Source organism: Schistocerca piceifrons, chromosome X, assembly GCF_021461385.2.
Source record: "Schistocerca piceifrons isolate TAMUIC-IGC-003096 chromosome X, iqSchPice1.1, whole genome shotgun sequence".
In the NCBI taxonomy this organism is placed as follows: Eukaryota; Metazoa; Arthropoda; class Insecta; order Orthoptera; family Acrididae; genus Schistocerca; species Schistocerca piceifrons.
Window position 1 is genome coordinate 785,884,877 of NC_060149.1, and position 121,896 is coordinate 786,006,772.

General features: G+C 44.5%; 1 protein-coding gene across 1 annotated transcript; it reads right to left on the reverse strand.

The window, feature by feature from the left end:
• Positions 1-53,100: 53,100 nt before the first annotated feature.
• Positions 53,101-121,548, reverse strand: LOC124721947 (DNA polymerase epsilon subunit 4). Its single transcript, XM_047247110.1, has 3 exons — positions 121,270-121,548; positions 79,809-80,030; positions 53,101-53,676 (listed from the first exon to the last, which is right to left on the reverse strand). Exons 1-3 carry the CDS (start codon positions 121,384-121,386, stop codon positions 53,527-53,529), a joined length of 489 nt encoding a protein of 162 aa, XP_047103066.1. The 5' UTR covers positions 121,387-121,548; the 3' UTR covers positions 53,101-53,526.
• Positions 121,549-121,896: the final 348 nt, after the last annotated feature.

Genomic DNA, 121,896 nt, shown 5'->3' on the forward strand with positions numbered 1-121,896 from the left:
AGCGTAGCGTTCCAAAAGATTGGAAAAGGGCACACGTCATCCCCGTTTTCAAGAAGGGACGTCGAACAGATGTGCAGAACTATAGACCTATATCTCTAACGTCGATAAGTTGTAGAATTTTGGAACACGTATTATGCTCCAGTATAATGACTTTTCTGGAGACTATAAATCTACTCTGTAGGAATCAGCATAGGTTTCGAAAAAGACGATTGTGTGAAACCCAGCTCGCGCTATTCGTCTACGAGACTCAGAGGGCCATAGACACGGGTTCCCAGGTAGATGCCGTGTTTCATGACTTCCGCAAGGCGTTTGATACAGTTCCCCACAGGTGTTTAATAAACAAAGTAAGAGCATATGGACTATCAGACCAATTGTGTGATTGGATTGAAGAATTCCTAGATAACAGAACGCAGCACGTGATTCTCAATGGAGTGAAGTCTTCCGAATTAAGAGTGATTTCATGTGTGCCGCAGGAGAGTGTCGTAGGACCGCTGCTATTCACAATATACACTCCTGGAAATTGAAATAAGAACACCGTGAATTCATTGTCCCAGGAAGGGGAAACTTTATTGACACATTCCTGGGGTCAGATACATCACATGATCTCACTGACAGAACCACAGGCACATAGACACAGGCAACAGAGCATGCACAATGTCGGCACTAGTACAGTGTATATCCACCTTTCGCAGCAATGCAGGCTGCTATTCTCCCATGGAGACGATCGTAGAGATGCTGGATGTAGTCCTGTGGAACGGCTTGCCATGCCATTTCCACCTGGCGCCTCACTTGGACCAGCGTTCGTGCTGGACGTGCAGACCGCGTGAGACGACGCTTCATCCAGTCCCAAACATGCTCAATGGGGGACAGATCCGGAGATCTTGCTGGCCAGGGTAGTTGACTTACACCTTCTAGAGCACGTTGGGTGGCACGGGATACATGCGGACGTGCATTGTCCTGTTGGAACAGCAAGTTCCCTTGCCGGTCTAGGAATGGTAGAACGATGGGTTCGATGACGGTTTGGATGTACCGTGCACTATTCAGTGTCCCCTCGACGATCACCAGTGGTGTACGGCCAGCGTAGGAGATCGCTCCCCACACCATGATGCCGGGTGTTGGCCCTGTGTGCCTCGGTCGTATGCAGTCCTGATTGTGGTGCTCACCTGCACGGCGCCAAACACGCATACGACCATCATTGGCACCAAGGCAGAAGCGACTCTCATCGCTGAAGACGACACGTCTCCATTCGTCCCTCCATTCACGCCTGTCGCGACACCACTGGAGGCGGGCTGCACGATGTTGGGGCGTGAGCGGAAGACGGCCTAACGGTGTGCGGGACCGTAGCCCAGCTTCATGGAGACGGTTGCGAATGGTCCTCGCCGATACCCCAGGAGCAACAGTGTCCGTAATTTGCTGGGAAGTGGCGGTGCGGTCCCCTACGGCTCTGCGTAGGATCCTACGGTCTTGGCGTGCATCCGTGCGTCGCTGCGGTCCGGTCCCAGGTCGACGGGCACGTGCACCTTCCGCCGACCGCTGGCGACAACATCGATGTACTGTGGAGACCTCACGCCCCACGTGTTGAGCAATTCGGCGGTACGTCCACCCGGCCTCCCGCATGCCCACTATACGCCCTCGCTCAAAGTCCGTCAACTGCACATACGGTTCACGTCCACGCTGTCGCGGCATGCTGCCAGTGTTAAAGACTGCGATGGAGCTCCGTATGCCACGTCAAACTGGCTGACACTGACGGCGGCGGTGCACAAATGCTGCGCAGCTAGCGCCATTCGACGGCCAACACCGCGGTTCCTGGTGTGTCCGCTGTGCCGTGCGTGTGATCATTGCTTGTACAGCCCTCTCGCAGTGTCCGGAGGAAGTATGGTAGGTCTGACACACCGGTGTCAATGTGTTCTTTTTTCCATTTCCAGGAGTGTATATAAATGACCTTGTGGATAACATTGGAAGTTCACTGAGGCTTTTTGCGGATGATGTTGTAGTATATCGAGAGGTTATAACAATGGAAAATTGTACTGAAATGCAGGAGGATCTGCGACGAATTGATGCATGGTGCAGGGAACGGCAACTGAATCTCAATGTAGACATGTGTAATGTGCTGAGAATACATAGAAAGAAAGATCCTCTACCATTTAGCTACAATATAGCAGGTCAGAAACTGGAAGCAGTAATTCCATAAATTATCTGGGAGTAGGCATTAGGGGTGATCTGAAATGGAATGACCATATAAAATTAATGGTCGGTAAAGCAGATGCCATGCTGAGATCATTGGAAGAATCCTAAGGAAATGCAGTCCGAAAACAAAGGAAGTAGGTTACAGTACACTTGTTGCCCACTGCTTGAGTACTCCTCACCGGTGTGGAATCCGTACCAGATAGGGTTGATAGAAGAGATAGAGAAGATCCAATGTAAAGCAGCGCGCTTTGTTACAGGAACATTTAATAATCGCGAAAGCGTTACGGAGATGATAGATAAACTCCAGTGGAAGACTCTGCAGGAGAGGCGCTCAGTAGCTTGGTACAGGCTTTTGTTAAAGTTTCGAGAACATGCCTCCATCGAGGAGTCAAGCAGTATATTGCTCCCTCCTATGTATATCTCGCGAAGATATAATGAGGATAAAATCAGAGAGATTAGAGCCCACACAGAGGCATACCGACAATCTTTCTTTCCACGAACAATACGAGACTGGAATAGAAGGGAGAACCGATATAGGTACTCAAGGTACCCTCCGCCACACACCGTCAGGTGGTTTGCGGAGTATGGATGTAGATGTAGATGTAGATGTAGATGTACATCATTTCCTACTTCCCAAGTACTGAATGTAAACGCAACTGTCGAAAATCTGATTGCCTAAAAAATACAATTGCATTGTACAGGCTGATTCCGTATCACATCTCGTTTGCAGCAGAATAGTAGTACTATGCTCAGAAAAAGTTTTCCCAATAAGATCTTGGTACGCCATCTCAGGGTAAAACGAAGTGCTGTCAATCACCTTCCTTCTTTATAGAAGCAAAAAAACAAATTAAACATGACAAGTTAAGGAAATTAAGACTAACCTAACTAACTAACAAATACCAAATGTGCGCTAAACGTGAGAATTTACGCTTTTTTCTAGACCTAAGGCACGACTCTCTGATGTTCCTTTTTCCTTGGTAAGCAACTTGGTAGTTGGCGACTGTAATTGTACGTTGACTGACGAAGTCATTTTGATAACTTGGAAAGCTCCATGATATTTCGATAAAAACTGGTTCGTTTTGCCCTTTGGGGTATACAGCTTAGCTAGTAATACCCACTGTCCTATTCTGTATTGTGGCAATTTGCATGTCCATTGTCCAACACGTTCCTGTTCCTCTAAAGGTTTCGTGTTGGCCCGCTTTACCGTTCGCCAGATTTCTCTCAATTTTTTTGCAAAACTTTTCATTTGTCCGCTCTATGGACGCAGTTTAGGTTGAACTACATCAAAAGGTGACGGCATTTTCCGTCAACATACTACATCGTACGGCGATGGGCCAGGTCTGATATGAACTTTTGCCTTATATGCTGTGACGACAAAACTTAAATATAAGTCCTAATCTAAATGCTGTGCATTTACGTAATGACTTAACATTTTGTATAGAGTACGAGTAATTTGTTGTTTCCGTCCATTCATTTGAGGATGGAATGGGCTGGTTTGTAACTTCTTAATTTTCAATAAGCGACACAATCTACCCTTGACATGTTGGCGAAAATACATGTTTAAAGGCGGCAGTAGGCATAAAATGTCGTCCGAAATTATACTGAATGCTTTCTCAGAAAATTATGTTGAACAAGTAGTTCAAAGTGTAAATGGTTGCAATTAGGGAGCATCATGACAAATACAGGGATTAGTGACCACAAGATCATTGTAGTGAGACTGCATATCGTAACATCCAGATTCACCAAATATAAACGCTAAATATGTCTAATTAAAAAAGTAGATAAAAATTTGATTCACGCCTTGCTAAGAGACCATCTCCACTCCTTCCAAATTAAAAATGTAAGCGTAGACCAGATGTGGTTTGAATTCAAGGAAATAGTACTGATGGTCATTGAGAAATATATCAGAAATAAATTTACAAGAAATGGTACCGATCCCACACTATACACAAAACGGGTCAGCACTGTTGCAGAAGCAACAAAAAGTGAAGCATACCAAATTTAAAAGAATGCAAAATCCCCGAGATTGGCCAAGTTTTACCAAAGTTCGAAATTTAGCGCGAAATTCAATGCCAGGCGCTTTTAATAGTTTCCACAACGAAACTCTGTCTCAAAATCTGACAGAAAACCCAAATAGAATCTTGTCATTTGTCAAGTACACCAGCAGCAAGACGCCACCAATGCCTTCACTGCGCGATAACAATGATAATATCACTGGTGACAGAGACATTGTTTTCCAAAACACGTTCACAAAAGAAGGCAAAGTATATATTCCAAACTTTGAAGGTAGTACAACTGCAAACTTCAGCACCTTAGAAGCAGATATCCTCAGTGCGGAGCAGCTTAAATAACGTAAAGGTTCCGGTCGAGATTGTATACCAGTCAGGTTCTTTTCTCAGTATACTGATACAGTAACCCCATACTTACCAGTGAGATACAGTACAACCGCTCGCTCGTTGAAAAATCCATACCTAAGACTAGAAAGTCGCAAAAGTCACACCAATTTCCAAGAATGGAAATAGGAGTGATCCTCTGAATTACATATCTGTATCACTAACGTCGACTTACGGTAGGATTTTGGAACGTATACTGTGTTCAAACATTACGAATTACCTTGAAGAAAACGATTTATTGACAAATAGCATTGATTCAGAAAACATCGTTCTTGTGAAATACAACTAGCTCTTTATTCTGATAGTGTAATGAGTTCTACCGACAGGGGATGTCAAACTGATTCCACATTTCTAGATTTCCAGAAGCTTTTGACTACGCTCCTCACAAGCGATTTCTAATCAAATCGCTTGCCTATGGAGTATCACCTCAGTTGTGCAACTGGATTCGTGAGTTCCTCTCTGAATAGTCACTGTTCGTAGTAACTGATGGAAAGTCATCGAGTAAAACAGAAGTAATATCTGGCGCTCCCAAAGGAAGTGTAATAGGCCTTCTGCTGTTCCTCTGTACATAGCCTACATAAGATACAATTTGAGCAGCCCTCTTAGATTGTTTGCAAATGATATCATTTACTGTCTAGTAAAGGCATCAGAACATGAAAACCAACTGCAGAATGATGCACACAAGATACCTGCATGGTGCAAAGAGTGGGAATGGACTGTAAGTAATGAAACGTATGAGTTCACACTCACGAGTAGTGAAAGAAATTAATTAAATTTACATTACACGATAATTAACACACATCTGAAGGCTGTAAATTCAACTAAATACTTAGGGATTACAGTTGTGGATAATTTAAATTGGAACGATCACATAGGTAATGTTGTGGGGAAAGCAAATGGAAAGACTGCCATTTATTGACAGAATACTAGGAAATTCAACAGGTCTACTAAAGAGACCGCTTACACCACTCTTAATCCACCCTCTTCTGGAGTATTGCTGCGTGGTGTGGGATCCTCATCAGATGGACCTGATGGAGTACATCGAAAAAGTTCGTTTTGTATTATCGCGAAAAAGGGGAGAGAGGCATGATACATGAATTGAGGTGGCAATCGTCAAAACAAAGGCGTTTTTTGTTGCGGTAGGATATTTTCATGAAATTTCAATCACCAACTTTCCCTGCCAATTGCGAAAATATTCTACCGGCGCCCACCTACATAGGGAAAAATGATCATCATGTTAAAATAAGAGAAATCAGATCTCGCACAGAAAGAATTAAGTGTTCATTTTTCCCCACACGCCATTCGAGAGTGGAAAGATACAGAAATAGCTTGAAGGTAGTTCAATGAACCGTATGCCAGGCACTTAGCTGTGAATTACAGATTACATGTAGATGCAGGTAACTGTTTCATTATTTTAGACACAAAGTTAGTTCCCTAGACCATAATAATGGTTTCTGAGACACAAGATTTCGGTAACCAGTTGTTTACCATTGCCTGTGCTAGTATTGGGACAAAGTACGTTCTGCACCAAACAACCGTTATCTAAGTTGATGGAAATGACATCAACTGACGTCAAATTCCATGAGGACAATGCCACCTCTACTAACCTAAGAAAATGGCGGGAAATAAAGGTCACTTGGGTTACCTCCACTAACCTAAGTCATCTGACCGCCACCTCATCCTAGGAACTGGCGCCAAATTTGAATTTTGGCAGTAAAGAAAGGTCACTTGGGGTTTCTCTACTAAGCTAAGAAAATGGTGTGAAAGAAGGGACACTTGGACTACCTCCACTAACCTAAGTCACCCGACCGCCACCTCATCCTAAGAACTGGCGCCAAGTTTGAATTTTGGCGGAAAGATAGGTCAATTCATATATCTATACTAAGATAAGAAAATGGCATGAAAGAAAGGACACTTGGGCTACCTCCACTAACCTAAGTCATCAGACCGTCATCTCTTCCTAGGGATTGTTGAGAAAAGGACTCAGCCTGAACTGGGCTTGCAGAGAGAGGAAGGAATGTACTTTATTTATTTTGGAACAATTTATTTAGGGATGGAGTATATTTATTACATTGATACAAAACACATGCTCTGACATGCTTGGGATCACATCGCACAGCCTACAGACATGTGAACCACTAAAAAACTCTGCAAACATGCTTCATAATCATCAACTGTCGAAATCATGCACCAGTCTTTATTTAAATACTTGAGTATTGTTCATCAGTGTGGGATCCGTACCAGGTCAGGTTGATGGAGGTGGTGGAGAAGATACAAAGAAGAGCAGCACATTTCGTCACAGGGCAATTTGGTAAGCATGATAGCATTACGGAGATGTTTAGCAAACTCAAGTGGCAGACTCTGGAAGAGAGGTGCTCTGCATCGCAGTGTAGCTTGCTGTCCAGGTTTCGAGATGGTGCGTTTGTGAATGAGGTATTGAATATATTGCTTCCCCCTACTTATACCTCCCGAGGAGATCACGAATGTAAAATTAGAGGGAGTCGAGCATGCATGAAGGCTTTCCGGCAGTCGTTCTTCCCGCGAACCATATGCGACTGGAACAGGAAAAGAAGGTAATGACGGTGGCACTCAGAGCGCCCTCCGCCACACACTGTTGGGTGGCTTGCGGAGTATAAATGTAGATGCAGATGTAGATGTAAACAATTTGAGCCACTACCGCCATCCAGTGTGTTCGCCATGAGGTCCAGAGCCCAGCTGACCTAGTACACAGTACCACCGTCAGAGAGTGCTATCAGCGCTTTCATCTGTTTGACCGCTTTCTCTCTTCTGCGATTCTAACGGGAGACGTCTGACGTGCCTAGCCTGAGTGCGCGCATAGTGACGTCACAGCATATAGCCTGCACTCGCATACGGGCGTCACATCTCTATCTAAGTAAGTGCCACATCGTCCTCAGGGCCGTGCGCCTGCGTGTTCACCACTGCTGACGTAATTCCCATCTATACCTGCACTCCAGCGTAGGCCTATTTGCAAAGTGACTCACCCTTGCAGACGCTAAAGAAAAACTGTTCCACCGCTCGCAGCATGTGTATGTGACGTGCATACGGGCGTCACACATTATGCAATAGAAATCTACTTGCGATTGTAATGGAATACATTACACATACATGAGAAATATCTAGCAACGTGAGGGAGTTGCAGATATTGGTTTCATACCATGTTCCTTAGCCGAACCGTTTTCAAAATGCAGTAATTTTATTGCGAGATTGCACCGTCGGCGACGTGTTGGTCTGATACTATACACTCCTACGATCACCATCTCGGTATTAGTCTGGAAAACCCTTTCATTCAGAGGTAACGTCGTACCTCGATTTATAAAGCCGGTATAGCTTTTAACACGGATACTTGTGTGCACCTGTAGATTCAAGACTGCTTGTGACAGTAACATACAGTAGTTCTTGCGATTGGGTTTTTTAACAGTTACTCAGTGCTTTACAGCACACTGCACCTGGCTAAAGTTTGGGGTTTGTTGATGAATAATTTCCTGTCTATATCTTCGAAATTATGTTGAGCACGCGATCCGTAGAATACTGTTGTGTGCTTGATATCTAGAAGTGCAGCGAAATTGGTATAATATTATGGCAAACGATGCGGAAATACTTGTGTTATGTAATCCCAGAGTCTGGAGATGGGTGTAGAAACGCAAGCAAGCAGGCAGGTCCGGACCAGAAACAGTAGTGCGTTTGTATCCAGGGGGAAACGAGCCAGTCTTTGCACATCAGTTCTGAGAGTGACTTCGATTCACTGAGGGCTTTCTGATGTAAATGGATTGATTTTGTATGGCTTAGTATACGAATTGCATGTTTACTACATCGATACGGTACGCATTGATGTATTGCTGAGTTGGAGATCGGTTTCAAGGCTCTAATATTCAAGCTCCTGTCCCCAGTGGGAGGACAGTGTAAATGAATAGGCGTCTTTCCATATTTGACGATTCGTGGGGTAGTCTGGAAGGTTTAATTGTAGGTGCAATATTGTGATTGGTGTAAAATAGATTTTTGCCATTGAAAGTCCCATCTGCAGAAAGAAAAAACAAAGGCGGACGGTGCTCCCACACAGACTGCATCATTAATTTGCACAGGTAAATTCGATAAGATTCAATTATAATGCTCGATTCATTCACAAGACATCCTATGTGTAGAGACGTAGGAGCGTCTACAAACTGATTTGAACAAGTGGAGGCAAGGTACGTACGGAAAGTTCTGAGAAAGCAAGTGTTCAAAGACAAGTTGAAGCATACCATCCATCTCTGGTGGGGATGCCATCACTTATCCGCCACTGTTGCATTAGGACATCTCCAGACCTGTAGCTGTAGGATACCATAAATTGATGACTTTTTTTCTCTTCAGTATGACAGTGCTTCGAATTCTGTTTGCATAATTGTTCTGAATCGCTGTGCTTAGACAGTGATCTATTTCCAAACAAGGAGAATGCTTTTATGACTAAGGGTGTTTTCGCAAGTGTGCACAGGCTTTTACCTGTGTGACAGTTAATGTTTCTGAGAGATATATTGACACATTCCACAGCAAAGCGTGAGCCACGCAGGGTATGCAGGCATGGCTAGACACAGCTCGCATGTTCTGTTAGGAATGCGAGGAGCAAAGGGCCCTGTGATATTCTGATAACGATTTCTGCAGTGTCTGCGAGGGTGAGTCGCTAGGCAATTAGGTCTTTGCTGGACCACAGGTATAGAGAGGGTTCACATGCACCCACGGCCCAGAGGATTACTTCCTGAATATTTAGATAGACAGACATCTGACGTTAGTATAACACACATACTCCCGCACTGGCTCGTGCCGACTGGCCCTGATTGCTGCGGTTAATTATAGTTTGGAATCGTTTTTTTACATGCACTGAGTGTTTGTGCACTGGATTTTTTCCCTGCTCATTAAGCGCTGTGAGCGTTAGAGATGCAATATGGTTTGAGGATTTAGTAGTTGTTTTGGTGTTTGTTGTATTATTTTGTGAATGGGTGTGCAGTGCATGAGTTCAAAAGTTGACGATTAACAAGTGTGTTTGGGAAGTCTTTTAGATGGAGCCGACGCGCGCCCCCATGTGGTCACATCAGCAATGGTGTCTAGGTGAACACGTATTTTGAGAGGAATTTCTCAGGTGTCAAGTATGAAAAGGATGTCGCCGCCTCCTGCTTGAGGGCATCTCTGCATGGTTTGACAGCTGTCAGCCACGTCACTTCACGTGGACTGCCACTGACCTCTGGTGTGGTCCAGTGGACAGGGGGTGGGGGGCAGTGTTTGTGTGCATTGATTGCTTGTCTGTTGCATTATTTTGCGAGTGGGACTGTGGGCTGTGCTGTGAGCTATTTGGACAGTTTATGAGTACTGAGAGTGTCTACACATCACTGTGCTGCATTATTTAGAAGAAGTTTGCAGGTCTTTACTGAAATTATTTCTGTTTAGTAGCATGCATGAGTGTAGGTCCCGGAATGCTTTATTTGGACAGTTTACAATTAGCAGGTTTGAGTGTGAGTGCACCTTGGAGTACTGTGGCGAGGTGGACAGGGTGGGTGTGCTGTTCCTCACGCAATTGGCGAGGACGTGACAGCAGAGAAGGTGGTGGTGTGATCAAGCTGGTTGCTATAGCCATAACATGCTAGCCTGAAGGAGGGTGGTCCTCTCTGGCGGTGGTACTGTGTACTAGGTCAGTTGGCCTTTGGCCAGTTGGTGAACACACCGGATAGTGGTAGTGGTTCAAATTGTTTAAATAAAGACTGGTGCACGATTTCGACAGTTGATGATTAGCAAGCATGTTTGCAGAGTCTTTTAGTGGTTCACACATCTGTAGGCTGTGTGATGTGAACCCAAGCATGTCAGAGCGTGTATTTTGTATCAGTGTAATAAATATACTCCATCCCTAAATAAATTGTTCCAAAATAAGCCCAGTGCAGGCTGAGTCCTTTTCTCACCAATCCCTAGGAAGAGGTGGCGGTCTGATGACTTAGGTTACTGGAGGTAGCCCAAGTGTCTTTTCTTTTGCGCCATTTTCTTAGCTTAGTAGAGATACGCGAATTGACCTATCTTCCTGTCAAAATTCAAACTTAGCGCCAGTTCCTAGGATGAGGTGGCGGTCGGGTAACTTAGGTTAGTGGAGGTAGTCCAAGTGTCCCTTCTGTCGCGCCATTTTCTTACTTTAGTAGGGAAACCCCAAATGACCTTTCTTTACTGCCAAAACTCAAAATTGATTGCAGTTCCTAGGATGAGGTGGTGGTCGGATGACTTAGGTTAGTGGAGGTAACCCAAGTGACCTTTATTTCCCGCCATTTTCTTAGGTTAGTAGAGGTTGCATTGTCCTGATGGAATCTGAATTTTCTGCCTGGGGGTGGTGGGTCATGGCAGGGTGTGTGGCATTTTCCCACCATCTTGGATGCTGTTACTTGGGCCAGAAACCGCCTTGGGGATGGGTGACGTCACGACCGCCATCTTGGATTATGTCATCAACTGACGTCAGTTGATGACGTTACCACCGCCATTTTGGATAATGGTACTTTGGTGCAGAACATACTTTGTCCCAATACTTGTGCTACAGTACTTGTCTTCTGATTGGGGATGACTATCATATTTAAATATTGTGAAAAATGATCTAACATTTTGAAAATATATGTATTACAAGCTTGAGATCGATTAAAAGACACTAATGCTTCGTATCCTAGCGCTGAAAATGGTTCATCAACTATGGCAGTCTCTTAGATCTTCTGATGACTCCAATCTGCTCTTTGTGCACTCGGGATGCAGTTGTCTTACATATTGTTCTACATCACTGCGTCACTTTTTCCACCAAAACCTTTCAGCTACACGTCTATCAGTCGTTATTTTCCCACCATGACCTCATGCGTGCATTATGCAGTACTTCCATTCTCGGCACTGCAGGAACTACAACGAAAGATCCACACGTCGATCTGTATAATATGCCTTCTTGCATTTCTCACAGAGGTCGCATACGCAAAATTTACACTCACTGTCAGCTGACTGTGCCTTTATCCAATCTACCTGGCTTCCACCTACTAGCTGTAAATCTGCTGTCTCCCTGCTTAGGGTGTGGGCATTTGTGTGCTTCACTCCCAGTTTATGAATTACTTCATAGTCGAAGTCACTCACTTTTAACGCCCAATTTATTAATCAGCTCAATGGATCTTTGAACACTAATAACTGTTTTAAAGACTGAATTTCCGACCTTGCAAACTGCAACGAAAAAAAGAGATTCTGTAAATAACTGCTAACATTTCTTTTTCTGCAATTGAATAATTAGTTTCAGCCTTAACCAACTGTCTAGAGGCCTATGCCACTAGACGTTCTTTGCAATCAACATTCTGACTTAAAATACAATCCAAAACATTGTTGGAGGCATCACACGAAATTATGAATTCCTATTCAAAGTCAAGGAATATTAATAAAGGTCTTGATATAAATATGTCTTTGACTTTCCTGAATGCTTCTTGACACTGTGTTGTTCGCTGAAAATTAACAGCTTTTCGTAGCAACTTAGTTAACGGCTGTGCAGCTTCAGCTAACCTCTTCACAAACTTCATAATAATTGCATAATCCAATAAACGGCTGTAATTGTTTAGTGGATTGTGGCGTTGAAACACACATGGCGGAAGTAAGTCGAGGATCCGTCCTCACTCCAATTTCACTGGTAATATTCCCAAAATAACTTATTTGTGTCTCAGAAGAATGCTATTTTTCGACCCTCAAGAGTAAGGTGTACTGCCCTCAATCCACTAAATACTTCATTCAGATGTTTAACATGACCTTCTATACCTCTCAAATACACGATTATGTTGTCAAGATAGAGCAAACACATTCATGGTTTTGATCCATGGAGTACCCCACCTAGTAGGTGGTGGAATATAGCCGAAACATTTTGCAATCCGAATGGCATTCTTCGATGTTGGTAATGACCTGAAGGTGTTGTGAAAGCAGTTTTCGTTCTGTCTTTGGGGAACACTTTCAGTTTGTGATAACCACTTCTAAGATCAATGGTTGAAAAACATTTACATCTTCCTTGGTTGTCTAATATATTCGTGATGTTTGGGATCAGATGTGAACATTGTGATTTGTGCATTCAAGTAAAGGTAGCCACAACGAAATCGACATTTCTGATAACCATCATCTGACTTTTTGGATACTGTAACAATATTTACTGACACCAAACAATCACTATACTCAATAAAACCCTAACGTAATTTTTGACCAATAAATTCGTCTACTACTGGCTGCTGGTGCTTCACTATTCTGTGTGGTTTCCTACAGACTGGAGGATTATTGCCTGTTGGTATATGATAGTAGTGGAACAAACTTCGTACCAGCACATCTTGTTAGTGCGGATTGCCTACATCAGGGGCAGGTACGCACTCGGGGGCAAACCAATTGTTCTCCTTTGATTGAAAAGTACTTAACCTATTGTTCTCCTTTGACTGACAGGTGCTTAATCTATTCTTCTGCTAAAAGGATCCTTTCCTTTGATTGACATGGCCTTAATCAATCGTTCCCCCACACCTTCCCACTCCTCTCCCCGAGGAAACCTCCAACCTACCCCCTTCAACTAGCTGCTACAGATACACTTTTGATATCAATTCGATTTAATTAAATTGATCAATTAATTAACCTCACCCCCTCTGGTAAACACCCTCCCCTCCCTCCTGGAAATTGTCGGGAAAACAACTCAGCCTGTTATGGGCTGCTGGAGAGAGGAAGGAGTGTACTTTATTTATTTTGGAACGATTTATTTAGGGATGGATTTCACAGTGATACAAAACACTATCTCTGATGTGCTTGGTATCACAATACATAGCCTACAGACCTACAAACTACTCGTAAATCATCGAAATAATGCATGTAAAGCGCTCTGCAGACACACTCACACGCTCACTAATTATAAACTGTCGCCCATCTAGTAACTCAGCACCCTCCCCCCTCCCCTGCCCCGCTTCCCTCTCCCCCCACCCCTCCTCTACGTGGAAATTGGCGGCTCTGCAGTGGAGAGGATCTCACAAAGGGAAATTTAAGAGCATATTGTTTATTTATAAAAATTCACTCTGAAGGTGTTGGATTTCTCTTGCTCATCATTCTCTGGTGTTTGGAAAGATGGAGGTCTTGTAAGATAAATTAAATCGATCACACTTTTTTTTATTCTGATTGCACAGGGAATACTGTCATGAAAAACACATCATACGTAATTACACATTAAATATCTTTAGATCGTGAAGCACGCGCCACCCGCCGCCTCCTCTGGACCACAATGAATGCCACCGCACACGCACCCAGGAGTTGGGGTGCACCAGCGGCCCCAGTGATGTGACGACAAGGCCGTCAGCTGCCGAGCCACACAAAGGTGTCTGTTCGAGTCCCGTAAGCATGAGGCGACAGCATCCCTTTTATACTTGATACCTGAGAAATTCCTGTCGAAAAACGTTTTCACCTGGGCACCGTTGCTGGCATGATGACGCATAGCTGAGAGAGATGTTTTCATAGCGAATCACACTCAGTGAGATGTTTGCATAGCAGCACACCTGCACAGGCACGGCTAAAAGGTTGTCGATGTTATACTGATGTCACATGTCTGTGTAAATAAGGGCCAAGTCTTCCTCTCAGAAATCTTAAAGTGTCACATAAATAGTTAACCGTCGCTTTTGCAGGAGCTTTTGTGATGTCTCAGCTTGTCTGCGGGGAAATTCTTGCCCTAACAGGACCTGTTTACCAAAATAGCCCAGAATAACACCGAATACATTCTTCCTGATGGTTCTAACGGGACATCACGTGTTCACTTCCTGGAAATCGTAACATCCTGCTTTCAACGCACGTCTCAGGAATGGTAAACGTTCTCACCGCTGAAAGCCCTAATCATATCTTTGCACGCTCGCGAAAAGACCATTAATCGTAAAAGCATTCTTGTTGTTTGGAAAGAGAATACTGTCTAAGCACAGGCGGGAAAATCGGAAGAATTACGCAAACAATATTCGAAGCACTGTCCTACAGAGGAGGAAAATGGCTGGAATTTTCGGTGTCCTACAGCTACTGGTCGAGTGACGGCATCCCCACCAGAGATGGATGGTCTGCTTCAGCTTGTCTTTGAACACTTGCTTTCTCAGAACTTTACGTAGATACCTTGAATCTATCTTGCTCGAACCAGTTTTTAGAGGCTCCTACGCCCCAGCACGAGGGACATCTTGTGAATGAATGGAGCATTCTGACGGGAGTTTACTGAATTTACCCCACAAATTACTGATGCTGCCGGTGTGGAAGCACTGTCCGCCTTTTTTTTCTGCAGACGAGACTTTCAGCGGCAAGAAACTATTTTGTACAGATCATCGTATTGCATTGACAGCTAAACCTCGCAAAAGTGGTCTACAGATCGTCAAATACATCCCATGTACTCACTGTGCCGCTGTGGAGCGCCGACAGAGGAAACGGCCGCATTAAACGTGACCAGTGACCGCAGCTGTGGAAGTGCATGTCAACCAGAGAGGGGCCAGTCGGCCATGGACGACCCACACCCCAGGAGGACTTGAGTGGTAGCAGTTCGACCATTATTAATACCCCCAGTGCAAACACTTGTTGTAGTGAATCTTCTCAATTTCCACAGAGTGTACAGGCGACACACGCGTTCCGAAGGCAACTGGATATTAGTTCGCTACTCGCCTGCCCAGGGGAGCTGGTGGCCAAATCGTCATAAGCCGGAGGCTTTCTTGGACCCTCTGAACTGGTGTACAAAGGATGGGCAAGCCTCATCTCGGAACAAAGGCGTCCGCTGAGATGCTGTTACCAGCCCTAACCAGCTGGCTTGCTCCTTCGCTCTCTATGGCCATCTCCAGGCTCACAAGAATATTGGGAACCCGACACATATTTATCAGTGTAACTACAATTAAATATTAGGATTTCTGTCTCCTCTTTTCCTCTTTACGACAGTGGTTCTGGAACGAATCTCAGTATCTATAGTGCACATGTAATTTTCCACGTAAAAAAAACTTTCATTCCCCTTACGACTATTGATGTTCTGTATCTATACCTCCCTCACGATAGGACACGCAGCAGCGATCACCACACTCACACATATACTGCGAAGACTGTGTACAAAGACTGGGTCAGTTCGCCTTGGCACAAAGGCATCACTGCTTCTGGCCCTGGCCTATTTGCTTGCTTGCTTGCATTCTACATCCATCATCAGACTCTGGGTTTACAAGAACACATGTACTTTCACATGGTGTGCTAGAATATTGTACCAATTACGCGATACTTCTTGATATCAAGCACATAGCAGTATGCTCCCAATCGCACGTGCAACACAAGTCCGAAGATATATGGCGGAAATTATTTCTCTAGAAACCCGAAACTTTAGCGAGGTGGAACGTGCTGTAAACCATTGAGTAACTAGAAACACCTTTACGTGAAAACTCTAAAAAAATATAGGAAACTGATATTTCCGCTCGCGAATACCCATGTGGGTGATTTAACAGATTCCAAATCACCCTATAATTTACAAAGTCAACTAAGGTGTTTCTCACGTCTAGAAAACCTATAATCGTGTCTTCTGCCCGTCTTTCACCTTCTAGATGCACACACCACAATCGATATTCTCTCAACTAAATAAAGGCGCGAAATATGAAGAAACAGTCTACAGGACTATTGACATGGGAGGGAATAATGGTCAAGCGCAAACACACATCCATATTGAATCTTCTTAAATTTCCACGCGATCACGAAAGCTATCCACCACGTACTGTTAGATCGCTATTCGACCGTCTACAGGACGACACGGTTAAGTCAGATACATTCCTGCATCCCAACAGGCCTCTCCATTCGAACAGCTCCAACCGTTAGCCAGAAACGTGAATCATTCCCGCCACAGGCCACCGGCGCAGACAGAATCATCCTAGGAAACCGGCTACACATATATTTTATCACTGTACTTACAGTTAAATATTACGATCGCGGTCTCAATTGGACGACATTCGACAATGAGCGAAGAATCAGAAATACACCCTGCTGACGGCTGTGTCTCTGGAAATGGAAATATATGTACCAATCTTATGACTTGACATACTTTCCCCTTTGCTGTCACACTATTCCACGACAAATCCATACCTTCCTTACGACTGGACGCAGTCATTCCCTTTGCCCAACTCGGAACACACACACATACTTTATAAGCCTGATGCTCAACGCGAACCTATCGTGCATCCCCTACTACTCCACCAATAACTGATTGCTGACGATAAGAAATAATACTGACCGAAAGTTAGCGACGGGTGGACATGTCTCATAAGTTTTTCTTGTGAGTGGTACCACTGTGGGTTAGAAAGAGAGGCGTAATCGTTTTACAAATACACTCCTGGAAATTGAAATAAGAACACCGTGAATTCATTGTCCCAGGAAGGGGAAACTTTATTGACACATTCCTGGGGTCAGATACATCACATGATCACACTGACAGAACCACAGGCACATAGACACAGGCAACAGAGCATGCACAATGTCGGCACTAGTACAGTGTATATCCACCTTTCGCAGCAATGCAGGCTGCTATTCTCCCATGGAGACGATCGTAGAGATGCTGGATGTAGTCCTGTGGAACGGCTTGCCATGCCATTTCCACCTGGCGCCTCAGTTGGACCAGCGTTCGTGCTGGACGTGCAGACCGCGTGAGACGACGCTTCATCCAGTCCCAAACATGCTCAATGGGGGACAGATCCGGAGATCTTGCTGGCCAGGATAGTTGACTTACACCTTCTAGAGCACGTTGGGTGGCACGGGATACATGCGGACGTGCATTGTCCTGTTGGAACAGCAAGTTCCCTTGCCGGTCTAGGAATGGTAGAACGATGGGTTCGATGACGGTTTGGATGTACCGTGCACTATTCAGTGTCCCCTCGACGATCACCAGTGGTGTACGGCCAGTGTAGGAGATCGCTCCCCACACCATGATGCCGGGTGTTGGCCCTGTGTGCCTCGGTCGTATGCAGTCCTGATTGTGGCGCTCACCTGCACGGCGCCAAACACGCATACGACCATCATTGGCACCAAGGCAGAAGTGACTCTCATCGCTGAAGACGACACGTCTCCATTCGTCCCTCCATTCATGCCTGTCGCGACACCACTGGAGGCGGGCTGCACGATGTTGGGGCGTAAGCGGAAGACGGCCTAACGGTGTGCGGGACCGTAGCCCAGCTTCATGGAGACGGTTGCGAATGGTCCTCGCCGATACCCCAGGAGCAACAGTGTCCCTAATTTGCTGGGAAGTGGCGGAGCGGTCCCCTACGGCACTGCGTAGGATCCTACGGTCTTGGCGTGCGTCCGTGCGTCGCTGCGGTCCGGTCCCAGGTCGACGGGCACGTGCACCTTCCGCCGACCACTGGCGACAACATCGATGTACTGTGGAGACCTCACGCCCCACGTGTTGAGCAATTCGGCGGTACGTCCACCCGGCCTTCCGCATGCCCACTATACGCCCTCGCTCAAAGTCCGTCAACTGCACATGCGGTTCACGTCCACGCTGTCGCGGCATGCTACCAGTGTTAAAGACTGCGATGGAGCTCCGTATGCCACGGCAAACTGGCTGACACTGACGGCGGCGGTGCACAAATGCTGCGCAGCTAGCGCCATTCAACGGCCAACACCGCGGTTCCCGGTGTGTCCGCTGTGCCGTGCGTGTGATCATTGCTTGTACAGCCCTCTCGCAGTGTCCGGAGCAAGTATGGTGGGTCTGACACACCGGTGTCAATGTGTTCTTTTTTCCATTTCCAGGAGTGTACAAACCACCAGATGTTAAAAAACACGACCATATTACTATCACAAGTGGTCCTGGTTATGTCATGATCACATGGGTAGAAGTGACATAAAAAAATCGAAATAACTGCGAAAAATGATAGAAGAAACGTATAAATAGAGGGGGAAATTGAGCAAGTACTTGCGTGCCTTCTGGCTGGCTCAGAATAATTCTTGTACTTGGGAACAAGAATGTGACAGCAAGACGAATCCGAGAAAACATCAACATGGAAGCGAAGGGGACCGCAGAAATAGAAGGACAAGGTCCGCGCCAAGACACGCTGAATTGTTGCCAAATTTATTCAAGATGGCGGCGATGACGCAAACCAAGATGGCGGCATGTAGACTTGGCAACATCGCATGACGTCATCCAAGATGGCGGATTTTGGCGGGAGAATAGTCCAATTGTGCTACGTCCACTAACCTAACCTCAAAGAAAGAAATGGCGGGAAGTTTGAATTTTGGTGGGAAACTAGAACAATTGTGCTACATCTACTAACCTAACCTCAAGAAAAAATGGCGGAAATTTAAATTTTGGAGGGAAAATAGTCCAATTGTGCTATGTCCACTAACCTAAGCCTCCAGAAGAAAAAATGGCGGGAAGTTTGAATTCCAGTAGGATAATGCATGCAAAGACCATACTTGTCTTTTTATTATTATTGATTATCATTCATTAACATTCATTATTATTTATTATTATTTATTATCATTTATTATTATTGACCTGCCTCCACTAGAAAATTCCCTCCAAATTGAAATTCCAACACAATAATGGCTGCAAAACCTTACTTTTGTTTATTATTATTCATTATCATTTATTAACATTGATTATCATTCATTGTCATTTATTATCATTTATTATCATTCATTATCATTTATTATCATTCGTTATCATTTATTATTATTATTATTTATTATACAGGTCTACCTCGATTAGAAAATTACGCCAAATTCAAATTCCAACACGATAATGTCTCCAAAACTGTTCTTCTATTTACTATTATCAATTATTATTTATTCAAGATGTTCGATTTTCTCGGCGAGAAAGCCATTTTCCTTACATCTATAACAAAAATCTATCACAAGTTCAAATCCCAACACCATAATTGATCACACGTATGAACTTTCTCTGTCAGTTATCTTTTTTCACCAGTAGCCTATCATAATTGCGTCAAATAATAAACTGCACTTATAGTAACGTAAGTCACGTCCTTTGATTTTGCAGGGGGGAAGGGACTGAACACTTTATTTTAAGCAGTACGGTCATCACATGTTCTCCAACACAGTCAGCACACACATCTTTGATATCGCATTGCAGTCACCACGACGTCCGTGCTCCAACTGAATTAGTTCAAATCCTCGCCACCCCGCTGGCCAGCACGCGGAGACACTGCCTGCGCCTGTCACGTGAGGCGGCCGGCCACTAGCGCGGGGGCCGAGCCCAGCGATCGCTCCCACGTCGTAAACATGTTTTCGCTGGGCACGCTGGAACTTGGCGAGTTTGACGTCACAGCGGCCCCTTGTACGTTCACCACGTGCATTCGTCGCCTCCGCACGTTTCCCTCCAAAATTGTCTGCCTCGGAGCTGAATCACACAACAGTCGGCCGTTTCCCTGCAACACTTTCGGCGCCACGTTCAAACGTGTCGATGCCGACCGCTCACCTTCCACCACGTGTCCCTGTGCGAGCGAGAACGCAGTGCTACACTTTTGGTGGCAAAGTTTGCTCAACAGTGGAATCCGCCATGACTATATAACAGAACGTTTGGACCGCACTAGAACGCCCGCTAATTGACTCGCTCTTACGCGCGCGTAATAACTGTATAATCGCTGCGCCGCTGCCCCGCTTATGTCACACACCCTCCATACACGCGACGGACATAGCCTTCTGTAAATACCTGGAAAAAGGCTCTTTATTTAAGACATTACGGTCATGCAGGTGTGTCCCAACTGACTTCTCCATGCTCACACAGCGAAACTCCAGAGCGCAGTTGACGTACGCGCGGCCGGCTCAGCCCGCTCCATCGACAGCTCCCTGGCCGGCTGACAAGCAACCAACAGTGCCCGCACACGGGAGTGTCTCCCGACAGTACGCACTTGGCTGTTTTGACGTTTGGCTGCCGGAAGTCTCGTAACTTGGCTGCGAGGACGGTTTTCATGCAGTTGCAACCGTGAAGACTGAAGGAATTAGTTAAGCTTGAAGTAATTTCTGTCTTATGTTTTAGTCCTTCATATTCAATAAACAGAATAGTATAAAAGTTCCGCAGTAGGCCCATATTGAAATTTACGTAATTGATATATGTGCGTACAGATACGCCGAAATATTCAGTCGATTAGTGTCGGTTTTTTTTCTGTGGATCTTAGTTGTTATAACGAAATGTGCGTTAAATATGGAAAATAAATGTGGTTAAAAAGTTAACACAAGGCTATACTGCTCGTAAGTTTGCTACTTCGGTTTATTTCGCATTCACATGTAGGGGGATCAAACTGGGGAATATGAAGTATTTTTAATATTTTGGACGACGAAAAGCGGCTTTTAAGTAGACATAGTATACTTCCAGCCCTGTTGAGAACCTGCATAAGGAATGCTGTATGGTGAAAAAAGATCATGGCTACACATGAACAGTCATTAGCTTCCAGCAAAACAAAAAAAACTTCCCTAAACATTACAACTTGACAGCTGAAAAGCTTGAAAGTGTTTACGCTGAGCTTAAATATAACGTAATGGATAATGCTACATGGCCCAAAAATACTGTGATCTATCGTTTTTTTATTCCAGTGAAATAATCTTTTCTGTGACAAACAGAAAGAAGAACTAAGTGTAAACGGATCACATACTGCCCAGAAAGTTACTCCCATAATCGCAAGCAGTGCCTGTGTCTTAGAACTAAGTGGTTATCACTCTTTATAGAAGTGAAGCCAATTTTACTGTGTCTGTGTAAACATTGGTTATCAGCACAATAAACATCAACATGAATAGCGTCTTCCAACAGGATGCCTCGTCACGTGAGACCAACTTCCGGTCAGTAAACGTCAAAACAGCCAAGTGTGTACTGTCGGGAGACACTCCCGCCCGCACACCCCCACAGCCAGCGCACCAGGTAGGCGGCGAGCGGTGCCTCAGAGTCCGACTACGTAAACATCTATCGGCGCCCGCGAGCACTTAACGCTGGACACGATGGAACCTGTCGACCGCGTGCCGGACAAAGGATAATTTTGGCGCTAGAGTTTGACCGACAGTGGAATCCACCATGACCGTATAACAGCGCGTTTGCTCATCGCGAGAACGCTCGCTAATTCTCTCTCACCACCCCGCTATATTAAATAATTGAATTTACAATTTCATATACGTATGCAAACGTGTTCAACTCCCTAATTTCAACTACTTTTCGAGGACCAGACCGCCACCGCCTCCTCCTAGGAACCAGAGCCAAGTTTGAAATCTGCCAGTAAACAAAGCTTACTTGCGCTTCCGCCACCAACCTAAGAAAATTGTTTCAAACTAAGCCACCAGCACTCAACCTCTTCCTACACGTTTCTGGTAAACGGACACACCCTGCACTAGGTCCATGGACCAAGGATCGAATTTACTTTATTTAGGAATGGAATATATGTATCACACCGACATGTCCCACATCATACAGACCTGCAAAACAGTCCTACATAACTCATTTAGAATGTTCTAGACACACACGTGCTAATTGTATACAGTTAAAAATAACTCATAGCACAGCCTACAGACATGCGAATGTTCATAAATAATGCAAAACATTTACCTCCAAATAGCCAAACAACTGCTAATTTTCGGAAATAATTTCAGTGCTGATAGAAGGAAGAACGAGTGTACTTTATTTATTTGCGACATATCTTTTTGAAACTTTTACTTCTGATAGGTTTCGATATGTAAGGCTGACATAAGGCAGTTTCGTAACTCCAGTAGTGCACTACACTTGGCAACACAACCACACCCATCAAGATATTCATTCCAATCCAGACCTGTAACTCCTCTACAGATAATTTTGTCCAGTTATTCGTCTACTCACTCACATTCTGACCAGATTGCCGTTATTGCGCAAAAACAGCTCAGACTGCGCTGTGCTGCTCGGGGAAGTAAGGAAGGGCTGCACTCTATTTATTTGGAGCCATTTTATTTAGTCGCGGAGTATATTTGTCACAAAACACCCACACTGATCCGACTGTGGTCATCTGACACAGGCCACAAACACGTAAACAACTCCTAATTTCACCACACAATAGCAAACAGCTCTTAAATAATGCAGTACACAGTATCAGCAGACGAGCTCTGTACTCTTAAACTCTCCAAATAAAGCACCGCACAGTGCACAGACATGCTCGCAAAATAGTGCAACAGACGCGCCCAAACACCACCAGCTGCCAAACCGACAAAAAGTCTCTGCTCGGCCTCCCCCAAACAAGATCTCAACACAGTCGCATTCGCACCTATCGGAGAAATTGATATTGCCTATGCGCCTTAGATTACGCTCCAAGGCAGGCCGCACGCGCGTGCGGTCGGCGGGGAAGGGGATTCCAAAGTCTCCAGCCAAGTTCAGCTTCCGAGCGCTCGTGACAGCCGACACATGTGAAAGCTGCATTGTTCTTCTCATGTATACCGCCGGTGTCTCAGGTCTGGACCTGCCTTCACGTCTGTTCTCAGAATATCTCATAGCTCGTTGACACACTCGATTAACGCGGCCGGGAAAACATTTACTACTCGCATGCAACCGAGATGGTGACGGAAAACCAAATCACTCTGATCTGCGCTGCAGGCGCATGCAATCATTGAGAACACTATTTATTTTTTTCGAACAACTTATTTAACCATACAGTGTATCTATCACGCTATCACAAAACACCAATCCCACATGTGCCCTGGGCCATGTTGCACAGCCCACAGACACGCACCCAATCATAATTTCAGTACACACTACAGTAAACTGCTACTAAATAATACATCACACAGATGTGTAGATACACTCAGTACTCGTAAACTATCCTAATAACGCATAGCAGAGCCTGCAGATCTGCTCGCAAAATAACTCAGCAGACGTGCGCAGGTACCCCCACTCCGCACCCTGCCCACAGGATCGTGAAGTCACCCATCCGTCTGATTTCAGACCTCGCACAGCCCCTGCTCGGCTGCCGCAAGCGCGAATTGGCGCGGTCAACGAGCTCGTCAGCGGTCAAAGCACACACATACGTCCGTCCAGGACCGCGATCCCGAGCCGCGGCCACCGAACGCGGGTGAAAGTCAACTTTATGTCAACGTAGCATAATTTCAAAGCGCAACCTCCATACGCTAAACACATCATAGCAGCACATGTCTTTACCTCCTATGACACTGTATCACACTGCCCATTGCTCCTCACAAGACATTACACGACCCTTTAACGAAACATAGCTACACATCCCTGCCCTCGCCTCATCGCGTGACCAGCCATCTAAAAACTTTCTCAATATTATTCTTACTTTACAACATTTTTTTAAAAAAATAAGATCTAATTTACACCTCCCACCACACCTAACCTCACACCCATCCCACCATCAACATACGCAAATGTCCTCAACCCTATCTTGACACTCATATATCACCCCACAAACCATGCCCATCAATCAATTTACCATTCTCATCCCCTCTTTTCGAATTACAAACGTAGCCTCTATCTAAACACCAATCAACTCATCTTTCTCGCACTTTCAACAGTAAAATTAATTTTACACACACACAGAAATACCAAACGCAATTAAAGAGTCAAACTTTTATACAGAGCATCAAGCGCATACGACAATATTCAAAGCCTGGTCCATATTTACCACCTCCACCTTCAATTAAATATTATTACCATTGCCGCAACATTCTGCCAGCGCTCGATTTGTACCTATTTTTCCGCTCTTAACTGTTGTCACTAGTGGTCGAATATCAATATCTATAGATTGCATAAATTTCCACATAAAAAAAATCTCGCCCGACCGTTTAGAGACTCCTATATCCGAACACATAGCATCATTCAACTATCACTTGCTCTTATCTAATAACTCATCCATCAGGTCTGGGGGTAAGGTCATCCCTTTCTTTCTTTCTTTCAGCAGCAGACAGCTATTTTTTTTACAGTGGTAGCTAAACTGCGCCATCAACTTAACATCACCATTCGCGAAACATATCTTCAAATACGTAAACACACTTACTCAATTACACAGCGGTCCCGCTGAGGTCATGACCTTCTATATTACAGTTCTTAAACCAATAACCACCGAAACAAGTACTAAATGCTCAAACTAATCCCATAGCGTCTTACAAAGGGAGTGTCCGAGCGCCGCTGGCGGCATGTCAAAGCCACATAGCTGTCCATCTAACCAGCCGTCCACTCAGCCCCAGGACCAGAATGCTGAAGTGGGCATATAGCATAACATTGAATGATTTTAAATAAAGGACACCCACAACACAAGGAAAATAGAAGAGCCTGCTGGCGTTGTAGCCACTTCCCTCGAAAGTGATTGACCACCTCTACATTTAAACTCATATGTCGCAGTGACTGAATAGTTAATAACTCTGCATTCAATTTCTAGTGATTGGTCATTTTTGCACACAAGTACAGGATCACCGTTTTCGGTGCTAGCAACCCTGGAAGTTGCGGTCCATCAACCGAAATTTCCCCCCCCCCCCCCCCAACTCAAGCAAGCATTGTCAGTCCATCATTATGTCGTACCCAATGCACAGATGCAATGGATAATACACCACCGATCTACTGTAATATTATCCATCACAGCTGATATCGCGAAAAATTTTACAGTACGTCCAACACTGGCCAATCATGTGACAGCTTGTTTTCTTAATTTCAGTATCATAGCTAAACCATACGTCCTCTACTTTGCAAGTATCATTGCGATCATTCAAAGATGACTGCTGAGCACGTCCATTCACACTTCATTCTCCAACACATAAAGAAGATCAAATTATACCAGACAACACTACACATATTTCTAAGACCTCGCGCATAGCACTCAATCAATCTCTCTGCGTATGGCGGTCACAGAGCAATCTAGTCCTCTTACGTTGAAAGACCATCCTTACCTTGGCATTGACCTACCTACCCCGCAACATCGCTACTCAATTATTCCTCAACCGAGCAGACGAATACAGCTACACTCCACCTCTCTTGACTGAATAGAGCTTTCCTAGTCGTAATCCAACCAAGTGCACCACATTCCTCGAAATGTAACCAAGTCTTGGAGCTTAGCACACCATATCGTTCTATAGTAACAGATCTCAAAGTGCCTTAATTTAATAGTATACAGTTAAGAAGAACAAGAATGGAGCGATATTTATACACAACGTAGTTCGATAGACTTTTAAGCAAATCATCCAATCTATCATGTGTAAAGTATCGTTCTAGAGTCCACGATCGGTGCATCAAAGGTTCCGGTAGGAGAGAGAGGGAGAGAGAGAGCGCTTCAAACCACATACCGAACACGGAGCCGCAAACGACTAGAACGCTGGCTATATCACGTGACTAAAGCATCCAAATAGAATACTGGACAAAAATCTACCTTCAGCAACTTGTCCTTCTCTAGAATAAATGAGTCAACGTTTGAATCGTACCTAGTTGCAGCTCTGACTCAATCGATCATACCGAACACCCTCTGTTATGATTTAACACAGATGTGGGTAAGTTTAGACGTGAATGATTCTCTGTCCTCCTGAAAAGCATCAAATACAGTATTCAACTCGCGTGTATCACTGCTACCTCAGTAGACATACACTATAAAACGAACTCAACGAGAAAAAATTGAGTGCCTTCCTTATACGGCTCGCTTCGAAGTCATAGTTTTCCTGCATTCCTCTTGTTGCCGCATACTTGACTCCATGTACAAATTCCCCCCCTGCGAACCAGAAGATAAGCAAGTACGTTCTCATTTTCACCGCATTTCGGTGTATATTAGGTTAGCTTATATCTATGTGCTAATCAGTTTTCGCATTTCTTTCGATTTTATGTCAGATCTATCCATGTGACCATAAGTTATAGTTCTGTGTTCTAAAATGGTTGGACTGTGAGTTATTCGGTGGGAGTATTGTGAATTCCGTTTGTCCGCGCTGAAGGTGGACCACATTGGTGCCTTTGTGACTTTTTCACTGTTTGATGGTAGAGGATAAAGATGATAGGGTGTTGAGGATCTGTTGTACTTGTACCTAGTTTGAGGCGTACAACACTGCGCGCATTTCCGGCGAATGTTCAAAACAAGGTCCTGTTGTAGTAACTGAGATCGTTCTGTTTATAGACAGGTTGCAGAAGGTAATAGATATGTCTTTCTCTGACTTAAATTGCAGAGATCAGATGGGTGAAGATAAATGCATACTCATCTATGCTTAGAAGGGGAGATGCTTATTTATTATTAAGTGAGTTTTGGCAGGAGTGAATATGGTTTTATATATGCGAGTGGAAATTATCAGCAAAGGGTAAGTGACGTCGGGTTCGCTGGCTGGGGGAGACACGGTTTACATGTCCTGTTGGAGATGCAGGGGGGAGATACAGATCTGCGCTATTCAGGAATCCATTTGTGCACTGTATGTCGTTAGACAATAGCTGGAGAGCAGGTATAGGGAGAGCCCACTTCATCATTCTGGTCCTGGGGCTGAGTAGACGGCTGTTTAGATGGGCAGCTATGTGGCTTTGACATGCCGCCAGCGGCGCTCGGACACTCGCTTTGTAAGGCGCTATGGGATTAGTTTGAGCATTTAGTACTTGTTTCGGTGGTTATTGGTTTAAGAACTGTAATATAGAAGGTCATGACCTCAGCGGGACCGCTGTGTAATTGAGTAAGTGTGTTTACGTATTTGAAGATATGTTTCGCGAATGGTGATGTTAAGTTGATGGCGCAGTTTAGCTACCACTGTAAAAAAAATAGCTGTCTGCTGCTGAAAGAAAGAAAGAAAGGGATGACCTTGCCCCCAGACCTGATGGATGAGTTATTAGATAAGAGCAAGTGATAGTTGAATGATGCTATGTGTTCGGATATAGGAGTCTCTAAACGGTCGGGCGAGATTTTTTTTATGTGGAAATTTATGCAATCTATAGATAGTGATATTCGACCACTAGTGACAACAGTTAAGAGCGGAAAAATAGGTACAAATCGAGCGCTGGCAGAATGTTGCGGCAATGGTAATAATATTTAATTGAAGGTGGAGGTGGTAAATATGGACCAGGCTTTGAATATTGTCGTATGTGCTTGATGCTCTGTATAAAAGTTTGACTCTTTAATTGCGTTTGGTATTTCTGTGTGTGTGTAAAATTAATTTTACTGTTGAAAGTGCGAGAAAGATGAGTTGATTGGTGTTTAGATAGAGGCTACGTTTGTAATTCGAAAAGAGGGGATGAGAATGGTAAATTGATTGATGGGCATGGTTTGTGGGGTGATATATGAGTGTCAAGATAGGGTTGAGGACATTTGCGTATGTTGATGGTGGGATGGGTGTGAGGTTAGGTGTGGTGGGAGGTGTAAATTAGATCTTATTTTTTTAAAAAAAATGTTGTAAAGTAAGAATAATATTGAGAAAGTTTTTAGATGGCTGGTCACGCGATGAGGCGAGGGCAGGGATGTGTAGCTATGTTTAGTTAAAGGGTCGTGTAATGTCTTGTGAGGAGCAATGGGCAGTGTGATACAGTGTCATAGGAGGTAAAGACATGTGCTGCTATGATGTGTCTAGCGTATGGAGGTTGCGCTTTGGAATTATGCTACGTTGACATAAAGTTGACTTTCACCCGCGTTCGGTGGCCGCGGCTCGGGATCGCGGTCCTGGACGGACGTATGTGTGTGCTTTGACCGCTGACGAGCTCGTTGACCGCGCCAACTCGCGCTTGCGGCAGCCGAGCAGGGGCTGTGCGAGGTCTGAAATCAGACGGATGGGTGACTTCACGATCCTGTGGGCAGGGTGCGGAGTGGGGGTACCTGCGCACGTCTGCTGAGTTATTTTGCGAGCGGATCTGCAGGCTCTGCTATGCGTTATTAGGATAGTTTACGAGTACTGAGTGTATCTACACATCTGTGTGATGTATTATTTAGTAGCAGTTTGCTGTAGTGTGTACTGAATTTATGATTGGGTGCGTGTCTGTGGGCTGTGCAACATGGCCCAGGGCACATGTGGGATTGGTGTTTTGTGATAGCGTGATAGATACACTGTATGGTTAAATAGCTGTTCGAAAAAAATAAAGAGTGTTCTCAATGATTACACGCGCCTGGTTTTTCGTCACCATCCCGATAGCATGCGAGTAGTAAATGTTTTGCCGGCCGCGTTAATCGAGTGTGTCAACGAGCTGGCTCTGATCAATATGAGACTTAACATCTCAGGTCATCAGTCCCCTAGAACTTAGAACTACTTAAACCTAACTAACCTAAGGACATCACACAAATCCATGCCCGAGGCAGGATTCGAACATACGACCGTAGCGGTCGCGCGGTTCCAGACTGTAGCGCCTAGAACCGCTCGGCCAATCCGGTGAACGAGCTATGAGCTATTCTGACAATAGACGTGAAGGCAGGTCCAGACCTGAGACGCCGGCGGTATACATGAGAAGAACAATGCAGCTTTCACATGTGTCGGCTGTCACGAGCGCTCGGAAGCTGAACATGGCTGCAGACTTTGGAATCCCCTTCCCCGCCGACCGCACGCGCGCGCGGCCTGCCTTGGAGCCTAATCTAAGGCGCATAGGCAATATCAATTTCTCCGGTAATAGGTGCGAATGCGACTGTGTGAGCAAACTTTACTGCCAAAAGTGTAGCACTGCGTTCTCGCTCGCACAGGGACACGTGGTCGATGGTGAGCGGTGGGCATCGACACGTTTGAACGTGGCGCCGAAAGTGTTGCAGGGAAACGGCCGACCGTTGTGTGATTCAACTCCGAGGCAGCCAATTTTGGCGGGAAACGTGCGGAGGCGGCGAATGCAAGTGGTGAGCGGACAAGGGGCCGCTGTGACGTCAAACTCGCCAAGTTCCAGCGTGTCCAGCGAAAACATGTTTACGACGTGGGAGCGATCGCTGGGCTCGCCCCCCGCGCTAGTGGCCGGCCGCCTCACGTGACAGGCGTAGGCAGTGTCTCCGCGTGCTGGCCAGCGGGGTGGCGAGGATTTGAACTAATTCAGTTGGAGCGCAGACGTCGTGGTGACTGCAATGCGATATCTAAGATGTGTGTGCTGACTGTGTTGGAGAACAAGTGATGACCGTACTGCTTGAAATAAAGTGTTCAGTCCCTTCCCCCCTGCAAAATCAAAGGACGTGACTTACGTTACTATAAGTGCAGTTTATTATTTGACGCAATTATGATAGGCTACTGGTGAAAAAAGGTAACTGACAGAGAAAGTTCATACGTGTGATCAATTATGGTGTTGGGATTTGAACTTGTGATAGATTTTTGTTATAGATGTAAGGAAAATGGCTTTCTCGCCGAGAAAATCGGACATCTTGAATAAATAATAATTGATAATAGTAAATAGCTGAACAATTTTCGAGACATTATCGTGTTGGAATTTGAATTTGGCGCAATTTTCTAGTCCAGGTAGACCTGTAATAATAAATAATAATAATAATAAATGATAACGAATGGTAATAAATGATAATAATAATAAATGATAACGAATGGTAATAAATGATAATGAATGATAATAAATGATAATGAATGATAATAAATGACAATGAATGATAATCAATGTTAATAAATGATAATGAATAATAATGAATAATAATAAACAAAAGTAAGGTTTTGCAGCCATTATCATGTTGGAATTTGAATTAGGAGGGCATTTTCTAGTGGAAGCAGGTCAATAATAATAAATGATAATAAATAATAATAAATAATAATGAATGTTAATGAATGATAATCAATAATAATAAAAAGACAAGTACGGTCTTTGCATGCATTATCCTACTGGAATTCAAACTTCCCGCCATTTTTCGTCTGGAGGCTTAGGTTAGTGGACGTAGCACAATTGGACTATTTTCCCGCCAAAATTCAAAATTCCCGCCACTTTTTCTGAAGGTTAGGTTAGTGGAAATAGCACGATTGGTCTATTTTCCAGCCAAAATTCAAACTTCCTGTCATTTTTTCTTCTGGAGGCTTAGGTTAGTGGACGTAGCACAATTGGCCTATTTTACCGCCAAAATTCAAACTTCCCGCCATTTTTTTTAGGTTAGGTTAGTGGACGTAGCACAATTGGACTACTGACCCGCCAAAGTCCGCCATCTCGAATGACGTCATGCGATGTTGCCAAGTCTACATGCCGCCATCTTGGATTACGTCATCGCCGCCATCTTGAATAAATTTGGCAACAATACAGCGTGTCTTGACGCGAACCTTGTCCCTCTACTCGCAGAAACAGTCACTTTTTTTCCTTGGAGGCAGCATTCTACTCTATGTCTATTGATGTAACAGTGATACATGTGAGGTGACTGTTGTATTTGACGATTTTCAGGAAAACAGAGAACCATCTGCATCTAAACCTACATGCATTTGCGTCAAAGGATGTCAGAGTGTGGACGGGGTGATCGATTGAGATGCAGCTGTAACGAGGTACGATTTAATGGTAGACTGATGATGCATTCTAGATAGGGAGATGTTGCTGCAGATCATATGACCATTTATTCTGCTGTTCTGTCAGGATGCATCAGTTGCGTGACATAGCCTTCGTTCGACTCGTATACAACCATGTGTTCCTTATGTTGTGACTTAGAGCATTGTCTACTTGTTATCAATAACAGCAAACCTCTTGGTCAGCAGAGAACTTCCATCTCGTGTGTGATGAAATGTGTCGATCCTGTTTCGACACATTCCTCTAAACGAACGAAGATTTATGTGATGTACTCCATTTCCCTGCCGCATCTTGATTATAAAATCGAGACTTCAGACTCATAACTAAGATGATTCTCAGTTAGTGATAGGTGTCTGTGAGACACTGAAATCCCCTTGTATACATCTGGTTGACAGATGTGCTGTTTACAGAGTTAGTGGCGGCATGAAATGTAATTTCGCATGTCAGATGCTGCTGGTACGCGTTTATCTGTTTCCTTGTAAGAGGTATTCTCTGTTACTAACAATCATTTTATATAGGACTGATGCGGGCATAGTATAATTTCTGAACCGTGATTGGATGTGAACAGTGGATGCTATACATCTCTGGAAAGTTATATTATGAATGTGTCACACAGAGCCAATGTTTTAAAGAAGTAGTTTTTCTCATTTTACAGTTTGTTACCATAGTTTATCGTAGAGAAACCTGCAAGAAGGATGTGTGTCATGCGCTGGAAATATATTCTCTTACAATGGGATATTAACAACGATGCATTCCACATGACTGATAGGTCGGAAACTGAAGAGATCTAACATTTTAAACTGTTTTAAGTACAGAACCATGTAGCCTTACGACTGTTGTGAGTTTATGTTCTCTCTTACCAATAACTTCCTGGTACTGATCCAACACAACAGAAAAATACTTTAAAATTGATAGCGTAGATGATGCACGTAAAATGCTTCGAACCCCATCAGTCTGGAGCTCCATTATGCATAACAACTACCTGTTTCTTGTTCTTCTTAATCGTCTGCTATTAAAACACTTTCAAATCTGCTAGTATACACCGATAAGGGGTGCTAACCTCCTCGACATGGGCGCTTCTGGAGTAATCTTGTGCACTTGGATGGACGAGGACTCGGCAAGGTCCATTCATTCACGAGACACGGAATGTAGCGGTCTACTTCTGGTCAGCTGCAGATTAAATCGGTGACGGTGCTGTACGGCGGGTTGGTCAAAGACAGTGCGAAGGGGTCTTTCAGTCTCTAATTTTATCCCACGACTGTGAGAATGCTCTGTGACTCCCATGTGCATAGAGATAGATTGTAAATTATGCACTATGCTCGAGGTGCTAGAAATATGTAAAGCACTGTCTGGTATACTTTGATGATGCATATGTTCGAGAATTAACAATTAATGGATGTCCTGCACAGTCATCTATCTACATGTGCAGTGATACTCGCAAAATAGAGAATGGGCGATTTAGCGATGATACTGAAACTGGGAAACACACTGTCGCATCATTGGTCGGTGTTGAAATTACTGTAAAATTGCTAAAACTGTTCACACTACCAACTGTGATGCTTATTATTACAGTACATCGACGGTGTCTTTTCCATCCCATCCGTCCACTGGTACGCTGTTGGTTACCACATAATGACTGACTGGCATCGTTTGTTTGAGATGGAGAAAAAGTTTTGGTGGAAGCTTTTTGGGGATGACTAGCACCGAAACAGTGATCATGTACATGACTGCAGTATGAGGAATCAGTCGAAATGGAATGCAAAACCATCCGCTACTCCGTCACTGTGACAGATGAATATAAATGCAGAGGTCGTCACTTCGGACAGCAGTTTGGAAACTCACCACAACACTGCCAAACTACAGTATAGTCTGTGGGATACGGCAACCATCCTACCATACAGGTGATGAAACTTTAAATTGGTCTGTGCAGTGGATCAATACCTGTATATTTAATAGGATTATCACATGCATTTGGTGCTGGCACACATACGGAATTTGTTTTCGATGTATAGGAGGAGGGCGATGCAGTAAAAATCATATCGAGTTCTCTATCGGATGAAGTTAGTGGAGCTTTCATAGGTCGTAATTTTCTCTGTTGGATGGTATAGAATAACAATGATAGAAAGTCGGGATGATAGACGTGAATGGGCCCTGAGGGCGCGAAACTGCTTCGGAATGCAGTATCTGTATGTAGTTTGGAGAAGCACAACAATGCAGTAGCAAAATCCTCGTCCTTCTCCCAGTTCCCGTTCTGTCTTTTATACTACTTTTCTGCAGGAGCAGGTTTCATTTGGCTTTGACCTTACACATCTTGCACAGTTGGCGGAGCTACGATAACGTGTTCCTGTTTCCATCGAATGTCAAACCAAAGTCCTGTCGCACTAACTGAGCTTAGCCTATTTCTACACGGGTTGCAGAAGGTGGTAGATATAGCTTTCTCCGACTTCTGCTTAGTTCCGACTTAAATTGGAACAATCACATGCACAAAGCTGCAGAAATGGCAGCAGTTGCAAGAGATAGAGGAACTATCTAAACTTTTACTGAAGCAAATAGGTTCTAAAAAGGTGACTCGTTTCGAGATATGAGAGTGTCAGAAATATGATTCACTAGCGGCTGTAATCAATAAAGACCTTCTCCATCGGATACAACGCAGGTATGTGGTTAAATGGAAAGACTTGATTCCAAACCATAGACATCATTTCTACCGAAAGCGTAGCACTAGAGATCTGGAAAGCTAGTGTACATTCCTTACGACCTCAATCAGCACACCATCTACAGTTCGTGTACCTCCTCAATCAACCATCGCCTATAACCCAGTCGATATATTAGCGAACCTCTGACGTGGCATTGAGACAGAATGCGTTATAAATACTGGAGAAATATCTAGCGGCGGCATGAGAGAGTTGCAAATATCAGTTTCATACGACACTCCTTAGCCGAATACTTTCTAAATTTGGTAATTGTGTTACGAGTTTACACCATTTCCGATGTGTAATCGCTCTGTTGGTTTGATAATATACACTCCGGTGATCACCATCAGTATTCAGTGTCGCAGTATTTGTCTGGAAAAACCATTTCATTCGGAGGTAATGCCATACCTCGATTTATATAGCCGATATAGCGTTTAACAGAACCAAGACTGCTTGTGATAGTAATATGGTCATGTTTTTATAACATCTGGTGGTTTATAAGACGATTGCGTCTCTCTTTCTAAGACACAGTGGTACCACTCGCAAGAAAAACTTGTGAGACATGTCCACCCATCGCTGATTTTCGGTCAGTATTATTTCATATCGCCAGCCGTCAGTTATTGGCGGAGTATTATATTTAGTAGTAGGGGATGCACGATAGGTTCGCCTTGAGCATCCAGCTTATAAAGTATGTGTGTGTGTTCCGAGATGGCCTTTCTCTGGTTGACATGCGCTTCCACAGCTGCGGTCATGGGCCGCGTTTACGGCGGCCGTTCCTCTGTCGGCTCTGCACAGGGGCACAGTGAGTACATGGGATGTATTTGACATATGTAGACCACCTTGTGAGGTTTAACTATCAGTGCAATATGACGATCTGTACAAAATAGTTTTTTGCCGCTGAAAGTCTCGTCTCCAGAAAAAAGAGGCGGACAGTGCTACCACACCAGCAGCATCAGTAATTTGGAGGGTAAATTCAGTAAAATCCCGTCAGAATGCTCCATTCATTCACAAGATGTCCTTCGTGCTGGGGCATAGGAGCCTCTACAAACTTGCAACATGGATGCAAGGTATCTATGGAAAGTTCTGAGAAAGCAAGTGTTCAAAGACAAGTTGAAGCAGTCCATCCATCTCCAGCGGGGATGCCGTCACTCAGCCGCCACTATGGCATTAGAACATCTCCAGACCAGTAGCTGTAGGGCACCGAAAATTCCAGCCATTTTTCTCTTCTGTAGGACAGTGCTTCGAATTCTGTTTGCATAATTGTTCCGATTTTCCCGTCTGTGCTTAGATAATGCTCTCTTTCCAAACGACAAGAATGCTTTTATGATTAACGGTGTTTTCGCGAGGGTGCAAAGACATGGTGAAGGCTTTCAGCGGTGAGAACATTTACCATTCCTGAGACGCGTGTTGAACGCAGAAGGTCACGATTTTCAGGAAAGGAACATGTGATTTCTCGTTAGAACCATCAGGAGGAAGGCATTCGGTGTTATTCTGGGCATTTTCGTAAACAGGTCTTGTTAGGGCAAAACGTTCCATGCAGACAAGCTGAGACATCACGAAAGCTCCTACAAAAGCGACGGTTAACTATTTCTGTGACACTTTACGAATTCTGAGAAGGGGACTGATAAGTAATGGACGGGCTGTCCTATAAGGCTCGTGAGGAAGAATGCAGTCGGTGTTATTCTGGGTTATTTTCGTGAACAGGTCCTGTTAGAACCAGAACGTCCATGCAGACAAGCTGAGATATCACAAAAACTCCTACAAAAGCAACCGTTAACTATTTCTGCAACACTTTAAGATTTCTGGGTGGAAGATTTGGCTCTTATTTACATAGAGATGTGACATCAGTGTAACACTGACAACCTTTTAGCTGTGCCTGCGAGGGTGTGCCACTATGCAAACATCTCGCTGGTGCCTAGGTGAACACGTAATTTCAACAGGAATTTCTAAGGTGTCAAGTATAAAAGGAACGCCGCCGCCTCATGCTTGTGGGACCCGACCAGACACCTGTGCCTGATTCGGCAGCTGACAGCCGTGTCGTCACTTCGCGAGGGCCACCGGCGCACCCCAACACCTGTAGGTGTGTGTGGTGGCGTTCTGTGTGGTCCAGTGGTCAGGATGGCGGCGGGTGGTCCGTGCTTCGCGATCGAAATATGTTTAACTGTATAATTACGTGTAATGTGTGTTTCATGATGGTATTCCTTGCGTGATCAGAAAAAAGGGTGATCGATTTAATTACACTACTGACCATTAAAATTGCTACACCAAGAAGAAATGCAGATGATAAACGGGTATTCATTGGGCAAATATATTATACTAGAACTGACATGTGATTACATTTTCACGCAATTTGGTTGCATAGATCCTGAGAAATCAGTACCCAGAACAACCACCTCTGGCCGTAATAACGGCCTTGATACGCATGGGCATTGAGTCAAACAGAGCTTGGATGGCGTGCACAGGTACAGCTGCACATGCAGCTTCAACACGATACCACAGTTCATCAAGAGTAGTGACTGGCGTATTGTGACGAGCCAGTTGCTCGGCCACCATTGACCAGACATTTTCAATTGGTGAGAGATCTCGAGAATATGCTGGCCAGGGCAGCAGTCGAACATTTTCGGTATCCAGAAAGGCCCGTACAGGACCTGCAACATGCTGTCGTGCATTATCCTGCTGAAATGTAGGGTTTCGCAGGGATCAAATGAAGGGTAGAGCCACGGGTCGTAACGCATCTGAAATGTAACGTCCACTGTTCAAAGTGCCGTCAGTCCGAACAAGAGGTGACCGAGGTGTGTAACCAATGGCACCCCATACCATCACGCCGGGTGATGGCGATGACGAAGACACGTTTCCAATGTGCGTTCACCGCGATGTCGCCAAACACGGATGCGACTGTCATGATGCTGTAAACAGAACCTGGATTCATCCGAAAAAATGACGTTTTGCCATTCGTGCACACAGGTTCATCGTTGAGTACACCATCGCAGGCGCTCCCGTCTGTGACGCAGCGTCAAGGGTCACCGCAGCCATGGTCTCCGAGCTGATAGTCCAAGCTGCTGCAAACGTCGTCGAACTGTTCGTGCAGATGGTTGTTGTCTTGCAAACGTCCCCATCTGTTGACTCAGGAATCGAGACGTGGCTGCACGATCCGTTACAGCCATGCGGATAAGACACCTGTCATCTCTACTGCTAGTGATACGAGGCCGTTGCGATCCAGCATGTCGTTCCGTATTACCCTTCTGAAGCCACCGATTCCATATTCTGCTAACAGTCATTGGATTTCGACCAACGCGAGCAGCAATGTCGTGATACGATAAACCGCAATCGCGATAGGCTTCAATCCGACCTTTATCAAAGTCGGAAACGTGATGGAACGGATGTCTCCTCCTTACACGAGGAATCACAACATCGTTTCACCAGGCAACGCCGGTCAACTGCTGTTTGTGTATGCGAAATCGGTTGGAAACTTTCCTCATGTCAGCACGTTGTAGGTGTCGCCACCGGCGCCAACCTTGTGTGAATGTTCTGAAAAGCTAATCATTTGCATATCACAGCATCGTCTTCCTGTCAGTTAAATTTCGCGTCTCTAGCACGTCATCTTCGTGTTGTAGCAATTTTAATGGCCAGTCGTGTACTTCTTACAAGACCTGAATCTTACCAAACAGCAGAGAATGATGGGCTAGAGAAATCCAACCCCCACATAGTGAATTTTTTATAAATAAACAATATACCCTTGAATTTCCCTTCGTGTGATCCTTCCTCTCCACCGCAGAGCCGCCAATTTCCAGGTAGAGGAGTGAAGGGGTAGAGTGAAGGGGGCTGAGTTACTAGAGGGGCGACAGTTTATAATTAGTGTACATGCATTATCTCGGTGATTTACGAGAGTTGCATTGTATTCAATGACTTTGAGTTTATATTTCCCATATCTGTAACAATTTCAGAGTTGTTTATAACTCTTTATGGCATTTATGAGGTGAGATGGATAACCTCATACTGGCATAATATTTCACATAGTTTCTCTGTTCATGTTAGCAAATCCTTTTCTTATAAAATCTATAAAAGTGTTTCCCTGTTGAATTCAAGTATCTTTTCTATTACTTCTTGTAGTGTAAAAACACTGTCAGTTGGTGAATGTCATATCTAAAGCCCGATTTTTCTGCAGGCATATTTTTTCATAATATTTTTAGTCTTGCATTCAAGACTTTAGCATTCTTCTTTAGTTTGATAACTAAGCATGACGCCAGAGTAGCATTTGGATTTAGAGATACCGGTAACTGAACATGGCACAGAATAAGTGCTGCTCGCTCCAGCTCCTAGATTCCCAAGATCAACCATTCTAAACATTTCTGACGTTACAAATATCACCTGCAGCACCCAGTCGACTTACATTCTTTAGTTTCATAGCAAACCATGCAGCTAGATTAACGGTCCAATCAGGTGATACTGGCAGTTGTTTATAGCAGATGATGATGATATCGTGTGACGAGGGCCTCCCGCCGGGTAGACCGCTCGCCTGGTGCAAGTCTTTCAATTTGACGCCACTTCGGCGACTTGCGTGTCTATGGGGATGAAATGATGAGGACAACACAACACCCAGTCCCTGAGCGGAGAAAATCTCCGACCCAGCCGGGAATCGAACCCGGGCCCTTAGGATTGACAGTCTGTCGCGCTGACCAGGTACCGGGGGCGGACCGTTTATAGCAGAAAATACGCACTGGGCGGGCCACAATCCCTAACTTCAGAGGTCAATATGTAAATAAATTCCGACAAGCGTTATCTGTCGCCTGTAGTTTCGACGTCTACAGTCCTTTCGTCCAATAACAATACATGAAGCCAGATTAACGGTCCAATTCGGGAGTGCTGGTAGCTAAATACGGCAAAAAATACGCGCCAGCCACCCAGGTTCTTAACTTCATAGGTTAATAACTTAATAAATTTCCCCTATCGCAATGTGCCATTTAGAGCAGCATAATACGCTCCTTTAGTTTAGTGACAAAACCTGAAGACAGGTTAATGGTCAGGACCCTACCTCACTGGCAAATCGCTCAGTAAATTCCCGCCACCACAATATGCCACTTGCAGCATCCAGTCTACATTCCTTTAGTTAAATAACACAACATGAAGCCAGATCTATGATCTAATTAGGAGGTACAAGCTGACGAATATGACAGAAAATATGCACTGTCCTCTTCCACACCTAAATTCGGTGGTGAGTCATTCAACAGATTTCCTCCATCACAACATCAGGGTGCTGTGGTGCTCCTGGGTACGCCCTCTGTTGCCTTGTGGTCAACAGGAATACTGACGACGTCAGAAAGTTGCAGCGGTGTGATGGCCACTTGGCATCCGTGTCCTGCTTTGTTTACATCAATAAGAAGAGTGTGTCTGCCTGCGTTAGCAACGTGTGGCCCCGAGTGAGCAGAGCCAGTGACATATTCGTCCACTTAATTCCCGTAGGTGGCTACAGTTACTAGGTTGTATGTTCGTCCTGCTGTGAACTGTTATCCTCCAAGGCTGAAGTTTGTTGCTGCTGTGGCCTCTCAGGGATGACTTCCCACTGTTGCCTAAGTCCGCGATGGTGGACTTAGAATCATCAACTGGTCTGGTAGAGCTGGCTGCCTGGATCGATACCGGCTGCTGTTTGACCCATAGCATACTGGAAATCAGCGTGGACACAATGTCGTGGAGGGTGCTGCTAGACTGCATGTAACTGCGCTATTGCTTGATAGGTCCCGGGAATTACGCCGGATAATATTGTAGAAGAATTATCCGGCGTAATTCCCAGGAACCTATCAAGCAGATGCAGCGCCGGGAAAGCCTCAAACAGCACAACTGCGCTATTGTCGGATGGTATTTACAGCGATTAGTAGTGCACTTGGTATACCGTTACACTTCTTCCAGGAACGTGCAAATTGTTACGGCACATTTTTATTAAAAGCAATTAAGACTGCAAATGTGTGTCATGCCAGAGATGGAGGAGGAAGTGAGCCAGTACGTCACAAGTGGGTCAGGTCGTTTACACATTAGACCACCGTCTGCCAAGTGAGTTCAAAATGGCTCTGAGCACTATGGGACTTAACATCTGAGGTCATCAGTCCCCTAGAACGTAGAACTACTTAAACCTAACTAACCTAAGGATATCACACACATCCATGTCCAAGGCAGGATTCGAACCTGCGACCGTAGCGGTCGCGCGGTTCCAGACTGAAGCGCGTAGAACCGCTCGGCCACCAGCGGCCGGCTGCCAAGTGAGGATATGCATTCAACAGAAAGGACACTGCGACATAAAACCAAAGGAAGTGAGACAAGCATATTTTTTAGCTCGTAATACACTCCTGGAAGTTGAAATAAGAACACCGTGAATTCATTGTCCCAGGAAGGGGAAACTTTATTGACACATTCCTGGGGTCAGATACATCACATGATCACACTGACAGAACCACAGGCACATAGACACAGGCAACAGAGCATGCACAATGTCGGCACTAGTACAGTGTATATCCACCTTTCGTAGCAATGCAGGCTGCTATTCTCCCATGGAGACGATCGTAGAGATGCTGGAAGTAGTCCTGTGGAACGGCTTGCCATGCCATTTCCACCTGGCGCCTCAGTTGGACCAGCGTTCGTGCTGGACGTGCAGACCGCGTGAGACGACGCTTCATCCAGTCCCAAACATGCTCAATGGGGGACAGATCCAGAGATCTTGCTGGCCAGGGTAGTTGACTTACACCTTCTAGAGCACGTTGGGTGGCACGGGATACATGCGGACGTGCATTGTCCTGTTGGAACAGCAAGTTCCCTTGCCGGTCTAGGAATGGTAGAACGATGGGTTCGATGACGGTTTGGATGTACCGTGCACTATTCAGTGTCCCCTCGGCGATCACCAGTGGTGTACGGCCAGTGTAGGAGATCGCTCCCCACACCATGATGCCGGGTGTTGGCTCTGTGTGCCTCGGTCGTATGCAGTCCTGATTGTGGCGCTCACCTGCACGGCGCCAAACACGCATACGACCATCATTGGCACCAAGGCAGAAGCGACTCTCATCGCTGAAGACGACACGTCTCCATTTGTCCCTCCATTCTCGCCTGTAGCGACACCACTGGAGGCGGGCTGCACGATGTTGGGGCGTGAGCGGAAGACGGCCTAACGGCGTGCGGGACCGTAACCCAGCTTCATGGAGACGGTTGCGAATGGTCCTCGCCGATACCCCAGGAGCAACAGTGTCCCTAATTTGCTGGGAAGTGGCGGTGCGGTCCCCTACGGCACTGCGTAGGATCCTACGGTCTTGGCGTGCATCCGTGCGTCGCTGCGGTCCGGTGCCAGGTCGACGGGCACGTGCACCTTCCGCCGACCACTGGCGACAACATCGATGTACTGTGGAGACCTCACGCCCCACGTGTTGAGCAATTCGGCGGTACGTCCACCCGGCCTCCCGCATGCCCACTATACGCCCTCGCTCAAAGTCCGTCAACTGCACATACGGTTCACGTCCACGCTGTCGCGGCATGCTACCAGTGTTAAAGACTGCGATGGAGCTCTGTATGCCACGGCAAACTGGCTGACACTGACGGCGGCGGTGCACAAATGCTGCGCAGCTAGCGCCATTCGACGGCCAACACCGCGGTTCCTGGTGTGTCCGCTGTGCCGTGCGTGTGATCATTGCTTGTACAGCCCTCTCGCAGTGTCCGGAGCAAGTATGGTGGGTCTGACACACCGGTGTCAATGTGTTCTTTTTTCCATTTCCAGGAGTGTACTTTGTGCAAGAAAATTCTCTCTTACATAAGAGCACATGGCGCGGAACTGACACAGCAGTGAACAGTCCGTTTAGTAAATATCAGCCCTGGATCTACGGTATTTCCGAACCAGGGTAAAAACTATGGTAGTGGTTCCCCCGCCCCCTCCTATTACAGTGTTTGAGACAGGACGTCAAAAATAAAAAAAAAAACACTTTCTCAAAAATATGTTCATTTTGTAGCGCACATGTTTCTGAAGAGTTTGTTATATAAAACATATGTTCGAGGAAATGTAAGACATGTTATTTGGTCTAAGTGTGCCAAAGTGCAGTGCCACGCCCCTTCGCAGAGCGTTTTTCTATCGCATGTCACTGTACTACGGTCTATGGAATTCAAACGTGCATATTATGTAATGGAAGCCATCAAACGTACATTCAAGCCGGCCGGGGTGGACGAGCTGTTCTAGGCGCTACAGTCTGGAAACGCGCAACCGCTACGATCGCAGTTTCAAATCCTGCCTCGGGCATGGATGTGTGTGATGTCCTTAGGTTAGTTAGGTTTAAGTAGTTCTAAGTCCTAGGGGACTCATGACCTCAGAAGTTAAGTCCCATAGTGCTCACAGCCATTTGAACCATACATTCAAAACATGGAAATCAGAATGTCCTGTGTTGCCTCTCCTACTTCCAGTTGAACGGTTTGACATCCTACCATGTATAGTCCTCACAGTTAATACTGGGTGGGATTCTTTGTGACCGGGAGAATAAGACTTCTTCAGAAAATTTGCACTCTTTATTGCCTATTAGCTAACAACTTTCCCTTTTGTGTGATATAAAATTAAATATGGGAAATACAAAACTAGTAGAGAGAAGCAAGACAGTGCATTTTTTCAATCATTAGGTCCCAGCAATCTTTTTCTGTAATCTTGTTACAGTTTTTCTCTGCTTTCCTTTCTGGTAAAGAATCTATTTCCTCATCAAAGCTCGTCAAACGTTTTTCCACATGAAAATTCAAAATGTCTTAGTTTAATACTGAAAAAGCTGTCAATACGAATAGCACCCAAGACTGGTGTGGTTTCTCGATTTGATTACGCCTATTTTGACGCTGTCTGAGAGTTTAAACGAAATAGGCCTTTCTAATATTGTAGCAATAGTAACACACGCCAAATAAGCGAGACTGCTTTGGCACAAATTGCCATTTTTACCTATCTCATAAATAACATGACAGAACATAATTCACGACGTACCAGCATAAAGCGCTTAATAGGCTTACTGCAAGCAAATAGGTTTAAGTTAGGAAATAGTTCCACATTTCATTCATACGCTCCAGTTTCTCAAGCATAAGATCGAAAGTAGTTGGTGGTGGTGGTTGTATGAAATTTTTATGTAAATTTGCAATCGTCATATTCTTCCATATAATTTGTGTGATGTCCCCGTTTCTTCTCCTTGCTCATTCTAACAAACAATCTTGTCATCACTAATTCTGTAACTATTCCTGCCATTGCCAAAGCTTATTCTCCGGTTCACTTCGCTAACCTTGCCAGAATCATCGCTTCAGTTATCCCGCGTTTATTCTCTGGTTAGGTATTATTATGTGCTCGTACAACGCGTTTTCCGCGCTATTCGAGAATAGAACTTAAGCGGCTGCTAACCGGGGACTGTACAACATGGCCCTCAGTAGTGTAGCGATCTGGCAAAAATTTTCTGTCAAAATTATATTTTCTTGGAAACACAGAGAAGATAATACGAAATCTTTCTAACCTGTTATTCCTGTTGGTCTTTTATTTCCACTCTGGTAATGTGAATCTATGGATTTCGCTAATAATAGGCTATTTACCTATGTCCAAAGTATGGATCGGATTATTGTTATTCGGAGAGATTACAGCATTCAAATCGCGATTACGGTCAATATTCTCACAAAATATCTTATTTTTATGTAATTACAGCTTAACAAATGATTAAACATCAAGATTTGTTCACGTGATCGAAAACTAATTGGCTGAAGCTCTGGTGACGTCACAGACTAGGAGTAAGACGAAGCTACACGTGTGTTACAGGAGTGTGAGACGAAGTTATTAGGTTATTACGTACTTTTCCTGCAAATAGTTTAGCTATTTAGTGGTGGGAAAACACCTTTACAACTTTTAAGTAACGATAGAAAGGAATAGTGGAAACCTTACGAAAATCGATGCGTTTATGCTCCACTTATTTGGGGATTCTTTTCCCTGCAACATCATTAAACACGCTCAAAACCAAGGAATTGGGGAACTTTTACAAATAGGTCCGTATCTTATACATAGAGTGTCGACTACCAGTCGTGAAATACGACCCAAAGCACAATAGAATTGTTCTTGGCAAGTCATAGCGCTGATTTCCGGTGTACAAGATGCGCGCTGTGGCGCGTCCGCTAGCGCATGTAACTATGGACGAGAAAACAGATTCCAATCTTGGAAAGGTCAGACATTTTTAATAGTTTCACAAGAACTAATTGCAGCAGTTGTTTCGATGGTGGGATATATATTTTATACAGCTTCACATTGATCTTAGTCTGAGAAATGGATAACTGAGGATAAATGCCTCTACTTTGGGTACAAGCAATTACCTTTTTTTGGGAAGCATTGCTAGCAATGAAGGTATCAACCATAATCCCACAGTAAAATGTGTAGGACGATGAGGTTTTGTATGCGGCGAGATATAAAGCATATGCAACATGGAGGTAATGAACTTTAAGAGCTGTGCTGTTTGTGAGTGTAAACTAAAGTCAGTGTCTTAAGCAGACTTTACTTCGTCTTACGTATAATAATGAAACTTCAGAAGCTTAAAAACAATAAGGATCCTTGCTGGACAGTACGATGTTTAAAAAAGTTCTACTACAGTAAAAAGTGTGTCGTCACATTAACTAGAAAATATCTTTTCGAAAGTGACATGTGTGACAAGCTATTGCAAATGTATGCGCATGTAAACTCCAAGGGAAACACGATAGTACTCTGTGTGCTGAATTTTTGTAGTTGTGATTTGGTTTTCATATGAAACGAATGTCGATTTGTTTTACAAATAAATCAAAATATTGTTGCAGGCTAGGTTCCAATCAGCGATTAACGGATGTCTTTTAATATTAGAAATTCCACCGCTCTATCAGCCGAGCTACCAATGATGTGCACATTAGCGGATATAACAATATTTTTACTATGGGTTTCATTTTGTCGACTGATGCTATGCTTCATTGTGACTGTAGGAAATTGTGTCTCGGAGGTAAATTAATGTTAACTTCAGAGTGCAAGACATTTTAATTAATTAAGTAATTAATTAATTAATTACGGGAACTTGGGCATCGACGTGGTGGCATTTTGCCGGTACAGTGCAAGCAATTTTTACGCACATTCTCATTCTCTGAAACACTCAAAAACAATTTTTCAAGAGTTTTTATGGGTGTATTTATACAGTGCGGTGCTACACACAATTTGTAATCCATTTTCCGAAACGTGAATTCCAAAACAAGATATCACTGTGAATTAGGATTATGCCAATAGGAGCAGCGAGCTAGCCAGTGAAGTCACAGGCATCACGATTCGAATGGAGCGTTTTAGCGGGCTTTCAAATTATTTGAATTTCATTCGCGTTTTTATAAAGGAATACTGAAATTCAAGAAGGAAAAAAAGCATATTATGAGAATAAAATGACAATCAATCATTTAGGATGATTTCCAGAAAAACAGTGAAATATCCTGTTATAACGACGCTTATGATTTGCACACCCAATCAATCACCCAAACAGCGATTGGTATTCACCCATTCGGGTTTCTTTGGCTCAGCTCGTATAGCACCCCCCCCCCCCCCCCCTTTTGTCTGTGGGAATTTTTTATTTTTTATTTCTTGATGCGACGGGGCTTCCCCTGACAGAGACATCACGTACACTATGTACGCATTCACAAATCAACGTCTGAGTCGTTCAGAAATCAACTTAGAATGTGTTCAGAAACCAACAGGGATACATTTCAAAATCATTTAAATAATCGATAGAGCAACATGCGCTGGATACTAGGCGCTTTGTGAAACAAATTTTTTTTCACTCTCTCTTCAAGAGCATGAAATTGCCCCCCCGGGACAGATATCTCTGTTTGCCGCCGCCGCGCCCCTCCGCATCAGGGCCTGGTGAATATAGGAAGAATAAGGACGACACACGTAGTAATTACGAACCGGGCCTCGTGTCATACCCTCACACTAGCTTCCTTCAAATACTTCAGGTCTCCGGCTATCGTGATGAGTTGATCATTGTGATGGACGCATTCACAATAATAGCACTTGATTCCACGATAACAATACTGCAGTGAATCTATGTCCTAGGTGCTCCATCACGGACTATGAACTAGATGATGATATATTTAATATGATGGTCTTCTGCTGATGAACTTTCTGCTCCTCGACACCTACTATCTACTGTTGGAGAAACTGACTGACTTTCAACTACACCATATTGCAGGGTGCTGCCAGCACTGAACTTTGACATGGCAGCCAGCCTCTTGGGGGTCCATGTTCCCATTCAACTCTCAGGTGCCTCAGTGATGAAACCTATCAGGCAGTATGGAAGAGATCAACTAACCAACACCTGGTACATCGCAAATGGGTCATTGAAAATTTGGAGTGAGACCGAAGACACTCCAGCAGCTGGTACGAGACCGTTTCAGGTGGGACAATGGTCAGGCCTGCTCGCCAGCAACCCACCGCAGTGCCAGGGGTTGTCAACACCACCTGGACATGCAAATGCGGAGATGACTTGACAAACATCGGCCAGAATCCAACACACAGCTGACTGAAGCATCAACTGAGGCTGGCGTGGAATGTTGACAACTTGTAAACATTGTGAATAAATAATGTAACTGTAATAATGTTTTACTGGCTTCAAGGAGCTTCACAGGCTCCACCAGGTACCCTGACTTCATGCAGAGGTGTCTCTGCTTGGTCCCTCCATAAACTGGTACCGAAGTGTGCACTCTGGCACTCATCAGAGTGATTTGGAATCGGAGGTGTTAAGACTCCAACGACTGGAATTTGGGGGCAGTGGTCAGCATCTCTACTGTTTGACATCGCAGCAGTAACCGCATTGTGATAAGCATGAAAGACATCTTTCTCTTACTTTGGTTGTGAAATGGCAGAATTTAGGTGTACTGATGGGCATCGCAACTAACTTTTGTAAAACCTGTTGATTTATCAGAATTCATAGGAAATTGTATAGAAACATAATGGTACTAGTGAGATGTACTACTTGTAATTTGGCAGGTCATAGTGAATCATGCATTACGTTCATACCAGTAACCTGTTCTGCTTGTAGACGATAGTCACGCAGCACGTCTTTCCAAAATGCAGACCTTCTATTCCGCACCTTTTCGCACAAACACCCTAGTTAATTGTCTGTCCTCCAGGGGTAAATTCATGATGCACAATACTGGTAGAATCTAAAATAATCGACAACATTGTCTTCTCCTTCGACCGACTTTGCCGTGCTTTTTTCGGTCATGGTGAACCTGGAGTCTTCCACTACGAAGACTGCATTTTGGTTTCAGGATCGTATCCATATACCTACGATTTGTCACCTGTCATTGCCCTATTTAACAAATCTGGGTCATTTTTAGTCTGATTAATCAGTTCTTGGCACACATCAGCCAGTATTGTCTCTGGTCACTTGACACCACTTTTGGAATGAATTTTGCAGACACTTGACACATGTTCAAATCTTCAGTAAAAATTGACTGAACTGCATAGAAACTTAAATTAAGTTCATCAACCATCTCCCTAATTGTAAGTCTACGATCAGAGCACACTAAATCATGAACTTTCACATTTTCATTCGTTTTTGAGGTGGAAGGACAGCCAGACCGGGGCTCATCTTCAAATGATTAGCAGCCATTTTTAAATCTACAAAAACATTTGACTGGCTCATACAATTATCTCCAAAAGCTGTTTTTAACAGTTCGTAAGTATCAGAAGCTGATTTCCTGGTCTTAAAACAAAATTTCACACAAACTCGTTGCTCCGTTTTTACATCCATTTTTCACGCAGGCAGAATCTAGCAACAAGCTCTAACAGACCCACACTCAACCAGCTGCACTGAATAAAGGAAATGCAGTTTTCTGTCAGAGGGTGTTCAAGGATAAGGCAATGACTCACTCCTCACTCTCCATATATCTGCCCGCAAACCAGTAAGCAGTAACGGATCCATTCTTAAAACTTTCCAATCCCACCTCATATAAGATAGTGGTAAACTGTGCAAAAATGCTAGGTGCTACATCAGCGATTACTAGCAACAGTATAGCTACTCTGAACAATTGTCACAATTATTAGAAGAGAATGATCAACAGAAGTTATGCCATGATGATTTGATGGCTCAATTACACTGACGGTAAAAAAAAAAAAATCGCAACACCAAGGAGGAGTTGTGTAACATGAACGAAAGTTGGTAGGCATGTTTCTACAACCGAAAGATGATGTCTGTTCAATTTTTGTGCCAGTTGAATAAGAGTGGCACTACTACTTCCACTATGAGAATGCAAACCAGGTTTGCTTTAAATACACTTCTTAAGAGTCATGAGTAGTGGTGTAACATGCCTGGACATTTACAAGTTGGGGCAAATGCCCAAAATTTCTAAATGCCCAGTCATTTATGCATTTTAAAGATTAATTGATAAGTGGCACTTCCAAATAAATTTTAAGCTGATATATTGTATTGGAAAAGGTGTTTTGCAACACTGTTTCTTCTGTGATTGGGTAACCAAGCTGAGAAAGCTGCTTCGAGCATTGGGAAGACTTATAATGGGAAATAAATTGCACTGTAAACTTAACTTTTACATCTTGAATGAGGTCAATTTTTTTAGGGGGAGAGGGGGGGGGAGGGAGGGAGAGAGAGAGAGAGAGAGAGAGAGAGAGAGAGAGACTCAAGTTTAAAGGTAATTTCTGTAATAAAGTATAGTTTATGTTACGTAGCAAACCTGTAGATAGCATTTTTACTTATACTATACTATTGCATAAAAAAATTAAAATGTTGTTCTCAATCACTGTGCCTAACTTAAGCACTTTTTTTTCAAATTCTGAGGACACTAACACTTTTTGATTTGCTTTTCCATTTTGTTGGAATGTGACTTTGTATTCTTTACCAAAAATATTTCCCTTTTTCTGTTTAAAAGTTCCAAACAGTTTTTTTTCCCTCATCTTGCAACTGTTCAATAACATAAGGTGTATGGGACTGTAAATAAAACGGAGACGAGGTTATGTTCCTTCTCATTCAACCACATAGATTTGAATGAATGTCAGATGATCAGAGCAGTGTTTCCAATTCCATGTAACTAAATAACCCACAGCATTTCATGAATTACCTGAAATTACCATCCACTCACTCAAAATCTCAAGAGAGAGAGAGAGAGAGAGAGAGAGAGAGAGAGAGAGAGAGAGAGAGAGAACAGGTAAAAATAAACAGGACATTATCAACGACAAGCAGCTGTCAGCAACATGTGCCCTTTCTTTGTAGAAGTTTGTTCTTAGTAATTAAGGAAAGTGGAAGGATTTACTAACTTTTACAACTGAGTTTCATTTTATTTCCCTACTTTAATTGGTACATTATACATTCTAGCAGTAAAAACATTAAAAAGTACTTGTTTTATAAATGCCCAGATTTTGGGCATATAAAACTGGTTTGGGTAAATTCCCGGGCAAATGACTTTATAAATGTCCTGCCCACTGGACACTTGCCTGGCCCACATTACTAGTTGTGAGTGATAGTTACCTTTAAGACTGGATGCAATTATTTGATAATAGTCAAGAAAGCTTTTAAGGCAACAAAGATGTCATTGCCAATAACTTACCAAGTTTGAACGAAGTCATATAATAGGGCTACAAGAAGCTGGATGTTCTTTCTGCGATCCTGCAGAAAGACTTGGCAGGAATGTAACCGCTGTACACGATTGCTGGCAGCGGTGGTCATGAGAATGTATGCTCACAAGAAGACTGGGCTCTGGACAGATATGGGGCACTACCAAAAGTAAATACCATTGTACTCTGTGCATGACACTGGCGCATGGTACTGTATCTGCAGCAGTAATTTGAGCAGCAGCTGGCACCACAATGTCACAATGAACTGTTAAAATTTTGTTACCTCAAGGACAGCTCCAGGCCAGACAACCTGTAATGTGCATTCTGCTAACCAAAAACCACCACCATTTGTGACTTCAGTGGTGTCAAGTAAGAGCTCACTGGAGGGCAGGGTGAACTTCTGTTGACTTTTCTGATGAAAGCTGGTTCTGCCAGTGATGGCCACGTGTTTGTTACGAGGCGGCCAGCTGAGGGCCTGCAACTGACCTGTCTCTGTGCTACACACACTGGAGTTACACCTCGAGGTAAGGTTTGGGGTGTGATTTTGTAGAACAGCAGGAGCACTCTCGTGGTCATCCCACACATCCCGACTCCAAATTTGTACCTCAATCTGGTGATTTTTCCTGTTGTGCTGCCATTGATCAGCTTTCCAGGGTGTGATTTCCAACAGGATAACACACTTTCACCTACTGCTATTGTAACCCACACACTCTACAGAGTGTAGACATGTTGCCTTGGCCTGCTTGATCACCAGATCTGTCTCCATTCCAGCACATATGGAACAACACTGGATGACAATTCCAGCGTCATCAATGAACAATGTTAACTGTCGTGTATTGACTGACCAAGCGCAACAGGCATGGAACCCCGTCCCACGAACTGACCTCTAGCACCTATATGACAATGTACGTATATTTACATGTTTGCATTCAACATTCTGGTGGTTACACCAGTTATTAATGTACTGGTTTTTCACATTTACAATGGGCTATCTCGTGCTTAAATTAGCCTGTCATCTTGCAATGTTAATCACTTAGATATGTTACCTAGACACATCCATTCCTGAAATATCATTACTCTGCATTAACTATTTTTTGGTGTTATGATTTTTTTTTTTTTTTTGTCAGTGCGGGATCTTTGAGAGATGTGCAAGTGCCACAGTCGGGTTTGAGTGAATTTAAGTTGCCAGGAGCAATGCTCCACTTTTCAGTAGATCCTTCAGCAGCTAACCTAATCACATCCTTCTCCAGCAAAACAGAGGATGTAATGGTATTCATTAATGATGTGTTGGCTATAGGCAGAATGAGAAATTGGTCAGATATATCTGCTTTGCGGATGGCCAATTTACACCTAACAGGGCATAAAGAGAGCAGCTGGATGATCCCGGCACCCTGTAGACTGAGGCAGGAAGAAGGCATACTCATCCCCAGATGCCATGAGCTGGTCAGCCACGGTGTCTGGAAGAAAGAAAGGCAGTGCCAGCAGGAGGGTGGCAGGTACTTGCAGGCACAACGAAGAAGCCCCAGTGTCCACCCTCCAAGCCCCCTCTCCAAGGAAGAAGAGACAGTGAGTGGATCACACTGTCCACATGGTGGGAGTCCACCAGTGGGAGGTTCACTGGGTGCCTACATTGCCAACAACAAACTGTGATGTCAGTAGACGCCACAGAGGGAGCAAAAATCTTGAAGGGAGCGAGGCAAAAATTGAGGACCATTGTCTGAAACCACTGTACGAGATAGGTGTTAGACAGAAAAAAAAAGGTCGACACTGCTGTGGCAGATGAACGATAAAGAAAATAGGAAACTTAGAAAAGGAGTCAACAACCAAAAACCAAAAAGTGCCTATAGAAGGCCCTACAAAATCAACAGGGATTCTGTGCCAATGTAGTGTCAGTGCCGAGCAAAGGGAAAAAAACATTGCATGATGCCGTATGTTGCTTTGAACACTTGTGGCAAGCCACGAGCAAGCTTTCCATCTCACAATCAATGTGTTTAAGCATTGCATCTGTAGTTATGGAGATGTAATCTTGCATCTCACAATGGAGAAACCAGCAAAAGTCTGTCATGCTTCTGTAGCAAGTGAAAAATGAAATGATTTGTCCTGAGCAAACAACAGATCAGGCCCCATGGGCATCCCATATGATGTGGGGTGGAAAGACAAAGAATGTGTTTCCAGAAAGAGATTTTCATTCTGCAGCAGTGTGTGCACCGATATGAAACTTCCTGGCAGATTAAAACTGTGTGTTGGACTGAGACTAACTCGGGATATTGTCTTTTGCAGGCAACTACCATCTGAGTTACCAAAGCACAACTCGTCACCCACCCTCACAGCTCTAGTTCTGCCAGTACCTTATCTTCTGCCTTCCTAAAGTTATTAGGGCAGATCACAAGTCATTCTTGGGTAGCTACATCGGGAGAGCACTTGCCCAAGAAAGACAAAGGTTCCGAGTTTGAGTCTCGGACTGGCACACAATTTTAATCCGCCAGGAAGTTTCAAATAATATGTCACAATAACCAAAAATTCAAAAGCAACAAAAGTGTCAAACTAAAACAATTTCTCAATATAAGGATTGTTAACAACCAAGTAAGTGCCAAGATGGACTACAGGTTTGAAAGCCATAGCAGTGGTAAATTGATCAAGAACAGGAATATGCTGTTTATTTTAGGTTAACAAACTGTGTTTGACAAGAGGCAATGGTGGGGAGCTCAGTCGTGCATCTGTTTTGAGTGTTGAGGAGCGAAGCAGCCACTCTGACATCCACATGCAGCTCTCTAAGCTGTGCAAAACTAGAGCAGCATGACAGAAGTGCTGCACGGTGCCATTGTTGTTGTTGTTTGTTGACAGGGTTGTCCGCTGCCGACAGGTGTGAGCGACAGCGACTTCCCCTTCGCTTGGCGGGCCTGATTCGATGTGCTGCTCACCTCCCTCTCTGCCCACTTTGATTTGATGGCCTGCAGTGCAAAGAACTGTGGGCAAGGACGGATCCTCACAGTGAAGGGTGCACTGATAAACTGCTTTGTTGGGTGCTAGGGAAGGATCACATCCTTGACCCTCCAGCTGCCTAGAATTCAATGAGGGAGAACCACCAGCTCTTGGCTGCAGGTGATTGAGGCGAAGGACCACAATCAGCAATCTCCAGCAGGAGCCTGGTGTACCCCAAAGGCGCACTACTCCAACTGTATGGTGGGTGTGCGCCTTGGCAGTGGCAGTGAAAGTGTAGTAACGTATGGGTCACTACATAGCATAACACCCACACCCACACCCGTGCACTGTGACATGCACCTTGGCAGTGAAAGCGAACGTGTAGTAACATATGGGTCACTACACAAATACATGGAAATCCCCCTCCCCACACGCATCTGCAAGCAATTTCAAACAAAGGCTTTGTCCCAAATCCGATTCTCTTCTTTTTTTGGGCACTGTTCATCACAGATCATCATTCCTAATTGGTGACCAGTAATTTATTCACTTACACATATGAGTTCTATAGTGACATAACTGAAGTAATTCTCAATATTTAATAGTTAATATTTGTTTGGTTATTTAGCCTACCACTGTCTCAGCTATCTGAGTAAAATTATAATTTCAATTTTCCTGTTGTGAAACAGTTTCTCAGAATTTTATTTTATTCCTTGTTTTTGCTATGATTTACCATTTAGCTTCCTTTTTGTGTTTGGTATAATCAGTAGTCTCCTATTGTACTCATGGCAGAAACTCATTTCACTGGAACCACACGAAAGGTGGGAGCAAATGCTGTCTGAAAACAGTTCTTTGTAATTTCTTCCAACTACACATACATAGAATAAATACCATTTTAAACATTAGGTATGTAAGGTTTATCCTATATCAGGTAGGAAGTTGGTTTTTATTGCACTCTAACAGAATACTACATCTTGGAAGGATCATAAATAACTGTATCTAAACTATGAATACATGTCTGACAAAACCTTTAGCTTGTGCTAAAACATGACATTTGATATTACAAGCAAAAGCATGATTGCAAGGATTTTACATAGATAACAGCATAATATATCATAATCTCCATGCACATTTCAAGTATCAAACTTCACCTTGCATATGAATATCATTTGAAATATAATCTTCCACAGGTGGTGACAAAACAAACTTAGTAGCATGCTACAGGCATTTAAAGGTAACGGAGGCAAGTAACTTCACACTAGCACCCCTACAACTGTTTAAAAAATAACATACTTTGAAATAGCTCATGCATTTTTATAAGCACGTTTGCTAATTGAAATTAATTTGGAACATTCAACACAAGTCATCAAGTACACCCTCCAAGAATACAAGAGGGTCTACAGCTTCAATCACAGCATCAATGTCTTTTCTCTGCACGGTCTTCCTCTTCCCCTTTATTGTGAAATTGTAAGCTTCCTTTGCCAATGACTCAATAAACAGCTCCTGAAATGAACAAAACAGAATCAAAGGTAAACATAGCAAATAAATATGACTCTGGAACTCTTGAGTTGCAGCGTGAGGGTGATACAAGTGGGACAGGTGAATGCTATGTGAACAGGACTATGCAGCAAAATCTCTTACACAATTACATCATTTTGCAGCAATGTTAGCAAAGTAGCGGTGAACCAACAGGACTTCCTCTGTGATGTATAGTTTTGTACACCATATTATACCTCTTCTCAAATATATTGATGCATCTGTTGGATGTGAAGAAGTGCTCGACTCCAAGCATACTGGCCACCTTCAATGTAATTTGTGCATCATCACACTGTTCAGAGGCATGTTGTGAGCATGTGCTGTCCGAAATCAGTTCTCCGTGATTTCTTCCAACTCCACATATTTAGAGTACTTTTTTTTTTAAAACTTCCTGGCAGATTGAAACTGTGTGCCAGACCAAGACTCAAACTCGGGACCTTTGCCTTTCATGGGCAAGTGCTCAACCATCTAAGCAACCCAAGCATGACTCATGACCTGGCGTCACAGCTCTGCTTCCACCACTATCTCGTCTCCTACCTTCCAAACTTCACAGAAGTTCTCCTGCGAACCTGGCAATACTAGCATTCCTGGAAGAAAGGATATTGCAGACATGGCTTTGCCACAGCCGGGGAATGTTTCCAGACTGAGATTTTCACTCTGCAGCCGAGTATGTGCTGATATGAAACTCCCTGGCAGACTAAAACTGTGTGCCTGACCAAGATTAACTCTGGACTTTTCTTTTTAATTCCCTTTTTTTAAAAATTTGGCCCACTTTTACTTGCACTTGCACTTCCTAAAATGAAGTCTGATTTTGATAATGGTGCTCAACACAGATACAGGTATCCCTAGAGTCTGTGCTTACAGAAGCCCCATGTGTAGAGAGTACGGAGGATATCAGTACTCAAGCAGGTGTCTTAGGCTTTCTCCAAACTGTAAAACACAGCCACAGTCTGGGATTTCCGCAGAAAACTAGTCATGACATGCATGGACAAAGTGACGAGATGGTCAACCGCAGAATTGTGCACTTGAAATGCACACTGTGCAAACGTTTGCAAATTGCGAGACTTGAGTCACCATACCAACCGGGCATGAATCATATGTTCCATCACCTTGCAAACACAGCTGGTGAGAGAGATGGGGCAGTAGCTGAAGGAAGGCATTTGTCTTTACTGGGCTTAGGTACAGGCATGACTGTGGCTTCACGCCAGCATCCGGGAAACAGGCCCTCTGCCCAGAGGTGGTTGTACATATGAAGGGGAAACTGCTTGCCCACAAGAGAAAGATGATGCAACATCTGAATGTGAACATCGCCTGGCCCTGGGGGCAGACTATCAGAATGAAGTGAGAGCATGATCTAGCCCCCTCATAGTAAAGGTGGCATTGTAGTATTTATGATCCTGAGAAAAGAATGGTATCACCTGAGCCTCCTCCACTCATTTCTGACGGAGGAAGGAACTGTGATAGTAGGAGGAGCCCGAAATTTCTGCAAAATGGTGTTGGAGACAGCAATAGGATCCACAATGACATCGTCTGCTACGGTCAGGCTGGAAATTTAGGAATGAATCTTGCTCCCAGAGAGCCATTGGAGGCTGGGCCACATGACCGAAGAGGGAGTGGAGCTGCTAAAAGAACCCCAGCTAGCTTTTTTGCTATCCTGAAGATCGTGACAACACTGTGTACTCATCTGTTTATAATGAATGCAGTTTGCCATCATAGGATGACAGTTAAAAACACAGAGCATGTATCTACACGCGAATCGTGTCACGGCATGCCTCAGTCCACCAAGGGACCGGGACACAGCATGGTTGGTTCGTTGGTTGGTTGGTTTAAAGGCGGGAGAAGGGACCAAACTACGAGGTCATCGGTACCTTGTTCCTAATAGAACAATGCCACAAGTGTGAGAATAAAACGGACGAAACACATAACACAAAACGGAAAGAAAGGAAAAGCCACAATAACGAAGGGAAGGCAACAAACACTAAAAGGAACAAAAGAGGACATGAAAACAACAGAGAGATGTTAGAAACAGATGAGAGTAAAACATGAAAGCAGATTACAGTGGCTGGCCCACCACGAGAATAAAAAGGGAAAGCCAGCCACTCTGCAACACATTAAAACCTACACCCTAAAAGCATTAGTGTGGAGGGCACATAGGGACATAGGACATGCACTAAAACCTACATAGAAGTATAAAACCCACTCTCATGGATAAAACATAAAACTAAAGCTGCTGTGGAGGCATTGTTGCCCAACACTGAAGGCAGGGTGCTGGGAAAGTTAAAAGTCTGCCGCAGAGCGGATAAAAGTGGGCAGTCCAGCAAGAGGTGGACGACTGTCATTTGGGAGCCACAGCTACATTGAGATGAGTCCTCATGACAGAGTAGGTAACCATGCGTTAGCCACATATGGCCAATGCGGAGCCGGCAGAGGACAACCAATTCCCTGTGAGAGGCCTGCATGGAAGACTTCCACACATTCATAGTCTCCTTAATGACACGCAGTTTGTTGTGCGTGCTGTTATGCCATTCCATCTCATCTCACAAAGCCGGAAAACCCTGCAGTGTAAGACAGAAAGCGAACTTCGGAGATGCCTATATCCAGAAGTGGTTTCCACACTGCCTGTTTGGCCAGCTTGTTGGCAAGTTCGTTGCCGGGGATTCCAACGTGCCCTGGGGTCCACACAAACACCACTGAACGGTGGGACTGTTTCAGGGCATAGATGGACTCCTGAATGGACGCTACCAGATGGTGGCGAGGGTAACACTGGAAGATAGCTTGTAGGCTGCTCAATGAGTCAGTAAACAGGATGATGATGATGATTATTATTATTATTATTAGTATTATTGGATTATGGGGCGCTCAACTGCGTGGTTATCAGCGCCCGTACAAATTCTCAACCATTTCTAAGTCCAATCTTCCACTTGCATGAAGGATGATGAAATGATCAGGACAACACAAACACCCAGTCATCTCGAGGCAGGTGAAAATCCCTGACCCCGCCGGGAATCAAACCCGGGACCCAGTGCTCGGGAAGCGAGAACGCAATCGCGAGACCACAAGCTGCGGACTCAGTACACAGGAGAAATGACTCGCCAGGGCATGAGCGGCTGTACTCGAGAGCACGAGGTAAGGCCGCCAACTCTTTAGTGAAAACACTGCAGCCAACTGGCAAGGAGTGCTGATCAATATGTCCTCCATGAACATATGTCAAGCCTATGTGAACATCAACCACTTCAGAGCCCCGGAACACGCCAAGATTCGAGAGGAAGTGACAGCAGAGAGCGGGGGGGTTAACGGAGTCCTTAGGGCCAGGAGGTCCAGACAAAGCTGCGGCTGAGGCGTACACGATGGAGGCGTACATGAACGGACCGCAAGTAGAGGTGGTGAAGGGAAGGAATCAAGTTCAGAGAGGAGGGACCACACGCGAACTGCAATTGTTAGCCCCGATCTGGGCCACCAATGCGGGAGATGGACTGCCGTGGGTGGGAAAAGGAGACAGTAATTCGGATGCTCAGGGGAACTATGATAGTGTGCTGCGTAACTGGTGAGCAGTTGTGCACGTCTGATCTGCAGTGGAGGGACACGAGCCTCCACCAGCACGCTGGTCACCGGACTCATCCTAAAAGCTCCTGTCGCTAATCGAACCCCACAGTGCCAAACCATAAACCACACTCCCACAGTCAATTAGGGATTGGACAAGGTCTCTGTAGAGCAGCAGCAGCGTAGAGCGATCTGCATCCCAACTGGTGTTGCTCAGGTAGCGGAGGGCACTGAGGTGCTGCCAGCACTTCTGCCAGCACTTCTGCCTAAGCTGACGAAGATGAGGAAGCCAAATCAATCGAACATCGAAAACCAGTCCTAGGAATTGATATGTCTCTATTACCATGAGTGGATCATCACTATGGTGAAGTGCGTGTTCCGGATGAACGGTACGACGCCAACAGAAGTGCATACACACGACTTTGCGGCTGAAAACTGGAAGCAGTGGGCTAGAGACCAAGACTGCGCCTTGTAGATGGCTCCCTGGAGGTGCCACTCAGCAACAACCATACTAGAGCAGCAGTACGAAATGCAGAAGTCGTCTGCATCCAGAGAATGAGAGACAGAGGGCCTGACAGCTGCTGCTAGACCGTTAATGGCCACTAAAAAGAGAGAGACACTCAATACAGAGCCCTGTGGGACTCCATTCTCCTGGATATGGATGGAACTATGGAAGTCACCAACTTGGACATAGAAGCGACGGGAAGTTTTGGATAAAAATAGGGAGTGGTCCCGGGAGACCCCACTCATACAATGTGGGAAGGATATGATGTCGCCAAGTTGTGTCGTATGCTTTACGTAAGTCAAAAAAGAGAGCAATCAGGTGTTGCTGTCTGGAAAAGGCTGTTCGGATGGCAGACTCAATGGACACAAGATTATCAGTGGTAGAGTGACCCTGGCGGAAGCTGCCCTGATATGGAGCCAGCAAGTCACGTGACTTCAGGACCTGGCCCAACCCAACCGCCAACATACCATACGTTCCACGTTCCAGCAGCTTACGAAGAACATTGGTGAAGCTGATGGGCCAATTAGCTATCCACATCAAGCAGGTTTTTACAGTGTTTTGAACACTGGAATGGTGGTGCTCTCCTGCCATTGCGATGGAAAGACTCCATCGCACCAGATCCGGTTGAATGACAGGAAGATGTGGCTTGTAGTCAGATGAGAGATTTTTAATCATCTGGCTGTGGGTGCGATCAGGCCCAGGAGCTGTGTCGGGGCGATGTGCTAGGGCACTGAGGAGCTCCCACTCTGTAAATGGGGTGTTATACGATTCACTGCAGCGTGTAGTGAATGAGAGGACATTCCCTTCCAGGGGCCATTTGAGTGTGCGGAAGGCTGGGGGGGTAATTCTCCAACACAGAGCTGAGCACTTTGCTCGAGCCTAAGTACTCGGCAATCGCGTTTGCATCGGTACATAATTCGCCATTTATAGTAACACCAGGGACAGCTGTTGGGGCCTGGTACTCGAAAGGACGTTTGATCTTTGCCCAGATTTGGGAAGGTGATGTGTGGCACCCAATGGTGGAGACATATCTCTCCTAACTATTCTTCTTCCATTGTTTGATAAGGTAGTGAACATGGGCACGGAGCAGTTTAAAGGCTATGAGGTGCTCCAGGGAAGGCTGCTGCTTATGCCGATGTAGAGCTTGCCGACGCTCCTTAATTGCTTCACCGACTTCCGGCGAGCACCAAGGGACTTCCTTACACCTCGTGCACCCTAAAGAGCGAGGGATTGCATTTTCTGCCGCAGAAACAATTGTTGTAGTCACCTGCTCAACCATCACATCGATTTTACCGTGTGGGGGAGATTCAGCGGTGACAGCAGAGGTGAAAGTTCCTCAGTCCGCCTTGTTCAAAGCCCATCTGGGCAGGCTTCCTTATGCCTGATGCTGAGGCAGTGACAGGGAGATGAGGAAGTGGTCACTACCACACAGGTCATCATGTGCTCTCCAGTGGATAGGTGGAAGTAGTCCTGGGCTGCAAATTGATAAATCAATGGCCGAGTAACTACCATGAGCCACACTGAAACGAGTGGCGGCCACAGTATTTAAGAGGCAGAGGTTGAACTTTTCTAATACAGCTTTAAGAGGGGTTTGAAGGGGCACATGTTCACTACAGACCGAGTTTAGGACATAAATGCAAACTCCACCTGACACTCTATTATAGTCGCTACGGTTCCTGTAATATCCTTTATATCCACGGCGGGCAGGGGTCCGCATTGCTGGGAACCAGGTTTCCTGGAGGGCAATGCAGATAGCAGGTGTAAAGCTCAACAGTTGCCGTAGCTCAGCCAGGCGGTGGACAAAACCACCGCAATTCCACTGGAGGATGACATCGTGAGATTGGGAAGGCATGGAACATTCAATGAGGCAGTTTATGCCTCAGGGTCACCTGCTGCCACCGATTTATTGCCTGAGCAGTCTATATCCATTTTGTCTGAGGGTCTGGCGATATCTAGGTCCTCACTCGACGCTAAAATCTCCACGTGATCCTCAGCCGCAGAGTTGTAGGTACTGGTGGTGTGGGTGCCATCGCAATTTCCTTGGTCTTAGGGGTTCTCTTTTTGGATTTCTCTCATTGCTCCTTGGTTTTCCCTGCCTGGGAGGACTTAACTGGCTCACTCTCCAGGACTGACGATGAGCGTGAAGCTCTACGACCAGCTGCTTTTGGGCTCTTCAGCCACTGGTGGGTATCATCTTTCCCACTAGAAGAAACCTGGAAAGGGAGTGACCCAAGGGACGCCTTCCTAGCGAGAGAAGCCGAAGAAGACTTATGCTTAGAAGTGGGGACGGGCATCCCCGATGGGTGGGGTGGGGGGTGGGGGGGGGGGCGGGTGTTGCTCCCAAAGTAGGTGGTGCAGGAGCAACAGAGAGGGAAATGCTCACAATCATCAAGGGGGCAGGTGTAGTCTTCCGGCTCTGAGAGGTGACCTGGGTTGGCGGAGCTGATGGTGCCAGAACTGTTGTAGCAGCGGTGTAAGACGATGTCATATGCACATATGTTCAAACTTTCTCTTAGCCTCAGTGTAGGACAGTTTGTCCAGGGTCTTGTACTCCACGATTTTCCTTTCTTTCTGGAGAATCCTGGAGTCAGGCGAGCATGGCGAGTGGTGCTCTCTGCGGTTGACACAGATGGGAGGCGGGGCACATGGTGTATTGTGATGTGATGGGCGTCCGCAATCTCAGCATGAGAGGCTGGAAGTACCATGAGAAAACACATGGCCGAACTTCCAGCACTTAAAGCACCACATCAGGGGAGGGGTATAGGGCCTTACATCACACTGGTGGACCATCACCTTGACCTTCTCGGGCAATGTATCACCCTCAAAGGCCAAGATGAAGGCACTGGTGGCAACCTAATTATCCTTCTGACCCCGGTGGACACGCCGGACCAAATGTACACCTCGGCGCTTTAAATTGGAGTGCAAATCATCGTCGGACTGCAAAAGAAGGTCCCTGTGAAACATGATACCCTGGATGATACTTAAGCTCTTATGGGGCATGATGGTTACAGAAACATCACCCAGCTTGTCACAAGCGAGTAACTGCCATGACTGGGCAGAGGATGCTGTTGTGATCAAGATTGACCCAGACCTCATTTTGGACAAGCCCTCCACCTCCCCAAACTTGTCCTCCAAATGCTCAACAAAAAACTGAGGCTTCGTTGTCATGAAAATTTCCCCATCAGCGCCCTAACATACAAGGTACCAGGGTGAATAACATCTGCTGCCATCCTTAGCCTGACGTTCCACCCATGGTGTGGCCAGGGCAGGGAACGATTTGGGGTCATACTTCTGTGCGTTGAATTGAGCTTGTGCTTGTGCTTGTTTAGAGACTGCTGGTGTTTCACCACCAGCAAGAGATGATGTCCTACGCTTCATCGCGTATCATCCTCCCTGATGCCACCCACTCCGACCAGGGGCCCTCCTCACTGGCACCTTCCAGCTGCAGCAAAGGCCACCTGGCAGGATGGCCATTGCCGGGAGTCCCAATGCCTCAGGGGGATGGGCATCTACCCCTTGGCATAGGTGGGGAGTTACTGGAGCAGACATCAGCAGAGCGAGCGAGACCTGTGTGGCCAGGGGGCTACAACCAACAGGGTACATGGCGGCCCCACCACAATGGACTGGCTACTGTGCTGGATATCAGGTGCAAAAAAGTCCACGTTCATCGTCGACGCAGAAATCGTCACAGCATAGTGCGTGGTGGAAAACGCACCCAGAAAGGTGTCCTCACCCAAGAGATGGAGAATGGGCAGGACTGCAATGCGACGACGAGAAAATGGGCTGAAGATCTCAATGCACGATGGACACGTAGCACTTTGTAAGGCGAAACAGCATAGTTGCCCCAATTCTTAAGCCAGGCAAGAACCCAATCTCTCTCAACAGCTACTGGTTGAGTCGTCTGCCAACATAGTCTGTAAGCTGCTTGAAAGGATGGTTGTTGTTGTGGTCTTCAGTCCTGAGAAAGGATGGTTAACTGCATATTATTATGGGTTCTCGAATCTTGTGGCCTTCTGACCTCCTATCAGTCCTGTTTTCAGGAGGGATGATCCACAACCAACCATCTGCTTAGATGGGAAGCAGCAATCTGATAGACTTTTTCTAACTGCCAACACCTTATCACAATATTTTAGATCTGCATAAGGCATATGACACAGCATGGCAGGCTCACAGTTTACTTGCTCTCCATGACTGGAGGTTTCAAGGCACCCGATAAGTTTTACTAATCAGTTTTTATCCCACTGGTTGTTGGCTCTAGCCAACAAGCATCTGAATCTTCATCTAAAGGTTCTAAAAAATCAGACTAAGATAAACGGTCCATTCCTTCGCCAACTTCAAGAGTTCTTGTTCAATGGTGTCACCATGATACCCTCACCCATCTGAACTTCTAATTGCTGGTGGGCACCGCCATCCGTTTTTCTGTCCTGGAATCTACAGGCCAACCCAGAGAGAATGCCGATGACTCCATAGATCTCATGGAACACAATCCTCCAACCTCTGCACCCTGTAGCAGTTAGTCTTGGAAGGCTTGCACTCAGCAACCGGCGAGGTGACACCTCTTCAGTTTTTCCCTGATGCCCTTTCCCCATCATCATTCTCCATCAATGGAACGTTCACAGCCTTAGATCCAACAAAGAGGAATTACGACTGCTCTTCGAATCACAGGAGTCAGGAAACAAAATTGCATCCTCGCGACTGCTTTGACCTCTCGCATTCCTTTCTGTTGTGCTTTGACCTTCCCATTGAGGATGGCATTCAGTCTCATGGCAGAGTCATTCTGCTCATCTGGAATGAAGTTCATAGTCAAACGATCTCACTGAATACCTGGCAACAAGCTGTTGTAATACACATTTCCCTTCCTCGCTTCACCTTTCCTCTTTGTAACACCTACACCCCTCCATCCTCCGGTGTCACCAAAGCAGATGTCCTCCAGCTTATTCACCCCTTTTTGCTGCTTGGTGACTAATGTGCACAATCCCTTTTGGGACTCTTCAAGAACCTGTCAGCGAGGTGCCTTCTTGGCTGACCTTCTCAGTCAGCTCAACTTCATCAGCCGTAACTCTGGAGTGCTCGCATTCCTTCCAGACTCCACGCACACATTTTCCAATTTGGACCTGCGCATCTTGCCCATCATCTGGCCTGTTCTCTTTCACGTACTGTAACGACCACTTCCCGTGCGCTGTCAGTTTGCTGACTCCTACCCCACCTACCGTAAACCCAACTGGCAGCTTTCTAATGCCGACTGGAGGCTTTACTCCTCCTGGGCAACCTGCACTGAACATAATTTCCCCAGTTGTGATGATCAGGTAGAATACCTTACAAATGTTATCCTTACTGCCGCAGAATGTTCCATTCCTTGCACTTCATCTTTACCACGCCGTGTCCTGGTTCCTTGGTGGACAGACACATGCCACGATGTATTCGCACTTGGAGATGTGCTCTCTCAGTTTTTCACTGTTGCCCTAAGATTGTGAACAGTATTCATTACAAACAGTTGCGTGTGAAGTATCGTCGCATTCTTCGGGACAGCAAAAAAGCCAGCTGGATTTAGTTTGTTAGTCCTTCTAACAGTTCCACTCCCTCTTCTGTCGTGTGGGCCAACGGTCCATTTTCCAATTTCTGGCGTAAGAATAGCAGATGATGTCATAGTGGACCCCACACCTTGGGCCACTATTTTGTGGAGAGTTCGAGCTCCACTCACCATCACCCTGCCTTCCTCTATCGGAAACAAGTGGAGGTGGCTCAGGCAATACCTTTCTCTTCTCAGAATCGTGAGAGCTACAATACCGCCTTCACTAGGATAGAGCTAGATCACGCTCTTGATTCATCCCGATCCTCTGCTACAGGGCTGGACGCCATTCACATTCAGATGTTGCAGTTTCTTTCTCTTGAAGGCAAACACTTTCTCCTTTGTACGTGAGATCACATCTGGGAAGGGGGGCACATTTTCCAGATGCTGGCGTGAAGCCAGTCATACCCATACCTAAACCTGGTAAGGACAAACACCTTCCTTTAGCTACTGTCCCATTTCTCTCACCAGCTGTGTGTAGAAGGTGATGGAATATATGATTCATGCCTGGCTGGTATGGTGGCTCAAGTCTCACAATTTACTAGCCACTGTACAGTGTGGATTTCGAGGGAGCTGTTATGCAGTTGAATATCCCGTCACTTTGTCCACCCATGTCATGAATGGTTTTCTGTAGAAATACCAGACACTGTCCATGTTTTTCAATTTGGAGAAAGCCTATGACACCTGCTGGAGCACTGGTGTACTCAGTACTCTCTATACGTGGGGCTTCTGAAGCCACCTGCCACACTTCCTTCATGAAATTTTAAAAGACAGTCTTCACGATACGTGTGGGGTCTGTCTTATTGGACACATTTAACCAGGAAAACAGTGTGCCTCAGGGTTACGTCCTGAGCATCATCCTCTTTGCTATCGCCATTAACCTTATAATGGCCAGTTTCCCTCCAGGCATCTCCCACGCCCTTTTCGTTAATGAGTTTGCAATCTATTACAGTTCTCCATGGACTTTTCTCCATGAGCAGCATCTTCAGCAATGTATCATCTTTACTCATGGAGCATCGACAATGGCTTTCGTTTTTCCACTGACAAAACTGTTTGTACAAATTTCTGGCAGTGTAGTTATTTCTTCCACTATCTTCACATCTTGGGCCTGTTGCTCTTCCTTTCATTGAAACTACGAAATACCTGGGGCTGATGCTCTATAGGAAACTTTCAGGTTCCTCCCACATCTTACCTGGCAGCCCGCTGTATGCGGTCCCTCAGTATCCCACGTGTCCTCAGTGGTACTTCATGGGGAACAGATTGAACCACCCTCCTCCATTTGTAATGATCCTTTGTCTGTTCAAAGCTAGCCTACGGGTGTTTCCTTTATGCATCTGCACGTCTGTCCATTACACGCAGTCTCAATACAATCCATCATTGTGGCATCTGTTTGGCCACTGGCCTTTTACACAAGCCCAGTTGAGAGTCTGTAGGCAGAAACTGCCAAACTACCACTGTCATAAACCCCCCCCCCCCCCGACCTTTCTTCTTCTTCTTCTTCTTCTTCTTCTCTTCTTCTTCTTCTTCTTCCTCCTTCCTCCTCTTCTTCCTCCTTCCTCCTCTTCTTCCTCCTTTTCTTCCCCGTGTGCTTCTGAAGGCCAACCCATGCATCTGACTAATTACAAGCGAGTGGTTAATGCGTAATTTCCTGCCCCGGGTTGACAGGTAGGGTTCACATGTACCTCCGGTAAAGGCCAGGCCCAGGGAGGTGTGATTGCCAGAGCTGCTACCTTCCCAAATTGCCGATTGGTCCCTCTGTCAGGTGGTAGGGAGGTATGACCTGAGGTGTGAACAATCACCTAAAGTGGGTGTGCCCCACTCTGAGTGGCTCCCCTCGGTTGGAAGGAGCACGCCATCGGAGATCCTGGAAACATGAAGGATTTTATCCCAATGAGCCAGTCCTCTTTTTCACTGTGAACATCTACCAAATGTAAACAGAATGAGGCTAATGATTCAAGATGCTCCCAGTTGCACCATGGTTCCTCTTCATTTCACATACTGAAGACAGTCAGTCCTTCGCTACATCAATCCGTTTTTTATCTCTTGTTTATTGTATCTCTTATTTACGCAATGGCACTTTGCTTTTGGAAACCAATAGTGATTATCAAGTCCAGCAACATTTTATGGCTTCTCTCCTCCACAGTTATCCTGTTCATGTTGAGGCCCATAGAATCTTTAATTCTTCTTGTGGTGTTACTTACATTAGGCTGCTCAATGGTCTGACAGACAGAAATCCAAACGTACCTCTCTGATGAGGGTGTCATTGCAGTCCACTGGGTGATGAAAAAGGTAGGTGCAACCTTAGTGCCCACACGCACTCTTTTCCTCACATTTGATAGAGTGGTGCTTCTGTCAAAGATAAAAGTAGGCTATGAAATTAACACAGTCCGACCGTACATTCTGAACCTGATGCATTGCTGCCAGTGCCATTGTTACAACCACAGTCTAGAGTCCAGTTGACTCCTGGCCAAATGTGTAGCCTGCAGTAGGGGTGCTCCTGAGAGCAATTGTTCACCTCCTCCCCACTTTATCAACTGCAATGGCAACCATCCGCCTCTTCCTGAGATTGTCCTGTGTATCTCTATGAGCAGGCTGTCCAGGAGATCCAGGTGGAGGAAAACATGCCTTACCCAGTTGCTCACTAGTTGTTGGCTAGTTGGAAATGCTGCATTCTACCATCTGGCACCTATAGTACTGTTCTTGCTACATCTCGCTCCATGGAGGACATTGTCATGCAGACATGCAACCTTAAATTTAGCACTGCCAGTGTGTAATGCCCTTCTTCAAGGTAGGGTCACAGTCTCCTCCTCCAGCTGTGCAACAAGCCACCAAACTTCCGCCTCATGGGGTGAAGTCACCTGCTACACAATCGTCGGGCCGGAAAGGACAGAAGGAGTACTCCCGCGAAAACTTCCCACGTCCCTCCAGCGAACCAACACCTGAGTCTTCCTCTGCTAACTGGAAAGGCTTGAAGATGTCCAAAAAAGGCAAACGGTCTTCTTTGAGACTCTGATGTCCTCATCGACGGTGGCGCAACTTGATACCCTCGCCCGGCCAACATCTGTGTCGCTGGTGCGCACCACCAACTGTTTTTCTGCCCTGGACTCCCCAGACAGACAGAAGGAGAATGCCGATGCCTCTGTAGCCTTCATGGAACAGGATCCTCCAGTCTGTGCATTGTAGCAGTGAACCTTTGAAGGCTGGCACTTGGCAGGCACTGACATTACACCCCTTCATGTTTTCCTTGTCTTGACTCTCCTCCAATGGAACGTTCGTGGCCTTTGACCCAACAAAGAGGATTTATGGCTGCTTTTAGAATTGCAGCATCCATTTGTACTCTGCCATCAGAAAACAAAATTGCATCCTCAAGACCACTTTGAGCTATTGCATTTCTTCCATATCCGTTTTGACCTTACCCCCAAGGTCGGCATCCTATCTCATAGGGGAATTGTGCTGCTCATAGGTGATGACAGTCATAGCTAACCCATCTCCCTGACTACCCCACTTAAAGTTGTTGCCGTTCTTTTCCTTCCTCATTTGACCTCTTCCCTTTGTATCGTTTACATCCATCTGTCATTCAATGTCACCAGGGCAGACTTCCTCCAGATTATTGGACAGCTGCCTCAGTGACCTTAATGTGCACCATCCTCTCTGGGGTTCTTCCAGAACCTGTCAGAGGTGACCTTGTGGCCGACATCCTTGAACAACATAACCACCCACATTCCTTTCAGACTCCTCACACACCTATTCCTATTTGGGCCTGTCCTCCTGCACTGCCCAGCTTGCCCTTCATCTCAAGTGGTCCGTCCTTTCTGATGCCTACTAGAGTGGCCATTTCCCATGTGCTATCATTTTGCTGACTCCTACCCCACCTGCGTGCACACCCAAATCGCAGCTTACTAAGGCCGACTGGAGGCTTTACTTCTGCCTGGCGACCTTCAAACAAACAAGATTTCCCCAGTTGTGATAACCAGGTGGACTATTTCACCAACATTATCCTTACTGCTGCAGAACATTCCATTGCTCACACTTGCTCTTTACCACGCTGTGTTCCCCCTGTGGGTCCAGGGGTTAGAATAGGCCTGAGGTATTCCTGCCTGTTGTACGAGGTGACTAAAAGGAGTTCCACATGTTTCGGCCTTGATGTGATGGTCCCCTGTAAGGTTTGACCTCCATTCTTCAAAATTTTGCTGAAGAGCGAGCCAACGATTCCAGACCTTTAGTACATGTTGCCTTGGGGAAATATTCAGGTGTTGGATTCATCTGATTGTGAATTTAATCAGGTCCCGGAGCTGCGATGTGGGGTGAGACAAGAGCCTGGAGTAATTACCAGGCAGTGAAAGATTCATAATAGGATTCAGCCTAGTGGGGAGTGAAACATAAGGGTGAAATATGCTTTTCGAATAATTAATAGAGTATGTCCCAATCGTTTAATTAAGGCTAAAATACATGGAGAATAAATTTTATCTGTGTAAATAAATCTGTAAAATAAGGAGAAAAGGTCACGATTTAAGGTAGGGAATGTATTTATGTGCTGCTCCAATACAGAATATTCCAGAGAAATTTTATATATTGCTCTGTAAAGCAAGTTGAAGGCAGTCACCATAATTTGTTTTTGGACTATATAAAAGCAGGAGCTGGGAGCGCTCTCTCTCTCTCTCTCTCTCTCTCTCTCTCTCTCTCTCTCTCTCTCTCTCATTTGCTTTCGATGGTTGTTTCACAAACTGCAAGTGTTCCATGTAACTACAAGAGCCACGTTTGAATTAAGAACCTGTTTTCCATTAATGCCACATCTCAATTTATTATGTTGCATTTTCGAACTTTTCAGGCTGCACCGAAGGAGGAGAGTTGCCAACGAATTGTTTGGTGACCACAGCCAAACGCTACTAGTGTTCAATTGGCATTTACTTTATCAAACTTTTATTTCAGCGTCCTCAAGATCTCTTTCACCGATCTTTGGTATCAGTATCCAGGAATCGTAACCACACAAACTGTGTAACTGAGATCTGTCGCTGGTCTCTAAACAATGCTGTCGGTCAATGTTCTCATCGATCTGATGCTGGATGGTGGAATGCAATTTCATGCCAAATGAAAAAAAATTTCTATGCACCATTTTACTGTTTCAGGAGCTTTGCCACCAGCAGAAGTGATTAATAAAGTTTATAATACCATTAAAAAAAATATATATCAGAAATATTGTAAGGGGGCTTCAACTTGTTATTTCTGCAGTAGAAACTTAGCCGGATAGAAAGAAGGTGAAAATGCCATTGCAAATTGGGTTGCACGGTGTTCTGCAAGAAGCAATGAACCGGTGCAAAGACTACCCTGGTGGACAAGAGCCAGCATAGGCATACAAAGGTCAGTTGGTTCTTTGAAGCACCCAACAATGGCAGTCAGTCACTCTGGCATTGGCATGGAAATGATAAGATCCCCAGAAAGAGGTCACTGTTGCGAAGGTCTTGGTGTAATGACCAATGTACCAAGGCCACAATATTACAGAAAAGACTGTTAGCTCAATAGCTGAAAAGGTGCCATGGGTGGCACTGGAGTGGGTGGGAGAACCATTGTTGACGTGGCACAGTTCATGGTCCATGAGAAGCTGTTCAATCAGAAGGACCCTATATGACAAAGTAGTACTCCCCCCACAAGGGGTGGCGTGCACAGACGTCCCCAAGTAGGAGAAAAGGGGAGGGGAGAGGGGACAGGAAAGTTATTGGATGAAGGTGGTCTGAATGCAGGTGAGAAAAGTTGCAAATGCTGATTGCTCATGTTGCTTGCGCCCCACACTGCTACTGCTTCCAATGCAGTACACAGGGGAATCCAATCACTGATGACATCTGTGCGAATCAATGTACTGACCCTTCTGATGCCCTCTCAGGACTAATACAGTTCCGACAGAACGCACAATTATCACGAAGCATTGGAGATTGGTCACTAGCGAAGTGCATTTCTTGGAGAGCAATGCAAATCTCAGAAGAGGAGGAAATAAGGTGTTTTAGCCCTGGTAAGTGACAGTAATACTCATTACATTACTGCTGAATGATCACATGATTGGTGGGCCGGTTTGGTGTGAAGGGACCAGGAAGCAGCACTGCCTGTCGCCAGTGGGGATGGAACCGCATCCACAAACATTGGCCCAGCATCCGACTTTGTGGGGGCCTCTAGCACCTTTGGGGGCACTAGAGGAGACTTGTCCCAATTCTCCTCCTCTTCCTTTTTCTACTACCTTCTTGAAGTGATTGTTCACAACTGCTGAATTTTGGGAGTGTCATGCAACTATATGACATATGCCGTAAGTACAAACACCTGAAACACCACATATGTGGTGGGACATATGGTTTCACATCACACCTGTGTGACATGTCCTTAACCTTCTCCAGGAGAACATTCCCTGTATCCTGACAATTGTCCTTGGGCTCTTTTTGTACACATGTGACTAAATGTACCCCTTGCCACTGGAGATTAGTGTGAAGCCTTATTCTTTTTGGAGTGCAACAGCTCTATGAAAGCTGATTGCTTGAAGCACATTCAAAGTTGTGTGTGGGGCAGTCCTCACAGGTACGTTGCCTAGACAATCATGTATGAAGTGCTGTCGGTTCAACAGCAGAGGAACCTTTAACTAAATAGAACCATGCTTCACTAAATTTTTCTTCAATGTTTTCAACAACAACAACAACAACAACAACAACAAATGGTTTCATTGGAGGAAGTGTCTACCAATCAGTCCGAGTTCACACAAAGTATTGTGTGAAGTGGCCACTCCCAGATATCTGGCTTGCCCCTCTTCCCATGGTGTAGCCATGAAAGAAACTTGGTGGGCTCTAATCCCTCTGCATTGTAAGAATCTTCTCTATCTCAAAAGACTGCTGGGGCCTTGCAGCCAACAACAGAAGAAAGTTAGTCATTTTATGATGTACCCAAGACAAACTACGGATGGAATGTCCACCCAGACAAAGCCCCTCTTGCCTGGGTAAGTGTTTCACAACTGAGGTGTGACAGGTTCCTACAAGCTGTCCCCAACAACTGTTCCAGATTAAAAGACATTCATTTCACTGGTGCGTAGCACACCTAGAGATTGATGGATTTTCTTATAGAGGTCTTTACCATCCTCACAATCCAGATGACTAAGCCAAGCTCCCCATTACCTGTAACATACCACCTTCCAACACCGTGCTATATGGTGGTCACTTAAACGTGCCCACAGTTTATGGTTACAAAGAACTAGCAGCGCACTCTGGCCACCAGCTCGGGAAACCCAAGTATCCAAAACTGAAAACCACATGAAAGTAGGGTTGGCATCATGAAGATCAACCAATGGTAAGGCAGATGGGGAAAGAGAATAGTTGGACTTGCAGCATGGAAAGTGAAGCAGCACTGCAAGGGATGACGGTCCATGACTGCCAAGCACGTAACTCATGAAAGTGACTAGAGCCCCCTGGCGGGAGGGGGGATTTGGGCTAGGTGATTTTTCCAGAAAGTGACGTAACGTTATGACCTGTGTGCATGCGTTTTAGCAGTGTTGATGGTAAGTGTTCGGGTGTGATGGCGAGTGTTCACCAAGTCTGAACTAGACAAAATTTGAGATCAACATATGCCGGTAGAGGCAAGGCTGTTTCATCCTCTCTACAGGTGAGCTTGCACATTGCGCTGCTTTGAATTCCATCTGCAGTGATCTGAGGTTTTACATAGACTTCCAACACACGTGTACGATGTATGCAGAGTTTTTAAAAAAAGTTATGACACAATCAAATTAGTTCTCATGGGTCTCAAAGTGTGCCCACATACTGATGATTTACAATTTCCCTGAAAAATGTAGTGAATGATTACTGTATTCCATATCATTATAGATTTCCATAACAAGGATACTCAATTTATGCCATCTTGTTTGCTTTTTGACCAGAATTCATTAAGGAAAGCTGCACCAAAATCATTACACATTTTACATTCTATGATGTAGGATTTTGCTTGGATTTTTAATGAAATTGAGAAGTGTGATTATCTAAAATCTGACAACTACTGCCATGTGCAAGGGAAATTATTATGTTATTTCCACATCTATAGAATGTTTTGTATTATGTGTCACAAACATGTAAAAATATTAACAATAATGTGTGTAGCTTGCAGTTAATTATGGGGGATGCTAGTACTGGCCATACCAGTAGTCAAACAGGAGTGACTTGCTTCTGACCATTGCCAGCCTTAGTTGGCAGACATTTCGATCTGAAGTCGTTATGGAAGGCTCTATATGGAAAAATCTTGTTACGTGGGTGAAGCATGAAAAGGGTTTGAAGGGTGACAAAGGCAGATGTATATTGAGGAGAGAGAAATTGGTACTCCTTGCTCGGCATTCGTGGTCTCAGTATAGGCCATCGTGTTTGCGATAGCGTGGGAGATGCAGAGTTTGATCCTATGTAGATGGTTAGTTTTTACATACCATGTGCTTTGATACGGTTTGAACTACTTTACATTCCTTGAGCCATATCCATTGAGCCCATTAGAATACATTTTGCTTAGTTAAAGGTGTAGAAATATCACTCCACAAACACTTAATAACTTACAGAATGGTCACCATGTTATATGCACAAATTAATAAAGATTTTGTACAAGAATATTTGTTTCTTTCTTATTCATTAACCTCACAGACATCTTTGAAAGAAACCTTAAGAGCTGTTGTATCTGAATGTAGCATAAGTCTTCTCATGTGCTGTTGTAGTCTAGGGACCAGTTGGCAGTGGGGTGGTGTCACAATGTCAAAGTTCTAGAAAAGTGTTTATAGCAGTATGCACATTGTGAGCCCTATGACTCTCAAAAATTACAAAGGTCCAGGGTATTTTTCATTATATCTGAAGTAGAGATAGCACAGCTATATATGTCATGTTTTCCATGTAATCAACATATCTTTCCATCAAATAGAATTCCTGTGTTGAGTCAAGGTCTCAAAATGGTTCAAATGGCTCTGAGCACTATGGGACTTAACATCTGTGGTCATCAGTCCCCTAGAACTTAGAACTACTTAAACCTAACTAACCTAAGGACATCACACACATCCATGCCCGAGGCAGGATTCGAACCTGCGACCGTAGTGGTCGCGTGGTTCCAGACTGTAGCGCATAGAACCGCTTGGCCACTCCGGTCGGCCTGTCAAGGTCTCGGCTATCAAGTAAAGATGCTTTAGTGAGTGTATACTGGTGTACGAGTACTACTTTTCCCACACCTACAAGCTCTTTGCGTGAGGTGTGTTCATGGCAGTCGCAAATGCATGTTTGTCTGCATCAGCCTGTGGTCTACATATATGACAGAAGCACTTCTTATAGATGAATCAGAAACAAAAGTAAATCATCTATACAGACATCGTACTCATTAAAAATATCAACACCACACACACACACACATTATATATATATATATATATGCGCACCCATACACACATACAGAAGGCATACAGTACCTCTCTGAATGTAGCAACTATAAATGTGTATGTATGCAAGCACTTGTTTTTTGTAAGTGGCTTCAAATATATGTATGTATATGGGTTGCAGTAGTTATTTGAAAATGAAGAGGCTTAATCAGAAGTTGTGGTCTGATAATTTGCTTTAATATATATTTGCACGCAGTCAGTTTGGCAATTTTACTGCACAGATATGTGAAGGACTGTGGGTTCCATAGCATACGCTCCTCCATATTGTTACATGCCTAGAGTGAATCATATAAATATGTCAGCTGTGTGAGGATATATGGAGTATGATTGCTGCGTGTCTGTGTGCCCTCTCCCATTACCACAGTGCCATGGAAAACAGCCATATAAGGAACTGATATCAACAGCCTACTGTAGTCTGCTGTGATCTATTTTAGACCACCACAATCAGTGGGATGTGTGTTGTCATTAACATATTATTAGTGGCAGTGTTTGGTTTCTGTCAGATCACAATATTACTGATCCTTTCCAGTCTACATCAAAGAGAAGGGTGCATGATCACTATCCACCTCCAAAACTATTGTCACCTGTTCATGTTAGTATTTTGCACGAGAATGGAACAGGATTCCCTTGAAAAAAGAAAACCATACATGATGTGTTCATGGATGTGTGTTTATCCATTCCAAGACAACTGGGAACTCTCTGAATGCCAAAGGCCTTCCCACACTACATTAGGCATAGTAATGTTCCTGCTCCACTACAGTTGACATAGCACAGCCACATGTGTGTATACGTCAGGTGCTGGAGTCTACTTCTACCCTTGCTACACGTCTAGCCTGGTCAGTGTAATACATGAGGGTGGTGATGGCAGTATCTGTAACACAAGGACATTTAAGTCAGAAGTGTAGACTCTTTCCTCTCTTCCATGATAGTCCTTTCTCTACCAGGCAGGTGAGCATCAAATACAGGCACACTGTCTTGCGACAATTTGCTAACCTACAGGACATGGCGGGCGCAGAACCCTGCCTTTGTTGCATGGAAGGCAAGTTTGTGAGGTGACTGAACATGTCATTGAAATTATTGCGAAACTTTTTCCAGAGAGGCAGCCTGCACTGAGGCACAGTTTTGTTGTGAGGTGAATGGTACACCACACTAGCTAAGGGCGAGAGTGATTTAGAGTTGCTCTGTACTATGCATGTAACCTTGGTAGTCAGCGGCCATCTTTTGACTAAACTGCCACCTGCCCGAGAATCCACTGTCAGGATCCCTATATGGGATAATTAACGTGTTGAAAAATGTGCACCGAAGGCTTCTGGCCTTGGTGTGGCTCCTACCAAATACAATGTCTTCCCGTTACTGTTGATGCTGGCTGGGGTCGGCACCCCTATCTGTGTTAACTGAATGACAAGGAGCAACAGGCATATCTGGGCATGTCACTTCACAATGCCACCTCCCACCTTGTGTGCGACTTGGTGAGGGTTCAGGCATCGAGTGGTGGGGTGGAAGACAGGGAAATGTAGCAGTTTTATTCCTCATTGTACTGCATGCTGGACTCAAGTGACATGAGATGGCCAGGACACAGTCTGCAACTTCACTTATCCCCTCTCCATACTTCCTATGGTGAGGGAATTAACAGTGGTGTATTGGGGGTGTTCTTTCTAAACTCAGGTAAGAGAGCTTAATCAACTACAATGTGTGATAAGAGTGCAATGTTTTGTTTTGCAGTGGCTGATGGGCATTTCTTTTAAACTTAAAGCACGCAAATACTGTGTGTGCGCGCCTGTGTGTAAATGCATTGTTTTAAACTCGTGCAGGCAACCTGAAGGACCTACAGCTTTTTGGTAGATATTAAGCTGGCTTTACCTTAGGACAAGGCATTACCACCACCACCACCACCACCACCACCACTACTACTGAACCTCTCATAGTGGGCATAATTCGTTAAAGAATCTTACTCGTAGGGCGAAACACTCATTTACTGAAACAATTTATCCATATAAATTGACGTAAAATACAACAATGCATTCCACGCAGAAAAAGCACTAAAAGTTTTATCTTATTCATGCCATTTATTCAAAGAAAATTATACATACAGTATTATGTATTTTATTATTCACAATACTTAACTAATTCTTTTTTACTAGGACTAGACGCAATCGATTCCCATGTTGTCAGCATTTCTCTTATTACGCCAGATTTTGCTCCTTTGCTGTGACTGCCGCCTAGTTCTCCTCCTCCTCCGAAGTCCTCTCAACAACTTCCGGCTGTGAAACATACTGCAACTCCATAAGCTCTTCGGTGGTCATTTCTTGACTGTGATCTTCCACAAGCTCATCCATATCATTGTTATTCACTTCTAGTCCCACACTCTTGGCCAGAGACACAATCTCGTTGACTAAATGCTCAAATTCCTCAGTCACACATTCAATGGCACACACTGGCCAAATATTCTTCCAAGTAGGAGTGGGACATCTCTTGGTAACCCCTTCCCACACCTTTACAATCATCTCAATGCAGACAATGATGTTGAAATGATATTTCCGAAACACTCAAAGCAACATTCAAAGAGTGCTTTAGCGTAGACTTCTTAAAGTTAGAAATAATCAGCTGGTCCACAGGCTGGAGTAATGGATATTGATTAATTGAAATTCTTCAAGGAAGTGATCTTGTAGGCCGGGAGAATGGGCAGGAGCACTGTCCATAACGAGTAAGACGAGTGGCAGATTCATCTGAAGCAAATATTTTTTCCACCAAAGGACCAAACACTTCATTGATCCAACTAAAAAAAACATGTGTCACACAAGCCTTGTTGTTGGACCTCCACATAACATTTAACCTACTCTTGTGGACTTTACACTTCTTGAAGGCTCATGGAGTTTCTGAATGGTAAACAAGCAGTGGTTTAGTTTCCAATCACCACTTGCATTGGCGCATAATAGCAGTGCAAGAGGGTCTTTCATTGGCTTGTGACCGGGCAATGCATTCTCCTCTGCTGTTATAAAGGTACGCTGCAGCATCTTTTCCCAGAATAGACCAGTCTTGTCACAATTAAAAACCTGTTACGGCAGATAACCCTCAGAATCTATGAGCATCTGGAAGTTACTGATAAAAGTTCTCTGCTGCCTTTGTGTCAGAGCTGGCTGCTTCGCGATGCCTTACAATGCTGGGAAAGCCGGTTCTTCTCTTAAACTGCCTGAACCACCCACAGCTTCCCTTAAACACTTCTTTGGCCGCTGATGATCCTGGTGTCTTCTTACTGAGGTCAGCAAAAATCAGTCTCGCCTTCTCACAAATGATATTCTTGTTAATTGTGTCACTTTGCAATTACTTTTCTTTTGTCCATATAAGGAGCAACTGTTTGACATCGTCCAGAATACAAAATTGTTGTCTAGATATTCTTATCACTCCCTTTGAAGCATATACACTCCTGGAAATGGAAAAAAGAATACATTGACACCGGTGTGTCAGACCCACCATACTTGCTCCGGACACTGCGAGAGGGCTGTACAAGCAATGATCACACGCACGGCACAGCGGACACACCAGGAACCGCGGTGTTGGCCGTCGAATGGCGCTAGCTGCGCAGCATTTGTGCACCGCCGCCGTCAGTGTCAGCGAGTTTGCCGTGGCATACGGAGCTCCATCGCAGTCTTTAACACTGGTAGCATGCCGCGACAGCGTGGACGTGAACCATATGTGCAGTTGACGGACTTTGAGCGAGGGCGTATAGTGGGCATGCGGGAGGCCGGGTGGACGTACCGCCGAATTGCTCAACACGTGGGGCGTGAGGTCTCCACAGTACATCGATGTTGTCGCCAGTGGTCGGCGGAAGATGCACATGCCCGTCGACCTGGGACCGGACCGCAGCGACGCACGGATGCACGCCAAGACCGTAGGATCCTACGCAGTGCCGTAGGGGACCGCACCACCACTTCCCAGCAAATTAGGGACACTGTTGCTCCTGGGTATCGGCGAGGACCATTCGCAACCGTCTCCATGAAGCTGGGCTACGGTCCCGCACACCGTTAGGCCGTCTTCCGCTCGCGCCCCAACATCGTGCAGCCCGCCTCCAGTGGTGTCGCGACAGGCGTGAATGGAGGGACAAATGGAGACGTGTCGTCTTCAGCGATGAGAGTCGCTTCTGCCTTGGTGCCAATGATGGTCGTATGTGTGTTTGGCACCGTGCAGGTGAGCACCACAATCAGGACTACATACGACCGAGGCACACAGGGCCAACACCCGGCATCATGGTGTGGGGAGCGATCTCCTACACTGGCCGTACACCACTGGTGATCGTCGAGGGGACACTGAATAGTGCACGGTACATCCAAACCGTCATCGAACCCATCGTTCTACCATTCCTAGACCGGCAAGGGAACTTGCTGTTCCAACAGGACAATGCACGTCCGCATGTATCCTGTGCCACCCAACGTGCTCTAGAAGGTGTAAGTCAACTACCCTGGCCAGCAAGATCTCCGGATCTGTCCCCCATTGAGCATGTTTGGGACTGGATGAAGCGTCGTCTCACGCGGTCTGCACGTCCAGCACGAACGCTGGTCCAACCGAGGCGCCAGGTGGAAATGGCATGGCAAGCCGTTCCACAGGACTACATCCAGCATCTCTACGATCGTCTCCATGGGAGAATAGCAGCCTGCATTGCTGCGAAAGGTGGATATACACTGTACTAGTGCCGACATTGTGCATGCTCTGTTGCCTGTGTCTATGTGCCTGTGGTTCTGTCAGTGTGATCATGTGATGTATCTGACCCCAGGAATGTGTCAATAAAGTTTCCCCTTCCTGGGACAATGAATTCACGGTGTTCTTATTTCAATTTCCACGAGTGTATCTCCTTAATCTTATCCTTGTTCTTGAGAATAATGCAAATGGTTGATGTATAGAGTGTGTGTGTGTGTGTGTGTGTGTGTGTGTGTGTGTGTGTGTGTGTGTGGGGTGGGGGGGGGTGGCAATGGTTTTATGTTTTGTTGCTAAGGTCATTTTCTTTCTCTTATGGTCGTCTTCATGTGACTTATCTTCAGGGACACTTGCACACACACAAAAAACCAGTGTGAACACAAGTTTAGCAAAACGTGCAACCACAAGATGCACTAGTCATACTAAATCATTGTCAATTGTTATGTGAAACATCACCTCATTAAGCAATGTCTTTTTTTACAATTTGTTTTTGTTGTTATGCCAATTGTGTGTTATGGGAGGTGCTTGTTAAGTGAGGTTCCACTGTATTACCCTGTTTATCTTTTTGCCACTGCCATTTTTCCGCAGCAATCTTGTGCTGTCACAACAAAATCGCCTGAAAAGGTGGGCTGGAGGTGAAGGGGTGATGCCAATAAGCCAGTTTAAAAGTACAGCCAGTCAACTGCATGATAAGGACAGATGGGGACAAGAAATTTGGCAACACTGCACGACATCATTGTCAGAAATCTTGAAATAATCTGTAAACAATCCAGGACGCCGGGATGAACATTGCCCCACTACTTGCTCTTTCTTGGTATGTGGGCTTGAAAACTCTTCAGAAATATTGGAGATTCCACGTGTAAGATCAGCACAGCTTTAATGAAGAAGAAATGAAACCACCCACAAGATCCAAAGGAGTAGGGCCTGTTCAAGTCCAGGCCATTCCTCCTGTGTCAGCAATATTTTGGCAAAATTATGCAGAATCATGAGGAAACATTATGTCAAAGTAATCTTCTGACCACCTAAAAAGATTTGTGCTCTTCTCTGTTCCATGAAGGACAACCTGGGATTGCGGGGGCTAGAATCTGCAGAATGCCTTGCCAGTATGGAAAAGCCTACACTGGTCAGACTATATGCAACACATGTGAAAGTTGCATTAAACATGATCGCCGCATTATTCTATCGCAACCCTGTAAGTCAGCCATAGCTGAGCATTGTATCTCCACAGGACATTCTACTGATTAAATTAAATTGAAATCCAGACTTTTCAGCTGCTTACAGGTGTTCATAAATATCAATGGAGACAGTTGAAAATGTATGCCCCGAACAGGATTCGAACCTGGGATCTCCTGCTTGCATGGCAGATGCTCTATCCGACAGCCATCAAGGACACGCTCCCCATGAAACCCACATTTCCAACTTATTGTCCACAAACTACATTTGTAGTGCTCCTGCCCACTATACTCATTACTCGCGACATTCAGTCTATCGAATCCTGTAAGTTGGAAATGTGGGTCTCACGGGGAGCATGCCAGAGATAATTCCCTGCAGTCACACTATCTTCTGTGTCCTCCATGGCTCAGTCGGATAGAGCACCTGCCATGTAAGCAGGAGATCCCGGGTTCTAGTCCTGGTCGAAGCACACACTTTCAACTGTCCTCATTAATATTTATGAACATCTGTGAGCAGCTACAAGGGTCTGGATTTCAATGTAATTTCATACTTAAGGAGCTCCAAGGTCACCAATGGCTTCTGTTCTTTCAATCATCATATTCATATATTCTACAGATTGTTCTGCAAAGAAAATCTTGGTCTCGACAAGATTATTCTGGGATTCAATTATTAATGAATTGTGGAAACATGTTGGTGGAATATCTTTGTAATCAAGATGGTGGCTTTCAACTGGACAAGGTGTGGGACCTAGTGATTTTTTTCATATATTTAGAAATAAGGGCCAACATTAAAACAGGTAGCATACATGTATGATCACCATTACACATGTGCGTGCACTGCATATGTGGAGCAATTTTTTGAAGACTTAGCAGCTACCTTTGCACATGCGTCTCCGTGCAGCTTTTGGTAAGAAGTTAGTGATGTCAAACAGCAGTCTTCAGTGCAAAACACTCACCTGAAGGTGGCTAAATAGTTGTCAGCTGAAATATCATGGCAAGTAGTTGATGTCATCTGGCTGCAATCTCAAAACTTCATGGAATATGTAATTACTGTTACAAAGTCAGTGTCTTATAAAATGGTATGTTCAAGAGGTCAGAGTCAAATTTTGCCAGTACAACATTATACAAAGTGGCAATACAACTCTAAATTTCCAGAACCAGCAACAATAAAATTAATTTATAGCATAATTAATCATCAAAACTTACAGTTCCTTTTGCTACTAGGAAAACTGCTTCTTGTGTGGCAAGAGAAACATCAGGATCCATTTTCATCAAGTGTTTAATTCTCCCAATAGGCAAACGGACCAGTTTCTCTGCTTTATCTGCCTGGTCATTATTTGCATTACCGTAGGGCTGCTCATCTGTGGGCAAGTCGTCATCAGCTTTCTCCAAATTCTCTTGTATGGGTAATGTCTTTTCCTTTCCATTCTAGAAAAATATAATAGTAGTGTCAAGCCATTACTTTTCTTAACTGATAATATCTGTGAAAGAGCATTAGTTTCTAAGGTTTTTATACACTACAAGGCTCATAATACAATAGAAATGAATGTTTGCAACAACATTAATACTGTAGTTATTACTAGGTATTTCTGAGTCAATTTCAGACAAAAGTGTGTTTATCAGAAAGTCATCTTGGCAGCATAAATGTACTGCTACAAAGGCATAATACAAGTAACCTTAATATTTGTTGGCATACTTACAGGCACTGCTGGTGCACTACCATATGCAAAGCTCTGATGCATGTACTATGCGTGAAATACAAACTGTGCAAAAATGTTCATGCATTTTCTGTTCTAAACAGATCACCTCAAATTCCTCTGAATCTCAGAAGTTGGTGCCATGGCCTGTATGTAATGGTCTTATTTCTTGTGGAACACAAAACGCAGATAATACGAGTTAAGAGTCAACATGGGAATAACTGAAGATGATAACAAGTACTCATGTAACACACAGTTACATAGTACAAGGGACATGTATGTATGGTTGAATGCTAGTAGGTACAGCATCTAACAACCAAAAAAATGTAAACATCGAAAGGCAGAGTTGAGTTTAGTTGGTTTAAAAGAGGGGGGAAGGGACCAAACTACGAGGTCATTGGTCCCTTGTTCCTAATAAAACAATGCCACACGTGAGAGACTAAAATGGATGAGACATATAACACAAAACGGAAATTAAGGAAAAACCACAAGAACAAAGGAAAGGCAACGAACCCTCAAAGGAACAAAACAGGACAAGAAAACAACAGATGCTAGAAACAGAAGAGAGTAAAACAAGGAAGGAAATTACAGTGGCTGGCCGACCCAAGAGAATAAAAAGGAGAAGCCAGCCACTCTTCAACACATTAAAACTTCCACCCTAAAAGCACTAGGGTAATACAGAGGGACAAAGGACATGCACTAAAACCTACATGAAGTATAAAACCCACTCTCATAGATAAAATGTAAGACTATAGCTGCTGTGGAGGCCTTGTCCCCCAACACCAAAGGCAGGGTGGTGGGGAAGTTAAAAGTCTGTTGCAGTGCAGCTACAAGTGGGCAGTCCAGCAAGAGGTGGACGAGTCATTTGGGAGCCACAGTGACATTGAGGTGGGTCCTCGCGACATAGTAGGTGACCATGCATTAGCCACGTATGGCCAATGCGGAGCCGGCAAAGGAGAAGTGATTCCCTGCGAGAAAACTGCATGGAAGACTTCCACACATTCGTTGTTTCCTTAATGATACGCAGCTTCTTGTGCGTACTGTTATGCCATTTTGTCTCCCAAAGCCAGAGAACCCTGCGGCGTAAGACAGAACACAGGCCAGCTTCGGAGATGCTCATCTCCAGAAGTGGTTTCCGCGTTGCCTGTTTAGCTAGCCTGTCAGCAAGTTCATTGACTGGGATTCCAACATGTCCAGGGGTCCACACAAACACCACTGAACGACGGGACCGTTCCAGGGCATAGACGGACACCTGGATGGACGCTATCAGAAGAAGGTGAAGGTAGCACTGGTCGATAGCTTGTAGTCGTCTCAATGAAATGAGCAGAAATGATGCTCCAGAGCATGAGCAGATGTGCTCAAGGGCACAAGATATGGCTGCCAGCTCTGCAGTGAAAACATTGCAGCTATTTGACAAGGAGTGCTGTTCCATATGTCCTCTCCCTGAACATACACAAAGTCTACCTGACCATCAGCCATCGAGCTGTCGGTGTAAACCACTTCAGAGCCCCAGAACATGTAAATAATCTAGAGGAAATGACAGCGGAGCGCCGCAGGGTTAACAGAGTCCTTAGGGCCACGTGAAAGGTCCAGAGGAAGCTGCGGACGAGTCGTACACCGTGGAGGCGTACGTGATCAGACCGCAAGTAGATGTGGTACAGGGAAGGACTCCAGTTCTGAGAGAAGGGACTGCACGCGAATGGCAATCTTTAGTCCCGACCTGGGCCGCCGATGCGGGAGATGATCTGCTGTCGGCGGGAAAAGGAGATGGTAATTCGGATGCTTAGGGGAACTACGATAGTGTGCTGCGTAACTGGCGAGCCCTTGCGTATGTCTGATCTGCAGTGGAGGGACACCAGCCTCCACCAGTATGCTGGTCACCGGACTCATCCTAAAAGCTCCTGTCGCTAATCGAACCCCACAGTGGTGCACAGGGTCAAGGAAATGCAACGCTGAGGGCGCTGTCAAACCATAAATTACACTCCAATAGTCAATTCGGGATTGGACAAGGCCTCTGTAGAGCTGCAGCAGCGTAGAGCGATCTGCGACCCAACTGCTGTTGCTCAGGCAACAGAGGGCATTGAGGTGCTGCCAGCACTTCTGCTTAAGCTGATGAAGATAAGGAAGCCAAGTCAAGTGTCAAAAACCAGTCCTAGGAATTGATCTCTCTCCACTATAGTGAGTGGATTGTCATTACGGTAAAGTGCGGGTTCCCTATGAACGGTATGACGTCGACAGAATTGGACGATACACGACTTTGCAGCTGGAAACTAGAAGCCGTGGGCTAGAGCCCATGACTGGCCTTGTGGATGGCTCCCTGGAGGAACCACTCAGCAACAACAGTACCGGAGCAGCAGTACGAAATGCAGAAGTCATCTGCAGACAGAGAAGCTGCGACGGAGGGCCCGACAGCTGCTGCTAGACCGTTAATGGCCACTAAAAATAGAGAGAGAGAGAGAGAGAGAGAGAGAGAGAGAGAGAGAGAGAGAGAGAGAGAGAGAGAGAGAGATTCCAGGTGCCATTTGAGTGTGCGAAAGGCTGAAGGGTAATTCTCCAATGCAGGCGCTCGGCAAAGCGCTCGGCAATCGCGTTTGTGTCGGTACATAACTCGCCATTTATGGTAACACCGGGGACAGCTGTTGGGGCCTGGTACCCGAAAACACGTTTGATCTTCGCCCAGACTTGGGAAGGTGACGTATGGCACCCATTGGTCGAGACATCTCTCTCATAACACTCCTGCTTCCGACATTTGCTAAATTGGCAAATGCAGGTACGGAGCCATTTAAAGGCTATGAGTTGCTCCAGGGAAGGGTGCCACTTATGCTACTGTAGAGCTCGCCAATGTTCCGTAATTACTTCAGCAACTTCTGATGACCACCAAGGTAATTCCTTGCGCCTTGGGCACCCTGAAGAGTGAGGGATAGCGTTTTCTGCTGCAGAAACAATTGTTGTAGCCACCTGCTCAACCATCACTTCGATGTTACGGTGTTGGGGAGATTCAACGATGACAGCAGAGGTGAAAGTTTCCCAGTCCGCCTTGTTCAAAACCCATCTGGTCAGGCGTCCTTGTGCCTGACACTGGGGCAGTGACAGGAGGATAGGGAAGCGGTCACTACCACACAGGTCATCATGTGCTCTCCAGTGGATAGATGGGAGAAGTTCTGGGCTGCAAATCGATAAATCGATGGCTGATTAACTACCCTGAGCCACACTGAAATGTGTGGCAGCCGCAGTATTTAAGAGGCAGAGGTCGAGCTGAGCCAGTAAAGTGTCGACGTCTCTGCCTTGGCCAGTAAGCACAATGCCACCCCACAAGAGGGTTATGGGCATTAAAATCTCCCAAAAGTAGGAAAGGTTTAGGGAGTAGATCAGTGCAGCTAATACATTCAGGGGTACTGCACCATCTGGAGGAAGATATACACTGCAGACAGTTATTTCCTGTGTCATCCTTATTCTGACAGCCACAGCTTCATGAGAGGTTTGAATGGGAACAGTGTCACTAGACTGAGTTTAGGACAAACACAAACTCCACCTGACACTATTATTGTCGCTACATTCCTGCAATGTCCCTTATAGCCACAGAGGGCAGCGGTCTGCTTTGCCGGCAACCACGTTTCCTGGAGGGCAATGCAGATAGCAGGTGTTAAGCTTAACAGTTGCCGTAGCTCAGCCAGATGGTGGAAAAAAACGCCGCAATTCCACTGGAGGATGACGTCGTCATGAGACTGAAGGCATGGAACGTTCAATGAGGTAGTTTACACCTCAGGGTCACCTGATGCCACCAACTTATTGCCTGAGCAGTCTATATCCATTGTCTGAGGGTCTGGCGAGATCTAGGTCCTCAGTGGATGCCAAAATCTCCACCCCATCCTCAGATGCAGAGCTTGTAGATAGCGGTGGTGTGGGTGCCACCCCATTTTCCTTGGTCTTAGGGGTTTTCTTTTTGGATTTCTCTCGCTGCTGCTTGGGTTTCCCTTGCTTGGAGGAATTCACTGGCTCAGTGACCGGGACTGAGGATGAACGTGAGGCTCTATGACCAGCTGCTTTTGGGCTCTTCAGCTATTTGCAGGTGTCATTTTCCCAATAGCAGAAACCTGGGAAGGGAGTTACCCAAGGGACCCCTTCCTAGTGAGAGAAGCCGAAGAAGACTTATGCTTCTCCGGCTTAGAAGTGGGGACGGACATCCTCGATGGTTGGGGAGGGGGGGGGGGGGGGGTGCTCCCGAAGTAGGTGGTGCAGGAGCAACAGGGAGGGAAATGCTCCCCACCATCAACGGGGCAGGTTTAGTCTTCCGGCTCTGAGAGGTGACTTGGGTTGGCGGAGCTGATGGTGCCAAAACTGTTGTAGCGGCGGCATAAGATATCATACGTGCAGGATGCAGACTTCCAGCACTTAAACCCCGCATTGAGGGAGGGATATATGGCTTCACATCACACCGGTAGACCATCGCCTTGACCTTCTTGGACAATGTATCGCCCTCAAAGGCCAAGATGAAGGCACCAGTAGCAACCTGATTATTCCTCTGACCCCAGTTGACACACCGGACGAAATGTACACCTCGCCGCTCTAAATTGGTGCGCAGCTCATTGTCAAGACTGCAAAAGAAGGTCCCTGTGAAATATGATACCGTGGACCATATTTAAACTCTCATGGGGCATGATGCTGAAGATTAGATGGGTATCACATAACTAATGAGGAGGTATTAGCTAGACTTGGGGAGAAGAAAAATTTGTGGCACAGCTTAACAGCACGGAGGTTAAAAATTGTAGAGGGAGACCAAGAGATGAATACACTAAACATTTTCGGAAGGATGTAGATTGCAGTAGGTACTGGAAGATGAAAAAGCTTGCACAGGATAGAGTGGCATGGAGAGCTGCATCAAACCAGTCTCTGCACTGAAGACCACAGCATCAATGAGGCATGATGGTTATAGAAATATCCCCAGCTTGTCACAAGTGAGTAAAGCCTGTGACTGAGCAGAGGATGCTGTTTTGATCAAGACTGGCCCAGACCTCATTTTGGACAAGCCCTCCACCTCCCCAAACTTGTCCTCTAAATGCTCAACAAAAAACTGAGGCTTCATTGTCATGACAGATTCCCCATCAGGTCTCCAACATACAAGGTACCGGGGCGAATAAGATCCGCTGCCATCCTTAGCCTGATGTTCCACCCATGGTGTGGCCAGGGGGAGTAACAATTTAGGGCCGTACTTCTGTGCACTGAATTCAGCTTGTAAACGCTTAGAGACTGCTGGTGTTTCACCACCAGCAAGAGATGATGGACTACGCTTCATCGCGTATCATCCGTCCTGATGTCACCCACTCTGATCAGGGGCCCTCTTCACGGACACCACCCAGCTGCAGCAAAGGCCACCTGGCAGGACGGCCATTGCTGGGAGTCCTGATGCCCCAGGGGGATGGACATCTACCCCTTGGCATATGTGGGGAGTTAATGGCGCAGGCATCAGCAGATCGATCCCTGTGTGGTGAGGGGGCTACAACCAACATGGTACATGGCAGCCCCACCAAAACGGACTGGCTGCAGTGCTGGATATAAGGTGCAAAGAAGTCCATAGTCATCGTCGACGCAGAATGCGACACTGCATAGTGTTTGGTGGAAAACTCACTCAGGAAGGTGTCCTCGTCCAAGGGATGGAGAATGGGTGGGACTGCAATGTGACGACGAGAAAGTGGGCTGAATATCTCAAAGCACGATTGACACAATGCACGACGTAAGGCGCCCTTCCCCAATTGGCTCGCTCTTTGGGAAAATTTTAAAGAATGGAGGTCAAACCCTACAGGGGACCATCACATAAGGCTGAAACATGTAAGACTCCTTTTAGTCGCACTTGTTATGCTGACATTTAAATTTTCACCACAGTACCCAAGAAAGTGTTCAATTTGAAAGGCAAGGCACCCAGTATCGGCTATTGCTGTGTAAACACCACTAAGTTGGGCTCTCGTGCCAGCCTCTCGTTATATTCACCAACAACGACACTACACTCATAATTTGAAAAGCTATAAAAATGCTGTTAAAATATTGTTCCAATTATAATAAGTGCACATTATATTCAGGAAGTAGATCAGCTCTACTAATAGTTATACAAACTCTCAAATGACAGCAAATACTACTTCAAGAAGTTGGGAGATTTTGATGTGGAAGTAAGACAAAAACCAAACAACACTTTTTATGTGGGAAATTTTGAATATGACAGCACATATTATAGAGGCCATCCATTCCTATAATTTATGAAGAAGAAAAACATGTTTACCCTTAAAATCGCCATTCAAACTACGAGGGTTGACGGAGAAGTAATGCCTCCATCTTCGTAACTCTTCAACAGTTGGCAGCATTAGTATGCGGCCTGATCCGTAGCCTCTTCTCTACAGCTCCAGTTGGCGGGAAACCTTAGCATTGAACGGCTGTGTTGTTACAGTGTGAAGTATAGAACCTTACGCAGACGGCCGGTCAATGTGATTTAAGCAACATGTAGTTATTGAATTCTTGACAGCGCAAGGTGTCACCCCAAAGGAGATTCATCAGAGAATGAAAGCAGTTTATGGTGAGTGTGTTGATGTGAGTACTGTGCATCGTTGGGGGAGTAAGTTTAAAGATGTTGCGTGACAAACAAAGAGTTTAACGTCCTGTGACAGCATCCACCGAGTTTCACAAGGAAAATGTTGGCAGATTGCTTCAGGATGATTGTTGTATCACTCAGAGAGAAATTGCAAGCACAATCAGTATTTCACAAGAACGTGTGGGTCACATTATTGCTTTGTTTGGCTATTGGAAGATCTGTGCACGATGGGTACCTAGGATGCTGACTCCTGAAACGAAAGCGCACAGACTTGAAATTTGCCAGGAACTCCTCTCGCGTTCTCCATTCAATTGTGACACCATTGGGTACACCATTACAACCCAGAGACGAAACGTCAGTCAATGGAATATCGACACAAAGACTCGCCCCCAGAAAAAGAAATTCAAGACACAGCCCTCAGCTGGAAAACTCATGGCCACAGTGTTCTGGGATGCAGATGGTGTTATCCATGTTGATTTCCTTGATCATGGAACAACAATAAATACAGAGCGTTACATCGCAACGCTGTGAACTCTGAAACGATGGCTAACAGTTCCGAAAGGAAAAGGGAAATGTTTTCCTGCAGCATGACAATGCCAAACCACACACTTCAGGTGCCACCACAACAGAATTTCAAAGACTGAATCTCACCACCGTACAGCATCCTCCATACAGTCCAGATTTAGCACCATCTGACTTCCATTGGTTCCTGATAATGAAAGACGATCTACAGGGACATCATTATGCTTCTGATGAAGACGTTGAGAGAGCTGTGAGACTGCGGTTGTGGAAATAGAGTGTCTACTTCTTCCGTGATGGCTTCAGAAAACTTTTTCATCATTGGCAGAAATGTATCCAATTGGCTGGTGATTATGTGGAAAAGTGAATATTGGTAATTAAAGTTCACATTCTAATTGGTAATTAAAGTTCACATTCTAAGGATTATTTCTGCACTTGTTAAAATATTCCCATCAAAACCCAATTAATGACGGTGGAGGCATTACTTTTTATTCAACCCCCGTAGACAAATATAAAATTGGAAAAAAAACAATGGTAATACAAATGGAAGTTGCTATAAACACTATCAAAAAATAAAGGAATTGTATAGAAGGTGACATTCCTAAATTATTTTAGACTTCCAAAATATCATACATTAGAAAGATGAAGAGTAAAAGAACAGTTACAAAACTAGAGAGAAAGAAGCTTAATCAGGCACAAAATCAGAAATGCAGATTATAGCACTATTAAGAATAGCAACGCATATCAGATTAAATTAAGTAACAAATTCAGTATCTTGGAAAATAGTAAGAGTATACAGTTGAATGGCCCATTTGTTACTGGAGCGTTTTCTCAGCACAAAAACATATATTCTCAGCTGTTCGCACCAGGAGTTGCGTACATCAAGAAATGAACTAAGAAAGAGTTGATATTGTAATTGAAATACTAAGTGTGTAATATAAATGTTGTAAAAATCTGTTTGATGGGTTATGGAAAGATATCTCATGGCCATGACAAGAATCGCAACCTGGTTGGCTGCAGAGGTGGAGGTGACTGGTGGACAATATGAAAACAAGCCGTCACCACTCCTAAGGTTGCATTTCACAGTGGCACCCAGATGCTGTCGCCAGAGGTTGCCCGATAACAGCTTGGTTACACTGCGTTTGATCTCCTCCATCAATTTTTGGCAGGGTCAAGGAAATTAGTCTAGGTTAGAATCTGTTCTATGTCTGAAGCAAGTTCCATTTTAACCTGTTAGTGCAGGGATATTACGATGCTTCTGTGCTTTGAGATGAGTGCTGCAATGCGGATTTTGAATACATGTGAATGAGGACAAGCTTTACAAACATATGAAGTGAAAAACATTCTGCAACATAATCAAGACCTCACGGTGACCTTGAAAAACAAGATTACAGACACAATTATGTTCAATTTATTTGAAGTCGTGCAGACATACGTCATGTAATCTTCAATTCTTCAATGACTGTCACTCAGCACGTGTGTGAAAGACAAATGAAGGTATGAATAAGATACTCTGACCACAAAGCACTGAAAAGTGGTAAACCATATTACATTCGCAAACAACTTGATGTAACACAATCACCCTCCTACTGGTATTAAAATCCCAGTAAGTAATAATATTAATCTGTAGGCACCTAATGTCAGCCCCCCCCCCCCCCATCCCCCACCAAAACAGAAAAAAAAAAAGATCCACCACAGTGACTTTAAACACCAGATATGTCACACTTCCCACTTTAACAAATTATTTTTGAGGTTATACTTAAAGCCTAAATTTTTGAGAAAAATTTCGCCTTGCAGTTTCCAAGAAGCTTGTGATTTCAGTCCACAGATCTCAAACTATATCTCGATTGTGATATTTCTCATCCCCCTGGACACCACAAACTCTTTTTCTGACTAAACTTCTCACCTTTTCACAGTCCATATTTAATGTTGCGTCAACCGATCTGACCGGAGAAAACAAACTGATCTGAATTTTGCCGACTCTCGTCTGAAATTAGTATGATCAAGCTATGAGATCAGTTTTGTGACATACTGATTTTGAAAGAACAGTCACCTTCAGAGGATGTCAGCCATCAGCGGAATCTACTGATATCGGTGCCACTGTGTCCACAGCTGGACCATATATATGGAGGAGATGGGAAGCCAGAGAGAGAGTCTCTTCAATACCAATTTTCAGTAACGTACGTCAAAAATTAAAATGCTTCATCTATCCCGAATTAGAGTGACCATATAGCAGAGAAGGTGAATCACAGATAAGCACAACAAGAAGCCTGCCACAAAGGAAGCTTTCAGCCAGTAAGGCCTTTGTCAAAAACACACACACACACACACACACACACACACACACACACACACACACACACACACAGAGAGAGCCAGCAGTCTCAAGCAGCAACACCAGTGCATGATGGGTGTGGTGACTGGGTGAGGGTAAGGAGGAAGGAGGAGGCTGGGCCAGGGAAGGGGAGGGGAGGGATAGTAGGGGAGGGGTGGTGGACAATGACACACTGGTGGGGAGCACGCAGCGATAACATGGAGAGAGGGTAGGGCAGCTATGTGCAGACGGTTGGTTAGACAGAGGGAACGGGAGAGGTGGGAGGAAGTAGTGGGAAAGGAGAGAAGTGGAAGGACTCAGTGCAATGGTGGAATGAGGGCTGTGTAGTACTGGAATGGGAACAGGGAAGGGGCTGGATGGAAGAGGATTATGACTAACAAAGGTTGAGGCCAGGAGGGTTATGGGAATGTAAGATAAATTGTAGGGAAAGTTCCCATCTGAGCAATTCAGAAAAGCTGGTGTTGGTGGGAAGGACTCGTATGGCACTGGCTGCGAAGTAGTCATTGAAGTGAAGGATGTCATGTTTGGCAGTGACTCAGCAACAAAGTGGTCCACATGTTTCTTGGCCACAGTTTGTCGGTGGCCATCCATGCGAACTGACAGCTTGCTGGTTGTAATGCGCACATAAAATGCAGCACAGTGGTTGCAGCTTCACTTTTAGATCACATGACTGCCTTTGATGGCATAGGTGATGTTTGTGACTGGACTGGAGCAGGTGGTGGTGGTGGTGTGTATGGGACAGGTCTTGCATCTAGGTCTATTACAGGGGTATGAGCCATGAGGTACACGGTTGGGAGCAGGCATTGTGTAAGGATGACCGAGTATATTGTGTAGGTTGGATGGACGAGTATATTGTGTAGGTTCGGTGGATGGCGGAATACCACTGTGGGAGGTGTGGGAACAATAGTGGGCAGGACATTTCTCATTTCAAGGCACGATGACAGGTAGTCGAAACCCTGATGGAGAATTTAATTCAGTTGCTTCAGTCCTGGGTGGTACTGAGTTACGAAGGGAATGCTCCTCTGTGGCCGGACAGTGGGACTGGGTGGTGGTGGGAGACTGGGAAGATAAGGCATGGGAGATTTGTTTTTGTTGGGAGAATAATTACAGTCTGTAAAGGCTTCAGTGAGAGCCTTGGTATATTTTGAGAGGGACCGCTCATCACTGCAGATGCGGCGACCGCGGGTGGCTAGACTGTATGGAAGGGACTTCCTGGTATAGAATGTATGGCAGCTGTCAAGGTGGAGGTATTGCTGGTGGTTAGTAGGTTTGATATGGACGGAGGTACTGGTGAAGCCACCTTTGAGATGGAGGTCAACATCTGGGAGGGTGGCTTGAGTAGTACCAGGTGAAGCAAACGGGAGACAAACTGTTGAGGTTCTGGAGGCATGTGGACTGTGTGTCCTCACCCCCAATCCAGATCGCAAAGATGTCATCAATGAATCTGAACCAGGTGAGGTGTTTAGGATTCTAGATGTTTAGGAAGGATTCCTCTAAATGGCCCATGAATAGGTTGGCATAGGATGTATTCCTTAATGTATTTGTAATGGTTCAAACTTACTGGTCAAAATTAAGAAAAACTCAATTTCTGAACAGCATTTTTCCAAAGGAGTAGTAATTTATCATCCATAATATTTTGTGCACTACTACACTACACAGTATAGTTACTTTTTACAGAGTATTAATGGTGACAAGCTTTTTTTTTAAAAAAAGGATTTTTTAATTTTTTCATTCTTTGGCCTGCAATATCTTTGTTAGGGGACCAAATAAAAACCAGAAAATTACCTACTTAACAGACCTTTATGATATCAAACTTCAGTATAAATTTCAACTCTGAGATTCAATGGGAAGTTATGGATAAAAATTACCAATGTGAATCAAAAATATGTTTCTTAATATCTGCTATCTCTGGACTAATGGAATAAAGTATATCAAACAATGGAAAATCGAGGATGGAATGTAACAATATCATGAAAAGGATAGTTGCTACTCACCATACAGTGGAGATGCTGAGTTGCAGATAGTCACAACAAAAACATTGTCAGAAAGTGAGCTTTCAGCTAACAAGGTCTTTGTTGGCCAAAAGCCCACTTTCTGACAGTCTCTTAGTTGTGCCTATCTGCGACTCAGCATCTCCACTAGCCACTATACGTCGAGTAGCAACTGGAGTGAGGTATATCAATCATACAATTTAAATGAAAAAAAAAAAACATGAAGTTAAAGTAACAAATCATAATTTATTGAAACAATTCTCTGCAGGAAGTTACAACAGGCTAGCAGACAGCATCTGCAAGACTGTATGGGTTCACAGACAAGCCTGTATAAGTCTGTGTGTTGTCTTCCCCCTTCCACCAACATCTGTTCACTCACACTTAGATAACAATAAGCTTTTGAAGTGTGCAGTTTAACAATGAAGTCCCAGTGTTCTATTGGTGTTCTTATTAATGAAGCTTGCCATGAAAGTGTGAGTAGTGTGTTTCCTAAAGACATTACTTTAATTGAAGCCTACAATGAAGAAGAAAAAGTGTTGTTTCACTTAAGTGTTGGCTCCAGAGGTTAACCCAACTTGCAAATAGCAAAATAGCATGAAATTAAATACTAACAGAAATTTCATCATCTTTTTGGCCTGTCTTGCTTGAACCCTTTTAAGAAACATAAGGAGCCTGTAACAGAAGGTCTGAGAGAAAAAATTATCACTATTCAAAAATAAAAGCCCTTTTGTCAATATAATACTGGGAAATTCATTATGTCCAACATGTTATTCTAAGATATTTGTCACTAACAATAAAGGGATCATGTTAGTTCAGTTATAGAACTTTGTGACTCACCAGAAACTATAGAAAAAGTGGATTTAGCTTCTGAAATCCTAAGTGTATCAGCTGCAACTAAAATTAGAGACCTAAGTGAAGAAAAAAGACCTTTTTGCACTGAACACAAAAATTGAGAAAGTGGCAACCACTGTCAAAAAGAATTTGGAAGTTTCATTTCAAAAGAAAAGTTGCACTAAAGCAGATGGAAGTTCTAAAAATTCTCCGAGCAAATATGGTGATTTGATGGAAAAGCTAAAAACTAAATGTCATATTTCAAACAAAGCGGATAAAGTTAAGATTATCAGTTTACTACCAAAATTCTTGGACTTTAGCAAAAGTTAGTGATGAACTTAATGTGTCAACATGTTTGGTTAAATTAACAAGGAAGTTGTAGAAGAGCAGGGAATTTTACCCTCATTACAGAAGAAAAATGAGTCTAACTGCATAGATTAAAAGATGATTGAAAAGGTTATTAGGTTTTATGAAGATGACACAGCCATTTCATGCCTGGTTAAAAAGATTGTGTTACTGTGACAGAAAATGGTACCAAGGTTCAGAGACAAAAAATGTTAATATTGTGTACTTTAAATGAACTATTCACTGAAATCAAAAAAGAAAATTCTGACATTAAAATTGGAAGGTCAAAATTTTGCAAGTTGAGACTGAAATTCTGCAAGTTGAGACTGAAATTCTGTACTGTTGCAGGGGCATCTGACACCCATAATGTTAAAGAGTTAGTCTGTGTCACCAGATGATAGATGGGGACAGTCTTCGAGTTAACTATAAAGACTTTTTGGAATTTCTAATTTGCAATATTGACAGCGACAATTGTATGATCATGGGAAAATGTCAATACTGTCCCAATAAACAAGCTTTACTTGACATGTTTGAAGAATCTGAAGAAGACAATTTCATGCCTAACAATATAGAATACAAACAATGGGTGACAAGACAGAATGGAAATTCCGACAATTACAAAACCATGAGAAGAGTTTTTTTTTTAACTTGTTTTAGCTTACCTTGAAAACCCGAAAATGCATCATTTTATTGCCAAATCTCAGGGTAAATTTCTGAAAGACAAAATGCAAACCTTGGAAACTGATGAATGCTTCATTCTAGCTGACTTATCTGGCAACTATTCCTTTGTTGTTCAAGATGAAGTACAAGGCACTATTGGGTAAACGAAGTTCAAATAAAGATTCACAATTTTTGTGCCATAAGAGACTACCTTTAACACAATGCTACAGCAGTGCACACTTTTCAACTGCAATTAAACTACATAAAATAGCATCACCCTTCCATAAACAGAGATTCTCTGATGGTGATGCAAGCCAATGTGTGTGTGTATATCTCCTTTCACGAAGAAGACCATGGACTTGATGCAGAATGGTACTTTTTTTGCATCATACCATGGGAAGAACGTGTGTGATGGCATCAGGTATACAACAAAGCAAGCTGTCAAAAAAGCTAGTCTGCAGTCGACTTATGAGAATCAGATCTCGCCACCTCGAGAAATTTAAAAAATCTGTAAAGAACAGGTAAAAAGGAATACCCATGTTTTTGTAAAATACAAGGAAATACAAGAACTCTACACCAAGGTCTTGGAGGAAAGATTCAATAATTGTCAAGATTAAAGACACCCGAGCATTTAATTGTTTAATTGCTCAAAGTTCACTTCAACGGCCCGTGATACTGAACATGAATGTGGAAAACATGTACCACTGACACTTCCAAATAAGGAGACAGCAGCTTTTGTTTGTGGCGAACAGTGATGGATTGCTGAAGTTGATAATACTGTTTGTCAAAACAAAGATTTGCACCTTATATTTTACCACCCACCAAAACCAAGAACCTCACTTACAAAAAAGTTGGAAAGGATTAAGTCTGGATGCCTGTGAGAAATGTACTGAAGAAGCTGTCTCCCCTGGAATTTACAACTGCAACTGGGCCAACTTTTAACCAAATGCCCAAACTGAGAAGTAATTTCTCTGTTGTTCAATGAACAACGCAGCAAAAACAAGTAAGATGAGAACAAGATAAAGTAATTAGTTGACTCATTTAAAAAAAGTTATCATAGATATGTTTAAATTACGTAATTGATAAACTTTATTCATTAGTCCACATATTGCAGATACTAAGAAACACATTTCTGACTCAATTTGGTATTTTTTTCCTCAACTTCCCATTGAATATCAAAGTTGAAATTTTTACTGAATTCTGATATAAAGGTCTAGTAAGTGTGTAATTTCTACATTTTTATGTGGTCCCCCAACACAGATATTGTAGGCCAAACAATGAAAAAGTTCAAAAGCCTTTTTTTTTTAATGTGTATTCTTTTAAGTGTAAGGTTCTCGCCATTGACATTCTATAAAAAGTAACTATACTGTGTAGTTTAACGACACACCATTACACCACATTGAGCCATTACAAATACATTCAGATAGGTGACCACAGTTTTAATTTCAAGTCCAGCGTATGCTGAACTCCATGCTTCTTATTTCGAAGGTCTGAGGTAACCCATTACTGAATAATTTAAAAAACCACAAATGCTTATAACTGCAAAAAACTGCTAGCAGATCAACCCACACGCTCAAATATTGGGGTATCAAGCATCTTTGTTGGTAATTGGGTTTCATCCATTTAAATAAATCAATTCAGTGTTTCATATCAACAAACCCAAGTAATGTACACAATGACAAGATGCAAAATAGTTGTATTTGCTGATGATAAGTATTAGACTCAAGCCTAATGGAGAAAATTCAGCTAACTCTTGAAATTCATTCTTTGAATTGGCAGCCATTGAACTAACAAAGCTACATACCTCTAAGAAGATTATCATTCTGCAAGTGTATTGCTTACCTAGTGGTCATGTGGACACTTTCTTCAACACATTACCTTAAGCCTCACCCACAAAATGCACATAATGATAGGGCCTGTGTGGAGACATGGAAATTAACACAGGCATTAAGGGCAAAATTTGTAATAACTACCTAAACATTCTGAACACTTTTGGCAGGGCACAAATAGCAAACACTGCCTCTAGGGTATCAAACACTGCCTCTAGGGTATCACAAACTCAATGCCAGTGTTAGACCATGTACTTAACAGATATCAATACGGAACATTTATAAATATTTTAAAATGTTCTTGGCCTTTCTGATCATTATTGTCAGATTACAAAGCTAAAGAGACGCTTGGCAAATCTTGCAAAACTGCAGGCCTACAAAAGGATCTTCCCTGAACATAAAATACATACTTTTTCTTGGGCACTTGAAATGAAGTGGGCAGACACAAAGACTACAGTACAACCCACCAGCTTTGACTCCTGACGTCACCAAGATAGTGGACACCCCTATTTCAAGCATATAAAATATGGTGACCATGACATCTCTTAATACACACACAGACAGACAAATAACACTAAAAATATTTAACTGCAGAAACAACATGAAACCAATGGGACAACTGTGGGAATCAGAGGGCCAAATGATACACCACATAATACCATAATCCAAAACAAGCCAATATAATTAATATTAAAGACCTTACCTCACCTCACCCATGTAAGAAAAAAACATGATGACCCCTACAAATCACAATACCAGATAATTATCAACACCTAACAACAAAATGCACTAATCCATAAAAAAAACCTGCATTAACATCAATTTCAATATACAAGAAACACTATTATGTGCATTAACACCCACACTTTACATACTACAGGAAATGAATGAAACTAAAACATACTAATAACCAAAGTCAGATTACACACAGTTAGCAATCTAGCTAGAGTAAAAATAATATTTCATTAACCCAATCTCTTGAATGGCCAGCCTAGACTTCTCAAACCAGAAACCACTCCAGATATAACACCACTCTTTTGTCACACCAACAACACCACATACTGGGTGATCAAAAAGTCAGTATAAATTTGAAAACTGAATATATCATTGAATAATGTAGATAGAGAGGTACAAATTGACACACATGCTTGGAATGACATGGGGTTTTACTAGAACCCAAGAAATACAAATGTTCAAAAAAAGTCCGACAGATGGCACTTCATCTGATCAGAATTGCAATAATTAGCATAACAAAGTAAGACAAAGCAAAGATGAAGTTCTTTACAGGAAATGCTCAATATGTCCACCATCATTCGTCAACAATAGCTGTAGTCGAGGAATAATGTTGAGAACAGCACTGTAAAGCATGTCCGGAGTTATGGTGAGGCATTGGCGTCGGATGTTGTCTTTCAGCATCCCTAGAGATGTCAGTCGATCACGATACACTTGAGACTTCAGGTAACCCCAAAGCCAATAATCGCACAGACTGAGGTTGGGGGCCTGGGAGGCCAAGCATGACGAGAGTGGCGTCTGAGCACACAACCATCACCAAATGACGGGCGCAAGAGATCTTTCACGCGTCTAGCAATATGGGGTGGAGAGCCACCCTGCATAAACATCGTACGTTCCAGCAGGTGTTTATCAGCCAGGCGGGGGATGATGCGATTCTGTAACATATCGGCATACCTCTCACCAGTCACGGTAGCAGTTTTGCTGTCCAGCACCATCCGTCTGACATTTTGTGAACTTTGTTTCTTTTTGTTCTAATAAAACCCCATGTCATTCCAAGCATGTGTGTCAATTTTTTACCTCTCTATCTACATTATTCTGTGGTTTATTAAGTTTTCAAATTTATACTGACTTTTGGATCACACTGTATAATGGTCCGAGATGCAGCAGCTTTGGTGCATCTCATACCTTCTCCACAAACACTTTACTTCACATATGTCAATTTTATCAAATGACTGTAGGAATTTAATCGTGATTAACATGTTGTCATTGTAGCATGCAAGAGCCTGCTTGTGAAGTTCATTGCCATATCCGTAATTAACAAAAACCAAAACGTGCAATTAAATATCAGCTGTAAACAACACACTGCACTTTTAATTCCATACCAAAAAACAAATGCATTGCCCATAACCACCAATAACAAAATAACTCCCTATCAAACTGCCACAAAACACTGTCATTATTGTTCTCTAAACTTAACACTCAAGAAGTCCAATGACTCATGAGTAGCACCCATAAATAATTGAAAAACATAAATGTCCCACACTAGAGAATGCCAACACATTTTCCAAGATGCCCTCTATGAACGTGATCCCTACACAACACCGGTACATCATGGGTCAAAGGTTGGTTGGTTTGTGGGGATTGAAGGGATCAGACTACAAAGGTCATCGGTCCCATTTTCCATGATCATGAAATGTCCACAAGGAACAAAAACAAGCAACAGAGATGACATGGGATGACATAGAAGAAGAAAGACATAGAAAAGACCAGAAAAGAGGAATTAAAAACACACAGAGTATTACAGTGGTTGGCTGACCATGGAAAAGAAAAGCCAACCACCAAGAGACACACTAAAAAGCCCAATCTAAAACCGTAGGCCAAAGGCCAGACTCAACACAAAAGGAAGAGAGAAACCCTCAGATCAAGTGATAAAAGCCCCCTGCAAGAATAAAACTCAAAACTAAGCCTGCCATGGCAGTGTCATCCGTTAGAAGTGCAGGGAGCGTATCAGGCAGTGGCTGCAACAGGCAAGACCATGGATGGACTCCTGGATAGCCATCACCAGACGAGAATGAGGAAAACACTGGTCGATAGCTCGTAAAACCGCTCAGGGAGTGACTACAGATAATGAAGGGCTCACCTAAGCAGGAGCGGACATACTCTAGGACGCGAGAGATGGAGACCAGCTCAGCAGTGAAAACACTGCAGCCAGCAGGCAATGAGTGTTGTTCAGAATGATCCCCAAGAATAAAAGCATAACCAACTCGACCAGCAACCATCAAACTGTCAGTATAGACCACGTCAGAGCTGTGAAATGCGACAAGGATGGAAAGAAAGTGGCAGCAGAGGGCCTTAGGAGGGACTGAGTCCTTCGGGCCCTGTGCCAAATCTAGCCAAAGGCATGGGCGGGGCACACACTATGGGTTGGTTGGTTGTTTGAGGGTAAAGGGACCAAACAGCTAGGTCATCAGTCCCTTGTTTCAAATAGACTCCATTCTGCTAACGGGACATCTCAGAAAAGTCAGAACAATAAAACGGAAAAAGGGAAAAAACGTAAAAGGGCAGTCACGTTGTCATTAGTAAAAACAAATGAGGGAAGTCGGCAAGAGAACGAACCCAACACCATGCTGAAGCAGCATAGGCAAGACTATCTGTGACTTAAAAGGTACAACTGCTATAATGCAGAAAGTACGTATGGGAATAGAAAGACTAACCAAGCCTTAAAAAGAAGGGGTAAAAACAGAGTAAAAGGGGAAGAAAAGAGGATTCCGGTCAGGGAGGTGAATCGGGAATCTCTGAACACTGCCTACAGTGGGAGACACCCAAACACTCACCGCCCTGCCCCAACACCAGAGAGAGATTAAAAACTTTAAAACTGAGAATAAAAACCACTCTCCCGGAGGAAGCCGAGAACCAGAGAGACCATCCGGGAATCGTCAGCCAACATCAAAGGTAAAGTGTGGGGGAGTCTGTACTTAGCACGCAGAGCCAAAAGAAGGGGGCATTCAACCAAAATGTGGGCCACTGACTGGAAGGCTCCACAACCACATAGTGGGGGTGGCTCATCACGCAAAAGAAAACCATGGGTCAGCCTGGTATGGCCAATGCGGAGACAACACAGTGTGGTCGAGTCCTTGCGGGAGAGGCGAAAGGAAGAACGCCATGGGCCTGGTGTCACCTTAATTGCACGAAGTTTATTAGACAGTGGAGTAGCCTCCCAAGAATTGGCCCATGACTGTGCGAAGTGGGATTTGATGTAAAGCCGTAAATCCGCTGCAGGAGGGGTTACAGAAAATGGGGGGTAAGAAACTGCTCCCCCAGCCAAACGATCAGCGAGCTCATTACCCGGGATACCCACATTGGCCCGGGACCCATAGGAAGTCAATGGAACAAGCGGCACGGTGAAGATCAGCGAGATGGTCATGGATGGCAGAGACCAAGGGATGGCGCGAAAAACACCGGTCAATAGCAAGAAGGCCACTCATCGAGTCCGTACATAACAAAACGCGGTTGTGTGGGGATTGTTTAATAAAGGTAAGGGCCCGGGAAATTGCCATCAATTCCGCAGTAAACACCCCACATGTAGGTGGCAGCAGATGATTTTCCGTTCCAACAGAGGATGTGAAGGCATACCCAACATGATGAGCAGATTTAGAGCCATCAGTGTAAAAAAACAACAGCATCCCGAAACTCCCATAAAATTTGGTGGAAAAAGGTACGGAACACCACCGGGGGGATGGAATCTTTCGGACCGCCGCGGAGATCCATCCGAATTCGAGGCCGAGGAACTAACCACGGAGGAGTGGAGGGGAGGGAGCGAGGAAGACAGGACAAAGAAGGAAGCTGAAAATCACGGTAAAGAGACGCAAGGCGCAGCCCAACCGGTAAACCCGCCCGAGGGCGGGAGTCGGGCAGGCGACGGCCATGGTCTGGGAATAGGATAGAATAGGAAGGATGAGCGGGAGAAGAACGGATAGTAAGGGCATAAGACACCAGAAGCTGGGACCGCCGAACAGAAAGGGGGGGGGATCCCAGCTTCAACCAGGAGACTATCAACAGGGCTAGTAGGGAAGGCACCGGTGGCCAAACGGATACCACGATGGTGGACTGGATCCAGCACGTGCAGTGTGGAAGGAGCAGCTGAACCATAAACTTGACAACCATAGTCCAAACGTGACAGAACGAGAGCACGATAAAGACGGAGGAGGAGGGAACGGTCCGCACCCCAAGAGGAGTGGGCAAGGAAGCGAAGGACATTGAGTTTACGGAAACATCCTACCTTCAGGAGTCTGATATGGGGCAGCCAAGTGAGCTTGTTGTCGAAAAGAAGACCTAGGAAACGAAACTGTGGAACCACAGGCAATCTCTGTGCAGCGAGATAGAGCTCTGGATCAGGGTGGACCGTAGTACGGCGACAGAAGTGGACCACCTGCGATTTTAAAGGAGAGAATTGAAACCCGTGTGAGAGGGTCCATGCAGAGGCACGCCATATAGCCACCTGGAGCTGCCGTTCTGCAGATGGCATCGAGGAGGAACTAACCCAAATGCAGAAATCATCCACATACAGGGCAGGGGCGACCAAGGGACCGACAGAGGCCACAAGTCCATCGATAGCAATGAGGAAAAGAAGGACACTCAAGACAGAACCCTGTGGGATGCCCGTCTCCTGGGTCCGTGGAGAACTAAAAGCAGTACCAACTCGAACTCTGAATGACCGATGGATCAGGAACTGGCGGATAAAAATCGGGAGTGGGCCCCGAAGACCCCACTGATGAAGGGTTAGTAAGATGTGATGGCGCCAGGCCGTGTCATAGGCCTTGCGAAGGTCAAAAAACACTGCAACCAAATGGCGGCGCTGGGAAAAAGCCTGCCGAACTGCGGATTCCAAGCGAAGTAAATGATCGATTGGAGATCGTCCCTCTCGAAAGCCACACTGGTAAGGGGACAATAAATCCCGAGATTCGAGGACCCAAGTGAGCCGACGGACTACCAGCCGTTCAAGTAACTTACAACCAACATTGGTCAAACTAATTGGCCGATAGCTGTCAACAGATAGGGGGTTCTGACCAGGCTTAAGGACAGGAACCACAATGCTATCCCTCCACTGAGAAGGGAAGTCACCCTGGAGCCAGATACGGTTAAACACCCGAAGAAGATGGTGCCGTTGTGGAGCACTGAGATGTTGAAGCAGCTGGTTACGAATGGAATCTGGGCCATGGGCCGTATCATGAGAAGAAGATAGAGCAGAAAGAAATTCCCATTCAGTGAAAGGTTCGTTGTAAGATTCTGACTCACAAGTGGTGAAACATAAGGTGACAGCTTCAGCCTGCCGTTTTTGATGAAGGAAAGCAGCTGGATAGGAGGCCGACGCTGATGCCACTGCAAAATGGGTCGCAAGATGTTCTGCGAGAACTAATGGGTCCGTACAAATGCCATCTGGGAGGTGAAGGCCTGGGAGGGTGGACTGCCGATGTCAACCTTGGAGAGAGCGAAGTGTAGCCCATACCCGTGACAGAGGGACAGTGGAACCAAGGGAAGAAACGAATCGTTCCCAACATATCCGCTTGTTCTGTTTAATTAAATAACGGGCTTTAGCGCGAAGGCGCTTAAAGGTAGAAAGGCTGGCTACAGAGGGGTGCCTCTTAAAGTGTTGCAAAGCTCGACGGCGATCACGGATGGCAATGGCCGTACTCCACCACGGGACTTGTCAACGACGAAATTGTCCAGATGAGCGCGGGACAGCAAGGTTAGCAGCGCGAACAATCGCGTCAGACACGTCACGTAGGACGTCATCAATACAACCCGACAAAGAGGGATAAAACTCGACCTGTGCAGTGTATAGAGGCCAATCGGCGCGGTGGAAAGACCAACGAGGTAACCTGTCCATCGGGGAGCGGGAAGGGAGCGTGATAATCAACGGGAAATGGTCACTATCACAAAGGTCATCATGTGGCGACCAGTGTAATGAAGGGAGGAGAGAGGGAGAAGCAAGAGAAACATCAATGGCAGAAAAGGTACCATGACCAGCACTGAAATGAGTAGGGGAGCCATCATTAAGAAGGCACAGGTCGTGGTCTGCTATAAATTGGTCTATAAGAAGACCTCGTCTAGATGGAAAGGCACTGCCCCACAAAGGATGATGAGCATTAAAATCCCCAAGGAGGAGGAAGGGAGGAGGAAGTTGCTGAAGAAGGGTGGTTAAGGCAGCAGGTGTAAGAGTCCTGTCAGGAGGGAGATAAAGATTGCAAACTGTGACTGCAGAGTCTAAGTGGACCCTAACAGCAACCGCTTCCAATGTAGTTTGGAGAGGAATCCACGTGCTAGCAATGTCTGTACGGACCAACGTACAAACGCCACCAGAAGCCCGCAAGGGTCTGACCCGATTTCGACAAAACGCGGAACCCACGGAGGGTCGGTGAGTGAGCATCAGTAAAATGAGATTCCTGGAGAACCACCCGTCACCGACAAGGAGGGGGCGACATCCATAAACGACAGGTCAGAATCCGGTTGTGAAGTTGGGGAAGGGACCTCCGGTGACACCAGAGGCTCTTTGTCCCGGGACTTATGTTTCTTCTTCTTTTCAGGCTGAGATCGAGGAGGGCTGTGTGGCATAAAGGAGCAAGCTGCAGCAAGATCAGGAACAGAAAGAGACCGGGCGACCTGGGAGCCGAGAGACCGCGGCTCTCGCGGTCGCCGCGTTGCAGCAGACCTTTGACCTGGAAGGTGCCGGGAAGGGGCATCCCGGGAGAGGCGCCCTTGACCGGCAGACGCCGAAGGAGTGGGACACTTCTCCGGCTGGGGAGGGGGAGCAGCGCCCAGAGGAGAAGGTGTGGGAGTCGCAGGGGAGGGGATAAGGAGAGGGGTCCGGGATGGGGGTAAGGAAGGGGGAGGAAGGGATGAAGATGTAACCAAGGCGTAACTAGATGTCGGACACAGGGTGCAATCGTGCATATTTCTTATGGGCCTCTGTGTAGCTTAAACGATCAAGGGACTTATACTCCTGTATCTTTTTTTTCTTATAGACTGGGCAATCTGGTGAACGTGGAGAATGACTACCATGACAATTTACACATACAGGAGGGGGAACACAGGGACTCCCCTCATGGAGTGGACGTCCACAGTCACCACAGAGAGGGTCCTGGGAACAGCGAGAAGACATGTGGCCAAAACGCAAGCACTTAAAACACCGCATAGGAGGTGGGATGTACGGCTTCACATCACAGCGATAGACCATAATCTTAACTTTCTCAGGAAGGGTATCCCCTTCAAAGGCCAGGATAAAGGCACCAGTATCAATACTATTATCTTTAGGACCCTTCTGAACACGCCAAACAAAGTGAACACCCCGCCGTCCGAGATTTTCCCGAAGTTCCTCATCAGTTTGAAGGATGAGGTCTCTGTGAAAAATCACACCTTGTACCATATTTAGAGACTGGTGAGGGGTAATGGACACGGGAATTGTGCCAAGATGGGTACAGGCACGAAGGGCCGCAGATTGGGCAGCCGAAGCAGTTTTTATCAGCAACGAACCCGACCGCATCTTGCTCAGGGAGTCCACTTCGCCGAACTTGTCTTCAATGTGTTCCACAAAGAATAAAGGTTTGACACTGGTGAAAGTATCTCCATCAGTCCTGGTGCAAACTAGATAACGGGGGAAAGGTTTTGCCCCTAGACGACGGGCCTGACCCTCCTCCCAGGGGGTAGCCATGGAAGGGAAGGCCGAAGGGGCAAGAGAAGCAGCACTTGAGGAATCAGTACCACGCAGAGAGACGGCCGCAGAAGAGCGGCCAGAGTTTTGGACCCGTATGCGTTTCATCTGCATAGCGTCCGCCCTGATACCACCCACTCCGATCAGGGGCTCTCCTCACGGGCGCCACCCAGCCACAGCAAGGGCCGTCTGGCACGGCGGCCATTGCCGGGAGTTCCGATGCTCCAGGATGACGAGCAACCACTCCAAGGCATGCATGAGGAGGTCACAGCTCAGGTATCAGAAGTGTGATCCCTGTGTGTTCAGGGGGCTCAACCAAAAGGGTACATAGCGACCCCACCACACGGGCTGGCTACCGTACTGGCTATGCACCCTAGCATCAGAGAACGACGTAAAAGAAAAGGTGGAATGTACGAGGAGGGCGCACGTCGGAGACACTAGGTAAGGTGCTCTTCCCCAAATGGCTCACACTACGGAAGAGAAATTTTGGAATGGAGGTCAAACCCCAGAGGGGGACCAAGGAATGCCAAAAGGAGGAGATGATTACGCAACAAAGCCGGAGTGTAAAACCAACAGAACCAGGAGGATAGCGGGGGCCAACATAAGCAAGGACACCAATAGAGGGAGAGGAGAGGGCGAGGGGAAGGGGTATGGAGGGGAAAGGAGGGGAAGGGAAAGGAAATGCAGCCCGGGAGAGAAAGAAGGCTGCAATGGCTCAGGGCCCCGTGCTCGCCACGCACGTATCCACAAAAGAGTTTTGGACCCCCTGGGGGGCACACTATGGGAGTATATGTATATGGGCTTGGAAAAGATGTGGGAGAGGGAAAAACTCAAGCCCAGAGAGAAGAACCCGGATGCCAACCGCAATCGTACACCCTGACCAGAGCCAGCATTCTGGAAGATGGACACCCGAGTTTGGGAACAGGAGACAGTAATTTGGATGCCCAAGCAAGCAATAAACATGTGCAGCATAAGCGGCTGGTAGTCATTGGCGCCGGATCCTCCACAAGCAGGCTGTTTACAGAGCTTGTGCACAAAGCTCCAGTTGTGAGTCGGATCCCACAGTAAAGTATGGGGTCAAGCAACTGCAACGCAGAAGGCGATGCCGAACCATAAGCCAGGCTCCCATAATCAAGACGGGACTGAATCAACACCTGATACAGTCGTAGAAGGGTAGACCTATTGCCACCTGAGCTGGTGTGACTCAAGCAATGGAGAGCGTTAAGACGGCACCACAATGTTTGTTTAAGCTGCCGAATAGGAGGGAGCCAAGTCAACCATGCATCAAAAAGCAAGCCCAAAATCCTATGTCTCTCCACCATGGCAAGAGGTTCGCCATGGCTCCAGGTGAACAGTGTGATGCCGGCAGAAATGCACGATGCAGGTCTTGGCAGCCGAAAACTGTAAGCCGTGCGTGGCGGCCCAAGACTGTGCCCTGTGGCTGCCGTTCAGCAACCACAATGCCAGTGGAACTATAGTACACGCAAAAGTCATCAGCATACAAAGAAGCCGATATGGACATTCCCACAGCTGCAGCTAGCCCACTGATAGCAACTAAAAAGAGGCAGATACTTAAGACAGAGCCTTGTGGAACCCCATTCCTCTGGACTTGGGAGGAACTATGGGAGGAACCAACTTGCACGCGGAAGGAACAAAGTGACAGAAAATTTTCAATAAAAAGTGGGAGCCAGCCTCCTAAGACCCCACCCATGAAGTGTGGTGAGAATGTGATGTAACCACGTCGTATCGTACGCCTTCCGCATGTCAAAAAAGACGGCAACGAGATGCTGGCGGCGGGCAAATGCCATGTGGATGGCAGACTCCAGCCAGACCAAATTATCAGTGGCAGAGCGACCCTTACGGAACCCACCTTGGGACAGAGCCCGAAGGCCCGAGACTCAAGTAGCCAACTCAACCTCCGGCTCACCATGTGTTTCAGCAACTTGCACATAACGTTGGTGAGGCTAATGGGGTGGTAGCTGTCCACCTCCTGGGGGTTCTTGCCAGGCTTCAAAACTAGGACGATAACGCTTTCGTGCCATTAAGAAGGAACTCACCCTCATCCCAGATACAGTTGAAAAGGTCGAGAAGGTGTCGCTGGCAGTCCACCAAGAGGTGTTTGAGCATCTGATAGTGGATGCGATCCGGCCTGGAAGCCGTATCAGGACAAGCGGCTAAGGCATTGTTGTGGAATTCCCACTCACTGAATGGAGCATTGTACGATTTGGGGAGGTGCGTATGGAATGAAAGGCTCTGACTGTCCAACCACTCTTTCAGGGTTCAGAAGGCCTGTGGGTAATTTGTAGAAGCAGAACTGTGAGCATAATGCTCTGCTAAGAGTTCTGCAATCGTGTCTGATTCAGGTACGCTGACGGGTGTCTGGTACCCATAGAGTCGCCTAATCTTGCAACAAACCTGCGATGGAGAGGTACAGGTGCCAATGGTGGAGACATACCGTTCCCAGCACTCCTGCTTCCCTCGGTGAATAAGGCGTCAGGCTCGGGAATGGAGCCGTTTAAAGGTAATTAGGTGTTCCAATGATGGGTGGCGCTTATGATGCTGGAGGTCCTACCTGCAATCTCTAATTGCCTCAGCAATCTCCGGTGACCACCAAGGCACAGTCCTCCGCCGAGGAGACCAGGAAGAACAGGGAATTGCAGATTTCGTAGCAGAAATGATGCCAGTGGCGATCGTGTGAACCACCACATCAATGGCGTCATGAGAAAGAGGCTCAAGAGTGGCAATGTAGGAGAACAAGTACCAGCCAGCCTTATTCAAACCCCATTTGGTGAGGTGCCCAGGTGAGTGATGCTGGGGCAGTGACAGAAAGATCGGAAAGTCGTCACTACTGGACAAGTCGTCATGCACTCTCCACTGGACAAATGGTAGAAGGCCAGGGCTGCAGGCCGAAAGGTCGATGGCTGAGTATGTCCCATGCGCCACACTAAAATGTATGGAAGCACCATCATTTAAAAGAGAAAGGTTGAGCTGTGCCAACAATTGCTCAATGACAGTGCCTTGGCCTCTTGCCACCAAGCCACCCCACAAAGAGTTATGGGCGTTACAGTCGCCCAATAACAGGAAAGGTGGTGGCAGTTGGGCTACCAGGGCAGCCAATACATTCTGCGGGACATCGGCATCAGGTGGAACATAGAGACCGCAGACAGTAACAGCCAGAGGCATCCACACCCAAACAGCAACAGCCTCTAAAGGTGACTGAAGAGGGACACACTCACTGTAAAGTGGGGGGGGGGGGGGGGGGGGGGGGAGGGGGGAGGGAGATATAGGGCTTTACATCACAGCAGTGGACCATCACCTTGAGCTTCTCATGTAATGTATCGCCCTTGAAGACCAAGATGAAGGCACCAGTGGCAACCTGATTATCCCTCGGAATCCGATGAACGCACCGGGCAAAATCAACACCTCGCCGCTCTAAATTGGCGTGCAGCTCATCTTCAGACTGCAAATGAAGGTCCCTGTGGAACATAATACCCTGGACCATATTTAAACTCTTATGGGGCGTGATGGTAACTGAAACACACCTCCCCCCCCCCCCCCCCAACTTGTCACAAGTGAGTAATGCCCGTGACTGGGCAGAGGATGCTGTTTTTATCAAAACTGACCCACAGTGCGTTATGGACAAGCCCTCCACCTCCCCAAACTTGTCCTCTAAATGCTCTACAAAGAACTGAGACTTCATGGACACACAGGATTCCACATCAGCTCTCGTACATACTAGGTAGCGGGGTGAATAAGCTTCGCTGCCATTCTTAGCCTTTCATTCCTCCCATGGTGTGGCCAGAGAGGGAAACGATTTGGGGTCATACGTGTTTGCATTAAATTGAGCCCTGGAATGCTTAGAGACTGCTGGCGGCCAGCCACCAGCAAGAGAGATGTGCCACGCTTCATTACATGTCATCTGCCCTGATGCCACCCACTCCGACCACAGGCGCCACCCAGCCGCAGCAAGGGCCACCTGGCAGGATGGCCATTGCCGGGAGTCTCGATGCCCCAGGGAGATAGGTATCTACTCCTTGGCATACATGGGGAGTTAACGGCGCAAGCATCAGTTGTGCGATCCCTGTGTTGTCAGGGGGCTACAACCAACAGGGTACATGGCGACCCCACCACAACAGACTGGCTACTATGCTGGATATCAGGTGCAAAGAAGTCCATGGCCGTCGTCAGTGCAGAAATCGACACAGCATAGAGGATGGCGGAAACTGCACCCAGGAATGTATCCTCGCCCAAGAGACAGAGAGTGAGCGGGACTGCAATGCGACGAAAAGAAAGCGGGCTAAAGATCTCAATGCATGATGAACACTACGCACCATGTAAGGCGCCCTTCCCGAATTGGCTCGCTCTTCGGAAAAATTTGGAAATATGGAGGTTCAAATGGCTCTGAGCACTATGGGACTTAACATCTGAGGTCATCAGTGCCCTAGAACTTAGAACTACTTAAACCTAACTAACCTAAGGACATCACACACATCCATGTCCGAGGCAGGATTCGAACCTGCGACTGTAGCGGTCGTGCGGTTCCAGACTGAAGCGCCTAGAACCGCTCGGCCACATCGGCCGGCCGAAATATGGAGGTCAAACCCTACAGGGGACCATAACATGAAGGCCAAAACATGTGAGACTCCTTTTAGTCACCTCTTACGACAGGCAGGAATACCGTGGGCCTATTCTAACCCCCAGACCCGCAGGGGTGCATGGGTCAAAGCAGGCAGGCGGTCCTGGAAACTTCAGTTGACCCGTGGAAAACAATGTATATGCTAAGTTCTGTAAATTCTGTACATTGTTTGAATTAATTTTGAAGGAAACATTTCCAAAAGTAGCCACACCTACAGCAGCTGCAACAAAAATTGCTTGCTTGATAACTGCACGTATCAAAATTCTACCAGACACTTAAATTTCTCAGTTCTTTACAAAAGCACTGCACAATTATCCTCAATTCCTTGATTACTACCTCAGATACAAGAAGTATGCAGGCGGACTCTGCTTGTTTAAAAATCATTCAATGACAAATTATATAATGCAGAAAATGAAATCAAAGTAGTGTGGAAGGTCATGAAACAAGAAACGGGAAAAGGCAGACAAGTATAACAACATACAAATCAAGATGGGGTAGAATACTAGAAAATCCTCCTCTTCTTCAGTTGCTCTACAGCCCTTGGTGAGCCTTGGCTTCTTCAACAATCTTCCTCCACACTTCTCGGTTATTTGCTGCTCTTTTCCACCCCCAGACTCCCATATTGCTGATATCCATTATTACCTCATCGATCCATCTTCTTCTAGGTCTCCCTTTTCGCCTAACTGAATGGATCATACCTTTCACCATTTTCTTTGGAATTCTATCCTCTGCCATTCTCTCCAAGTGTCCTAGCCACCGTATTCGCTGTGATTTCACAAATTTTACTATGTCCCTGCCTTGTATTAACTCTTGTAATTCGGCATTGTAGCGTATTCTCCAGCCTTCTTCCTCCCTTATTGGCCCATAGATTTCGCGTAGTATTTTCCGCTCAATGCTTCTTAGAGCATTTTTATCGTGTTCTGTCAACGTCCATACCTCTGAGCCGTATGTGATAACTGGGCGGACTAGGGAATTATATATTAGCAATTTAGTTTTTCTTTTAACAAGGCTACTTTTGAAAAGCTACATATTTGCAAAGTAAGCTCTGCTTCCTGCTTGTATTCTTTCCCTTATAGCCTTTCCAATACTGTTATCATTTGTTATTAGGGCTCCCAAGTAGTTAAAAGAGGACACTCCATTGGAGCATTTCCCATTGATGTTTAGGTTTTTAGGGGTTCTTCTGGCCTCAGATTGTGACATTACCATACATTTTGTTTTGTTTTCATTTACTATGAGGCCAATTTTTAAGGATTCTGTTTCCATTGCCCAGTATGTTTCTAGGAGTGTATTGGTATTTCTTCCTACTATAGCAATGTCATCAGCGTATGCACATATCTGGCTAGTTTTCATAAATATGGTGCCTCTTTTGTTGATTTTATTTACTGCACTATGCAGGGCTACGTTGAATAGGACAGTGGAGAGACTATCCCCTTGCTTCACACCTTTATTAAAGTCAAAGCTTTCACTTGTTCTGCTAAGGACCTTTACTTTTGCTCTTGTCTCTGTCATTCTGATTAGTCTTATTAATTCAGCACATATACCAACTTCTTTCAGTACTCTATATCTATATCGATGAATAAGAAATGCAGATCTATATCATATTCATAGAACTTTTCCATCATTTGCCTTATCACAAATATTTGATCAGTTGTTCCTCTGCCCGGTCGAAAGCCACACTGATATTCCCCTAGGATGCCTTCTGCACACTTCCGTATCCTTTCGTTTAATATACTTGTGAAGATCTTATAAGCTGTACTTAGGAGTGTTACACCTCTATAGCTTTCACATGCTGTTCTGTCCCCTTTCTTATAAATGGGGACTATTATTCCAATTATCTGGCATAGTTTCTGTTTCCCATATATCTGATATTAATGTGTGCAGTTCCTTTATTACAGCCTCACCACCAGTTAATTCTGCAATTATGCTGTCTTCCCCAGGGGCTCGATTGTTTTTTGACTTGTGCACAGCCTGGGAGTCCTCTTGTAGTGTTGGCTTTTGTTGCCTCATTGGTTTCATTGGCTACTTCCAGCTCCACTCTTCCCTCCTGTGGGGCTGTCTCTTCATCTTCTAGGCTGGTGCTTAGCGTATCTTTGAAATACTCTGCCCATCTTCCCACTATCTGTCCTTCCTCCCTTATCATTTTCCCATCTTTACTGGAACAGGCCATTGTTTTTGGTTGGAATCTATTCTTCATTTTGCCTATGGCATGATAGAACTTTCTTATTTCACTCTGTTCCTTTAGTTCTTCTAGTTCTTGAAATTTCTTCTTATACCACTCTCTTTTCTTTCTCTTGCACAGTCTGTTAGCTCTTCTCCTTAATTCTCTATATTGTTCCACATTATTTCTGGTTTCACTCTGCAGCATTTTTGTTCTTGCCTTGTTCTTTTCCTCTATTGCTGACCTGTGATCTTCATCAAACCACTCCTGGGTTCTTCTGTTCCTTCTTATGCCTATTATTTCCTCTGCAGCATCCTTAATGGCTTTTTCAAACCTGTTCCACCGTTCATCTACTCCTACTGTGGTCTCTTCATTGCTCAACTTTCTGCTTAGTGTTACTTGGTATTTTTTTACTTCATCAGGGATGTCCAGTTTGTCTGTATTCCATTTCATCATCTTTCCCATTCTGTTGCCATTTGTTAGTGACAGTTTCTCTCTCAAGACTGATTTTATCAAAAAGTGGTCTGAATCCCAGTTTGGTCCTCTGCAGCTCCGTACATCCGTAACTGACGTGGAGTGGCGTGCAATCACTAAAATATGGTCAATCTGATTGACTTCTCCATTGGCTGCAGACTTCCAAGTACCCAAATGGATCCTTTTATGTGGAAAGCAGGCACTTTTAATAATCATATTATTCCTTGCTGGGAATTGGCATAGTAAGTCTCCATTCTCATTGCTTTCTTCATGTAGTGAATATTTTCCAGAAACTCCATACAGGTGTTCATTCCTCCCTATTTTTGCATTAAAATCTCTATTACTACCATCAGGTCATATTTAGGTACTGCACAGTATACTTTTTCAAGTCTTCGTAGAACTGTTCTTTAATTATATCCTCTTTTTCCTCTGTTGGCGCATGTGCATTAACTATTGATATATTCCTAAATTTACCTTTTAGTCTGAGTCTGCACATCCTTTCATTTATGGGTTCAAATTCTAGAAGGCTTTTCCTAACTTCCCTAGTTATTACAAACCCTGTTCCAAGTTGGCCTGTTCTTTCTTATACCAAAGAGTACTCAGGTTTATCTATCTGCCCATTCCCCTGCCATCTTATTGTAGGGCTATAGGAAATATCATATTTGAATTTTAAAATTTCATTGGCTATTTCTTTCATTTTTCCAGGCTGAAGCATTGTCCTCACATTCCATGATGCTACTGTTAGATCCTTTATCCGTTTCCTCTGCCGGGGTCGTGATACATGCTTTCCATCCAGTTTCCAAGGCTTCTGTTGAATTTACGTAAAATTCTTTTTTTTTTTACAGTATGGGGTTATTAGCCCCATGCCCAACCCCCAACCTGGAGGACCAGGATCTGTATGAGGTTTACTCCTCTAGGGAAGCTGGCTTCACTACGCCTCTAGAGCCCTCCCTGCCCTATGTTGAGGGACACACTTTGTTTGGCTCCTCTGTCGAGACCAGTCCGGCTTGGGAGACCCTGCCAGTAGCTATGCTACCGCCGGCATAGCTCTCGACTTCACCGAAGCTAGAAAATCCTCGGGAACTAGATAATTTTGTAAATGATTATTTTTCTGGTATTTCAGAGAACTTGAAACAATTTCTTCCTAAAGCACTTTTAGCACCCTCAATTACTTACACAGCAAAGCACAATTATGATTTCCCCCCCCCCCCCCCCCCCAACAGACTTTGAAGTCGGGAGCACAACACAGAAATAAAAAAGGAAGTTTTTAGAGATAGGTGAGGCTCCAGTCTTTGTTCTGAAGGCATGTGCAGGGAGTAACAAGCCTAATTAATAAACATGATAAATGAGTCCTCTAGTTCAGGTATGTTTCCTGAGTATCTAAAGCATGCACAAGTCGAACCTTTGTTATTAAGGAAGGTACTGTGGAGAGTATTAAAATTACAGGCCACTTTCATTACTGTCTGCATTCTCAAAAATAATTGAATCAATCATGAATAAATGCAACCTTTTTACAGATGGGAGAAGTAAAATATCAGAAATTACCGAGTCCATGAAAGTGGTACCTCAAGCTCTTGACAAGGATGACTGTGTTACAGCCATATTCTTAGGCCTGTCTAAGGCTTCTGACACTGTTGAAAATAAATTACTACAAAACAAGCTAGAAGCACTAGGTGCAAGAGGAATAGGAAATGACAAGTTCCAGTCTTATTAAGAAAACAGGATTCAAACATCCACTGATCAATTTTCAGTAAAACAATTAGCAGGCAAGAAACAGGCAGAGTTCCTCAGGGTAGTGTATTAGGTCCACCTGGCAAGAAACAGGCAGAGTTCCTCAGGGTAGTGTATTAGGTCCAATTCTGTTCGTAATATGTACCAAGGATTTTTCCAGCAGTACAAGACACTGAGAAAATGTTCCCTTTGTTGGTGACATCCTCAGTCACTGATCAAACATAAAAACTCTCACTAGAGAAAGCAAATGAGACCCTCAAGGGTCTTTACAATTAGGTAGTGTTTAACAAATTAAAATTGAACATAAGGAAAACAAACATTATGCACATCGGCATGAAGAGGGGAGACTGTTCTGTCACATTCGGCATTCATGATAAAGCTATCAGCTGTGTAACAAATAACATTTCTAGGAAAGAACGTTGACTGTCACATAACACAGAATGAACATGCCAAGATACTGGCAAAAACAATACCATCAGCAATGTGTGCCCTTGCTGTTCAATCATCATTTTGCAACAGCCAGTGGGTCATGGTGACCTGCTCGTTTGTACACACAGTTCTAAAACAAGGGAGTCTTTTCTGGAGATTGAAGGCTAGGAGGAGGAGGTATTCAGACAGTTATACTTTACGTATATGCAATAGATTTGACCAACTATCAGAGTTGAGTGGAGAGGAGCCTCTTGTAGCTGTAGATGTAGGAAACGTGCAGCAGTCCTCAGCAGTCAGGAGGCCTAGGTCAGTTGCAAAGTCTAACAGAAAGAAGAAGGTTCTGCTGCTAGGTAGTTCGCATGGTAGAGGTGTGTGGCAGCAGTTGAAGGAAGTGTTGGGAACGTAGTACCAGGTCACCAGTACTGTGAAGCATAGTGCAGGGTTGGCTCAGGTGACTGACAGCATAGGGGAGTTATGTAGGAATTTTACAAAGGAGGATCAGGTAGTCATAGTGGGTGGAGCAGGAAATCGTCTTGATAGGGACGGGGAATATGATGTACATGGTGATGTGGTACTAATGTGCATTTCGTACAACTGTTTCAGCATTACGATCAGCCTCATCTTAATGCGGCCGTTACGCACATCAACATGGGGCTGGAGAAGGCACTGATGGCAGAGCGCATGGGTCACATTGCAATGGTGCAAGTTGAGTCTATCAGTAGATCGGGTTTCACTAGGTATGTCCTGCACCTCAATAGGTATGGGAATGGGAGGCTGCAAAGCTTAGAGGTGACGGTGTAGTGGGTGGTGGTGGTATCACTCACAGAAAAATTCCTGTAGTAGTTGGTGTTAGAGCTGCACCTTTTTTAGATTTGAGTCAGCTGATAGGTATACCTGCTTCATCAAAATATAAGAGGTATTAGAGATAAAGTTAGTGAACTGCTTATAGATGTTGACTGAAATTATTGGTATATCAGAGCACCACTTAAATAATTTGACAATTCAAAGGGTTCATTTACCAGGGTACAGATTAGCTGGCTGTGTTTCAAGGAGTTCTTTGCGGAGTGGGGGAATGGACATGCATGTAAAGAACAGTATTTGATTTGAGTTTGTAGACCTATCATGGCACTGCACTGAACAGGTATTTGAATGCTGTGGAGTGGCAGTTGAATTCAGTGAAACTAAATTTCTAATTGTAATTTCATGTGCTGACACGTTCCATGACCTTTCAGATTTGCTCCTCAATTTGGTCCTACAGAACTTAACTTGTAAATAAATAAATAAATAAATTTTTCAGATGCAGAGAAAGGTCATTCAAATAGTAACTACAAGTAGTGTTCTGGCTCATTGAAAGGAACTGTTTAAGAAACTTTATATCCTTAATGCACCAAGTGAGTACATCTACCAATCTGTTATGCAATTCCGGGAAGCATTAATTAGTATTTTGCTAGTATTTATGTACATAACCGTGGAACACCAGCCAGTTTGCACTTGTATTTGCCAAGAAAAAAGAGAAAAATAGTCAAAACAAGATGTTCTATAACAGAATAAAAATATATAATAAATCTCCCAAGGAGACAAAGAAGATTAGGACCTACTAAATACAACTGTTTAAAAAAGTTTATTTTCATAAGTAACCCATACTACTCAATCAGCGATTACTTAGGGGTTTCAGAGTGGTGGTTAAGAATGAAAGGGGTTAACTACAACACATTGTCACATTACAATAGGGCAACACTTGCATTTCAGCATCTGTAAGTGCATCAAAGTAGTGCCTTCGTCACAGAAGTGCCTTTTCATTCTCGTGACCGCAACATCTCACTTTTAACATGGAAATCCTGAACCAGTTTTTTTGGGAGGACTGACTGGAGGACACAAATGCGGGCATGCACAAAAGTGGGATGTTTACATGTCTAGAGTCAGCTATCCAAGAAGACTTGAGTTAGGCAAGGAGCACGGCAGGAACAATATGCTGTCATGTAAAATTCTTGACCACACCTTCACATGTATTGTACAGCAGTTAATCGATGAATGAAATGCAATATTCAAAATTTGTTGGTGCCTATATTCATAAGAATTTGAGCTGGAAATATTTTATATATCTTCCAAAACTTCTAAGCTCTGCAGCTTTTGCATTAGAGATAAAGGCATAGTTTGGAGAAAAAAATGTCAAAAAGTTGACTTATTGCCCAACTTTTCATTTAATAATACCTTATGGCATCAAATTATGGGGTAACATATCTTTTGAGAACAGTGATCAGGTGGTGGTGCCCCACAGGTCACATACAGGGTGTTCATTTTCACTGAAGACATTGATGTATCTCAAAATCTACACATCAGATCAAAAAAGTTATGATTCCAATTTGTTTGTACCTGAGGGGGATATCCAATGACACCACACTGGAATTCCCCGCCCCCCCCCCCCCCCGACCCCACCCCGTATGTAGGTGGCGGGGAGCAAATTTGGAATCTCCAATGGGAACCCCTGTTTTTTATTGCAGATTATGATTTTACGGCAAAATCTACCTAAGTTTTGTATGAAGCATTTTCTTCGTTTTGCCACAGATGGTTCTATAACCCAAGGAAAAGAAATGGGTACACAATTGCAATTTACAACATGCTACTCAATGGCCCTTTAACATCCAATGGCATGTGGGACCCCACCTCCATGCTGCGAGGGTAGGACTTGCCAGTATTTCATAACTTCTAACAATGGAACCTCCCCATCGCACTCCCCTCAGATTTAGTTATAAGTTGGCACAGTGGATAGGACTTGAAAAATTTCACAGATCAATCGAGAAAACAGGAAGTAGTTGTGTGGAACTATGAAAAAATAAGCAAAATATACAAACTGAGTAGTCTATGCGCAAGATAGGCAACATCAAGGATAAAGTGAGCTCAGGAGCACCGTGGTCGTGTGGTTAGTGTGAGCAGCTGTGGAACGAGAGGTCCTTGGTTCAAGTCTTCCCTCGACTGAAAAGTTTACTTTCTTTATATTCGCAAAGTTATGATCTGTCCGTTCGTTCATTGACGTCTCTGTTCACCGTAATAAGTTTAGTGTCTGGGTTTTGTGAGCGCACCGCAAAACCATGCAATTAGTAGACGAAAGTACGTGCCTCTCCAATGGGAACCGAAAACATTGGATCGCAAGGTCATAAGTCAACCGATTCCTCCACAGGAATAACTGTCTGAAAATAAAAAGTTAAACTTTTCACTCAAGGGAAGACTTTAGCTAAGGCCCTCACGCTCCGCAGCTGCTCACGCTAAACACAGGCAACGGCACTCCTGAGCTCACATTATCCTTGACGTTGCCTATCTCGTGCATGGACTACTCAGTATACTTTGCTTATTTTTTTCATGGTTCACACAACTTCTTCCTGTTTTCTCGATTGATCTGTGTTCAGTTTTTCAAGGCCTATCCACTGTGCCAACTTACAACTAAATCAGAGGGGGGGTGCGATGGGGAGGTTCCCTTGTAAGTGGAAACTCCATCCACAACATTGTATTCCTCCAACATATCGAACAGGGCACTACTCGATGTACCAACATGGCTCAATGTGAACGTTAGTCTACTTTTCCAATTACAGTACGTGTTCAAACATTGTTTTGCCAACTTCAAAACACCTCACGATTCTCTTTTCAAATGACTGTACAAAGGACAGAAGCATATCTGCGGGAATGTCAGCACAGGCATTTCTGATGTGGTGGCCTGTTGGTACCTGCTAGTACAACTTATCATTTAAATATCCCCACACAAGGAAACTGGCGACATCAAACTGGCAACCTCGCAGGCCAATTAATAGGGCCACCTCTGCCGATCTGCTGAGAGTGTAAACAAAGTATAACACTTCCTGGGCTTCAGCTGCGTAAAGCACTGGGCAACCGTTGTGCTGTAACCACATATGTTGTCGAACTTTCGGGGCAACATCCTGCAATAGTACTGGTAGTTTCTGTTCCAAAAACATTTGATATTTTCATCCATTCAACATGCATTGATTTAACACAGACCAATGAGTTTGTTTCCCATGATGTCACACCATGCATTAACTGATGAAGGCCATTGATGGTCAACTTGCCATAACCAGTGGGGATTGTCTACAGTCTAATAATGCATGTTATGCCAGACAACACTAACATGGTTTGTGAATATACACTCATCACAAAATAGTACCTCGGCAAAGAATGTGAGGGTCGTTTGTATTTGTTGACGTGCCCACTCACGTAACACTGTCCAGTTATGGAAATCAACACCATGAAGTTCTTGGTTCACTGACACGTGTTACGGATGATACTTATAAATATGTATTACTGTGAAAATACTAATCGTGGTATAATTGCTGGCACTTATCCACGGGATGTATAGCACTGTCTCTACTAAAGCTATTTCATTAGCTTCTCCTGTAACACATTTGCATTGTTTCCTTTTGCCAGTGCCATTAGATATAAAGGCATTCACAACCTTGTAAAAGAACAGTGAGAATGAGCTTTCCCCGGAAAATTCTCAGCATACAAGGTGACATTTCTCCTACATTTTTCATAAGTCAAGACCATTTCAATTTTTTCTTCCACGGTTGCAACAGTAATCATCCACTTGCACATCTATTCTGCAAACCATAGTTAGGTGTGCAAGTAATTTACACTGTAAAAGTATTGTAATGTTTAGAACTGCTGTCTGTTCTACATCTGCACAATGTATGAGCTCCAGTTTGTTTTGATACAACATCGTGCGTTGAGTAGTCCACTGTTTGATACGTTGGAGGACTAGGGCGTTGCGAATGGGGTTTCCTATTAGAAGTTATGAAATACTGGCCTGCCCTACCCTCGCAGCATGGAGGTGGCATCCCACGTGCCATTGAGTAGCATGTCGTAAATTACAATTGTGCACTCATTTCTGCTCCTCTTATTACAGCATCACCTGTGGCCAATGAAGAAAATGCTTCAGACAAAACTTTTGTAGATTTTTCTGTAGAACAGTAATCTACAATAAAAAATGGGGGTCCCCATGGAAGATTTCAAAGTTGCCCCCTACCACACAAACAGGGGGGGGGGGGGGGGGGGGGGATGTGGTGGGTTGAGTGTGGTATTTTTTTATGTTCCCCAGAAACAAACAAATTAGAGTTATAACTTTTTTTATACAGTGTGTCATTTTCAAGATATTTCAGTGTCTTCAGTCAAAATGTATATTTGAAAAATGACATTACCGCCTTCAGCTGCTGGTTAAATTCTTTATTTACACAACCAGTTTCAGTCGACTGACCATTTATAAGTTCTCTAAATGTCAAATAAAATAATACATAACTAACACCACAGGCACAAACTTCCATGAATCCTTTAATTGGTGCAAATGTGTGTTGTTAACATTTACACCAGTTAACAGATTTGTGACACTAAGTCTGTAATGTTACTTGTGTGTTGTTTTATTTGATACATGGGAACCTGAGGGTCCATTGACCAAAACTGGTTCTGTAAATGAAGAATTTTACCAGCATCTGAAGACAGTAATACGCCTTTTTCAAGAAGGTCTGTGTCGCACAGAAGTGAGTAATAAGGTTAGTACATGGCGTCCACTCAATAGCTTCTTACAGACAAATCCTCAAACAATTGGGCATACTGCTCAACCTCACAAAATTTTGTTGTCAACAATTGATTAAAATCTGAAAACAGTAAAATTCATAACTATAATATCTGAAGGAGAAATGATGCACATTACCCAATTTTCATGTCACACAAAAAGGAGTGAGGTATTCAGCCATTAAAGTTATTGACCATTTACCCAGTCATGTGAATTATTTCATGAAGTTGGTTTGTTTCATGTTCCTCTGATAATTTGCAAGAAAACTGCAATAATGTGGCACAAGTAATATACATTCAAACAACAAATTACTTTGTTAATATGGATACATGCTGAGCCCTCTCCCCCCATTTTTCTTTTCTTTTAACAGATTGTGTTAGTAATTCCTATCTACCATCTTTCACCTTCACGTGTAGGTTACAATATTAGAAAGTGTTCTACAGAACGGAATATGTTACAGAGAAAATTCTTCCAGTTTGTTTTCAAACTTTACTCTGCTGTCTCAGACATTTTATATCAATGGATATGTGATCAAAAATTTTTGTCACAACATTGTGCACCCCTTCCTGTGCTAAAGACAACCTTAATTTGGAATAATGAATACAATTTGTTCTCCTGATAATTATGTGCATCAATGTTCATTCGAGCTGCAGAGGATTATTTACAAACGACACACAACGTCAGGTGGCTTGCGGAGTATGGATGTAGATGTAGATATGAGCGAAGCAGCAACCTCTAGTATTGATTCCATGAACTGAGTCACTGTTTGAAAAAAGTATTTTTAATGACAAATTTCACTAAGGGATAAATATATTGGGAACCAGTAGTTAATATTCCTAGTTCCCTAAACAGCTCCCACTGCACTGTGTTCTTGAGTTCACACCACAAATAATTCTTATCACACTTTTTTGTACCTGGAACATATTCGCTTGGCTTGATAATCTACACCAAAAAAATTACCCTATATGGCATTACGGAATGAAAGTATTCATACTACGTCTGCTTTTTCATTTTCATATCTTCTCTATCTGACAACAGTCACATTGCAAATAGAGATTTCTTTGGCCACTTCAGCAGTTTTGTAGTTTACTTCTGTATTATCAAGCTGCAATCATGTTCTGAATTGCACATAGTGTATTTTTTTCAAAGTTTTGTGTCAAAAAACTGGTTAGGAACCATTTATTATTAAAGTCCATGAAAATTTCATTAACCCATCTTTCTTTGACTACACTATTTGCTATTTACTGCATGGATGAGCAATATATATATTTTTCTTGCAGCACGTTTTTGAACAATGAAGATTTTAACTTTTTATACCTGGGATTCACAATCATGTAGAACTTTATAAAATACATCATATTTACTGCTGTTTAGAGCATAAGTGACTAGTGATGGGTTAACGAACATGAGTGTCTACAGACTATGTTGTTTTATGACATATGGATGTGTGTGCTCGCAATATGTAACAGTGTCACTAATGTAATTAATAGTAATGACAATGGCATAAATGTGTAAGCTCACTAAGTTGACATGGCTTACAGACACAAAGATGTAAGCAACATGTTTACGCAATTTGCATTTTTAATTCTGTGTAATCGCCCGAATATCAAGAGAGACAACGATTTTGTTAAATAATTTATAAAGAATCTGTATTTTTCAGCTGCGCTTGATAATGGCCTAAGGCCGAAATTGCAATCGTGAGATTAAAAAAGTGTTACAGCCACTGGCGTAAATATGTCTCTTATAACGAATATTTTCTTTCTTAAAGGCGAGTTACCTCAGAACACTATTTATTCCATATGACATTATTAAATGGAAATATGCAAAATATGTCGACTTACTGAGTTTCTGTTGCAAATGTGACTGAACCAAGTTGTTTTAGGAGTTGCAAAACGATCCTTGTGCAGTTTAAATGGAGATCATAAAATTAACTCCAAGACAAGGCAGAAATAATAGCTGCTTGACACTATCTACCTCATTTGGGGTATATTTATGAATGAATCTGCAATACTATTACTTAGTTACATGGGTAATAATCGATCAATCATTTCGCGGTGTGCATCTTACTATTTTGTAAAGTTGACTATTTTAAAAACGATTGGATTTTAAAAACAAATACACAATCACTCACTTTTGTCATGTCACCCAACTCATCCAAAATAAAAACTAATAACAACGGAAAACGACTGTGCTGAACGAAAGGCGCAAATAAATGAAATGTTAATCTCATAAAAATAAGGGCGCAGTATTTAATTTTTAAGGAATATAAGACAGCACCACGCCCCCACATAAAAATCCTAAATAGTAGATAAGCACAGAACATTTCAACATACTACACGCAGGAGGCTGTGACCTGAGGGGTAACACCCCAACAATGTTTACATTATTGTGTCGCTATCTATCGACAGAGAAAATACGGCAGAGCATTAAGCAATTCACTCACCATTTCCTCACCAACTTCCTCTGTGTTGGTATCATTCTGGGTATCATTAGGTTCTAAGGATATCACGTTTATAACGTCAACACCATTGACAGACAAAGGTACTTCGATGGTATCCATGTCTCACACGATTATCTACTTTTGCTCAAATTATACTACCCACAATGCCTACTACACGCCCCGCTACCAAGCGAGCTTACGACACATTACTGTCTGTAAGTCCCGCCAAACACGACGCAAACCACAGAACACCTAAACATCTGAACTGCGAGGTAGTTAGCACTGACAGAAAAATGTTGGTGCCGATCAGTGTTGCCAACGAGATGATACTGAAAGTTCCCAAAAGCCATTTAAGTTAGCATTTCGAAACAAAATACCCCAAATTTAAAACAAATATAGAAACATACAAAACAACAAATTATTCTTAAAACTTACTGTTATATTTAAACAAAACTGATAACGATAATCAGATACTACCTAAAATAAAGCGTTTTTTAAAACTTACATTTACAGTAAGTCCTCATCCTCACTTCCATATCCCTCTATTCTTGAAGATGACTGACTAGGTCCAGCTGCTCTGTTGTCAGGAGCAGATTGTCTAGTGTAACTTTACATTGTACCTATCAACTT

Coding starts and splice junctions, on each gene's coding strand:
- LOC124721947 (XM_047247110.1), bottom strand. CDS start 121,386: ATGGATACCATCGAAGTACCTTTGTCTGTCAATGGTGTTGACGTTATA. Junction 80,031..121,269: donor AGGAAGTTGGTGAGGAAATG/GTGAGTGAATTG, acceptor ATATTTTTCTAG/AATGGAAAGGAAAAGACATT. Junction 53,677..79,808: donor TCCTAGTAGCAAAAGGAACT/GTAAGTTTTGAT, acceptor TGTTCATTTCAG/GAGCTGTTTATTGAGTCATT.